Source organism: Eupeodes corollae, chromosome 1 (genome assembly GCF_945859685.1).
Source record: "Eupeodes corollae chromosome 1, idEupCoro1.1, whole genome shotgun sequence".
In the NCBI taxonomy this organism is placed as follows: domain Eukaryota; kingdom Metazoa; phylum Arthropoda; class Insecta; order Diptera; family Syrphidae; genus Eupeodes; species Eupeodes corollae.
In genome coordinates, this window is record NC_079147.1 from 87,297,818 (window position 1) to 87,441,996 (window position 144,179).

At 32.1% G+C, this 144,179-nt stretch overlaps 1 protein-coding gene and 1 non-coding gene across 7 annotated transcripts; both read right to left on the reverse strand.

Annotated features, from left to right (window-relative positions):
* Positions 1 to 4,553: 4,553 nt before the first annotated feature.
* LOC129941726 (homeobox protein Nkx-2.1) lies at positions 4,554 to 113,308 on the reverse strand. Of its 6 annotated transcripts, XM_056050427.1 has the most exons (8): positions 113,206 to 113,308; positions 111,696 to 112,069; positions 100,211 to 100,899; positions 93,252 to 93,463; positions 59,554 to 59,705; positions 36,577 to 36,672; positions 8,547 to 8,633; positions 4,555 to 5,596 (listed from the first exon to the last, which is right to left on the reverse strand). In XM_056050427.1, the coding sequence occupies exons 3-8, from the start codon at positions 100,654 to 100,656 to the stop codon at positions 5,159 to 5,161; spliced, it is 1,431 nt and encodes a 476-aa protein (XP_055906402.1). In that variant the 5' UTR covers positions 100,657 to 100,899; positions 111,696 to 112,069; positions 113,206 to 113,308; the 3' UTR covers positions 4,555 to 5,158. The 6 variants fall into 6 exon arrangements, with proteins under 6 accessions (XP_055906405.1, XP_055906406.1, XP_055906402.1 ...); XM_056050430.1 differs by lacking the exons at positions 111,696 to 112,069; positions 113,206 to 113,308 and adding an exon at positions 99,499 to 99,811 and having other exon boundaries at positions 4,554 to 5,596; positions 100,211 to 100,325; XM_056050426.1 differs by having other exon boundaries at positions 111,696 to 113,306.
* Positions 104,862 to 104,933, reverse strand: Trnad-guc (transfer RNA aspartic acid (anticodon GUC)). The gene has a single exon. It is a non-coding gene; the product is annotated as a tRNA-Asp (tRNA).
* Positions 113,309 to 144,179: the final 30,871 nt, after the last annotated feature.

Genomic DNA, 144,179 nt, shown 5'->3' on the forward strand with positions numbered 1-144,179 from the left:
AAACAAAGTTAAAACTAAATATTATTTAATCTGTATTGCAATTTTATTCATATTTTTAAATTAATAACAAATTCAACAGTTAGAAAGTCGGTTACCATTTTATCGATTTTTTAAAAACCAACGCATATCTGGAATTTGATAAACTTGATGAGTTCAACTAGTTTAACGAAAATTGAGAATTTTCAGTTCCTGACATTTTTAGAACAGCTTAGTTTTTAAATTGCACCGAAATCAAGTTTCAAAAACGAGACAATTTGTTTTCAGTTGGCGGTTGATTTTAAAAACTTCTCAAAATAATTCAATTAATTAATTCAAAACAACGATTATTCAATTTCATTTCGAGTTAAATGCAAAACCTAGAATAGTTTAAAGTAATTAAAATCTCCAGTAATTATTTGTTGCAAGGCGTAAACGAAATTCTTCAAAATTAATGTTTAGAGGTTACTGCATAATCAAAGATGTATTTCAGTGAATGGATAATAAAAATCAATCATATTTTCAAATCAAAATATACGTTATTTTTATCTGTACTCACCTTCATCAAACGATAACAACAGGATCAAAGGATTACAACAAAATTAGAGATTCAATTACTACCAACCCCATTTTTATTGTTAGAAGAATTTCAATTGTAAAAAGTGATTTTTACCTACTTTTTATCCATTGTAGTAAATAAGAAGGGTTGAATTTATTCCAATGTAACTTATCACTTAAATTAGAATCGAATGTGAGTGATGTCAATTTGTTTTCTTAAAAAGTTCTATTTTTGAACGAATCTCGCTTTTAAGTTGTCAGCTACATAAATTGAAATAACAACACAATTTTCTTGACACAATGATTTTAAAGTTTTCGAAATTAGATTTTGAAAAAATGAATAAGATTTTAATATGAACTTTGTGGTGAATTCGGTTTGTTCCAATGAAGATAGAGAAAAGTAAAATATTCTTTTAACATAATTAGAGCTATGTTAGTGATAGAAGATTTGTGAAAAATATATTTAATCATTTTTATAGTTAAGTTTTTGAATTGAAACATTTTCACCATCAACGCTATTGTTGCAAGTTCTTAAAAATAGAGATATTCTTTATTCGAAAATGATTTTTGTTTTAAATTTAAATTTTTGAATGCACTTATGGTCATTAGAGCAGTTAATGGTCGACATGGATCGATGTGCATTGCATGATTGCCACGTATGGAGTTTAAAAGCTCTCCATATAGACAGTCTTTCGAATAAGGGAAAAACGGAAACAGAATACTTTCTTTTGATATGCTCGTAACCAAATTTGATAATTATTTGCTATTCCGATATTTGTATTAATATTTACTTTCGAATTGAAGGTAGTTCCGATTTTGCGAAAGTACAAAGTTAGCGCTACTAAAGTGTTCGATTGTCGTTCATTAAAACGTTCTAAAAGAGCTACATATTTCTAACTGTGCGAATTCGAACATTATAGAATCGAATTACATAGCTGGGCCCGTGATAATTAAAAATCCGAAATTCGAAGTTATGTACATTACATCTTTTCACTTTTAAAATTTCACATTTTCACCATCATTTCAATAGTCCGACCATTTCGGTTTAAAAGTACTTGATTGGATCGACAGCTACTTTTCGACCATTGTTATCTCTAAATGTTTTCAAAAAGGTCCAGTCAATGTAAATTTAAAAGCCAAATAATTTGCGTAAGATCTGGCTAAATCATAAGCTCTTTTTTTGTATTCTATCGTCACTAATATAAGATTAATGTAGTTGATAATATTTTCAAAAATCGAAAGAGAAATTATTGTTTCGTTTAAAATTTAAAATAATTTATTTTTCAAGTAGTAAAAGTTAGCAACACTGCTTTAGAAAGTTCATATTTTCGGGTACATCATTGTGTGTTTTGTCGTCAGAACATAAATTTGCGGTACTTCAGAACCGTTTAGTCTAATTTTTCGAAGGTCCGAAAGTCACTAAAAAAAAGAAAAAAATTTCAGCTCTTTGTACTCGGTATGTTTGTCACAGAGCAGTGAGATGGACAAATGCGAAAATAGAGCTTTGAAAACAATATGTTGACAGAACTATTTTTGAAAATCATACATTGCTTAAAAACAGCAACAGGTTTTTGATATCTATCGTTGCTTTATCTCAAATTTTTTATAGAAATAGTTAGATGCGTTCCAATCCTCTTATAATCCTGCATTTTTACCCAAACTTTTAGGAGAGCCAATCCATTTACTTTTGACTTCAATTTTAGATTTATTGTTAGTTTTTTCACCGCACATCAAGAATGTGAAATGCTTTTCCCGACTATGTTATTCCCATCAATTTTAATATTCAAAACTTTAAAACCAATGAAAACTGGCGTCCCTACTTAAATCCTTTCCACGGACTTTATTTGAACATGTTAAGGGTAATAATAACCCCCTTGGGATGAATGAACAATAAAAACAAAAAGTTTATTGGTTTGGAACTTTGAATTACTCAATGCAACTTTATGGTTTATAACGGATTATCCATTTTGAGGTTTCAAAAGTATAGATCTAAAATCGAAATCTGTCAAACTAAGTTTGACATTATTGAAAATGGATTGTTAAACTATCGCTAATCGTATACAATCTGTTAAAACCTATTAAAAAAAGGTTATTCTGTTACAGCCACATATCGTGCTTTAAGAGGAGATTATCACAATGAAGCTTCGACCTCATGATTAATTTGACAATTGTAAGGAAATAACGTAGCGTTACGTATGTGACTCCAAACGGAAACTTTAGTTTAAATTTGCTGCACATTTGCTTCGTCTGACAGCTCAACAGCTTTAAAAAAGTCAACAAACAAGCTATACTTCAGCGATAAATTTAATTTTTTAGATTTCAAAATTTATGTTTTTATTATTTTGAGAAAAAATAACAGCTGCTAATGACAGAAATGCCATTTGGAAGATGTCATTTTTTAAGTGTCATTCTAAGCAACATCGAAGCAGGCCCATCGTAACGCAGACGAAGCCGAAGCTGAACCGTGTTTGTGTTTCAGCCATTATGGTTTAAATAATCGTCCAACTACTCAAGCAATTGCTTAAATTATGAAGATATTTGAAGAGACTGAATAACAAATATTACAGATATTGTAGGGCCAGTGCATCATCGTTTTTTGGTGACATTTAATTGTCGCGTAATTTCTCGTTGTGTCGACATCAACTGGTCACCAAGATCATGCGATTTGACAGACTTTTTTGTGGGGCTACGCGAAAGACAGTGTTTATGAAGATAAACCTTTGGCTCTTGAGCACTTAAAAACCAACATTCGTCAGTTATGCACAATTTGTGTCAAAAAGTGGTCGAAAATTACCTCAAAAGAATCGATGCTTGCAACAATTCGCGTGGTTGTCATTCTAATAATGTAATTTTTCACACATATTGTCAACAATTAAACTTTATAATAAAAAGAAATATCATGAACAAAAATATTTTATTTGTGTTTCATTTACGTTTATTTTTGAAACCGACAAAATAGATAACCCTTTTTCACTTCCTCATTCCTCTTGTATTTCAAAAGCCATTTTAGTCCATTTTTTTGAAGGTTCAAATGTCATTAGGATAAATGAAACTATTCAGCTTTTAATAATCGGTATGTGTATCACAGAGGAGACATATGGACAGAATCGAAAATAGATCTTTAGAAATAATATGATGATAGAACTATGATTGAAATTTATACTTCGCTTGAACACTGCATCAATTTTTCTAGGGTTTCGTTGTTATATCAAACATTTTTAAAGCAATTTTCTATAATTCTGCAAATTTACTTGAACTTCAAGGAATGCCAATCAGTAAACTCTTGACCTCAATTTTATATGAATTGTTCCTTTTTTCACCCCACAGAATGTGAAATATAATATTTTAATCTTTATCCAATTAAATCCTTTTCTCGGGCTGTTCTTAAACATGTTAAGGCTTGTAATAACAATTTTAGCGCGTGTAAATCATAAAACAAAAAGTTGGCTGGTTTGAAACCATGAAATATAACAAAGGTAATATGAAAAATTGCAAAAAAAAAATACTGATTAAGCTGTATCAAACTTTTTATAAACTATTGTACCAAGACCATGTCCCTAAAAGTTTGAAGGCGTTTAAAAAGGGCGGAATATTGTAAGAAATACAAAAATAATATACCGACAATTTATTTAGACAAAACAAAATATTCAAATTCTTAAAGATGGCGGGAATTTCTTTAAAGTTTTTGAGAATAATAAAGTTTGGCGTAAAACAAGAGATGCAATTAATAAAAAAAATATTTAAAGTGTATTGTATACCTGTTCCCATCCTCTCAAAAGTTCATCCCAGAAGTTAAAACTTTTAGAATATTTTTTGTTCAAATTAAAGAATAATTTATTGCTGCGAATTCATTGCCAAATCAGCAAAATAAAAGAAATTCTTCTTCAGATTTTTAGTAGTCAATCAATCATAAGAATCAATCCAGAATGGTAGAAATAATTTAAATTATATTCACATTGCATTTTTGTTTTTGTATGTTTTATTATTATTTATTATTATAATTTTTGTTGTTCTATACATTTATATTGAGCTTATGACCTAAAAAAAACTACATTATATTTAAAGTGGAAAAGACAAAAAATTATCATTTTACTAAATTTTTAAATCTAATGTCAACTATTATAGTATTAATTAATTAATTATTTTCTTCTTTTTTTTATTTTACTTTTTTCCCTTAAAGTTATATATTTATTTATAATAATTCGAAACAATTTCTTTTTTATTTTATTTTATTTACAAAAACATTTTCTCTTGCTTAATATTAAGAGTTTTTATTCTTATTTTCTTCGTGTTTTGTTTTTTGTTCTAAATATATGAACTTCTCATTTTTTGTTTTTAGAATATAATAATAATAATTTTAAAAATTAATTTTAATAAAAATTAAATTGCCAATTAAATTAGCACAAACTACGACCGACAATTTGGTCTAAATTCGAAAGTGATGTGTGTGTGGTTTTGTTTATTAATATTTTATGAAATAACATTTTAGAGTATTTTTTTTGTTTTGTTGAAAAATGAAATAACTAAATTTTTTGAAAATTTTGTTTAAAATTAGAAAAATCAAGAAAATAAAAATCAAGCTAAAAAACTAATTAAAAAACGAACTGAAACAATCACTTAATTATTACCAAGCCCTACCCTGCAGTGGCAAATAGCCACCGCATTGCTGCTGATGTGAATTGGTCATGAAGTTATTTTGATTTCTGTAGGCCATTGCCAGACTATTTGACATTAGGGAATTATTGCAGGGCTGTTGGAGCATTTGGGCATTATGCCCGGATACGGCACCATTGTACGTGGCCAGGAGTGTCGATGATGTGTCCGGTGAATGGGTGTGGGGAGCATCACCGGTTAGCAAATTACCACCACCGGGCACTGGACCGCCAGAACTGCTGCCACTGCCAGTTGAACCGCCATTACTGGTGCCGCCTACTTGTTGCTGTTGCTGCTGTTGTTGCTGTTGTTGTTGTTGCTGTTGGGGCGTTGAATTCGAGCTGCCCGAACAAGGCTTGCCATCTTTTACTAAAACTGGTACAGCGACACGTCGTGGTGAACTCGCTGACTGAACAAAAAATACCCATGCAGAATCAAGGAATGTTGCCAGATTTGAATTATTTTATTTTGTTTGTTTTTTTTTTTATTGAAGGGTTATATGAAAAGAAAAGAAGAAAATAAAATGTTTAATTTAAGTCAATTATAATTGTTTAGTAATAAGAAAATAGGTAGATTTTAAAATATGTTTTGTATGCATTAAAAACTATTTCACACTATTAAGGTCAGAACGCTAGAACAACGAGTTCATTTTGTGTATATTTATTTTTAAAAACATAGTTCTCTTTGAAAAACATATTACGAGAATTTTTCTATTTTTGGTTGGTGGAATGGTTGCATCAGTAAGAAATCTCTCGTATCTGAAGTGAATATTTTATTCGAAAATCGATTTTTCCAATTTTCAGTAGATAGTATATTCCAGCAGACTGTATAACGACCACGAATCTAATTCTGGTGTCAGGCGGAATGATAATAAATATGGTTGAAAGAAAGCATGCCCCATAAATGGAACCACATTCTGGTTTGCCTGATATTGAAAAAAAGAGACCCTCTAAACTGCACTAACTATAGAATCATCTTAACTTAACATCGCTTACAAAATCTTCTCTGACGTAATATGTGAACGTCTAAAGTTCTTCATCCAATTCTCAATAGGTCTTTATCAGTGTGGTTTTAGACTAGGAAAGTCTACAATCGACTAACATTACGGCAGATCCTGAAAAAAAAACCCAAGAACATCAAATTGACACGCACCATCTTTTCATTGATTGCAAGGCCGCATATGACAGCATCTTCAGCGACGACATTTATAGAGTAATGTCTAGTTTTGGGATCCCTGCCAAACTTGTCAGTTTGTAGAGGATGACCATGGAGAATTCGCGCTGCTTCATAAAGGTTGTAAACAACTCAACGGAATCTTCCAATGTTCAAAAAGGTTTTAGAAAGAAAGAATAGTGCAGAGCTCCCACGTCAACACCAGAGGCACTATCTTTTAAAAGACCGTCTCATTACAAGCATATGCTGAAGACATTGACGTTATCGGAAGAACTCATCGTGATGTCAATGGGGCTTTTTTGAGTATTGAGACAGAGAGCTACAAAAGTCATCCCCGTCCTGCTATACGGTGCAGAAGCATGAACTATGACAAAAACAGATAAAGCACATTGGGTCATTTCGACAGAAAAGTTGTCTCGTGATCTACAGTCCCGTATGGATAGAAATTGAATGGAGGAGAAAATGTAATGACGAGTGTTTGGGAAAATTTGAACTATAAGCCACTTAGCCATTTTAGACATTTCAAAAACATTTTTTTCAGCTTCATGTATACAATTTTCGATGATGATGAATCGACTGTTTCATTTCTTGAGGAAACTCTCTCATCAAACTTACTTTTCCATAAACCACATGTCTTCTAAGACTATACCTTCTAATTCAGGCCATAAATTATCTGTTATCAAGGCGTGATAGCGCTGGCCATTCATATAGTAAAGTGACAATCGTTATCGTTGACGAACAAATGAAAACTCCACCACATAGAAATTTGGTGGTGATTCATAAAGCAAATGTGGACTTACACTCGACTAACACCGCATATTTTGCTTATTGACGAACGCCATGTGCGATGATATTTATCATCTTGGCACATTTTCTCTACTGTCCAATTGGAGAAAGTACGACGCTTCAAATTGTCTGTCAGGTTCAATTCTTTAGACAGCTTTGTCTTGTATGGATGTAAACCGAGATCCTTACTCAATATACACCATAATGTGGTCTGAATGATACCAAAATCTTGATAACGCCTGCTGTTTAATCGTTTGATTAATTAATTCGGATCGGATGCTACGATATTTTCGGCACTTGGATTACCCCGTTGTCTTGATTTGTGCACTTATTTTGTTGTTGCCAGTTAAATACGTCGAGAATTATAACCGAAAGATTGAGTTAACGCTCTTAAATTTGCAGTCACAGACTCCAAATTTTGGTGAAATGTACAATTTGTAGACGTGAATTGTTCGTTTACTGTGATGAAAACGTTGAGTTTAATAAGTTAATTAAAAATGACAGTTTGATAGTGAAAGGGTGTGTTCACAAATTAAAAACACTTAAACTAAGAGAAATCACTTCTTATTTTCATAAAAACGGAAGAGAAAATAACGGTAATAGTTTTGCTCAAAATACTATTGTCAAAAAATACAAAAATATTAAAATGTAATGATAAATACCATTGTTACAGGTCAGGTTATTACTTTGCAAACCAACAACAAACTGCACAGTAAACCTTTTTTATAGTAAAAAGGTAAATATCTTAGAGTGTAGCTCCTTAATTCATCCGTGAAAAAGTAAGTGACAAATAAGATGATCTTAAAAAATGCTACCAACAAACTGATACAAGCCAAAATCAATAAATTTATTAATAATCCAAGTTAGTTTTTCAAACTTGGAAGCACTGAAATTGGCAGCACTGTTCGCTTAATAACAAATAACAAAATGACAGCTATTTGTTTTCTGTCATTTGTAATTTCAATTTTGATCGTCGTCGTGAGTGGAATTAATTGAGAAAAATATTTTTGGTCAATTCAATGGGATTCCGTTTATTGAACCACCTAAATAGTTGGCCGAAAAGTCTGACAAAATAGCCAGTGCAATTAAGCGGGGAATACTGTATCGTTTCTTATCTTGTCAATATTACAGTTGATTCGAATAATACTATATTAAGAATTCATAGACTAAGATAAAACTAATTCAGTTAAGGTCCTACACAAAATTGAAATCTTAAAAGAATGGATCTTGTGTACTTAACAGCATGGAATTAAAAACTCCCTGAACCAAGAGGTTCAAAAACATGTTAATTTCATAAAATACAGGGGGATTACATGCCTACACCTATTTAAATATTGATCGGAATATCTATCAACATCGAGCTTTCAATAGTTTTTATTTATTTGAAAACAAATATTTACCTGATTTTGTTGATTTTGTTCGGCCATAGCCTTCTCTTTAGCTTGTCTTTTACATTTGTATCGATGATTTTGAAACCAAATTTTCACCTGAAAGAAAGAAAGAAAATACAATTTAATACGGAAAAATAGTAATGATTCAAAAATAAGCAGGTTTTTTTTTATTAAAGAATAGAGTTTTAAGTATACTGAAGTGCTATGACAACAAACAATACAAAATTCATCACTACCCTGAATACGCCCGTAATGAGATTTTAACACAATATCAAATCACCTAAAAAGTGGTTACAATACCTCACATAATACAAAAGCCCCTAAGTCCCGATTAAGAGAATATTGTCTAACCTCAAAGATACACAAAACGAGGGACAAAAATCGAAGACTTATAACAATCGAAAGTAATCAAAAATAAAGTAAAAACCACACTCTCTCATTCACACCTGATCTGGTTTATCAAAGTTATTATAAAAGGCTATACATGAGTTTATATCAATACCTAATAGAATTGTCATCTTAGCTCATTTCAGGGCTTCTGTATGTAGCACATTTTCATAATGCGCCATCACATAGATTCTTTTGTTATTTTTGTCTGGGGTTTTAGTCTCTCTTTTTTTTACTGACTGACTGATACCCAGATTACACGACATGTCCTTCAAAATCATCATAAATCTGATGATGATGATGTAGCAAAATTGGAACTCGTTTCGTTTCGAGTTGAGGAGTAAAATTCAGACCGAAAGTATCTATAAAATATAGTTTGTACCTTTATAGATACAAGATACCGATGTATCTTATGTATATGTATAAAATGTTGAAAGAGTGATGTGAAATCAAATAAAAGACATTCAAGTGGATAAAGTATCTTCTTGTGTCATCCGTCACAGTATTCTGTCGCATAAGGCTTAAGGCCAACTCAAGGTATACTCTTGTATCTACTCAAGTGTTGGCCACTGAATTGCGGTGCCATACAAAAACGTTTTGAGTTTTTTTTTTTTAATTTTTTGTAAAGGATTACTTTGACTTAAAAAAAATTATGTATCTTTACTCAAAATTCAATTGTTCGATTTTATATACTCGTATGACCCTTTTGACACACCGGATAGCACATATTGTGTATATCGTAATTGTATCTTTGATGATAAATAATAGTGCAGTAGCAATTTGATAGCTGCCGGAATTAAAAATATCGATTCGAATCGATGATGATGAAGTCAGGAGTTTTATTTTTTGAAGTGTTATAATCTGGGCATGGATGTATTCTTCAGTATGCGATTATCAAATATTGATATTGTAAAAAGGTAAGTACTAGAACTGGTAGTTTTTATTTGTACATGACGAGAACTTTTAAAAGAAAGAGAATCCTTAAATTTCAGAACAGTGCTAAATAATACAAAAAAATGTTTTTTTTTTTAGCTCAGATCTCAGAAACGCATTTTTACTAGAATGTTGCGTCAGAAAAACGCTTAGAATTTACTAAATAGAAGAACTTCTGATGCAATAATTTATGCTATTGACAAAGGAAAACGATATCATTTCCTTTTTGTGAATTTTTTAATGACTATTTGATAATTTTGTGGCTATTTGTCCTCCACAACTTCACAAATTACGGCGCAAGTTTTTAAACGATTTATTCAATTTTTGAATCCGTTTTTAGCAATTTTCTAGGCTAAAAAGGTGATTAACATAATTTCAAACATCATACCATCTCTTAACGATTTGCTAAAGTTAAAGTCACAAAATGGCTACCTTAACTTTTAGCAATTTGCTAAATCCATACATAATAAATAAATTGGATGGAGCAACAATCCGTTAAGAACTAGGCTCTACTAAATCCATATGACACCTGCTAATTTTATTCTTATAAGAGCAGTGGATGGAATGGTTCAGTCAACAGTTGGTAAATCAATTTAAGCGTATTTGCTTTGTTTATAATTACGAACTGTCACTTTTTAGACATGTTTGGATGCTCGTTTTTTAATAAAAGGCATTTAGAAATTTACTAGCAAAGCTTTAAAAATTTTGGGCTCTTTAAGTAAATTGCTAACTAGTAAATTGTTTAACCCTTAACAATAGGTTCTTTTAAATTGCTCCTATGTCTTCAAGGTCTTGAATTGATTGTAGAATTTATTGGCATGCACCTCATTTTTCCGTACCCATTTGTAATTACCTCTTTGAGAAATGACTTTTTTTTAAAAAACTGCAATTGTTTTGTTGCTTTTTGAAGTTTATGAGTATGTAACATTTTGGAGTTAATTTTTATAATTTCAATGCATTGTTGAACCACATAAAGTACCGATTTTTGGCAATGGCATAACTTTTAGTTGCCAAAAGATGACAGCTACTAATATATGTGATTTCAAAATTTTGACTGTCGAAAGCGGCCATATTGTTGAATTAAAATCTGTCAAATTAGTTCTCCTTTTTTTAATAAATACCTTCCACGAACCGAAGCCTGTCAAGACGATCAGGGGAACATCGTAGTAGAACCGCAGTCTATGTTGAGAGTATGGAAAGACCACTTCTCCAAATTATATAACGGCGATAACGAACCGAATTCCGCTGTAAGGGGAAAGAACCACTCAACCTAGGTGACGCAGATCAAAAATTCCGCCTACCCGACCTCGACGAAGTGAAGATAGCTATATCCAAACTGAAGTCAAACAAAGCTGCTGGAGCTGATGGTATCGCTGCAAAACTATTTAAAGCAGCAGGCGATGACTTGGTAGGGAGCATGCCACAACTCATCTGAAAAAAAAAATGTTCGGAAGAAAGTTGCCCGATGAGTGGAATCTCAGCATAGTTTGTCCGATACATAAAAAAGGAAACCCTCTTAATTGAGCCAACTACAGAGGCATCAGTCATCTGAACATTGCATATACGATCCTTTCTGCCGTATTATGTTAACGTCTGAAGCCGTTCGTCAACAGCCTGATAGGTCCTTATCAGTGTGGCTTCAGACCAGTAAAGTCAACTATCGATCAAAATTTTCACACTACGGCAGATCTTGGAAAAAACCCAGGGACTTCAAATCGATACCCACCATCTCTTTATCGACTTTAAAGCCGCGTATGAGAGCATCCATGAGGAAGAGCTCTACAGTGCAATGTCTAGTTTTGGTATCCCTGTCAAACTCGCACGCACCTCTATCAAGGTCGGTCACCGATGTATTTGATGTCAAAAAGGGTTTTAGACAAGGCGATGTTCTGGAAAGAATTGTGCAAAACTCAACCGTCAACACTAGAGGTACAATCTTCCAAAAGACCATCCAAATACTCAGATACGCAGATGATATTGAAATAATTAGAAGATCAAAGCGTGATGTCAGTGGAGCGTTTTTGAGCATTGCGACGGTAGCGAAGAAGATGGGTTTAGTGGTCAATGAGGGCAAGACCAAGTATATGCTATCATCAAAAAAAGAACATTGAACAACGACGTCTTTAACAAAACGTCACCATGGACATAGAAGGCAATTGAGAAGTAAAGTCCTCTCTCGAGCATGTAAAATCACCATCTATACGACACTCATCATCCCGGTTCTCATTTATGGCGCTGAGGCTTGGACCCTGTCAAAGAAAGTGATTTTCGGTCCCGTACGCATAAATGGAGGAGAAGACATAACGACGAACTGTACGGGCTGATCAGCGACACCGACCTAGTTAGCAGAATTAAAGTCCAACTGCTTAGATGGCTGGGTCATGTTGGGCAAATGGACATCAACGCTCCAGCCCGGAAGGTCTTCCAATCCAATTCCGAGGGACGACGCAGTAGGGGAAGATCCCGACATAGGTGGCGCACGCAGGTGGGTGAAGACCTCAACCAACTTGGAGTGCGAAACTGGAGACATCTAGCTAGAGACCGAGTTGGCTGGAGAGGCATGTTGGTTGAAACCCAGGTCCGCCCCGGACTGTAGCGCCACTTTAAGTAAGTAAATAAGTTTTTTAATAAATGGGTTATTGTTTCGTTTAGGTTTCATAGTTCAGCGCTCTACAGAGAGGACTTTTGGGGATTAATTTGACAGCACGTCAACTCAATGATAGATGTTTTAAAAAATGTAAAGCTATAAAAGCAATAGACCATTGACAGTGAACGTTATGGACTCTGCAGGGCTTGGAAAGTGACCCTACATTTCCAGCGATATATTTTTGACGTAAATACTTATGTACTTCACGATTTTGGGCTGGAGGTGCGGTCAATATTTAAATGAGAATAATATTATGTTCATCATCATCTGAAGTCACTTAGTTTTTCAACCTGGTAATGGTTAAGTAGACATTGGAAAATATGTCGCCATACATTATGGCTTCCTCCGACGAGGGTACAAGAAACTTTAGGCTTTTTGATTGGTTGTTATTTAAAAAGTGCTCTTTATTCAATCAAAACATAAATAAACTGTACAAAATCAAGAAGTTGAATGCAAAAACGAGCTTTGAACATGACCTTTAACGAAAAGTTTTGTATGACTTCAACACTTATCAAGCTATGTTCTATCTTAATACTGATAGAAATATCTCCCCCCTCCTCTTCAACAATTGTTGCAAAATATTTGGAATTTCAGAATTGTCATGCACTTCAAAAGTGTGAAATTTTGTACTTGTCTTTTACTCATAGTTTGGTGTTTTTAAATTTTTAAAAGCAATGTTCCACATTTTACAAACGCTTCTTTCTTTTTAAAAATTTTAATTATTTTCCTTTACACAACAAAACAAGAACGTTGCTTACCATTTAGACTGATAAGTTTAAAAAGACCGTTTGGCGTTTGTTTCAAAAAAGAAAAAAATTATATTTTGATCCAATTTTCGTTTCGAAACAATGGCTTCCTCTCCAACAATCGGCTTTTATACATTTTTCAAAAACCATCCTCAGCATTCACCAAATACAAATTACTGCACAAACATGCATATATCAAAAATAAATATCATACGTTTCATATACTCGAATGTATGTAATATAAAATAAAAATAGTAATTTTAATATAAATATCAGGCAGATGTTTGAGTTGAACGAGCGAGAGTGCAAAACTACTTCAAAACTTTGTATTGTTATGTTCAGCCTATTTTTCAGGCCCTCTCTATGTCGCGTACTACGATATAAAATTATACATATATTTTCATATGGAACAACAACAGCAGGAGTTAAACAAAAATCCTATATCCCTATCACAGCTTGGTTTTGATAGGACGTTTCCAGCATCTGACGGTGTTTTTCAATAAAAATAAAACAACAACAACAGAGAAATAAAATAAAATAGTAAATAAACATCCAACACATCCAGGACACATAAAATTCTATATTTTTGAATTGCAAAAAGGACGACGAGTTGAGAGGGGAGGGGAATTGTTATAAAAATAAAAAAATATATACTCGTATATAACGCACACGAAAAATTCATATAAAATAAAATAATGGTTCGTGATTTCAAGTGGTTGGCTGCGATTCTACCTTTTTCATCATCATCATCACCCTCTGGATTCCCGCCTGTGTTAAAATAATAATAAAAATATAAATAAAATAAAATTCATACCAGTTGGTTTTTGAATACAAATTGTTATGTACAACTATGTTCACATACAATAAAATATAGTTAAGGTATAAAGTCTAGAACCTACCCCTATATATTGTTAGTGGTGGCACATGGTTTCCTAAGTTTTGGTTTTTAGGGTAAATAAATTAAAATGGTCGCCAGAGCCTGATGCCTGACGGCAGAGGCTTTGTTGTACAAAAAAAAGACTTCTCTCGCGCTAAAATCCCATTTTTCTTTTTTCAAAAATTGTGTTTTTTGTTGTTGTATGTTTTTATAGCGAAAAACGCAGCCGTTTTGCCTGCTAAATTCAAAAATAAAATCAAAATCACAGAACCGTTTATTAAGTATAGTTAAGCTACTAAATTTATATGCTCCACTTATTTTACAGCTGTTAGAAAAGAAGTCCACATAGCATCCTATTTAATTAATATTAAAGTAAGTTGAAATAAATAAAATATAAAATTCAAGCTTGAAAGGTATTGCTAAAAATTACAAATATGTGTCTTGAAAGAACAATATAAATTCTAATTTAAAACAGCTTCGATTTTTAATTTTTTTTAGAAATCAATACCTAAAAAAGTACTTAAGATTTCTGTAAACTTTATTTAGACACTTCAAATGGAGACTCTTAATTTAAACTGTATTTAGAAGGCAAAGTTTTGAACTTTGCAAAATCAAAAATCAAAGCCTTAAAAACATCGTTTTTGTCTGTTTTTGGTGTGATAGAAAAATTATAAGCTGAGATTCGAATACATTTAAAAAGTACTACTTTGCTTGCAATTTTAATGAAATACGCTATTTTTGGCTGATAATTTTGTTCAACATTCTTGTATAAAAGTAGACACATTCTCTTAATGGGGACCATGAGCGTTGTCCACAAGCATACCAGTGTCACGAACTTTTTGAATGAACTTGAGTACACAACAAAGAAGGCGCGGTGAGTGCTTTATTGTGGTCAAAAACTCATTTTAAAAAACCATTTTGAAAAACATCATTGCTTCGGCTACACAGCACGCTCCTTGGATATAAATTTTCATTTCTCCCACGTTTTTTGAGCTTTAAGAGACTTATTACTGTTTTTTCGAGAAATAATACTGACTTTCTGTCAATTTTTCGAGGGGAAAACAGCTGAAACAGTGTCGAAACAAACTTTGATTTTAAAAGAAACTACAAGATGAAAATAAAAAGCTGAACAGGAAATTTTATAGTTCGCAATTACGCCCGTTTGTAATAAAAATATCAATATAGGGTTATATAGGTGTAAGAGGTATTGAATAACACGCTAATATGTTATCTATCATTTTTTTAAACTGTCACCTTTTGTTCATTTCACAATTTAAAACCTACGCCATCACTAAAAATACAGAGATGTTTTACGACTTTATCAATTTAAATCTCCCTTGCTGAGTTCGATGCAAAATGACGCAGTTGATCTTTTGGATTTATGTTAAGAAATATATAAGGATTCTAAATAAGTTGAGATCTTAAAAAAAAGTTCAACGAGTGGTAAAAATGAATATTGCAAGCAGTTTCAACAAAACATTCAAATCGGAAAAATTCATTACAAAAATGGTAAATATTGTCCATTCACTGTTAAAATATTTAAGGAGCTTTTTGGCCATCGTGAAGCACCATTGCGATGGATATAGTCGTCGAAACAATTAGCTGTTGGGACAAGTTGATAATGTAAAGAATCGAAACCAAGATTAACTAATAATATTGCTGTTGCAATCCGAAATTTTGACGAAAACCGAGGCTTGTCAATTCGTCGTCAATTAGACATTCTACAAACGTATTTTTATAAAGTTAACACAAGAATTTAAGCCGGTTTATTACTAACAAAGTCGCGTGGAGTCGTACGTTCGCTGATTGGGTCCTTTAAATTCATCAAAATAATCTAAATTTTCATATAGAAAAAGTATCTTCATTTTCAGTGATTAGGCTTATTTTCTTTTCTTTTTAATCAACGTTTTGTAAGGGTTTAAGGCTGACAAGTTTGATGTGAGGTGATCACAATATGCCACGATTGTTTGTGGTTCAACACCTTTAGACATTGTTTTTTGGAATCCATGCAAGGTTTATTAAAATGTTCCATAACCAATAACAGCCTTTAAAGATGGAATTCTTGAAGATAGCTATGTGAAAACTTTATACATGGAGAATTATAGCGAATAATTTTTAAGAGCTTTCGGAAATGCATGAAATGTTTATATGAATCGATATAGTTTAATGTTTGAAGATTATTTCATGCAAATGTTGGTCACGACTTCACCACAAATGAGACTACTTTTGACATACTCTTTCTTTCTTACATTTCGTCTGGTATCTTACGATTCATTGCTGACTTCCAGTGCGTCGATCGAAGCGTGCTTGTCGTTATTGGCATGAACTCTAGTAGGTTCTAGGAGGCTAATATACCGGCTTCGAACGTGAAATAAATCCTTCACCGAATGCAACCAAATCCACTAAAAGACATTTTTTGCAAAGCATGCTTTTTTAATTTGCACAAAACATAGTTTGCTATCATCGCAGGGCATAGCGCTCACCACAGTAATGTTGCGATTCCCATAATAATTGAAAAAATTCGGTCCAATGATCCCACCAGCTCATGTAATACGCTCTAAACATTGACTTTTTCACTCCAAATACTGCACTTTTGCTTGTTCAAGTTCAACATTCAACCAGAAACAAGCTCCGTCGCTGAAGGGGTTATGAAAATCTTTATAATGGTTTGACACAGTGCGAGCAATTCCGAAAGGAGGATATGATTAGAAAGGAGAAACCGGTGCACATTGATTTTGAATGTATGCACATTGTAAAGAGTGGGAAACATTGAGCTTGATAAAGCTCAACATTCGTGTAGTGCGGCTAAAGAAAGAATCCCTGTAAACTAGAGACTAGAGATAACTGATGGGCATTCCTAGCAGTACGAGTATATTGGTTGAATTGTTTAAGGGAAGGAAAGTAACTTGCTCAACGATACAACAATGATAGGCATAAGACCTCGACGCGGTGTTCAAGAGAAGCAAATGTCTCGGTAAGAGAACGATTTACTACCATTTTTAGAGCTCTCTTTTTAATTCTGTCCAGAAGTACGTTATTGGGGCACAAACACAAATATGAGAATTTTACTTCAGTTTTAGACGAATTAATGTTTTGTAGATTATAGCCACACAACTAGTTGTTGTAATGGGATACCTAGAACTGAAAGCGTTTAAGTCTCTTCGATGCTAGTATCGCCCATGGAAAGTGGCTTTGGGGGATTTATACGCTTTTGGGCAGTAGGCATCATTAATCTTCGAAGCATTTAATTATACACTGTTTTTGATACCCTGTTAGGAAGATCGGAATTTAATGAGCATATCATATGCTGTCGTTGGTAGTCCACATCTGAAGAACAACGATGATAATCAAAAACAAATATGAAAAACTAAGGGTACTGCCATCGGGGAAAAATTTAGTGGGTTAGAATGTTCAGACAAAAGATCATTTATAAAAATAAGTAAGGGCGTCGGAGTCCAGACATAGCCCTTAACAGTACTTGAATTGAACGGTTCGAAAAATATGTATTTAATTCACGGTCATCACTGACACTGGGAGTTAAATGTCCGCTAATGTAAATATCTCAATCACTTTTTGCAGAAACTTTTTCTTACACCAAGGAAAAACACGAAAACAATATTTTGCACATTTTCTAAATAACACAAATCTAAGTCGGTCTTAAAACTTCCAAAACTGATAACGGAAGTAGTAATTGAAACCTTCTTTCTGGTGCTCTTGAAATCTCGCTTATTTTTTCTTAAAATAATTTTACAATCATAAACTCGTGTCATCATAATTCCTCACATTTTTTAACTAGCATAATAAAAGTTGTGATCATACTTTCATCAATTCAACCATAGGTTCCACCTGAAGTGTATATCTGAAGTACAAGTATTATAGTCTCCATTCTTTTCTGTCCGCATTCAAATTCTGGTCCTCGCATTAAATTTTTTTTACCATCATTCACATAATGTACCTACCTAAATTATATTGTGTATAGGTATGTGCATAATAAATCATATATTTTTTTATTTTTATAATTTGATTATTTCGCCCCGTTCATCTTTATTATGTTCAAATGAAAAAGGCTCTTAAGTGGATTTTAACGTCAATCATTGTGAAGACTTCAGAGCACAACCGGCATAACAGCAGCAGCTTTCAGTTCAAAACATTCAAATACGCCAACGAGACGCGCGAGTACAGTTCATGTGTAAATAGGTATGTTCCTATGCTGCAATGCATATATGCATGCATATTTTTTCTTTTTTCAAAAGCAAAAGTTTCGTTACACTATTTAGCGTGAATAATATTAATAAAAATTTGTTCATATAGTATATAAACATGTAAACCTTAAATGTTATCGTCGTTCGTCGTCGTTGTGGCTTGGTCGGTGGAAGTTAGCATATTGTTCCTTCGAAAACATCAACATCCCCATCCCCGTATATCACGTCATATTAAAATTTTAACCCCAACACTGCGAACGAAGAACGACGACAACTAGCAACGTCGACATCATAAACGTGGACGGGCACCTTTTTTACACTCTCGATCTCTCTGTCCCAAGCTGGAAACACGATTATCCAATTGAACGCTGACAAAGTGTTATTCCCACTAGAGCGCGAGGTCGTCATGTTTAACACACAAAACAAAAATAAAACATTAAAAAACATGTGAGCCAAAGCACTGAGCGTTATGAGTGGAAATATTAAAACGCCGCCGACAAAAACCCTATAATTCCATAGCCAGCGTAAAAGCAAGACCTAGAACCATTAACTACGAGTTGGAGGAGCGGTGCATTGGTGAATATAAACTAAACTGGTGTAATAACATAATATTTGAGTCGTGTGTCTTATATCCACTTGGGAAAATTTATTACATTTCAAACACTGATTCAACATTCTCAACGGAGATTGTTTAAATAATTAGGTTAAAGATTTGTTTCTTATCTCATAGTATTTAGTTAACATTTTTAAAAATATGTACGTTCATTTTAACTAAAAACTGTTTGAAACTAATTACAATTCGACTAAGATCTGATCAGTAAATTGAAATACACTTAAAGACTCGGTTTTGACATTTGTTTCTTTCTTATGTACAACCTTAATGCATGTTTGTTTTTATGGAGATATAAAGGGTGTTTTTTAGGTGCTTGTCAACAACCATCGAAACCCTCTCTTTGAAATTTCGGACATTCTTTTTTTAACACGAAATTAATCTGTTCTTAAAGTTCATCTGTCATTTTGGTTACATGAAGCAAAATAATCCTGAAGTGCGAAAGCTTCCATGAAATATTGGCTGATTTTTTATTTAAATTCGGTCACAACTTTATTTCAGAAGTGGTGCTATTAAATCCATGTTCCCCCTCGTACAAGCGACCTTAAGAATCTCTATTACATAATTTGTATGGGGCCATGACAAACCATCAATTGTTGAAGAGTTGGAAGTCAATACTCCTGCCATTGTCAACAAATATAAGTATTTATTGGTAAAAGTGTTTTAAAAATTGGACTGATTCAATGAACATATGTACATATATTAAAGAAAATTAACTCCAACAATATTTTTGACTTCTGTAATACTATTTAAAGTTCTTTAGCTGTTCAAAAATACTCATTAAATAGGTAAATGCTGAAAATTAATATACAATTTCTGGCATTGAGGTCTGGAAACCTCGTAGCGAACATACACAGCTAAAGATTTGGATGGATTAGAAGATTTAGTATTAGAAAAAGAACAGGAGACAAAACAGAGCCTTGAGGAACGCTAACCTTTATTTTATGAATTATAACCATTTCGGTGTCTCTTATATGAGCTTACATTTTTTAGACAACTTAAAATGTATTCATCATATTTCTTAACCCTTTAACCACTGAAATTGAAATAAGGAATATATTTTAATAAGAATTTCGGTTCGAGCAAGATTTCCTGTTTAAGGACACGATTATGAAAGCCGTTTGTAAAAAACAGACCGTCTGTGGACGGTATTATTGGGTTAGGTGAAAAAATAAGTTATATATAAAACATATTTTATTTCAAAGTTATTTATTAAACAAATTTATAAAAGAAGGAGGAAGAGAAAGAAAATGGTTATTTAGCTTCGTGATAGTTTGTGAAACAGTTTTTTGCTTTGGAATAACACAGATGGATGTTACATTTCTTACAAAACGCGTGTGTTTCCGATTTTTAACACAATTTACATGATTTCTTGGATCCCCATCCGGGAAATGATTTGCACCGTCAAATCTTATGCTCGCCCCGGGATAAACAGCTTTTTTCATCGTTGCTTGTGGTTGGTTGTGAGGCGGTTGAAGGACGTCCTTCCACAAGACATTTGTGATGTCGACACCATAAGCCGTTGTAACGAATTCTGTTGAATAACCTCTTGGAGCTTTTTTAAGTTTCTCGCTTTTGTCTGTTGGGAGCCTGCATTAAGGAATCCGATTCACTCTAACAGTTCCAAGACTAATAATGCCACGAGCTCTCAAATATACCGTTAGTGGAAGGAATGTGAAAATATAAAATGTGGTTGACAAAATCTGGCACAGTTTGCGACAATCTTATAACAACATTTCCGGTTGCTCCAATGTTTGGGGTATCGGGCAAAATTATGTCATCGTTTTTTGCTCCAGTATATGTTTCAAACCGGTACGAGTAGCCATTGCTGTCATATAAAACGAATAACTTAACTTAAACCCAAGGATGTGGTTTGTCTGGCAAATATTGGCGTAAATGATAAGCCATTTTAGTTGAACACATTTGTTCGTCGATGCATAAACAAGCATTTTTCGGAACTGAATCAAAGCATTGAATCAAATAGGTTCGGATCTCTTCTTATTCTAAAAATAGGATCATACCGATATTACAATTCTTGACCAGCTTTGATTCATCATTGAACGATAAATATTTTTTTATCTGCTTAAATTTGTTTTTTTGACATGTAGTCTGGTATATGTCGAAATCCGAACTCGCTCCAGTGTGCCTCAATGTTTGAGTAACGAAAAATTGAAATAAATATCAAGACTCCTATGTATCTTCGAATTCCGCACTTATCAACTTTGAATTGTGTATTCAAGTTTTCTAATATTGAAGCTCGGTTCGTTTTCAGACTAATTAATTCGAAGAGGTCGTCTGTAAGAAAATAAGAGAAAAACTTTAACGGTGGTTCCAGTTTCATACTTCAGGTGGCAGATCAGTTTTTCCTCTGAATGCAACATCGTTTACATGCAACTTCATGCTCATTTTACGCCACAATATATTTTTGAATTCCGTTGAATCTTTACAGATATTCACCAAATTACCACCAGTAAAGCCACCAGCTGATGGATTAACTTCTGGCCCTGAATCTTCTAAACTTGGTAATGTGGATCGAGCTCGTTTTTTTGGCTTTACACACAGTGAATTCTCGACGCGGGCATTTTTGAAGTAATGGTAGTTAAACTTTGTCTATTTTTTGAGCTTGTTTGGTTTGTGATCAAAATCATTTATTTAGTCTTAGGAATTTCACAACGATCAGATATACCTAAGGGAAAGATTGAAGACGAAATCAAGTGTCGATATTTTGATAACACTTTCCACACTTTGCGTTAACCACCGAGACATTTTCCGAGAGCAACGATTCGTACGTAACGCGTCGACAGTTTTGTTAACTGATATGTGACAAATAATTATTGAAGTAGTTGAAGAGAGTTTACGTACAAATCCACGACTTTCGATACGGAAGAGGGCAGCCTCACTGGAGCTTTCAAGAGTAATTTTAAAAAAAGGCTTTAAAGTTCCATCCATTCAAAGTTCAAATCGCTCAAAAAGCTTTCTCACAAAAACTTATCAGTCGAGTCACGCTGGAAACATCCCGAGGTCACCCGACTAAACTCCAATGGGTTTTTCTTTATGAGACTACCTCAAAAAGAGATTTTACAGCAACAATCCCCGAGCTCTAGTGAAACTAAAAGAAACCATTCGTCGAGAAATCCGCTCAATTAATTCAAGTTCACTGCAGCGTGTCTTGCGTTACACGATGCTCCAATACTACGAAGCTTCTATCGCGAGTGATTAAGAAGCTTCAAGATATTTTCCGGTGATCCAATGTGATCTAAAACTTGACCAGACAGAGTAAGCTTATTCACTAAAATAAAAGTGCTGATTAAAAATTTACTATTAATTTATATAAGTTAAAGTTTTTTAGAAAAGTTTCTAATGTCGTTTTAAGGGCAGCGTTTATTTAAAATGTATACAGCAGGTTCAGTGTCGCCAAAAAGTGAAAACTTAACCAACTTATTAATGAAACTACAAAACTTTGTTTATAAGATTTAAATTATAATTTATGGTAGTACTTTATAAGAAGAAATAATTACTTATGTTTTGAGTGGCAATTATGATTTAATAGTTGATAAATATCAAAGTTTGTCATTTAACAATTGACAAAAGTTTTTATAATTGAAAATTATTCAGACAGCTGTAAAAATTAAGACATTTTATAAATATTTCAGCAAAATTTTTAAGAGATATAATTTTTCAATTTGTTTCAACTATTAATTGATATTGTCACTCACAATTCCGGTAAATATTAAAAATCACATAACTTAACGGTTTGAAATATATACTTCTCTCCTCATCTTTGAAATCAAATCAAATTATTATAATATTTCTATAGTTGTAGGTAGTCCTTGTCAGATTCTTCTACGTGTGACAAAATTCTTTTAAAAACATACTTTAACTTAACAATTGACATCTCATTTAACCAAATCTATCTAAGCTCTGGCTTACAGCAAAAATCAACAAGTCAATAGGATTGTTAATTTTCTTAAAATAATATTTTGACTTTATTTCATAATGAATGGAAATTTTGTGACAAGAATTAAAATAAAAAAAAATACGGTTGTTTTTCCATCCTAAACCAACACTTTTTAAAGGTCTTGAAATTATTCAAAAACATAAAAAAACACCCCCAAGCAAGACTGAACAAAGTATCTATACAAGTACGCTGGCAACCTATGTACCAACAATTCAGCTCATCGTATCGTTTGAATATACTTATTGGATTAACCAAGGACCTGTGTAAACATACTTTTCAACACCCGCCACACCAGCCACGGAAGGAAAGAAGGTATAGAAATTCATACCTGTTTTGTTGTTTATTGAAGATTTTGCATCTTTTATACGGGGTTTAAAATGTTAAATCCATAATAAAAACATTGTGGTAAGGAGCTGTTGCAATAATAATAAAATGATGATGATGATAGAAAAATTAATAATAACCTTAAGACGATAATCTTTGTTGTCCATCAACCGAACTATAGGTTAGGTCGATAAAATAAAATTCCCACGTAGATAACTAATTATATTGCTGATTGGTTTATACACATCCCACTCATATTTTTATTAGCAGACATTTGAATCATTTGAGCATGAAATGCAAGTCTTTTTTGAAGATGGAATGGATTATTAGGATATAATAACACGTATTTGAAAAGGTTGCTTGGAGATCAAGAAAGACTTAGAATTCTTGAAGAATTTGTGAATAAACACTATGGTCACTATGGACTACGAAGACGTCAACTTTTTTTCGTTTCGAATCATGGTCCAAATGAAGGCAAGAAAATCACACAATAAATAGTATGGAGAAGCTGAAGTCTAACAAAACCGCCAAAGCAGATAAGTATCTTAACCCTAGAAAGATAACCACATTTCAGAGACCATAAGTGATACACATGATTTATACGTCAATTCGACGTAGGTTATCTTTCTAGAGTTAAATGTGGAACTCTTTAAAGCAGCTTGAGATAATTTGGTTAGGAGTATGCACCAACTTATCTGTAAGCTTTGGTTGAAAAAAAACATGAACGATGAATGGAACCTTATCATTGTATTGTTGCCCGATTTTGAAAAAAAGGGAGACGCCCTTAACATCGCTTACAGAATCTTCTGTGCCATAATATGTGAATGCCTAATGCCCTTCGTCAACAACCTGAAAGGTCTTTATCAGTGTGGTTTAAACCCAGAAAAAGTGTCACTAAAAAAGAATGTTATCGGTGCAGAAGCATGGACTATGTAAAAAGGGGATGAAAGCAACTTGGGTCGCATCGAGAGAAAAGTTCTTCGCGTGATCTACAGTCCCGTATGCGAAAATTGTGAGAGTAGGAGAAGATGGAACAAAGAGCTGGATAAAAGTCCAACAAATGGGATGGCTGGGTCACGTAGAACGCATAGAAACGAATGCTCCGATTCGAAAAGTCTTCGAATTCACGCCCACAGGACAGCGCAGTAGAGGAAGATTTCGGATCAGGTGGGGCGCATAAGTGGAAAGTGGCCCCATTTGACTTGGAGTGCGCAACTGGCGGAATCTAGCTAGGAACCGTGCTCTCAAAAGGTTATAAATAACCTAATAAAAATTGAACGAAGCACGGTGAATTAGGAAAGGGAGATAGGATTTAAAAAGATATACCTACCGGTGCAAATTATTGATCTTGAATGTCTTCAAATTGTAATGAGTTTTAAATGCTGAGCCACATAAAGCATTCTGCATTCGTGACGTACGGGTAAGGAACAAATATCTTTACTGTACGTATGATTTGAAATGGTGTGGGAAGAAAAGCTACTGGCTATTTCAATCTTTAAAAATATCGTTAAAATAATGACGGACAAGAAACATTATATTTAACACTACTCAGCACATAAATGTTCACAGCACCTTGAGCGACTTGACTATGTAAGGTGCTAATAACACAAGACATTAATACAAGACAGAAGGGAAAGAATAACAGACAGAAAGAACACATGACAACAGCACGCAGTAGGTTTCCAGACGGTCCTCCATCTGTCTACTAACTACGCTCACTGATGCTTGATTTCGGTGATCGTTGGAACCGAAGCTTTATCAGTGACTAGGCCGTTGCCTAGGAAAGAAATATTTCCACAATGCTCAGGGGAAATGGATAAGAAATGACAAAAATCGCTTATGAGTTTTAGAGCTCCCTTTTGAATTATATCCAAGATAATTAAGTGGGTTCCAGAATGAGAATTGGACTCGAGGAAAGGCTTAATTTTCTAACAAGGTTTGATTTTCTAACAAGGTCATCAGAAAAGGAACAAAAGTTCTTGCATAGCATGAGAGGAAAAATACCTAACACTAAGCTGCTATTTTGATTTCGTCTAAGTAAGACTCTTTAAAAGACAAGTTCAAAGTTCTAGAAAACGCTTACAACCAAAGGGCTAGATATTAAGGTAAATATATGAGATGTTCTTACCTTGTAACAGTTACACTATTTCTTCTTTAAATTTGAACATAACTGTCTAGTCTGAATTTTTAAAATCCTTTAAATTTACGAAAATTGTATCCATATCCAAATTAAAGCTCTTATACAGTCTTTCCTGAGTCTTCAGTTCAATTCTAACAATTTCTATGTATTTCCTTTTCATAAAGTCCTTTTAATACCGCAAATTACTTCTTGATGATTGATTCTTCTCAAAATCTACCTAACCAAAAAATAAAACCGATATCATAACCACCCTCGCATAAAAGTCTTTCAAAATGTTATTACAACTTGTTCACATAAAGACAATCCCTCAATTTATAGGTTCGTATCGTACCTCGATATTTCCTGTCAATAAAAAAGGAAAAAAGTAACAATAAACAACAAAAGATGGATGGAAATTGAAAAAAAAATACCCCAGGATATGCTTATGCATCCAATGAATATGTTTTTCTTTTTTATTTTGTACAAATTTACAGCTCGTTTAACCTTTAAAGGAATAAACCCGCGTAAATCCGATAATAATGCGGGTAAATATTTGACATTTTAATCCACATAAACCTTTTGATAATGTATTTATACAAAGGGATAAAACATCATCATCACCATCATAATTTTTTGTTGTGGAATTTTTAAGATTTTTGATACTTGTTCAATATCACAGGATTCATCAATGAAGAAAATGTATTTTTTACAGTCAAATCCGCTTAGAAGGACATTTTTTTATTAATTTTGTATTATAAAATGTATAATATTTGAACTTGGGCTAAAAGATTAGGACAAAATTGGCAATATATAGAATCTTTATGAATTAACAAAACAACGATCCTTAGTGATTTCTTATCAAACAGGAAATTTTAGTTAATTAAATTGTTTCTTATTGGGAAAGCATGTATTTATGTTAAAATTGTATTGTGTTGTCTAATTTTGTATTTCTTCATAAAAAAGAAATACTAGCGGTAAAGCTAATGTTCCATTAAGCAGGTTGCAGAACAGAAATATGGTTTTATGAATTGGAGAGAGGAATTCTTCTTTCATACACGATGATTTTGTCCGTAAAAGAATGCAATCTTTTGGGAACATAATCGTTATGAATCATGAATTGAATTCATTGATTTCACCTAATAGTTGGAATTTAAAATTTTGTAATCGCCAATCATTTGACCTTTTGATTGCAATCAATTGATTGCATTCATTCATTGCATTCACTTGATTGCATTCATTCATTGCATTCACTTGAAGTCTTTGCATTCTTTTGAAGTCTTTGCAATGTCTTGAAGCATAGTGAAAAAACTATCCCGAGTAAAATAGGCCTAATGCAAAGATTCACAATACTTATCCTGCATTAAAAATGATGAATGAATTTTTGAAAAATACTTGGCTAACTTTGAACTTTTGCACAGCCAACAAATTTAACTTCAGGTTTACATAAAAATCATGTTAACTGTATAGACCTCTTTCAATTAATGAATATGACATCGATTTAAAACATTTAGCGTAAGATAAAAAAAGTTCTGATACACTGCAGTCGAAAACCATTCTCTATTAATTCTTACACACAATTGTTTCCATAGGTTTTCGTTCCTTTTAAACAAAATTTTCAGATAGATTTTTGTAATAAAAATTACTTAAATTTAATAACAATATTTTTCAAATAATAAAGTTAAATTTAATTTACATATTTGGTTTTGATCCTGAAATATTTTAGTCGAAAACTAATTTTTACCAATTTTTAGTAGCATTGGATTTTTAAACAAAGTTTTAAAAAAATCTTCTTTAGATTGTCAGGAACTCGTGTTCCAAGATTGGAAAGATAGGAGACACTGAAAAGTTCCAATCTAAAATTAGATTTTTCTAAAAATTGTACCAAATGTTAAAAACAACATTTTTAATATGATTAAACAAGTTTAAATTAAAATATAGTTGTTGTCAAGATTTTCGAGTCGAAAATCAATTTTTAGTCTCTATTCATTTTGTAGGTTCTCAGTTTTTGTAAAAAACAACATTCATTTTGTATCCATTTAAATTTTTTGAAAGTATCGTCGATATCTTTGATTGTTCTTGAAATATGGCTGACGATAAAATGTAACGGTTTATCACTTTTGCGGTTTTAAAAGTATAGGGCTGGGATCGACAGTTGACGACTGTCAAATTAAGTTGGTAAATATTTTTTTTTTCTTTTTTGTTAAAATTCTGACATTAACGAAAATCAATCGCTTAACTACAAAAATGTTGATTCTTCCATATCGTGCTTTAAGAGGAGATTACGGTTTACATAATCACTAAGGAAGCAATTGGCAAAATTGTAAAGAGATTGGATTGGTTATAGATATTGTAAATCATTATTACGCTGTGATTCATTGTTACGCTCGTTCCAGTGAAAATATCACTGCAGTAAGTGAAACTTTTGCCGAAGACCCGAATTTTTCAATTTGGAGTCGTTCTGTGGACTGTTTTATGGCGTATTTTGCATTTGGATCTGCACCAACATCCAAATAATTTCCAGCTCACACAACAACTGAAGCCAGCTTTCAAAGTCGTAGATACGTCGAATAGTTGCTTGAACAAAGCGAAGAAGAACATTGCTCACTCGGTAGTCCATGGATAATTTAATAAACAAAACTGTTATATTTTAGGTTCTGAAAATTCTCAACTTATTGAGGCAAAAGTCACTGTTTGGTGCGCTCTTTGGTCCGGAGGTGTGATTGGACGTGGACCTTACTTTTTTGAAAATGACGATGGATCGACTGTCACCTCCAGTTCGACAGTTAATCGACTTTTTTTTGCCTGCTATTGAAGATTACGATTTAGAGAATAGGTGATTTCAACAAGACATTTCCTGGCTGGGTAATTTTCAACTGGTCACCATGATCATGTAATTTGACACCACTTTTTTGTGGGGCTACGCAAAAGACCGTGTTTATGTAGATAAACCTTAAACTCTTGAGTACTTAAAACCCAACATTCGTCAAGTTATGGCTGAGGTACCGCCCAATATATGTCAACAAATGGGTTTTATTAACATTTACTTTTGAAACCGCAAAGTGGATAGTCCGTTATGATTTAGATTGAAAGGACCTTGAAATTAATAAGTCCTTGACGCTTGATTTTTAATTGAATTCTCAAAAACATGACAACATTTATGAAACTAACAAATTTTCCAAAATTTTAGTACAAAATTATGCCAACGTCCAGAGAAATTTTTTTAACCATCATCACTTCCGCCGGCAATTGAATTCAATCTTATTACCACTGTAAAGTAATCAAGATTTAATTCATCCCTTTTTTTCTACGTATACCAGAAACAGTAGCACCGAATTACTAAACACAACAACAAACGATGATGGGATAACAATTATGTGATAATAATCAACACATTTAAAAACCAATTGTCGAAATCGGAAGGTTAAAAACTCCACAAGCCGACAAACCGGAAGACGATAAATGTCAAGCCTTAAGGCATAGCATATCCCTCCCTTTGTATTTATTATCGCAGTCATCACAACACCACCAACCAAATAATTGGGTTGCATATTCCATCCAACCATCATCATCAGCTGAAAAGATGGCATTTGTGATTGCAAAAGGATACAGAACATAGAAAAACACCACTTAAATTAGGGGGAGAAGGCAAAGCATCATGCAATCCTCATGATCTTTGTGATGGTGATGATGGTAGTCTAGGTAGAGTAACAATGGACACAAAAGTCCTTCTCTACATACCTATAGGTAGATATAAGACTTTTGGACATCCCAAAAAAATGTAACATTTTGTGGAATTGGTGACATAGAGCGCAGAAAACCATCTTCAAAAAGAGAGGGGTTGAAACCCAAAAACGAGCCAGACATTTGGGTGTTTGGTTAAATTCTATTGTCATGACACTCGCAGAGCAATTACCCTTAGGCTCGGCTATGTGATGTTTTTTTTTTGCACACTTAAATTTTTCGACCCAACCGTGAAGAGACAGAAAAATAAAAGAGGGTGGTTTTTCCTTACATAATATAAAAAGCAGCCTTTATACAGAAATGGACAGATACCATGTGGAAGGGATTTTCGTTGTCGTAGACATTCTATCGAAATCGGATACGTTGTTGTTTTTCTTTTTTTGGTTAGGTACTATGTGCGTATAAAAAGCGAAGGGATGAAAAGAAAATATCACAAAATCAATTACCGTTAAATAAACCTTCGAAATGTAGTTACCTTATAAGTTGAATAGATTTACGCATCATTTAACGAACAAGTGGGGTTTTTACTTTTTTTCATGCGTTCTTATTTTTATTTTAAATAAGATTTGAGTCGAAAATAAAAACTTATTTTATTTCTTGTAGGATTTTCTTTTTCTTTGATATTTTAGGTATAAATAAAATTTTAATTGCAAAAGGTAAACATTTAATTTATCAGAGATAAAAATATATATTTTATTAATATTTAATAGAAGTTATAAGTTATAGGATTTATTCAGTTCAAAAGTAATTTTAATTCGTTGAGTTCAATGTTAATTTTAATATTCTTATAACATTTTAACTGAAATTCAAGCCTCGTTTCTTGAAATTAAAATAAATATCGCTGGTTAAATTTGTCTCCATTATTCATGGTCTGACACTTCGTGTTTCTAAACTATCCACGAAAGACGCTATTTCTTCAATGCGAAAGAACACGTACAATCGGGAAATCCTAAGCACCTTGCAGCGTTTTTGGCAATATTGAATATGTGATCATTTCATAAGAGATGATCTCAGATACACATATCGAGTGGATAGTGGCATCGAGGGTGAGTTCCTTTAACGAATGGAGACAGTATTAAGTTTTTGAAGCATTGAAATGTACACCGTTTTTTATTCCCCATTAAACAATGCTGGTAAGATTACAATTTAATAAGTTTATCATACGCTGGCCGTTGAACATCCATAGGACAAGGATGTGATTCGCAAAACGAATTTGAAGAACTGAGGGTACTATCGTCAGCGAAATAGTTAAATGGATTAGAAGTGGCAGACCAGAAATCATTTATGAATCTAAAGAAGAGATTCGGAGACAAAACAGAGCCCAAAGGGACTCCAGCATTTTCCAATACAACTTGTATTGAACGGTTAGCAAGGTAGTTTCTTATCCAAGGAAGAAGAGATTCTTCAATACCAAAAACACCCATTTTTGATAAGAGAGCTTGCTATCTATGGAATGCTTTTCAAATATCAAGTAATAATAGTCTTACTTTCTCCGAAAAGATGCAAAGATTTGTTCCACTGTTGGATGCGATAAACCTTGAGATCACCAGTGGACCAGACCTGTTGCTACAAAAGCCATACTGACGGTCATTAAGATGCTTTGATTCTTCTCTGAAAGAAACATGTAGAACAGGACCAATAGAAAAGCTTACATTCTATCTAAGGCTTCAATCGTCTCGTTCTTATCACCGTAAAAAAGTGATTTCACGTAACCACTTGATCTTGGAGGCCACGCCCGTCAGAGGCCCACAACGTGAAAAAATGCATTGACGAAAACTTTAAATTTACACGATTTGCAAAATTTGTTCAGGAGTAAGTTAATTCATTATGAAATTTAAAACCATCAACTGACAGCTGTCAAAAAGACCAATTCAGAAGAAAGTATTGTCAGATCTAAACCATTCAAAACAGAAGGTTTGTTTAATATCTAAATCATTTATTTCTCCTTTAAAATGTTCATAGGTAAATAGTAATGGTATTGGTTTTGATCCCAGAAAGTTTCAGTAAAAACCGTGTTTTTTACGTTCAGCTTTTTCGAACCACTGTTTATTAATTTTTATCAGTCAGTTTAAATAAATCATGTACACATCTATATATTCAAAACCATTGGTTAAAATAGAGAAATAGTATCAGTTCTTTTTTTTATAATTTTTAAAAGCAATAAAAACCAGACAAATTTAAAAAGAAATATATTCAAGTTTGTAGAATAGTATTTCAGTGAAATTAATTTTATTATAGAAACATATTTACTTTTTACACCTTTCATCAAAGCATTTTCCAGTAAAAAATTTACTACCAGAATTTTCACATTTTATAAAATAATTTCTATTTATCCTTATTTCTTTATTCAAAAGAAAAAATAAATATTTTCTAAAGCATAAAAATTAAGTACAAGTGTCTTTCACATTTTAAAATTAACCTTATCACCTCGAAAATTGAAAAGCCTTCAATTCAACCCTTTTTCTATAGAAATAGAAGAAAATTCTTGTTTTGAATATGTTTTGCGCATATTTAAAGAAAAATTAAAATTAAAAAATAAAACTTAAACAAAATGAAAAAAAATGCGAGTGGGATGAGAAATGTAATATAAATTAAGAGCCCATTTCGTCTCATCAAAATATAAAAGCCTCCTTCGCATCTACATATCCTCACCCACAATGCATATAAAATAAATTTACCTCCCTTGTGGGAAGAAGGTTTCTTTTTATTTGTGATGATAAATGAAGGATCTTGGAACAACATCCGAAGCATTTCCTGAAGTAGGTGCAATGAAATGATGCAAATACCGTGATGGTGATGCGCTATACCTATACGCTACGGGCAAGGGTCCTATTCAAAGCCAACTAACCCGGACTTAAGTGCCTCAGTGTTTTATGTCACAATATAATTCAACATCATATACATCTTTATAACCACAACAGCAAGGAAGGATGCATGATGCATATTATGCTGCAGAATATAATTTTGTTTTTTTGAATTTGTCCCTCCTTGCAGCAGAAGAAGAGGAGATAGCTTTTTAATGCAAAATGCCAATAAAATTATCTCTCCTAGCGATGCACATGATTCGGTTGCATAAATGCGGTTCTTCAAGTATTCAGGTATCCTGATGCCTCCTTTGAAGGGGGCAATTTTGCATTCTGACTGGAATCTCTCATGTTGGCCTCCTAAATGGTAATTCATCTACTTTCTACAAAGAACGCCAAAGACTATATCATCTTCCTCACACGGGATGATGGCGATGATGGTGACTAAAGAGAGAAACAAGGAAGAAAAGCCACGTGATGCTTTTAGAATCAGAAGGACTTTCTAAGAATTTTTTGTTTGGCAAGTTTAACAAAACAGATTAATCTTTCTACCTCTCTATATGTGTACGTGTATCCTTATGTGTGATATGATTTAAATAAACTTAAAGGAAGGAAGGGTGGTATGAGTTTTATTTGTTTGTTTCACACAAAATGCGCAAAAGTAAATTTTATCTTGTTTTATATTATTTCTTTTTTTTTAGACTTCCTTTCCTCCCAAAAGATTGTAGGATGCACTTCAACAAATTTTTCCTCTCGCATAAAAAGGATACGATTTTACATTTAACAGGAAAAAAAATAGAATATGATAGCAAAAGCACTTGAGAAATTTTACAACGATGTAATATTATAAAACCAGATGCTTTAGGGAACAGAAAGATACCATATTATTAAATGCATGTTGAAAGGATGCTGCATCACAGGTTTTTAATTTACTTTTAAACTTAAAAAAAAAAAAAATATTATGATTCCATTTAATGCATTTTTCTTTTGCAAAACTGATGAGGAGTACAAAGTATTAACAAAATAAGATGCATTAAAAATTAAATAAAAAAAAAAACAATATATGGATTTTTGAATATACGGGTTAAAAATTTGAACAAACCCCTTTCACATAGAACCATTTTTTAAAAGTTTTCGTCGTTTTAATTAAAATGCAAAATAATTATGCCAATTACCGAATATGAAAATTTTAACTCACATTAAGTGGGTAACTTTTGATCCAAACTACTTTCATAATGGAAATGTCTCTCCTGAAAAAGGTTTAAGACTACGTTTTAGCAAAAATAGGTCAGGATGCATTTCAAAAAATATTTCATATGACAAATTTTGTAATAGGTTAGCCTTATTTTTTGCTTGAAAAACTTGTTAATCTGCATTTTGCAGGGTTTAAAATTCATTTTGAATATTTGAAGATGTCATTGTTGAAGCTATTATCTTTTGTCGTTTAACAAGTGACAACGAATTGACAGTAACGCCATAACTAAAAATAAAACGATAATTTTTTTCATTTAAACAAAAAGCGAACATTGTCATCAGACGACTTAGGAATTTTTAAGAATTAAGAAAAAAAAATTAAAAACAACTCTTAGTGTTGACCAAAACTTGGCTTTGTCGGATATTTTTTGCATAAGGGCTTATTGACTTAAAGCGAAACTACAATCAGGCTTTTGGCCATGTCGAATTTGGCATATTGTATAGAGCTCAATTTTAGAATAGATGTATTTTCAACTGGATTGGCATTGCATTTTTTTTTTATTTTTTTTCAGAACTTGCTTGTTTAATTTATAACAAATATAAAAGAACTTTCTTCTTAATGCATTAGGTTTGAAGCTACATTACGTTGCTACACATGAAGTTGGTAAGAAGCTTGTCAAAAAGAATCGACCTTGGTTGTAGTTTAGCAAATATTATTTTTTTTTTTGATTAATTATTATTCATAACAAAGAATAGCTCCAACTACATCCTTCTCGTTTTAATTTAATTTCCAACTATTAAGACAAAACGACTGACAATGTACTCGTTTAACAGTACAACCGAACATTTGCTTTGGTCTTCGTTAGTGTGAATTTTATGATATAAAAGCAATCGCAACAACTGACGTAAGATTTCAGATAGCTTCATAAGAGTCAATTTTGAACTTCAAATATTAGGTTACTGTAATGGGTCCGATTTGTCAAATTGAAAATTTTGACATTTCTCGACGTTTCAAGGTCCCTAGAGTCGAAATAAAAGATTTTTTAGAGAGATGTCTGTGAGTGCGCGTGTGCGTACGTTCGTGAGTCCGAACGTTAGCGACGTTTTTTTCTTCGTCCGTAGTTCAAAAACAAAGAAGAGATAAAGACTTCAAATAAATTTTGTTATACAGATAATAATGCAGAATGATGCAGTAATGCTTTGAAGAAAATAACGTGGGTGTTTTTTTTTTACCATAGCAGTTTAAAAAAAAGTTGAACATTTTGGTAAACCCTAAATATTTCACGAACCAAAAACGTCAGATACTTGAATTAAATTTTGCATAATAAAAAAAATATGTTTTTTGAAAAAAAAATCCAATTATCGTTTTTACTTTATAAATCAAAAAAATTGAAACAAGAAATTTGTCACCTCGAAAGTTTTACGAAAAAAAAAATGATTTTATCTTCAAAACAATTTTGTGCAACGAAAAATTACGTTTATAACATCTGGTAAAATTTTGATAAAAATCGAATTGACAGCTGTTTTATAAAAAAATAGAAACCTTAAAATCATTACTCATTTCAAAACTTTGAGATTTTGGCTTCAAACTTATTTTATTTTGTAAGAAATATTGTTGTCAAAATTTAGTAACATGTTGAGAAAAATTGAATTGAGAGTTTTTTTTACCACCAAATAAAGGCCAAAAAAACAATTAACAAAAGAAGGTAAAAATTGATTTTCGACTAAAATATCTTTTCAAATCTTTTCACTTACAAAAAATCAATCAAAGTTTTTTTACAAAAAATAAAAACCTAAACAAAAAAAATTAATAAAAGTTGATGAAAAACGAATTTTGACTCAAATATCTTTTCAAAACTTTGAGATATTTTCTTTGAACTACTTTTATCTTTTAAAAAACATTGTTGTCAACATTAGGTACAATTTTAAGAAAAATCCAATTGAAAGTTTTTTTTACAAAAAATAAAAACCGAAAGAAAAACAACAATACTAAAACTTGTTAAAAATTTACTTTCGACTCAAATAGCTTTTCAAAAATTAAAAATATTGTCTTCAAACTTCAAACTTTGTTCATTTATCCAATTTGTAAAAATTTTTAAATCTATTTAACAAAACTATTTCTTTATATGAAAAATATTTTTGGTAATTTTAATTTTTAAAAATAATTCAACTGACAACTTTTTTAACCCAACACGAAAACCTACAAACTTTTAAGCAAGACAAAACGACAGACGGGATAGGAATTTATCAGTGTGGGTCGCATCCCAACCTCTTTTTTATTCTAAATGTCAAACCCCTATTGACCGAACGCAAGGTTGAGAACCGAAACAGGTCAATCACTAGCAAAAAAAACCTTATATTTATTTTAAAAAAATACATCTTCAGTAATGAGGCACATTTCCACTTTGAAATCTAGGTAGTAAACAAATTTGTTACATTTGAAGCTCGAACAATAAGAGAATGATTGAAAAGATTTTGTTTTAACGAGACGCGAGCAAATGTCAAAAAAAATCGCAATTTTGCCAACAAAAAATATCTTGTATTACAGACAACATACATTTGCAAATGAGGGAATTGGACATGCAATATTTTATGAAAAGTATATGTTCCTGCTTATTTCATAATCTAAGAATATAAATCAAAAAATATCCTAACTTTTGATTTTAACATTTTATTAGATGCGCTTCTCTAATGACTAATTGATAAGTTGGCAATACACAAATTAACATAAAATAAAAACTTTATTTTGTAAATTTCATAAATATCCTTAAAAAGCAAGTATACGCCTAGGTGCACCGTTTTTATTTATTTTATTTTCAAAGTAAACACCATAAAAAATGATTAAGGAAACGAAATTGCCAACATGAGTTTATTGAGTGTGATTAGAATAAAAAAACTTTAGCATTATTAAGTCTTCTTCGCCTTATTGTTGTCTTATTACGATTTGATATGATATTTTTGGTATTAATTATTTTTATTGGCCATAAGTTTGACAAACTATCATTGGGTTTCGATTTTTTACTCCATTTCCTTGGTTCAATATCAGCCAAAATAAATCAATTAACAACCATAAGTAAGGCTGAAATTATGCTGCAGTTTTTCTTCTAATGGAGTATGGTTATGTTAAAGTGGTACATTCGGGCGTATACGTACTTTTATTTACAATTTATTTAAGTGATGGTTGTATTGCATTGTAGTTTTAGTGTTATATATAATAAACATTCACATCAGGGATTAACACTAAAAGAAAGGAAGAATAATGCTCAACCAAGGATTTTTGTTAAATTCTTCGATAATATTTGATATTTACCACCAAACATTTTCCAAGGAATATAAGTAAAAAAAAGAGACAGATCGAAGAACCTATTTAATTTACATATATAATAAAATGTAAAGTACTTATGTTGAAATCTTCTATCTAAACTTCGCCCAAAAACATGTATTAACCCACTTTTAAAAAATTACAAGTTTCAATAATGTTTTGAAAAAAAACTTACCTGCGTCGGCGTTAAATGTATTAAACTTGCTAAATGTTCTCTTTCAGGCGCTGACAGATATCGTTGTTGTTTAAATCTTCGCTCTAGTTCGTAAACCTTGAAATAAAAATTTCAAAAATATTAAATAAAATTATATGACATAAATTATTACAATTGACTAATTATAATAATATTATAAATTTTTCTAAATCAACAAAAAATGGTCAATCAGCACGTTAAATCTAATAAAAACACAAACAAGTACAAATCATATTTATGAACGTTAACCTTAAATATAAAATATCTATCTAAGCCTCTTTCCTTCCATATTATATTATGCATAAGCATACTTATATATATACCTACCTTCCTAACTGACGACTTAAGTAAGTACTTAAAAGTCTTTCTTATATGGCTTCTTTTTTGAAAAAATATATGCAAATGCACGGGAACGAGAAACGCTGCTGCTAACGTCAATTAATTGTCATTTAGATAAATATTGACAGTTTATGAAATATTTGCCATTTGTCCACATTCATGCTCATGCCCAGGCATACACTGCGCATCACAGCCATTTGTTCGTCTGATGCTACAAACCAACATTGGCGGCGGCCGTCGCGTCGCCGTCGTCGTCGGCGGCACACCAAGCTCACATAGAAAACTTAGTATCTACAGAAAGGAGGATAACCCTCGTTAAGCGAAATTACCTGAAAAGGCCAAACGAGGCATCAACAAAACCCAGGTACCGCAACGATCGCTGCACTGCCGCTAAACCAAACGTCATTAGAAGGCAAGTTCTGTGTGCACAAAAGTTCCTTATAGTTAGAAACCTACTTACTATCTGCATCATGCGCTGTTTTCGAAGCCCGATCGATGAGATGATCGCATCGTCAGTGACTGACTGACGGACAAGACGGTCGAGTGTGGACGGAATGTAAAGAACGCAACGTAGCTATAAGATTTGCAAATAGTTCGCATGCCGACCGCCGCGCCGTAGGTAAGTTAGGTTAGGTAGGTTGTATAGATATCGTCCTCGGCCTCGGTTGACAGTTTAAGCTAACATTTTTGTGTTTTTATTTGTCATGCTGATGATGATGATGATGATGATTATATGGGGAAAAGGTGCAGAATAATATTTATGCAATGGATGAGTGCATTTTGTTGTTACAACAACAAAATGTTCTCGTCTCAGTATAAAGAATGTTTTTATTTTTGCGACTTTATTATTATTTGCGATATTTTTAAGCGCGCTTCCAAACAGTGTGTGTTGACGTTACAGACGAGAATATATCAATGTTTTTCTTTGGACAATAATTTTATTTTTGTTGAGAAAAGTCTTCCGCCATAATTTTTTTGGGGAAGCACCTTTTTTGACATTTTGTTAATTTATCTTGGAACAGGGTGGTCTGAGTTGAAATAAAAAAGATTATAAGAAAAAGATCTAAAATACGAATTCAATAAATTTCTCATACAAGCAAGAATACCAGCCAAAATCATTTTAAAAATTATCGTTAATATAAAAATGCTGAGCGCTCACGTTAATGCCTTCAATTATTGTCATGTGTGTAAACTGTGAAACTGTCACTATAAATTTGTTTACCAAAAACTAATTATATTTTAAGTTATAACGAAATTATTACACAATTTGATTACCCCACCATCCATTGGTGTAGTAAAATTATGACAACTCTTAAAAATAAAAAATTTTGACAGCTGACAGTTTATAATTTAAATTGGAATAGATCATTGAACGAGCCATAAATTTAACAATATTTTGATTTACAATTTTGACAAATGAACACAAATTTCGTCTTTAATAAAGCAGGGTTATAGATTTTGCGGTTTAAAACTTTAACATTAGGTGTGAAACAATACATCATTAAATAACCACTACACCAATTGTTGCAAGCATCGATTCTTTTACGGTAATTTTCGAGCACTTTTTGACACAAATTGGGCGTATCATCCCAGACATAACTTGACGAATGTTGGTTTATAAGCGCTAAAGATTTAAAGGTTTATCTGCATAAACACGATCTTTCTTGTATCTCTAACAGAAAAAGTCGAGCGGTGTCAAAATGCATGATCGCTACGACAAGAAATTACGCGGCCAGGAAATGTTTCTTGCAATAAAGCCATATTGGCCATGTGGTACCATCTTGTTGAAGTCACATATTCTTCAAGTCGTATTCTTCAATAGCAGGCAAAAAAAGTCGGTTATCATATGACCATAATGCTCAGGTTTTTCTCAACACCCACCTCTTTCTATCAACTCCTACTCACACCTCCCCGTGGTGAACATCGGGTGCCTATTACCTCAACTGGAGATTGGGTTCCAACCTTAGTGGAAAGTTTTTGGGTCAGCAAACGAGAGAGGGGGGAAATGCGTGTTTCCACTAAGGCACCTCTCCTTATCCAGACGACAGCGGAGGAATTCCCGAGATGGAAACAACGGTGGCGTCTACAGTTCCAGTAAGGTTGAACTACTTAGTGAACACCTTATAGGGCTTCTTCGACTTATTCGGAGCCCAGGCCTATACGGAGCGGTTTTATCTGGCTCTCCATCCTTGGAGTTATACTCAGGATCTGGCCCTCCAGGTTGGGGGTTGTGCCGTCGGAGAGACTTCCTGACCACGTACAAAAATCATAGTTACAAAGCACCAACAAGCCTCGGATACGGACGGATTTACTGTTAACAACCTATGCAAACGAATTAAGGACAACGAACTTGGGATATGCACGAGGAGTGTTAGAGGCCCTAGACTGCTATAAAGCAGACATCACCGCCATCCAGGAAATACAATGGGATTGGCCGGGCAAAAAGAGGTTGAAAAACTGCGATATTTACCATGGTGACTGCTACCACGAAAACCAACAGCGCTTATTTAGATGCGGCTTTGTCATTAGAGCCAGACTTAGAAAAACAGCCTGGACGACAACACTTCCGACAATGGATACAGGCTCATAGATTTTGCTGCGGGTCGAAACGCAATGGTAGCCAGTACGCGTTTTCCGCACCTCAACATCCACAAAGGAACTTGGACTTCTCCAGATCAATCTACCTTCAACCAGATTGACCATATTGCGATCGACGCCAGACACGCTTCCAGCATCATGAATGTCCGAACTTTCCGAGTAGATAACATCGACTCTGACCACTACCTCGTTGTAGCCAAGGTAGCACTTCGAATTTCCAGACCCAAGGCAAAACAGGAAGATGCTGGGAGAAGGTACAACGTCAAACGGCTACAATCGCAAGAGATCGCCAAATCCCTTTCCGACCGAGTTACAAGTAACCTCTCTCGAAGTTCTCTGTCGGCAACACAATGTATCGAAAACCAGTGGCAATATTGCCAAGATGCAATCAAAGAAGCCACCTCTGATGTGCTGGGTTTCAAGCAGCCACAAACAAGGAACCCCTGGTTTGATTAGAAATGTCGGCAGGCAAATACAGCCAAACAACCGGCACGCAAAGTGGCGCTGCTTAAAAGGACAAGAACTGCTCATGAGCTCTACAAGCAGAAGAGGCGAGAGAAAAAAGAGAAGGCATGAGAAGCGTGCGGTCGAAGATGTTGAGAGGTTTATAAGCAGGAATGAAGTTCGAAAGTTTAATGAAGAGGTGAAAAAAACAGGTACATAAACTTAGAACCGAAGGCTGCAAAGACGAAAGTGGAAACATCATAGTGGAACCGCAGTCAATGCTGAGGATATGGAAGGACCACTTCTGTAGACTGTATAACGTCGACTACGAACCGAATTCCGCTGTCAGGCAGGATGATCCATTCAGAATAGACGACTAAAACCAACAAGCCCGTCCTCCCGACTTAGACGAAGTAACTTAGGTTGACAGATCAATTTCAGCCCTATACTTTTGCAACTGCAAAATGATTAATCCGTTATAACTTCACTTTTTTATGTTTATAAGAAAAACTATTTGCTGTGAAATGTACAAGAAAAATTTCTCTATTCTGTCAAAAATGTGGTGTCGTGAAATAAAGCCACCCAGAAATTAGACCAACTTTTAAAAATTGGGTTTGTTGAACTTTATAAAAGAGAAATAAGGCCCAATCTTAGCAGAGTGAAAAAGGACAGATTATCGTGAGAAATTTTAATGTATTTACAGTGGGTATGAAAAAAAAAAATAATATTTGCATTTCCACTCCTCCATTTTATAAAAAATTTATAAGCAAGCACAAATGAATATATAATTTAAACAAAATTGAAATTGTCTTTCATAAGTATAGTTACGTAAATTACTTTTTTTCACATCACTGTATTACTTATTGTGACTCGTGACGTGTAAGTCGTGACTCGACGAATGGAGAGAATTTAAAGTGAGGATTACACTGGAGTACGGATGGGTGCTTAAAAGGATTCAATTAGGAGTTCTTGAGTTCACATTACAATAACTCCTCATCATCCTCGTTCCATTTTGTATACACATATGATGGTTTTATTTATACAATAATGAAGGTTTATTTTTTTGTTTTGTTTAATAAAAATGCAAACAAAGTGGGTAGCAATATTGTAACGTTATTCGTTTTAACCGTCATATTTGCACTCAATCGCGAATATCCAATAAAACTTTTGTATTTAATGAACGAAAAAAATAACAACAACAAAACAAAAATATATCTCTATTTATGAAGGTTGGTATTTTCTATATGAACGTTCATACATATATTTTGTATATTTGAGGAGAGTCAGTCACAGCAGAAGCAGCAGCAGCAACTGCAGCAGCAGAAGCAGCATCGATATTGGTACTTGAAAAATCCATTAACAATAATGAATTCTCAATTTCAATACTCTGATGATTTTCAAAAATACGGGTGGGTTACGAGTGGTGGTAAGGGTGGCCGAACGACGACGACGCACGACGTGAGGAACATGAACCGCATATATCGCGTTTATTGCGATTTGCGGCGGTCGGTGAAGAGCTCATATAGGCATACATCTCTCCATACTTTAGGTTATTTTCATCGAAACCAATATTGCAATTTTATTTTATCGGTTGCCACTGATGCCAGTGCCACTGCCACTAACACTGCACCATCAGTTGTTGTGATTTATGATGCGATGCAATGATGGCAGAAACAAGGCAATTTTTGATATATATTTTTATATTTTTTAAACAATAACGAATATGGAATTGATTGAACAAACATAATATTAAAAAAAAAACATATTGATTTATGAAAAAAATATGAATTTTAATATTTTAAAAAAATCTAATGTTTTTTCTTCTTTTTCCAGAAGTTTTGACATTAATTAATTTTTAGTATTATGGAATTGTAAATTTATTCAAATTTATCGTTTTTTTTGTTTGTGAGTTGTGAATTGAATTTTTTGATAGAGGTTAGAGATTTATATGTATTGAAATACAGAGTATTGTAAATATATTTACATAGGATGAACCATGAAAGTTGTTTAACAAAACGAAGTAATTACTTTTGTAATAGGAAGGCCGAGATAATTAATTTATTTATAAAAAAAAGTCTATTTATCATAATTTCAATAAAGGTCGAATGAATTTTGACATTACATGGCGATCATGTTATTTTATCCATTGTCAATGTTTTTAGTTTTTTGATACTTATGACAAGACATGGTCATTTGTAAACTATTACTATAATTATAATTTTATTGAAATATAAAATAAATTACATTATCAATAATTAACTAGCTATAGCTACCAGAACTTTACAATACACATTTGTAAACTAATATTGGTTGAAGATGGGTTAAGTGGACAATGATGGCAAGACCAAGAGCATATGTATATGCTGTCTTCAAAAAAGGACATTGAACGACACACGATGTCTTGAAAAAAAACTTCACCATAGATAGCTTAAACTTAGAGATAGTTAAGGGTTTTGTCTACCTTGGCACTAGTTTAAATTGAGACAAGGACAGTAAGTAAGTTAGAGTTAGAAAATTCATCATTAATCATTTAACTCCAGAACGACGAATTTAATAACAGAGCACTTCGACAAAAGTTCGCCTTACATGAAGCCAAGACAATCCCAAAGCTATTAGAAGTATTTCTGTTTTGGTTCAGCGCAGATTCTGAACAGTCAAACAAAATACAGTGTTTTTTTTATTATCGTTCTTCGTTATTAACTTGTTTTAAACTTGTTCTATGAGAACAGACCAAATTGAGAGTTGAACACAAAAATTAGAATCTTCATCTTCACTTGCACCGCAAAAATAATTTAATTGTTAAATAGTTTTTCCATTTTTAATCAAAGTTTTGAATTTTATTTCTTGTTTCTGTAGATGAAAATAAAAAGTAATTTGACAATTTTTAAATAGTGACAGAAAAGCGTTCAGCTGTGTTTCGAACATAATTTTGATCACTCAAAACACACCTTTCTCAAATAATTCTTTTCAGAACTCTTTTCTGAGCCATTACATCTAAACTAAGAGCTGAAGTATATTTTATGGCGTGAAAGAAAATCAGTTGAAATTAAATTTGTAGGTAAATATTAGTAGAGGTGATAACAGAAACGTTCGTCTTAAAGCACGTTGTGGCAGCTTTTCTGAGAAAAAGTGCATCAAAAGTACTACTTTTCCGAAAATTGAAATAGGGAGGGAAACTACTTCAATTGCATTGCATATTGACGCCTACGACTCGTTGATCTCGAATATCGTTTAGACAAACGTGTAGGTGGTCGCACTTGTCCTGCAAGGGTCGCTGAATTTGCGAAACCAATTGAAATTGGTTTCAACCGGAGGCCTTCGACTCCCTGATAGCGGATATGTACATGACAAACGTCTATATGTGGCCGTATTTTCCTCACAGATCCCCAAAAATGTATTTTGGCTTTTTTGGACTTAAGGGAAACCACTTGAGATAGGTCACGTTTAAAAGCCCCTTGACTTCCTGATTTCCAATATGTATAGGTATATGACAGACGTGTAGTTGGCCGCATTGGCACACACACGATTAAAATCACGGATTTTTTAAACTTATCTTGGGGTAGCAGACGTAGCCTAATAAAATATATCTGCAAATCGAATGTTCTTCGATACCTGAGTATAATTATGCTTGCAAAAAATAAGTTTGCAACCAATTGAACATCTTGGGAACGGTATAAAAATGGGATTTTGAGGGAAACCACTTATGTTAGTATGTTAAAAGAAAGATATAACCTCTAATAAAAAAAATATAACAGCATATGTTGTTTATAAAATTATAGATTTTTAAACCAAAACACGAAGATTTAACTAGCGAAAGCTTTGACCCAACCGTAGAATATTGCGAAAAAAGCCGAGAATGCTTTATAGTAAAATCAATTATTGTATTAAAGAAAACATTTTTTGTAATAGGTACATACAATTTAAAAACTGTTTCACTCTTAAATATGAAATTTTAACTGACAGATGTTAAAATTCAACTATAAATTATGGATCGGTACGGACAGAGCGGTTGAGTTAAGACTCTGTTGTCCTTTTAAAAAAATAAAAAACTTAATCATTCTTACATTTTATTTATTTTTGATTTTAATTTTATATTTTAGATCTGTTGTAGACTTTTAAAAGTTACATATAAGTCAATTTACTTAAATACAGTATTTTTAATCTTGGCTATAATTAGTGCCATAATTTTATTGAATTAGTTGTCAGCAATGTGCAACAGAAATGACAAATTTGAACTCTTCAAAAAATTACAAATTCTGCCAATAAAACATCTTTTCTATTTTAAAGTATTGAAACTTTTTAAGAAGTGGCTATTTACAAAGCCCAATATATGATTTTCAGAATCTACGTAGTGTCACTAGTTCTGTCGTTTGTATTCCTTCTTATCGCACCTCTCATTTCAGGAACTCTTTCTCTGTTGTCGCATTTAAGTTATTCAATAAGCTTCCTGCCCATATACAATCCATCAGATCGTTGCCTATTTTCTTAAGAAAAGTAAAAATTTGGCTTTTTGAATTTAATCAAGAGCAAATTAAAGTTGTGCTGCCATTAATTAGTTAATTGTTAATCGAATACACTTATTCGATAATACAGCATCATCACTGATATTTTTTCTTTTGTATAAATGGTTTTTGATTGGTTTATAGTTCACTGTATCTTCTTGTCTTGAATTTTCAAATAAATGAATTGATTTATAATAATAATAATATCTACCTATATAAGAATATTAGAGTTTAAGTCATTAAAAATATTAAAGTTCGCCCACTTAATACATAATTTTTGTTTTTCACTGAAGTTTTTAATTTTCTTTGATGTGACATTTAACTCTGTTTTTTTTTTTTCAAAACAAAAAATGTCACTTATTTATTTAATTTCGTTATTATTACTACTAGCTATAAGTAATTATTGTAATTTTTTTCTTAATAATTGAATAAAGACTATACAAATACAAATACAAATACAAATACAAATTGTTTACGTTCTTGGACACTTTACAACACGAATGAAACTGTTTTAACTTGTTAAATAATCTAATGAGAACAATTTCTTCTAGTTTTTAGCTCTAAGTGCCATTAACAAATCGGCGGGATTCAATTTCATGATAAATTAAAAACTTCTTTCAGTTTCTAAAGGCACACAGGAAACACAAAACAGAAGAAAAGAAAGGGATTTTAGTAGACGGATTTAACTGAAACAATTTTTGAAACTTCTCTATCAATTTCTGAAAAATTCACACCAATCGAGGGTAAGTGTCTTGTCATATGAGTTAGCTTTGAATACTTTTCATGAATTTGTCTAACAATTGATTTAATAGATGGCACTACTTTCCAAATGCTGAAATACCCTTCTATTTCTTAAATCAAAATTTTTAATGTTCAAAACATTATGTCGAAAATTGTTACCATTTTATTGCTAAGGGCTTTGAAATTTAACTAGTAAGCCATTTTCTAGATATGAAGCCATTAACTGGCTATTGCAAGACTTTAATCCTTTTTTAACCAGTAAAATATTTACATTTTGAACATTTGAACACTTCTAAATAATGCCAGTTCATGAAAATAAAACGAAACAACCATTAATTTGAGGAATGGAATCATTTATTTTAAATGTCAAAAAATCAGGAATCTTACGGATTTTGGAAAGAAATAATATTTCCAGTAGTAAGTTTGTAAGTTTTGCTTTAAGATGCTTAATTGGTTTTGGGTAAAGGAAATGAAAGAAAAGTAGAATTAAAAGATCTATGGTCAATTTCTTGTGAAAGTTCTAGTTTATAAAACTCAGTTTATTGATAAATTAGAGCTCAATTGAGTTCTAACTCATTTCTTCAGCAAGTTCGCAAGAGTTAAAACTCTGATTTCGATCTCTGTTGAAGATAACCCCTCAAATTTGGAGGATTAAGATATTAGAACTCGGTTTAGCAATGTTTTTATTTCTTCGAAGGCCTAATTTTTAGATTCATTTCAGTTTTGGATTAAATTTCAGACTACAAGGATTTTTATGTGCAATAATAAAATATTATTAGAAAATATTATATACCTAAATGGTTTTCCAAAATGTCATGTATGCTGACAGTTTTATAAAGCGTAAAAGTTACATTTGCATTCAAACCCATTAAACTATTAACTTTTCGTCATTAGTGGGTTAGAGGACATGATACATATCAGCGTTTATAATGCCCTCGATTATTGAGACTGCACAGATAGACATAAGAGCTGTTTAAATTATGCCGAGAACACAAGATTTTTTGAAACTGTTCAATATAAATTATAAATAATAAAACACGCAAACACAATTTTTTTTTCGAAAAAAGTTAGAATATAAAAACCAAATTTTTAAAAAATGTCAGCTTCAACGAAAAGGGATATATATACGGGGTGATACAAAAATAGCAAAAAGCACGTAAGAACTCATTTCCAATATGATTTTAAACCGAGTTCTACAGATGTGACGAAATGCTTGAGTTCTAAATATTTTTAAAATAAAGTTCCATAGATAAACTGAGAATTACTAGATCCAGTTTTTATTTAATTTTAGAACTTCGTCAAGAAATTGGCTGTTAAAGATTTATTTGAAGTTCTAAACATTTCTAAAACTTCACAAAATTAAAACAAAATGGAATGTTTGTTCGTTATAGTTATTGAAACGAGGCTGTTTTTAAACAATAGCAAAAAAGTACACTAGTTTAGACTCTTAGCTACAATTTCAGTAAAAAAAAAAAGACGGAAGGTGATGTAACAAAACACATTATGTTGGATGTCATCTTTGCATGATTTTGAACTAAAGAAGTGTGTTAAGAGGAAGCGAGGAGTAAAAAGTGTTTAACTCAGTAAAAATCCTGCTCATTTCTTTCCCCCTGAAGCATAATTACCAGTGATAGGTTCAGCTTATTGATTTGACCAAGTGGCAACCCTTCTTCGAACCATTCATATCGCCAATATAATCATAAGGTCAATATAATTTGCATTTATTATTTAAAATTTCACTGCAATAAATAGAAGTTATATTTTCCCCTATCGTATATCCAACCCCATTAACAAAATCCACCCTAAAATTGAAAGTCTTGTTTCTTTTGTTTAATTTTTAGAAATTTAAAACTCATTTCATAACCACTTAACAAAGAAACAAACGAGAACCAACCTAAAAAACAAAAGTAAAGCAATATACAGGAATAATTACATCAACCATAAATATATAGGTCCTTTCTACAGTCCTTGCATCTTGATGCTGTTGGGGTTGGTCGTATTTTTATTTGGTAACAAAAAAAAATGCAACAAAAATGTTCTTTGCAAGGAAGGTTCATAGTATGGTCGTAGATATTATTCCTCCCCCACATCGGACGTTTATCATCTTCGTTGTCGTCGTCGTCATAGTCCCAAGGATTAACTCAAAATGAATGAAAAGTTTGTCCTCAAATTTTGAACAAATATTTACTTCCAAGTTCCCAACCATCGCTTTCGCATCTCAATCCGCGCGCGTGTGCTCTCGCGAAAAATACGATTATATTATACGAAAAAAAGGACAACAAGGAGTTTCTATATTTTTACAATTTTTGTTCTTCCTTATTTGTTGGCATTTGACAAATAAAATTCCAAAAACTAGGGGATATTACTTTTCCATTACAGAAAAAGTCCTGTGGATCTGCGCCACTTACAGGGCGTATGTTTATTTACTTTTCTTTTGAATATAAGATTTGGATATATTTTGTTCTGGCATTCCGTGTGCATGTTTTAATTGTAATGAATTTTTTAGAAGAATTCTCCTTTTTTCTTCGACTAAATATCCTTATTTTTATTATTTTGTTTTTCTGATAGAAATAAGAATGGAAATTCTTCTATTGTCCGAACAAAATATAAATAGAAACTTTAAACATGGTATGAGGATACATTTTTCATTTCATTCGTTCTTGTATTTTTGTTTATTTTCTTAACCGAACATGGACAATATTAATGATAACAAAAAGAGGTCGGAGAAAACTTAAAAAAAAAAACACAGGGCTGGATGTATGTCTAAGTACAAAACAAGGGGCCACCATTTTTAGGACCACCGTTAAACTCAAAATCAGGGCTGTACTTATTAGAATATCCATTTTAAGGTTCAGTTGTTTAACGATTCAGTCTACTTATCAAAGAAATTATAAATCTAATGATTTTAGTAGAAAAGAACAACTGTCACTTTTAAAGTTGTCATCTGACATGTCATTTTTTGAAGTTTTCATTGAAATGTAAAAATTCACTAAAAAATGTTGAAAATGGTTTAGTCACAAAACTTAAATACATTTTTGTTGTCTTGAAGCACCTTCTCGACGCGCAAAAGTAAATAAAAGGTAACAAATCTTGAACTGTTGTGTCAAGTTATCGATGTGAAGAACCAATACCCGCTGCTGTAGATCGAAATGACTTTATGTCAATTCTTCGTTGATCAGTAGAATGACTACAAGCGACATTACACCGTATTTTACTTAAGATTTACGTCTTATAACTTTTTAAGTTCAGTAAACCCAATAACTTAAGTCGCTCGATCGCCAGAAACGTCGTATCTTCGCTTATTCGATCCGTGAAATGCAACAAAATTCTCCGAATTTTCATCGAACACTCATCTTCATTGATCAGGCCTATTTTTACCACAAAAGTTTGTTGAAATACAGAACTGTAGCATTTGAGCCTCGGACATTTCTTTGGTCTGAGGCAGTCTGATTACATCTTACTTTTTTTAAATAAGCCTGAAGGAATTGTTACTGTTAATTCATCGCTCTACTAAACTTTATCAACTTCGGAATACGATCATTTTCAAAAAATTGAGACTTCTACGTGCCATTCTTCAGAAAAAAAAGTCATACCACAATGCTCCACCATCGATTTACTCGTAAAATCTAAAATAATGAATAAGTACAAATTGGCATTATAAAATTTCGTAAGAAAATAGAGTTCCACGGTAGGCACGTTGGTGTTATTTTCTATCGTAACGTTTTTCTTTAAAACAAAACAATCGCTGTTCCCATCTTATAGTAGAAGAGTATTATATTGAGAAAGTTCTTTCCAAGGTAATGGAAACGCAGATTAATTATCAGCTCCAAACATATCTCAAAGATCGAAAGCTTTCACAGCAATATGTCCACTGGTGATTTCTTTTCAAGGTAATGGAAACGCAGATTAATTATCAGCTCCAAACATATCTCAAAGATCGAAAGCTTTCACAGCAATATGTCCACTGGTGATTTCATTGAATAGTGCAGCAAATCTTTACATCAATTTTAAGAAAGTAAGATTCTTACACTTGATATTTCAAAAGCATTTAAGAAGGTTTGGTGCTCCTGCAACTCACTTAAGCCTCTTCGACAGTATGCAACTAAGAGCATTTAAATTGATTGGTAATAATATCATCGTAAGTACCTTAACGTCACTTGAACATCGTCGTAAAGTTTTTTGTCTCAAGCTTTTTTATGGTACTTTAACAGTTTGTGCTTTTAAAGAACAGCCAGCTTTATTCCTCCCTTTAGACAGTTCAACCGCAATACTCGGGATTTTAAAAATGCTCACTAGTATACCCTTTAGCCCAACTTCAGCCGTACTGTCAAATAGAGAGATTCATTCTTTAGCAGTACTACGCGAATGTGGAACGCGAAACCAAACTCTATCTTTTTTATCATCATCTTTGCAATAGCCAAGATTTCAAAACCAATGTGCACCAATATCTCCTTTTGAACCCTCTCTACCTCTCCTGTGCCTCTGCATAATAAGGGCAGGAATACCCTCTTGATTATGCGCTCATTGAAAAAAATGAAGCGTCATAAGAAGTCTCTGATTAAAGGCAGATTAAGTCAATTTTAAAGTTTAACTTTAATCTTGGATCTAAAATAATAACTTCCTTAAGTTAATAAAACTACACAAAAATTGTTCCATATTCTTTTGGAAACCAAATCTTAGTTAAGAATTTAACCCGTATAAGTCAAAGTTACGGCGAATTGCCTTAAACATGACTTGATCAGTACTTAAATTAAATATTTGTTTAAGTTTTATTAAAACTTTATTGATTTTATTAAAAATTCTTTAGAGTCGTTTTTAATTTTAAACCTTATGAACTCATTACATTTCTGTTGGCATCGTTTTGTAAAAAATTTAGTTTTGGTTTCAGGCCCATTTCAAACTTTACCTCGAACCTGATGTGTAAACACTAAATTCGACAAAAGAATAGAAAAACAAGAAGAAGAAGAATAAGATAAAAACAAAATATTTATATTGCATTTGTATTTGGATTTAAAAGAGATCCAAAAGTTTTCCTCTTTTCTATTTATGTATATATGTTTATATATTATATTATTCGACCCCCATACAGCAAAGAGAACTAAAGAGAAAACAAGAATCCTTTTTAGTTAAAAAGCCTTTACACTATGTTTAGGCTAGGAATAGGTATATACGCATATATAGGAACGAATATAGATATACATATGTAGGCATGTACTTTTGCAATGAAAAATGAATGTATATTTGCGAAGCACTTAAGATGCCAAGTTTTCTATAATAATACAAACAATAAGAATAATAATAATAATTACATACATATATATTTGTATGTATACATACATGGTACATATATTCTTCTGTTATATGTATAGGGTATTATGAAGATACTCTGTTTAGTGTTTAGTGCCTTTTTACAGCTACTGTTTGGTGGTACTACATATACTTATAAAAATATCTTTAGAGTATAGATAGTACAGTAGCAACCAAGTATAACCAAGTTAGACTGATTCAAAAGGAATAATCATCATATTGCAAAGAATTCGCATACTCAAATTTTAGTTTTGTAGGTTGATATTAAGAGGTCGTTCATTTAACTTTCCATACAAATTGTGTTGCACCTCTCATTGATCTTCATTTTCTAACTTGAAAATCTAGTACAATTATTAAAATCATGATTGCATCTTTTCTTTGAACGAACTCCAATGAACTTTAAAAAAAGGTCCTTACCTTTAAAAAAGGTCTAAATTGCTTTCAGACTTATTAGCGATTTAGTTCAAAATAATTCACTGTTTTTAGAATACTTGTTGAAAATATTAGCTTACATCAATATCAATCTAAAAAGCTGAAACTTAAACAGAAGTATTGTACTTTAAAGCTCTAACCGAAAAGCAGCTATCATTGAACATCTAATTTTTGAATCAGTCTAATGGATGTATACATGTGTATTATTTCCAAAAAGGAAACCTTTCTCAACATCAGCTTTTGAGCCTCTTCAAGTCTTATTTCATATCTTTCGTTGTATCTATGGTGTGGTAACACTGCTCATAAGACAAGATAGAATATCATTATTTAGATTTCGTAGATTGTTTTGTAATATATTTTCTTTCCTTATATTTTTCTTTTCTTGTTTATGGTTGTTAATCTTGTTTTTCACTTTTTCACTTAATTTAGAGTTGGAGCATTACAAAAAAGGAGAATAACATTTTTGATGGTGTTTTGATGAAATGTTTATTATTTTCAATGTTTTTTTCTTTTTCTTAAACTGAATAGGAGGGGCTTTATATGAGAATGAAATTAAGTAAGATATACCCTGTGCCGATCCGAACAACGCAAAATAAAATAGAATAGAAGTCTTAAATGTTCAAAGAAGAAAAATAATGGCTTCCGAATGCACATCAACCTTTGTCAAAAGCTCACTGAAGCTAGTTTTATAAACGGACCAAAAATAAATGTTTTTCAATAGTGAAAGGAATTAAGTTACCAATTGTTTTAAACTAAGATTTGCATAATTTTATGATTTGTTTGTTAACACATTTAATTATTTTTAAGGACTTTTTTTGGAATTTATAGTTTGATTTTGAATTTTGATTTCATTATAGAAAATCATCTAATAACCTGTCCCATCCATAATTATAAAATCTACTTGAAACACTCATTCAACATGTGTACTAATACTTTCTGTAAAAAAGTGAAAAATTATGGTTTATCATCAGCACTATACCTAAAGAATAAGATATTATAATTATAGAATACAATACCCTGAAGAAAGATAATTTTTATTTATAAATAGCTCAGCTATGTTCTGGGTTTACAAATCTTGTTATTCTTCTTTCCCTAAATTATTTTTGATAAAATTCTTTGGTTTCATTGGACAAAGAGTTAGAATAGTAAATATTTCTATAAAAATTAAAATTGGTCTAACAAATGATATAAAAAGCTGCTTAAAACCAAAACGATCAGAAAATTGTTTCGACGCTTTTATAATCCCATCAAGAACTAAAATGTCTTTTTGGTTATGGAACTTATGTTTTGTGAGAATTCAAATTTTCCATCAAAAACACACTAAGGACAAAAAAACCTTTTAACAAAATAATAATACACCTTCAAACAAATAATTCAACTTTATTGCAAAACTTTTTCTTGTAAAGCTCAAAGTTAAATTTATCAATGCAAATAAACAAACAAACTAATTAATAATTAGCCATCTTCCTGATAAATAATCTACTCAGAATGCTTTAAAAAGGACAATATTTGTTTATAAATAAAATAAAAAGTAGAGTACCTAAGCAACTACCTTCCGGTATTCCGAATTTAACTTTTGACTTAGTTTAATTTAGTTTATTCATCAAACAAAGTTACAGTAGGTACTTTATTGATTACTACGAGTAGATAATATAATACATACAATTTAAAATTTTAAACATTACCACCAGCAAAGTTATTTAGAATTAACAATAAATTTGATTTAAATAAATATCTGCTAACATTGAAATCAATCATGTTGCAAACAGTATTTGTTTCTCTTAATCACTTGGATATTGGTTCATTGGAAGCATACACAGTTCTATGACATGGAAAATTAAAAAATGGTTGGTTTCGAAGCAATCTCGCAGGAACATTAATCCCAATTAGAGCTAAAATTTGTGAACAATCAATATGATTTGCTACTATGTCACGAATGAATATAACATCTGTATACTTTCTACGAATGTTAAGGGGCAAAATACCGAGTAGTTTAATAGGTAGGAAAATCTATGTCTCATTAAAGTCTTTTCACTACAACTCTCGTAAGTGGTTTTTGGATCTTTTCGATTCTAAAAGAATGAAAAAAATATGCAGGATTCTAGATTACACTGCAGCATTCAAGATTAGACCTTAAAAACGCAAAATATAAACACTTTAAGGTGTGTGGATCGGAAAACTCCTTTGAGTTTCTCAATATGAAACCTAACATTGAACTGCCTTTAGCAACTAAAAAATCTATATGCTTTACAAAGTCAAGTTTTTTATCAAAAATCACACCAAGATCTTTTTTAAAGGTTATAACGGACATTGGCATATGATTGATTTTATAGATAAAATTAATTGGACGATGGTTTCGAGAAAATGTTAGGCTTTGGAATTTGGAAATGTTCCAATGTAAACAGTTAGCTAAACACCAGTCCGATAAAACATCAAGATCTTGTTGCAGAAGAAAACAATCATGTTCAGATTTTATACAACGAAATACCTTAAGATCATCTGCGTACATCAAGCACTTTGAATTTAAAAACATATCAGGAATGTCGTTTATAACCAAAAAAAAAAGAAGAGGACCAAGATGGCTTCCTTGCGGGACACCCGACGTAACATATACCGGTGCAGAAATAATGTTGTTCATACGAACGTACTGAATACGATCCCTTAAGTATGAATTTAGCCATTTTAAAAAGTTTGAGTGAAAACCTAATTTATTTATCTTCATAAGTAAAGCATTATGATTGACTCTGTCAAAAGCTTTAGAAAAGTCAGTATAGACAACATCATACTAATAACCTTTCTCAAGTGTATTCAAGACTAAATTACTAAAAATAGTGAGGTTAGTTGCAGTGGATCTACCAGCTACAAAACCATGTTGGTATGGTGAAATCATTGCTTTAAGAGAAGGAGTTAATTTGTCATAGACTAACTTTTTAAAAAAATTGGGAATCGTAGCAATTTTACAAATTGGACGATAGTTTGAAACATCTTGCCTATCACCTGATTTGTAAAAAGGTACGATTGTTGAACGTTTCCAAGCATTTAGAAACTCGCCATTTGCAAGTGAACGATGAAAAATAATTTTTAAACGAACAGCCAATACATTCGCACACATTCGTAAAATGATTGGTGAAATTCCGTCAATATTACGTCGCTTATCACCCTTAAGCGTAGGCAACACTAACTCAATCTCAGCATAAGGTTTTTGGTTATTGATTTTCTTAATTTTGGGTATATATAAGTCCATCGCAATATTAAGAACATTTATCAATAAATTATAGCACTCATTTAAATCTATATTGGTGAACAATGTTTACCAATTTGTACCATCCAAAAAATCATATAAGTACTTGTTAGTATTTTCTCAAATGCTTGAGTCAATAAAAAAAACAGTCAATGACAAAATATTTAAGTCAATAAATTTATGTTAAATATCATTTTCAGCAAATGATTAAAATTGAATGGATTTTTCATACCAGTTTGTTTAATGGTCATAGTTTTAAGAATGCTTTTACAAAGACAATACTTAATAATTTTATTTTTAGCAATAAAATAAAAAGTAAAGGACCTAAACGACCACCTTCCGGCATTCCGGAATCGACTTTAAACTTATTTGATTGAAAGTCTTTGAATAGCAGCAACTAAGTTTTAGGTATTTAATTAAAAAAGTAAATATTGAAGCGATCTTCTCAAATGCCGAACTATAGTCAATAAAAAACCAATCAGTGACTGAAATAATTTCCTATGAACCAAGTCGATAGCTTGGTTATTGGTCAATTTAAAACAGTCGTGTACATTCATACGTATGGTATGATTTTAATACGCAAAAAAGGCGTTTCCGACAACTTCCGCTGCGGGACAAACTGAGTCATCTGAAGACGTCTGTCAAAACCATATTTGAAGTCAGTGAGTGATAGGTGCTAATATACAATACATTGGATTCGTCTGCGAATAAGCTTCTAGCTCTCGATCTATTTGTTTCTTCTCATAGGTTGAAGCTCTTGACCATTGGATAGCTACTGCATATTGTGTTTCTATCTCCGGATCGCCTTGCCATTTAAAATAATATCATATAATATAATAAGAATAAATTTATCATACAACTTTGAACCTTCATTAAATCAGTAAAACTTACTTAAACTGAATATAAGCATATGTATTTTACCCCTTTTTAAAAAATACATTTTGTTTTATTGAAAAATTCGAAACTTAATAAAAAAAAAAAGATAATTTCCAAACGTGATGCTGATTTAGTCTTTCTGTAAATAAGATAGACCACGATATGATTTGAACCGAAAAAAAGGACCAAATAAAATCATCAAAGGATACAACATCATAATACAAAAAAATATAGAAATCTTTATCTGCAAAAGTTCGTGCCATCCAATATTTTAAAATAAGCTGAAAAAAAAAACAAAATCCAAGGAATTGTATTTCTTATAAATATAATACAAAATCGATCCAGGTCACGTACACATCATATCTTCTTAATCTTTGTTGAGAAAATAAAAAGACCCCGCTTATTTTTCGATTTAGAATAAAAAGTAAAAAATATATATATTATACATATGTCCTGTGAGTTTAAGCTTGGTAAATAAATATACAACTTCCATCACACTATAATTCAATATACTATGATTCGTACTACAATTCCTTGCAACATGACGATGCAGCGATGATGTGATGTGATATGATGAACAAAATATGTTATTTTCATTGTTATCCATCAGATATTCACCCCGGAATAAACACTTGCATCTCTATAAAAGATTCTTTACAGCAGCTCCTCGTTTCTTCTCGAATAACTAAACTATGCTGGGGCTGTGCTACCCGCATCTTAAGGGACAAAATCTCAGATTATCTGATACGATATTTGTTATAGAATTTATTTATTTTTGCCGAAAAGAAAATGCAAAGACTTAAACGACAACACGATGCTGATGCTCAATAAATTCATGAACACGAGCTATCCAAAGAATGTATCTTTAGGTTAGGTTTATGGGATAGAGCTATATTGTAGACACTTATAAAAAGATGTGATGTGAAAGAAGCTTTGCGGCGGCATTTGTTTTCTATACAAATAACGTAAACTTAATAGAATGTCGGCAAAGGCAGAGGCGGCAAATTCGATTGATGATGGAAATTTCAATGTAGCTAAATACATTCATACGTATTTCTTAATTTTACCTAAATCAAATGTATAGAATTTTATTAGTTAAATGAATCAGACAGCAGTTTCGGAACTTTATAAAAACATTTCATGTGAATTTAATGATACGAATGAAGAAAGCAATACAAACATTAGCGACTTCTAACTTTTAAGACTTTGTAATCTACGTTCCTGCTTGTCAAGCTATTTTTCATTCATTTAATATTAATAACATTATTTTGAATTAACTTTAATCAATCCAAGGTTATTATCATGCTTAAAATGTTTCTCAAACCAAACCAAATGACAAAAACGTTACATACAATTATTCTCAAGGTACTATACTTTTTTAAGCTGAAAAATATGTTTCTTTCATCAGTTTTTATAATGGGTTGTTTCTTTAAAATGAATTATCTCCCGATAGACATAATTGTCGAACTAGCTTTAATACTACTGAAAAATTTTAAGACTTTTTTATGATTTATTAAGTAAGTTCTAAAGAGAAATTAAGATTTTTGCACTTGATATTTTAAAGGCTTTTGATAGAATTTGGCATCAAGCTCTCTTACCGAAAATGCAAGCACTAGGTATCGATGAATTTCTTCTTCGTTGGGTTACAATATACTTTTCGAACCGTTCAATACAAGTAGTAGTGGTAAGGTTCAAATCTAACACTAACAAAATAAACGCTAGTGTGCCACAAGGCACCGTTTTGTCTCCGAAACTCTTCACTATTTTTATAAATAATCTTCTGTCTGAAACTTCTAATTCACTCAATTGTTTCGCTGATGACATAGATTATCATCCTTGTTCTTCGGATATGGACTACTAACGGCAACGTATGTATATATTAAGCTCATTAAATTTCGATCTTGACAGCATTGCCCAATAGGAAACCAAAAATCATGTAGAAATAAATGCTTCGAAAACCCAATGTTGTCTACTGCCACAACGTACAGCGTAACCCTCCCCCAATGCCAATATGCACAGGTGATACTTGAATAGAAGAGACTGAACAGTTTTCAGTTCTAGGTATGTGCATCACAAACCTCTTTTTGTGGAATAAACACATTTTTGACATCGGCAAATATGCTGCTAAGTGTTTAGGTTTTCTCCGACGATGCAAGAAGTTTTTTACCCCTTTTATCCGTTCAAAATGTGAATATAATTCTCATATCTAGGCACCAAGAACGTACTTTAGTCTTTTGAAAAGAATTGAAAGAGAGCCCTTACCGAGACATTTGCTTCTCTTGAACACCGAAGCAAGGTCTCATGTCTATCATTGTTTTATCTATATTTTTATAAACAAGCTCTAGTGAATATGCCAGTTGCATTCCCCTCCTAAATAAATACAACCGTAATAGCCGTACTTCTGAGCATGCTTATCAGTTAAACCCTGAGCCCAACTTCGGACGTACTCTTAAGTATAGGGATTCTTTCTTGAACCACACTACACGAATGTTGAACTTTTTACCATGCTCATTAACGCCGTCCTTACCCCTTTAGTGAGCGCTCAATATAAAAAAGGATCATGAAGAGACTTACAATAGAAACAAATACATAATTGTAGGTTGGTCTCATGACACTTCATTACATCGAAAAAAATCAACATTGCTAAAGACGTTATAGACCAATTTCTCTTTAAATCCGAAACTAGTCCCAAAATTAAACATAGAGGAAAAAACTTCTTGAACAGTGAACTCGTGAATTGGCCACCTCATTTTTGGGTTTGATTTGGTTGGTCCTATGATGATGAACTACCTATGATTGATAATTAAGAAACCATTGGGATCGAAATAAAGAGGAGCAAGCTCGAAAAAAGTAGTGTTAAAAAGGATTGACAGGTTAACGTTTGTAAGCCAAAATGTTAGTTACTAACTTCCCATAGGAATTTCTTGAAACCGGTCTGATTGTTCGAATTATAAATGTTGACCATTTCCTGACGCTTCAAAGTCCCTAGAGTCCAAATAAAGCATTTTTAGAGAGATGTGTGTGCATGAGTGTGTACGTATTGAAAATCTATATATCTGCTCGTTCTCGAGAAATTTCCGACGAATGGCGGTATCACAAACGTACGTAAACACTAATACACAGATATTTGTCAGAAAACGATGTGTTAAGATTTTATAAACCTTAAGGATAACAATTGTTTTAGAAACCTTGAAAAAGTCGACAGATATTGAAATTTTCAATTCGAAAAAATGGACCGATTTTACAATAGCTCCTTTTAGGAGGTTACACAAATCTGTTAGAATGTTTTCTATGATAGAAATTACGATGCTGTGACAAACTTAATCTTCATTTTAAAATTATGTACATAAGTCAGTTTCATAGACATCAAATCGTCTTCTTCTAAATTGTTTGTTAAAACATAAAATAAGTACACAGCAAAAACTAAAAATCTATGTTTTCTACTCCTAAATGCTTTCACTAACAAAATTTAAGCAATTCAATTTTTTTCTTCTCCGAAATGACAAACCATCTTGGATCTTTCCATTTAGAGTTTTTTTTTAACCCCCAGGCCGGAACCATCAACAACAAACTTTGAATACATTTTTGCTACTCTGCCATTTGATTTAATTAATAATGGCTTCTTTCAAAAAAAAAAAACAGAAACAAAAATGCAAATCAACAGCAACGGCAACAAGAAGCAAAGATGGACACAAATTTAACCAAAATTCAGAGGAAGCCCAGAAAAAAAAAGACAACATTCTTCATTGACAAAACTGAATGGAAGTCACACATCCGTAGGCGGACAGAAAGCGAAAAGACCTGAATCCCCAGAAAAGACCTGAATCTCCAGAAATAAATTCAGATCAAAGTATCTATCAACGTTGAATTGAGTAATATAGGTATAGGTATGTCCAAGCCGCTGCTGAAGGCTTGATGACAAGCGGCGACGACGACGGCTATGACGGACGTGACGGATGGCGATGGCCACTTCAACAAAAAAAAGAGTGAAAGATGTGATGGCAAAGCTTCTTGATTTTCATTTGTCAAATGATAGACATCAGACAGAAAGTCGTGAAACAGAGGAGAAAAATAAAAATAAAAACAGAACGAATAAGAAAACAAAAAATAAAACAAACCACTCGAGGAGAAAGACTTTGAGAGTCTTGACAGAAACCACTTGGCCTGGTCTCTGCTCACGAAGACGACGACGATGATGATGATGATGGGCGACTTGGTTTCGTGTATCAGAGCTTCAGATTTCAGAATCACATCGGAAACGAAAGTGCAACACAATTTGATTTATTTTTTGGTTTTCAACCGATACAAACATTTCTTCTCTCAGGGCAATTTCATTCCTTCGACTTCCTTCCTTTTTTTAAAATATTTAACAAAAATGAAGTTGGTTTCTTTTCTTTTGTGGAACTACACGCACATATATCAATTTATTTAATTTAATTTGATTAATATTTGTATTTCCTTAATAAATGTTTAACAAACCTGTGCTTGCGTAAATAACACTCGTCGTTTCCTTCGTTGCGCCAACGGAAATTGCATTGGTTTTGAGTCACTTACACTGCACGCCGCTAAACTTCCCATATTACCCATATGTCCCATTGAACCACCCGCTGAACTTCCCATTAATCTTGAGACTGAAAAGAAATAAAACCAAAAATTTAAATTTTAATTGATATTAAAATAAAATTGAAGAAAACAAAGTATTTTTATTTCGTTCTTCGAATCCAAAAATTGAATAATTTCTATACAAAAATGATCTTCCTAAGGAAGAAAAGTAGATGTGAAAATTCCTAAACTACTTGTATCCTACGATAGAAATTTTACATTTTTAGCTTACAAAATAAATGAATGTTATGTCAAGGCTTGGTTAACATTTTTATAGAATTAAAAAAATTGAAACGTTTTTAAAGACTACCATTTTTTTTAGATTTTTAGTAATATCATTGATTCAGTAATTTTGCACGTTTTAAAAATCAATTATTTAAATTCTAATTTAGTTTGTGAAACCAATAACTTGAGAACACGTTTTTGAATTAAAACAAATAATTGTTCGATGTGGTTTTTAAAATGCTTTACACATTAACAAAAATCGCAAACTTTTTATTTTACCTATACAGCCAAAAGAATAGTTGCGTTTGGTTATAACCGGATGAAACAATTATAAATGAACGGTTTTCCAATAAAGACTTAACAAGTTCCCAATTGGAGAACGTTCGTTTCGCTTCAAATGGTCAACGGCTTTAATAATTTAGTCAGCTTGATTTTTTATGGTTGAAAACCAAGACCCTTACGCAAAATACGCCATATTGCGGCCTTAGCAATGCATTATTCAAGAATTCCATGAAATTGAATTATTTGGATCGCTTGCTATAGACGACTTAAAACAGGGACCAACCGGTTGTCTCTTTGACACTGTAAAACTCAATGTTTGTACTGGATAAGTCTCCTGAACATCGCATATAAGATCATTTCTGCCGTTTTATGTCATAGGTCCTTATCAGCGTGGCTTCCCCTTTAGAATAGTCTACCAATATTCACATTACGGCAGAACTTGGAAAAAACACAGAACAGTATGACAACACCTATAGATCCCTGTCAAACTTATCCGTTTGTGCAGAATAACGATGAAGAATGCACGCTGCTCTATCAAGATCGGAAAAGATCTCACCGATGCATTTGATGTCAAAAAAGGTGTTAGCCAAGGCGTTGCACTGTCATGCGACTTCTTAAACATCGTTCAGGAAAGAATTGTGCAAAACTAAACCGTCAACACTAGAGGCACAATCTTGCAAAGGTCCAACAAATTACTTGGATACGCTTATGATATATTGACGTAATTGGAGGATCAAGGCGTGACGTCAGTGGAGTGCTTTTGAGCACTGCGATGGAAGCGGAGAAGATGGGAAGGACTTTAAACGACGACGTCTTGGAAAAAATATCACCAGCTATGACTTTGTGGTTGTTAAGGACTTTGTCTAGCTAGACACCTCTATGAATTAAGATAACAACACCAGCGCTAAGATCAAACGAAGAATAACTCTTGCAAATCGATGCTTAGAAGGTAAAAAGATAAGAGCATCTAAAATCAACATCTATAAGACCCGGTTCCTTTTTATGGCGCTGAGGCCTGGATAGGTGAAGAGTGGAGGAGAAGAAACAACGACGAACTGTACGGGCTGTACAGCGACACTGACCTGGTTAAAAGAATAAAAGTTCAATGACTTACAACGCTCCATCCCAAAAGGTCTTCGAATCCATTCCCCAGGAAAAGACGCAATAGAGGAAAACCGCAACTCAGGTAGCGCACGCAGGTGGTAGAGGACCTCAACCAACTTTTCGTGCAAAACTGGAGACAACTAGCTAGGGACCAAGCTGGTTGAAAACGCTTGTTGGTTGAGGCGTAGGTCCACGCTAGACTGCAGCGCCACCTTAAATAAGTAAGCAAGAAAGAGAATTACGACCGAAAAATGGGGTTAACGCTTTAATTTTCGGTCAGCGACTCTGAATACCTAAAGAACTTTTTTATAATTTGCAGAGGTTAATGTTGAGTTAACTAAACAAACTAACAGTCAGTTTAATGATAACTAATTGTCAAAGTTTCAAAGGTGCTTTCATATATGTATTTCAAATTTAAATTACTGAATTAATGCCCATTTTTTTCATTTCACTTATTGTAAATACACATGATGCGAAAGTAAATTTGGGAGTTCCACAATTCGTTATTGTGAATTGGATTTTCGAACATGCAAATGGATGTTCTGTATTTCGGTTTGTTCCATTTTTTGAAAGCATTCACATCACATGTTTTTTAATTCTGTGAATTGATCTTTGATAGCTTCCTTCTGCTAGGAATCGGAGGGTTGCAGAAAGTTTTTGAATTGAAGCAATCGATGAAGGTATTAAAGGATATTTTTTTCCTTAGAACACATAAAAAGTGGAAATCAAGAATTTACTTTATTTATCAGAACAATTCTACATAATTTTCACACTTACACTGATTATGTGTCAGCTTAATCCAATATATTTGATTTGTCTCGTGTTCTTATTTTTTTCTTTTGAATTCTGTTTCCTTTTTTAACTTGAAATAGCCAATAATATTGTATCCATCTTCAAAACAGCAAAAAATTTACTTCAGAAGGAAAATAAAAATTGATGATCCATCAGTGTTGACAGTTCGAAGCAATTTCGATATCGATCAAATTAAAAAACATGCAATTTCATTTCACGTGGAATTGAAAAGTGATTTCAATTCACTTTCGATCGAAATTCGGAACATGCCTTCAATATGGCTACATTCTTCCTAACTAGAAATGTTTGTGAATCAAAAATAAAGACAAATTCTGTAGCGTCTGTTATCGAAGAAGACCAAGTAATATAGACTTGGCATCGATCAGCTGAATTCTAACATCCTTAAAGAGCCAAGCTGACTTATTTTGTGATTGGCCTACACAGAGCTATAGAATTGGGCGTTAATGTAAAAGTGTAATTCAAAAGACTAATAACAAGACAATTCTGTAAGTTACCTCAAGCTTGAGAGAATCAAATTACATGATATGTGGTTTCAACAAGATGTTGGCTATTATATCAATCAGTGTGATTACCAGCAAATGTTTATCGATTAGCCACTTCGAGATGACTGAACTCGATTATTTTCTTAGAGGTTTTTCTTTCAAACACTTTTGGAATACATATTTTTCAAATAGGACCATAAGTGGAAAAGTTCACTATCTGCATTTTTCATTATTTGCGGTAGAGTAAAAATAAGAAACAGATTATTTTGAAACACTTGTAGATTTGAAACAAAGAAGCACAGCTTTGATATTTTTGGGCAATATTAGTTAATAACTAATTAAAACAAATTTAGTATATTACTAAAACGTTTAAAAGTAATATTTACATTTAGTTTTTTGTTAAAGCAAGTTGAATGGTCTTTATAGAAAAATGCTGAACCAAAAAATAATCATCATCAATAAAGTGTCAACATTTTTACTATATTATATTCATTTATTAAAAATTCCATAAAATCAATAAGAAATATATAAATTATACTACATTATCACAAAGACTCAGCAGATTGCATTATTGCTCATGTTTCTCTGCATGAATGTCACTTTTTCGAGAAAAATTATGTTTTGTCCTTCTATCCAGAACATTTGCTGATTAAGCTTTGTTTATCCTTGTACCTATGCCAACATAGTTATGGAAGGTCTATAGAAACACATAGAGGTACATAAAGCCTAAAATTCAACCAACAAACTTTAGAGCCTTTCCATTTATCCTTCTATAAAGCGAGTTTCCTTTTATTACATACTAAAGGGTGTTTTTTTAGAGGTATAGAACTTTAAAACGGTATAAAACCAATATGATTTTATTCAATTGACATACAATTGTAACTTTATTGGAAAGATAGTCTGCTGATGGCAACATCATTTCTGGCATATGACAACCACGGCTGGATCGTACATAATCTAATCTGGATATATATCGGCAATAACCGTTGAGTATTATCCTTCATATGGTCAATCGTTTCACGCTTTATTTTTGTGGATGTAGCAGTGTCTCAAAATACTACTCTTGAGGTGAGTTTGAAATGTGGAACCAAACTAAAAATAAACCACTTGACAGCTGACAAAATGGATTCCAGTTAAAAAAGTGTTGTCAACTTGAAGTTCTATATCTCTTTTAAAAAAACACCCGTTATATACAACTTTCCATAGGCACATACTAATGTACTTTGTTTTATATAAAAGAAGACGCAAAATGGCTTTTTACCTCAAACCTAAAAGTTTTTTCCTGTGACATTGTAAGAAGGAATAACTACTGTGGGTATATATAGATATAGAAATACGTAGGCCTATATGCTCTAACGACGACAAACGGAGGGCAACGATATGACGACGTTCGTCGTCATCGTCGTTTTGTCAAATATTGAAGCCAAAGGTAAACAATCTCAACGCGAATTGAGAGTAATTTATGAAAATTTATTCGAAATTGATTTTCCATTCAATCTTTAACTTTTATATATATTTGTATGTATGTATACCTATGGCTGTATAACAACGGTAAATATGGTATAAAAGGTTAGGTATGCTGTGCTTCCTGATGATGGCAAACATAAACTTTTCCTTTATTTTCCTGTTTACGTTTATATCATGGCTGAATATTGGTTTTTAGTCGTTTTCGTCGATAGAAAAGTTGGCTATAAGCTTGTTTTTTTTTGAAAACGTTAAATTGTTAAGAGGGGTTGCAATGCCATAGGATTTTTTTTCTTTTATTTTTTCATTGCTTAAACGACAATGTTAACGGTTTGTGTACACAAATTTGCTGACGAGTTGATATTTTAACCATGATTTGTGTGTTGCTGTATAATTCGCTTTAAGCAAACAAAATGAGAAAAATGGAGGGATTTGTTTTCAAAATTTCTGAAAAATTTTAAATTTCAAGGAATTTAAAATTGTTGGGTGTAAAATAGATAATTCGGCTTTTATTAACACTTAACTAAATCTTTTAGGAAGCAAATTTATTTAAATTTCAGTACTAAAATACCAAACTCTGAATTGATAGTCTTTGGATGTCTGCTTTTTTTCAAAACCATTCAAAATTCTTAATAGTTGTTATAAGCGGGTTTGATAAGCAAACTGTACTAAAATAAGACTAAAAGATTAATGAAACAACGAAACTAAAAGTTGCTGCTGTTGAAGTGGTCTTAGGTGGCTGCGTTCAGGTACACCGAAAATCGGATGCAATGGCAGTTGATTTGCTTAGTTATCACAATTTGTTTTGAATATTTAGCGGACTTTAAAATGCAATAGGTACTGTGTGAGCCTTACAAAAACAGTGGTTAAAAAGGAGGTGTTGGAGTACATTTGTTTTGCAATTTTCAATACCGCAATTATTAGGGGAAAGAGAGCATTCCAAAGACAGCTATATAGTGATTCTCTGTGTGAATTAGTGTGTTTTTCGGTTGAATTATAAGAGATCTGTATGATAAAACGACAGCTGCGGTATGGGGTGGGGAACATGAGTTCATAGGAGGGGTTTTTTTCGCTGAATGGTAATAGCTGATAAGCCCAACATAATAGAAGACATGATAAATAAGATGGTAGAATACTCTCAACGGTGGAATCTTGTTATAAACCTGGGGAAATCGAAAGCGATGGTATTAAGAAAAAGAGGTGATAGACTTAGCCAACAAGAAAATTGGAAGCTCAGAGAAGCAACCATTGAAGTTGTTAGCAAAAACTAGTACCTTGGTATAGGGATAACTTTCGGACTAAGCCTAACGGAGCACTTCAAAGAATGAGCTAAACAAGCTAAACGGAGCTTAACTTTTACGTGGTTTATAGGTTTATCACTTATAAAGATGTCAAAATAACTTCTAAGATCGATATCTTCAACGCGGGCTACCAGGGCTATTCTCGGTTATGGAGCACAAGTATGGTTGACTTACAACATGATGAAGTGGAAAAGATGCAAAGATACTTCTACAGAAAAGTAATGGGTCTGCCAAGTGTGACGCCAAACTATGTCTTGAACCTTGAATGCCAGTTGAAACCTGTCTTTGAATACACGATGAGATGTCATAATGTACTATGTGTGAAGAGTTCTCAGTGCTTACGCAAATAACAGGTTACCAAAATTTTTAGCCAAGCTGATAATTGAAAAAAAGATTTTTTGGTTTAGGAGTTAGGATTGGTTACAATCTGGCAATAAACAGAAGTGAGCCTTGTAAACTTTTTGAGGCAAGTTTTAAAACTATTAAGACAATTTAGTTAGTGTTTTAAAAAGATAAAAACGCACAAGTTTTTCTTGTTATTTGTCTGAGGAATAAAGAATTTCATAAGTGAGGTGATAACCTTAATGAATACTTCCTTCCAAGTGTATTTGATATCAGGAAACAAGCTTAGTTCATAAGTTTAAAGATACAAACAAAGCCCAGTATACCAATAAGTCCAAGATATCAATAAGAATGGAACTTTAAGAAGCATTGGCCCCAAATGACGTACCTTGCGGTACGTCTAAAAGCCCGTTAGATGTGTCTAGGCTAATTATGTTATTGGATTAAATGTTGAAGAATATACAAGTTATGCTGAACGTCTTAGTATCTATAAGCGAGAATTATAAGTCAGCCATAGCTAACTACATACCTTATAATAAATTTGAATCCACTTATAAAAATAGCTTAGTCCATTAGTTTAAAAATGTTAATACAAAACAACTAAATTAAAACTATGTTTACAGATTCCAAAATATACCTAAGTGCAGAAAGTAGTGGCCCTATATAACTTCCCTGCGGTAGATCTCGAACCGATGATTGTTGTTAAAGTGAGTTACTTAATTAAAAGTTAAAGAGTGCATAATTTTACCTTGCTGTTAGTTGATTAAAATAATTTGTAATCAACTCTAAATTCAATAAAAAACTCTTTCCAAAAACAACCACTAGCACTCACCGTTTTCGTCTCAAAGCAATTGATAGTTTACTCTCGTTTTTATTGTTTATTCTCATACAATTTCGTATATCCCAGATGAATGCTTTTTCCAAGAGTTTCTAGGAAGGCAAACTCGGTGAACAACAATATAAAATCATAAAATGACACGACCGACCATCTTGAAAGGATTTCATTTTCAATTTTCCAATATTATTCTTTGACCACTTGAAAAACAAAATAACTTCGATATATCCTAGAACCAATTTCTTCATGTCCATAGAAATGTCCATTTTCAAAATATATAGATACACACATGTTGTTGAAAGGAGAAAAAAGGCTCTGCCACTGATTGTGGCATGCATCATCCTTTGAATCAACATGATTGTCATCATATCATCATGTGTGTTGTGCTGTGTTTATGCAGACTCAAAAATGTATTTGGACCTTCGAAATGTGTGTTCCAGCAATAATAACATTCAAAAACCCACACAAGAACCTAACCACAAATAAAAAGAAAACATTCAAGAAAATAAAAACACAACCGCTTTCGAATATATGAAATCAAATCAAAATACAAAATGAATTTTGTGGTGAAAAAAAAGAGGCAGACTACGAATATAAGGTTCTGTGCTCATTGGGACTGGGATTGGAAAATGTTTACACAGTCCAGAGTACCAACAAAGATGACAATGGTGATGACGATGACAGTGGACAGTGTACTGTGGGTATTGTCATGTCATTTGCCTTCTTTGACGTATCTACCTACATACTCGTAAGCCCATGCACATATTTTTGGATTTAAGCAATTTTTAAAATAAATATTGAGATTGGAGTTTTAATATTATTTTTTTTTTAAATTGAAATTTGTAAAAATAAAAAATATAAATAAAACAACAAAGTCTTGGACGAAGGTTTTAGAGGAAGTGTTATGGCTAGAGATGAGATGTAATGGTCATTTCGTGCGATTTTGAAATGATAATATTATTTTGTGTTTTTATTTCCCTTACAAATTGTATTGTTGGGTTAAAATGATATGTGGGAGAGAAGAGCGGATGTGGGTTATCCTTTCAATATGTTTACTACAAAAATATAACTTTTTTTATTTCTGTTGGGTGTACAGTTAATTTAACACGTAAAATAATTCAAAGAATAAGTAAAAAAGTATTTCAAATAAAGAAAACCGATATAAATGCTAACTTAACAGATTTTATTTAAGATTATTTTAACTTATTTTTAACTTTTATAAAATATTAAGAAAGAATTTTTGAAGGTAATAATAATAATAAATAAAGTGTCAGTACTTTTTATATGCCACCGCGTATAGTTTCTTCTCCTCTGATTACACCGATTGTAGAAGAAATGTCCTCTAGTGCAATTACCTAAGGCAAGAAGTGTGTCATACCGTCGTCGTCGTGGTAGTCATTTTGGTTGTCCTGAAATGGTTCGTGAATTTAAACAGTCACGTAATCATGTTACGAGCTTGAAAAAATCTGCGAAAAACAATTTTTTAATTAAAAGTTCAACGCAAATCGGTCCTAAAAGTATCTTTGGAAAGAAGTCAAGAACATTATCTTAAGAAAAGATGTCCAAATTTGTGATGATGATGATGAGGATGATATTGATCTGGAGGATATAAATTGTAGATTTTCAATTTAGTTGTATGTCCTTTAGAATTGCAGAGAGCGATAATTTAGACACTTACTAGGTAAATAGATGAGTATCAAGTAGGAATAGCAATCTTTTCCATAAAATCAAAATGCACTGGACTTGATAATATTCATCCTGGACTTTATTAAAATTTTCCTATCACTTCTTCTTCCTCACATAACTCACATCTTTAACACAATAATAATGACTTCTACATGTTTCACTTCTTGGAAAATGTCCAAAATTAAAACGGGTACAGGCCCAAATCTATACTTCCTTTTTTATCTAAAGCTTTTGAAACTCATATAAGTTACCAAATAAAAAAATATTTTAAAGACTTACACTTTTTGACACCTCTGCAGTCAGGATTCCGGTCTGGGCATAGTTGTGTTTCAGCTTTGCTTTATGTGTCCGATGACTTAAGACATAAACTTTAGAACATAAACTTACTACGTTGATAACCTACTTGACTTTGCGAAGGCATTTATTTGCGTAAATTATAATCTTCTCTGTGATAAATTGATTACTTATTTTAATTTCTCTAAAACAACTAAAAATCTTATTCATTCATATTTGACCAATCGTTTGCAAACTGTATCTTGTAATGGCAAACCGTCTTTTTTTTTCCTGTTCATACTGGTGTTCCTCAAGGATCTATCTTTGGGCCTTAACTGTTTTCGTTGTTCATTAATGACATGCTTTCTGTTTTGATTTCTGTCAATACCATATCCACGCTCATGGTATTCAGTTTTATAGGTTTTTACTGAAAGAATGAACATTGATCTACAGTCTAAATATATGATTGGTCGACCCGCAACGGGCTTCAACTTATTCCTGAAAAAACTATAGCTCTTCCAATAACGAAGACAAAACGCAAACCTTAAAACAAAAAATAATTCCATAATTCATTATGTTACACAAGTCAAAAATTTAGGATTGATCTTTAACAATAGACTTTCTTGGGATACCCACATCGATACTATTGTGTCAAAGATTTATGCATTTCTCTGAGCAATATCTGTTATTAGATCAATTCTACCACTAGCACTAAATTAAAGTTGGTTAAGTCACTCATTCTGCCTATGGCTGCGAGCCATTTGCAGATCTCATCCCTAATAAAAGAGAAAAATTCAGATCTTACGTATATTTTAGAATACCTTAAGGATAGTTGTGTTTTGTGTATTTTGTTTCTACACATGCTTTTTGAAAGTTAATTTTGTTCCCACGTTTTGTAGTTAAAAACTAATTCAACTAATTTTACTTCAACAAAATCAAAAAGTTAGTATTGGAAAATGATCCCAAAAAATTCACACATTTTAAAATGCTACACTACGAATTTTTAGCTTTTTGGAATTCATTAACGTAATTTAAGCTTTGTTAAAGTCATTTTAGACTTATGGACAGTTGTATTTTTTCTTTGTCCCTAAATCTTAAAGCCCATTATAAAAAAAACTTCAAAACTCCATGGCAGCTAAAATAAGAAATGTGAAAGGTTCAAAAATATTGCCATATCCTTTTACAAGCACTACGCAATTGTTATACCAAGGAACTGGAAAATGGTACGTTGAATCAAACTCCAAGTACAGCACTTATGTCGCACAAAAAAGCTGAATCTAAAAATATTCAAGCAAAATCTTTAAGTCTTTGATCTCTAACCTAAAGCAGCTTTTCAACAACATTATTTCAACCGGCTTCATTCCCTCTTCCTTCAAAAAGTCTGTTATTTTCCCTTTTCATAAGAAAGGTGATCCAAACAACGTCGAAAATTCTCGGGGAATATCATTCATAAACATTATGGCAAAAATGTTTTGCGATGTTTTAGAGAACACAGTAGAAAAGTGAGCTGACAATAACAGCATTTTTACTGACTTTCAATCGGGTTTCAGGAAAAACTATTGTACTGTGGATCAGATACTTGTTTTAACGCCAATTGTCAAAGCATTCCAAAACAAAAATAAAAAGATTTAGGCTTTTTTTCTTGATTTTAAGACAGCTTTCGACCTAGTCAACAGAAATGCACTTTTTTTTAAACTCTCTCAGCTCAGAATCTCCTCAAAACTTTTAAATGTATTAAGGAATATGTACTGGTACAGAAGCAACGGTTTGGGATGGATCTACGTTCTCACAATGGTTTGTTACTAACGCTGTTTAACAAGGATGCCCTCTGAGTGCTTTGCTCTTTGCATTTCATTAACGATATTGGCAAATATCTTCCTGGTGGGATTCGGATAGCTAACACTGCAATCAATATTCTACTGTATGCAGATGAACTAGTGGTCCTTTCAGTCACCAGAAAATTTGCAGATTTGTTTAAATCGGTTGTCAACATACTGCAACACATTTGAACTTGCAATAAATACTCCAAAATCATGTTGTTCACAGTTTAGTTACAGAAAGTTGGTTCCTCAATAGCCATCGTCTTGAAATCACTAAAGATTACAATTGTTTAGGCGTGAATTTGAACAAAACGATGAACTTCAAAAATCATCTAATTGAAAAGGCGAAGTCTTCCCAAAACTTGCTCAATATGACTTTGAGGAATATTTTTTTAAACCAAATTGTATTGCTTTTAGCTAAATACAAAATATTCTAATGTGTTGTTAAAACATTTCTTTGTTACGCGGGACAAGTTTGGAGAACGGATGAATTTGAAGCAGGAGACAAGCTCCAAGGAAATTTTATAAAAAACTAAAATTAATTATTTTGAAAACACATTCCAGTTGTGAAGTCCTTACCTTAGCAATTCAAATTCTAACTGTATTGAAATATTATAAATAAATGAAAAACTTACTTAATTTGTGCTAAATAATTTAATTTTAATTTGTGTTGATTCTCTTTTAGGGTATTAAAACGTAGAAAATGATTACAACCATTCTATAGTGAGATGTTCCAAAGTGTATATGTCATTGTGTCCAAACTTCACCAGAATCTTCATAAAATCATATGACATTCAGTTTACATTTTTTATTTTATATTTATTTGATAACTTCTACTCCTACTTCAACTTCTAATTCTGATTTCAAATATGATTTTACTAAAATAAATTTGAATGCAATTAATAATAATCTCAATGGAACGGATTGTTATGAATTATTTTTTAATACAAATTTGAATAGTTTATGCACACCCAAAGTAAAAATTAAAAGTGGTTCAAAACTAGTGTGGTTTGGTAAAAGATTAATCAATCTCATTAACAAAAATAAATAAAGTTTTTAAGAAACTTCGCGGACCAAACAATGATCATGATCCTTACAATCCTTTCTAGTCATTTGCAATCCATTTACTTAGTTACTACTACGAATAAACTTCTTGCTGATCAATTACATTATTCTGATAGCTATTTTAATATTGGAACTTAAAATATTTCAATTTCGGAAATTAAACAAGCCTTATCTGAAATTAAAGTTGACACACAACTTGACATGGATAAATCGCTCCTATTTTATTTGGAAATTATTATAAGTCCTTTCCTTGAAAGTGGTGAGTTTCTAAATACATGAACAAAGTTCTATAATTTTACCATTTTATAAATAAGGCAATCAGACGGAAGTTTCTAACTATCCTATTAGTAAGATGACTATAATTCCAAAAGTTTTTGAAAATTTAATGTATGAAAGATTAACTCCAATTCTTAAAAGCATCATTTCTCAATGCTAACATGGTTTTGTTGCTGATTGTTCTACTAGCACAAACTTTATAATTTATTTCTAATGATGTATTGAATGAACTTGAGAAAGGATATCAATCTGGAGAGCATTTGATCGGGTTAAATATGATTTATAACTTATAAGGTTACTAAATGGGTTTCTTTTTTAAATCGGATTAATGATGGTTATCAATATGTTCGTAATATTAACATTCTCTCTTCACCTATCACCGTTAACGAAGGAATACCTCAAGGAAGCCACTTCGGTCCTCTTTTTTTTCTTATTCCCAACGTATTTTCAAATTCAACGTGCCTCATGTATGCGGATGATTTAAAAGTCTTTCGCTGCATAAAAACAGAATAGGATTGCATTTTATTTTAAGAAGATCTTGAGAGATTATCGAATTGGTGTTTGATTAACTCCTTACACCTTTAAATTGCAAAAAATGCCAAAGTTTCACTTTATCACGTAATTGTTTATCAATCAAACCTTTTATATAAAATAAATGATACATTTCTTTCAACACTAACCTCTAAAATGGTCCTTGATGTAATTTTTGACTAAAAGCTTGATTTCTTAAAACATACTATGGGGTCCGCCAACTAAAGTTTTTTTTTATACTAGTGTCTATTTCGTGAAGGGTAACACTTACCTCATGTCTGATTTGACAGATAATTAGTTGGATCCTTTGATCCTAAAGAAGATGCCGATTTTGCCAAAAAAAATCATCTTTGTCAAGCAAAATTGTCGATTTTGGGGCATAGAAAAAACGTACGCATAAATTGAAAAGCCGATGCACCCAAAACGAGTCACTGCGTTTGGTGCGGATTTTGGTCCAGCGGCATAATTGGGCCATTTTTCTTCGAAAATGAGCAAGGACCGGCAGTTACACTCAATGGCGATCGTTGAACAAATTTTTGTTCACAACAATTGAAGACTCGATGTTTGGTTTCAAATTGGTTTCACTCAATGTTTTTATAGTATTTTCAAAAAAAAAGTTATTTGGCGGACCCTATAGATTATTCAGTAGCAAAAGGTAACGCAATTTTTGGATTTTTGTTACGCAATTCAAAAGAGGTCTGTGGTCCATAGACTTTAAAATGTCTGGTTTGCGCATTTGTTAGATCTACTCTTAAATTTTGTAGTACTATTTGATACCCTTCGTATGAAGTTCACTCTTTTAGAATAGAAAAAAATCCAAAATAGATTTACTATATTATGAAAAGGCTTCATTGAGATTAAGCCTCTTAAAATTCGAAGATATTTCTCAGGCGTTATAGTCATTCGTGACGTATTGGCAAATAATATTGAATTTTCCGAAATTTTAGCCTTAATTAATTTCAATGTTCCTGCGAAGTTGCTTAGGAACCGATAGTGTTTTAAGATGATTCCATACCACAGAACAAATTATGCATTCAATGAACCATTGTCTATAGGTGTTTTAAGAGTTACTAATAGCGTTTCCCATATAATAAAAGTATCGTTTGTAGCGAACTTGGAAAATCTGTCAGTATTGAAATTTCAAACCCAACCTTATGGTTTTAGTTTTTAGAATAGAGACATTTTCACCATAATTGTAAATTATAAAAATGTAGTCCTATATTGTTTAAAATTGTTGTCCGAATTCAAAGCTTTAATTGTTTCTTTATTTTCATTTCTATAACTCTTTATTTGAACTCAAGATTTGCAAAAGTAAAACAGTTCAGTTCACTTGCTACAGCCCGCACAGTGTAATCAATCCAAGTGAATTTAAACACTTCCCAAAAAAACACCTGAAATTTGATATTCCCTTTTTCTAATCCGATCCGTATAGGCTTTGTCATGCTCTTGATTTTATTTGACAAGTGTTAAATAGGCTATCTTTTAGTCGGTGCGTGGTGGCGGCGCGTCCTGTCGTCGTCGGAGTCGTTTACAAAACGTTTATTCATAAAACCTTAAACACAATTAAAACTGATATCAAATTACTATTTTGAGGGGTGAAAAGCAGAACTTAACCTCAACACAACACACCATGACAACAAATACCCTTATCATGCTCACACATCACACCCGCCTTTTTCTTTTAAATGGCTATCTGCCGTTCTTCCTTTCCCTCTTTATGCCTTAAGAATTTCCTCGGGCATTAAAAACTATACAATAATGGGATGGGTGTAACGTGATATTATTATTAGTTAAATCACCTATTATTTGTAATGACATTTGTTTAGATGTGACTTCAATTAACCTGAGAGGGGGATTTAGTTTCCGATATCACTGAATGCTGTCATCGTGCGTTGTTTGACAGAAGCAGTCATTTGACAGATCAAATAAAAATTTTGTCTTTCGGTAGCTTAACGCCATTTTGGTCACATTTTAACTAGACAAACATCTTTATGAAGAAGACCAGTAGCTTTTATAAATATGTAAACAATGTGAAGACACGAAGAGCTATGAATTTTTTATAAAGAAGTTATCTACCTGTGTCCGATGTGTGCTAAGTGTTAACACACTTCAAAGCGGTTTAAGTCATTTTCGTATCGTTAAATATCAGGTTGTTGTTATCAGCTACTGTCATTGTCACTGTCATATGAGGTTATGAGGTTATGTCATGCAGAAACTGTCGACTCTAGGTCAGACGTCAGATTTCTTGGCACGGGATGAGCTACCAAACTTGCCCACTTGCTCACTCTCCATCTTTTGTTTACACATCATTCGAAAGACTTATAATGTTTACACTCGAAATTGAGGTTTCTAGTCTAAATCAAATATTAAAACCTTCAAATATATACGACCTGTGCTATGGAGAAAATTAAATGTAGACAGCTCAAAAGAGACAAGAAGCCAAAAACAAATTAAAAGGGCCAGATATACATACCTAAGCAAGATGAAAGATAAATATTATATACATTCAACAGATACAAAATGTTCACTTAAAACATCCACAATCCACATAGCCTTTCGCATCAGATACGTCGTCGGTCGTACCAACAAAACCTAAACCAAAAACCAGCCTTCCTTCAACTTCGAGTATAGCTGCATAAATCTATAGGTTTTCAAGGAGGGGACTATATAGTAGAGTTGAGACAAGACTAAAAGAATGGTTTCATAAGGGACGACGACATAAGAACATCAGGAATTCCAACAAAATGGGTGTTTTATTCAGTAGTCCATAGTTATATGATGGGGTGTGTGATGGGTTTAAGAGAGGGTGCGTGTTGTTCTATAGAATTGTTGTCTATAATTTATTTGATTACTTAAGTGACATACCTTTTACTCGTAGATACCTAACCTAGCTATTTGTAATAAATTTATTTGAAATGCAAAAGGGTGGATACAATAATAATTATTCGATTAAGATAATAAACTTTTAGGTATCTAGAAAGATTTTCATTATATTGTATTTGTTAACTGGCTCATCATCAGTTTATTGATTTAGTTTAGTAGGGGGAGAATTGTATGTTTTTTGCTTTGATATCATTTTATATAAAATTTGCTATAAAATAGTTGTTGTTAAGTTTTCAATTAACCAAAGCAACACTTCAAATTGTTGCCTTAACCAAGATCAAAATTAGTTTTTATTGTGATAAACCATCTGTATTAGTTATGTTAGGAATATTTTTCGACCCTTAACAGTTGACATCTGTCAAATTGGCTGTCATTTATTCTGTCACATTTAAGAACTCAGACTCGGCATATCTCAGATTGCTTCTTGACGAATTTTGCACCGTGACTTGGGACTATGTAAGGTTGGGTCAAAGTGGCTGTCCGTGGTGGAGTAGGACACTCTTACGCCAGTTTAATGACCCATTATGATATCTTAAGGTTCTCTTCTAAGCTCAATGAAACCAGCTTGAGTCCTTTACGAAACTTAAGAGACTGATTATGTTATTATGGTTGAGATCATTAAGTCGTTATAGAAGAATTGTCTTAGGTAATTCTTGCGTTTTTGAACTAGAGCAAGGCATGTACAGAGGAGGTAATGAACTGTTTCCTCATCTTCCTCATCCATACAGCTTCATTTGAGAATACGCTTAGCCGCGTGGCGTGCTTACCTATTACACAATGCCTGGTTATGACCCCGATTATCGAGCTTATATGTGATCTGAAGTGTCTTGAAGTGTCTGATCGAACTCAGCCGCACGAATAAAATCAGATAATGTAAAAACATGCAATTCGTCACGTACACCATTAAGCTTATCGAGCCGTCCGGTCCGGCCGACCATATAATATGAAAGCGTATTTGCTCTCCTTCGCGCCCCTTAAAAAATGTCGCCGTCCGGTTTTTTGCCGTACGGTCAAAACCTTGTAGTGTGAAACGAGCCAAAAGGTCAAACGTGAAAGTGTGCGTCTTCTAAAAAAATTGATGCATTAGGGACCAATTCACATGGTATTCAAGCGCGTTAAGTTCATCCTGAAAAAATCTCTGTTTGGCGTGAATTTTGAGCATACGGTGTCTCTGGTTGATATTTGGCTCATGGCACATTGGAAATTTTGAGCGCAAAGTGCTATAATAGTTCGCAGCTTTGCCAGAAAATTGTTCTGATATTGTTATTTCTAGAAGATGTCACAAAAATCTTAAGACTTTTTTTGTTTAGTTCTCTTCAATTAAGTCAAAGCCTTTAAAACTGATATTGTAAAGATATCGAGGACAAACAGCCACAAATATGGGAATTGCTCATGAAAAATTTCATGAAAAAGATATGCTGAAACTTTAGCCGTACAGTCAGCTGATAGTTTATCGTTGTAAATGACATTGGAATACCGTCTATTAACAATGAAATACAAATTCTTTAATTTTCTAAAATATATGTTTCCTTTAATACCAAAATGAAACCTTTTATTGGAACACCTAACATTTTGTTTTATTTAAGTTCTAAAAGAAGAAGGTAATTCAAGAACTTGATATTTCGGCAACAACGGAATTCTTTGTAGGCCAACAAGTGTTTCTTATGTGGTCTCTTCTCTCAGCTATATTGAATAACCCTTACACTTCAGAAACCAATATCCAGAATCTTGTGGAAAACATTCAAACCATTAAAAAAGGGTTTCCCACACAACTCAAAGAACGTAATATTATGTCACCTCTTTCGTATCTGTGGATATTTGGTGTCATTTTTCTTAGAACACAATTATTTCCTTAAAAGACTTCAATTGTCAAATCAAAAAAAAAGAAAATCTAACCGAACTTGAATCTTCAAAAGAATTTCGACAAACAAAAACGAGAAAGAAAAAAACAAAACTTTCACCTATCATCGTGCGACTCATCGTCTTAACAGTGATCCCCTCATTAAAACTTGACATATGAGAAATTTTATTGTATTCTCACTTATCATCACCACATCTCCTCCGAAGTTTGGAACAATACAGAAAATATAATACCTCAATGACTGGGCGAGTTGGGAATCAAGTTGTTGGAGCTACTTTTTGACAAGTGACATATGATGAGTTGTGTAATAGAGAATAATGACCGTGAATTGATGAATTCCAACTCTGACTCTGATTCCGAACACCTATTCAGCTCCTCATTCAGCACATTCACGAACCCAATGACGTTTAACCTTCTTGTGTCGTTTTTTCAATAGAAATTCCAGTAAAATAATAATCAATGAAGATGCGTAGTTTTTTTTAAACATAAAACATAAAACGTAAATCGTTTAGCTTTGTTTTGATTCGAAGAAAAATATGGCTTTGGCTTATTGATTCTATAATATTTAAGCTTGTCACGCTGAATGTAATTTTTATAAATAGAGACAGAGAGGAAGTCCATGAAAAAGCAGCGTGGGACCTTCCTTAACAATCTTAATGATCTTAAATTATATTCGCGCGAATATTTACACTTATTATAACAACATTCACTTAATCGCCATTGATTCGATTCGAATCAATAATGAAGTTAATGGTTTTTATTTTTTGTAGTTTTCTAATTCAAATATTTGTATTGTAAAAATGTATTCAATAAAAATATTTAATTTTTCCTTATTTTTCATTTGCTTTGTGTTTAGTCTGTGACTGATGATCGGACATATCAATAAGACTGACTGCTGTGAGAAGGTGGACCACTCTGTTGGGACAAGATTATGTCGTGTTACCTGTTCCTAGGTATATACCATCTATTCCGAAGTCCGAATCAAAATGTACGTTCCTCCATTTACGCTTGAATTTTTGTTGTTTTTGTTGATTTATCAAAGTCTATAATGTCTGATGATGGTGTGGAATTGAATGGGTGTGATAACTATTCAACTTGAACTTGTATAATTATAATAATACTTTTTTGTATTTTTATTTAATCTTCATTATAAGTTTGTTTAATTAAAGTATACTTTATACGTAATGCAGTTGTTGTGATTTATTTATCTGATGTGTTATGGTTTTCTTGATTATATCAAGGTCTTGAACTTGAGTTAAAAGACTTTTGTTTTCCTCTATAAAGAAAGGAGTATCTTTGAAGAGTGTTTGATGATGTTTCTATTTTAATAAACAGGGATTGAACAAGTTTAAGTTAAAAGATTTTTTAAGGTTGGGTATTGTTAGTAAGGGGTTTTAGATCCTTGAATTAAGGTTGATTTCGAGTACAAGAAGGTACACTATACATAAGTTATATTAAATAAAATCATTTAAGCACTTGAACCGGACGAACGACAGGTCACTAGAACAGTTTTGATTTTATAGTCCAGAGTTCTAATTTGTTAGATTCTTGTTTACGATGCAGGCCGAATATAATGAATGAAAAAATGTGGTACGGTGGGGGGCTATAACCGCCGTGTTCGGCGGTCGGGGCAATTTTTCAGAAAAGCATGTTGAAATACAATATCAAAGATTGGAAAACAAAGGCAACACCTACATTATTGTTCTAACATTTTTCTGAAAACCAGAATCTCAGTATTTTAGTTATTTAAAAAAAGAAAAAAAGTAACCTCTGTCGATGGTCTCTGAAAAAAAATCTCAATAGTAAACCCAGCGAATAAACTTGACAAATTCAAGTCTATAAATATATTGGAGTTTTTGAGAAAATTGGAAACAATTAAGGCCGGTTTTGTTCAGTCAAACTAATTTGGATTTTATTTGCTCAAAGTTGACTAACTGTCGATTTCCAGCTTAAGAGGAATTTATGAACCTGATATTTTGATAACTTCCAAAAAAAGGGAAACTTTGGTTTTGGTTTAAAAATATTGTTTTATTTTAATGTAAATAATACTAGAACTGTTTTTTAACACGTATAAAATAAAGTTAATTTAATTAGTTGAAGAATTTTTAAAGTAGAATGATTGAATGGGAAAAACAAAGCGAAAACACTTTTTAAAATGAACGCAAGTTGTGACTCTCATTATTATTAACGAATCGATTAAATATTTCAAAGAAAGTTTTGGAAATCCAAGGTGCAGTGTAATACTTGGACAAAGTGCTATTTTACAGTCAAATACGTTTTCCCTTGCTAAGTGATTGAACTTAAAACTTGACGTTTTATTACCACAAATTTAACTATGAAGTTGACAGTTTCTGCTTTATTTTCAAAAAAACACTTGGATACACTTTCAAATTCTAAAGTTAATCAACTTTCGATCTTAAACTAGAGAATAAGGACACAAATTAGTGACATTTCAACTTTCGATCTAACACTAGAGTTGTAATGAACTCAAAGTTGATCAACTTAAATGATTGCCTTAAGTTGAGCAATAGTGAAAGAATTCGCTCTAAGGCAACTATTTATTATTATTATTATTATTATTATTATTATTATTATTATTATTATTATTATTATTATTATTATAAATTCTTTATTTAACCAAAACTCGAAATACATTTGAAAAATTAAATAAGAACATTAGCATGGCAAAAAATATATTTGCTGTCTGCCTGAAAATTGACATTTATCGAGAAGAGAGAAGAGAAAGAAAGTTTAAGATTATAGTATATGTTTATAAATAGATTATGTAGACCATTGAATAAATAAATTGAATTTAAATAAGCATAATATCCAAGTTCATAATATATATTTCCTCGTTACATCTTAGATAATGATACATAAATATACATATATTTCAAAATTTAAAATTACTCTAAAAAACTGTTTCGGTAATCTAAGGCATGATCAATAAAATTGTAAAACTCCTTCCAACCCCACTCTCCGTTTAAAATTTGTTTCGCTTCCTGGTGATTGAGAAAGCTTTTTGAAAAATAAAGTCTTCGGAGTTCTTGTAGAATTGGACAAACGGCTAAAAAGTGGCTGACATCTTCGATTTCATTTCGATTGCAGAGGTTACACCTGGGATTATCATTTCTGTGAGGTTTGTAATTCAAATTTAGCAACTCAGTTCTTGCTTTAAACAAAGTACCTATTTGATTTGCAGAAAGATTACTATTAAAATACAAAACAAAGTGTGATTGAGTTGCTTATAGACCAATCTGCTTGGAGAGGTTCGAGCCCTATTCAAGAACTTGAGATACAATGAATCATCAACCAACGCAATTCATTCATAAAACCTACCTTTCCAATTATCAAGAGAAGTTGTACCAAGGTTAAGATTAAATCCGTGCGCATTTGCTATTTCATACCATTCTTTGAACGACGATAAATTCCTTCGGAATGCGAAATCCATCATTTGCTTATGAAGATTTTCATTTGACCTTTGCATTACTTATATTATGTAATCGGCATTAAATTTAAGATTTTTTAGAAAAATCGGAGGGATCCCTGATTCCACATGTAAAGCGTAAGTTGGTGTATAGTTTGGAAGTTTAAATATTCGTTTAAAAAAGAAGCGTTGCACTATCTCAAATTCATCAAGATCTTGGTAACCAAAAACTTGACTGGCATAGCAAAAGCATGAGTTTATAGTAGCTTCAAAAACTCTAAATTTAGCTGAGATGTCTATGTACTTATTGCAGAAGATTTTGTTCCATATAAGGTTTATTGCAGTTTTTGCCGATAAGCATTTTCCCTTAACATGGGGCCTGAAATCTAGATTGCTACAAAATAGAACACCTAAATACTACTTGAACCTCTATAGGTTCACGATCCAATGACCATGCTTCTGGCGGGTTTCTCCTTCGACGGTTGCTTTCAAAAATCATAATTTTTGATTTTGAGGTGTTCATATTCAGGTCCCATTTATCACAAAAGTTTTTCAGTCTATTAATTTGTAACTGTAATATGGTGGGGTTGTCCGACAAAACAACAAGGTCGTCTGCATAAAGTAGTACCTTAATAAGTATATTTCCAAACCTAACACCCCCAGGAAAATCACGGGAGACATCGTCAATGAAAAGGGCGAACATAATCGGGCTTAAAGGACAACCTTAAGGCACACCGCAATCAGTGTTAAAGAAGCTGGATATGGAACTCCCATTTGACACAGTAGCGCAAGTATTTGTGAGGAGAAGTTTATAGCGTCTTAAAAATTTTGTCGATAAACCAAAATTTGATAATTTATAAATTAGTGAATTCCGGTTGATGGTATCAAATGCTGCCCTAAAATCAATGAAAAATACATAAAGTTTTGTTTGCTATCGATGAAACGTTTTGCTATATTGGAGAGTGCGAAGATTTGATCCACAGTTGAAAGACCAGAGCGGAAACCAGCTTGGAAAGTGCTGAGCAATTTGTTTTCTTCTACCCACCTCATAAGCCTGTAGTATAGAATTTGGGTAAATATTTTTCTCAAACAAGGAAGAATCGAAATACCCCTATAGTCTACTATTAATTTATTTTATTTAACTATAGTCTTGTCTTCGTACAGAAAGAGCATTAGAGCCAATTTGTATTGTTGGTATTTATGGCTTTGGCCTTATAAATGACATCAAAGTTCGAACACGACATAGAAAAAAAACCGATAAAACCACAAAAATGTTTTCACGTACTGCAGATCTGAACCCTGGTGGGCTGAAATAATATACATGATACACTCTACGACTTGTAACTGAATGTTATTCAACTCCGTCTCTTTACAAATACAATATAAAAAAAAATGTTATACAAATAAGAGCTGCCGCAACGTTTATAATAATAGAGCCTTAATTAAAATGTATAACGTGTGTTTTTTAGAAGTAAATGGAACTTTAAGTTGAGAATACTTTTTAACTGAGTGCCATTTTGCCAACTGTCAAATCATTTATTTTTAAGTTTGGTTTGTCAATCTAACATGAAAAGAATGATACTTGAACAACGCTTCAAAATTGTGGAAATTTGTCCCAACCCAAATTTCATATGCGAATTTATTTAGCGATAAAGATAACTTTAATGGATGCGTCAATAAGCAAAACTGCAGTATTTAGAGGGATGATAATCCTCGAGTGCATTTTAAGACACAATTACATCCAAACCGACTGACTGCTTGGTCTGTTTTATGGGTTGGAGGAATATTTGTCGTTAATACTTCTTTAAAAACAATAAGTGCGTTGTTTTGGCATTCCATATATAGGACATTCCATTCCTGACAACAGTACTCGCACACAGGAATGGTTGAGAGTTGTAAGTCACTAGGCCCTGGTTCACAACGGACTGTTGTGCCACCCAATTAAACAAAAAAAATATATAGGACAGTGAGAAATTGCCAACAAAACGATTCGCAGTAGCCAGATTTTTTGTATTTAAAAATTGGTACAACTGAAAGAAGATCTGTCAGAATAATACTAATACTTGTGAAAATCAAAAGTTAAAATAAATTAAATGTACAATTTTCAAGAAGAAGTGGTAAGAAAACATCTGGAAATTGAGACTCATTAATATGTGGTGTTGAAGCGAGTTTAAAGTTCGCCTCAACTCTTTATATACCTGAATCTAGTTGAAATGATCTTGATTCGCCTCGATTCCGGTCGGGGATCGAAGTCAAGTCAAAATTTGAGAAGAAAAACGTGGAGTTGGTTATACATATAATGCGTTATTTACATGTTTGTATACAAAAAAATATATTTTTGGTTTAATCAAATTCTAAAAACAATTGCACATGAAGTTTTTCATTGTTTAACACGAATCAAACTATTTCACTTGCACTTCATAAGAAACATCGAAACACCATATGCATTTTAGAAAATGCTGTCAAACTTAATCATTTTTAAATATTCTTGTGCGGTGGAAACACCATGAAAATTTATTTAATCTAAACTGAGATAAACTTTTGGTGGAAACATAGAAACACTTAATTATCTTTTCTATTGTTTTTTCTTGCAAAATAAGTCCAGTTAGTCCATTTTCGCTAGCAGAACTAAATAATAGCAACAGTAATAGATTGATTTTTTTCCCCAATGGAAAAATCACATGATTCCAAATGCACAACTACTCAACGAACACAGCTATCGAGATACAAATGCAATATCAATCGTACCAACATTTGAGAACGAAATTACATAAGATCCATTTGAGACTCGTATAAATGTCAAAAACCCATCCATAGTAAGATTCTACTCTAACTTTTATCGGGGTTAATCATACTAAGGATATTGTTTTTGTTATTCGTGTAAAATCTTACTATAGATAGATAGATAGATGCTTTTTATTACTTAAAATTGTTAAATACAATAGTTTCCGTTACAATTGAATAACATTTAAATTTGGTAATAAAAGTGTTTTGGCGGTGGCAATGCCGTCTGCCAGATTGACTATGTGTTTTCAAATTGTGTACAAAGAAAATGTTTACTATTTAACAAAATGTAAATGAACAATTGCAAAAATTATATAAATATGCAAATAGGGCTTTCAGTTTAGCTAAAACAAAAATAAATTACTTATTAGATAATACATAATATTTTGGACATATGGATTAACAGCTTTTAGTTTGGTAAAAACAAAAATAAAAATAAAATTGAGTAAAACTTGGTTTCAAGATTACAAAAAAAAAGAGCTTTTAGTTTGGCTAAAACAAAAATACGGGTTTTTGAACCCATTAATTTAAGCATTATGTACAGACTTTTAGTTTAGTTAAAACAAAATTTTAGTTATTTAAAATTATAATTAAAAAAATAGATAATATACAACAATAATATACTAGTAATTATAAAAACATGATATATAATTGTACTGTTTTTAATTTAAGTATTAAGAAAATTCTGTTATAATCATTTCTCTGTAACAGATTGATTTTTCAAGATAAATGGTTAGGTTTTTCCAATTTTCACCGTTTAAAATTGTTAACGTTTGCTCCATAGTTAAAGTTGGTTTCCCGAAGTAGAGGACTCTAAGTTCTTTATAGACTGGGCAAATTGATAAAAAATGAAAAGTATCCTCTTTTGAATTCAAATTACAAAGGGTGCAATGTGTAGTGGGTGAACCCTTATAGGGTGAGCCGTTTAAATTAAGTTGCTCACTTCTTGCTTTACAGATTAAAGAAATTTCCTTTGTACTGTATTCATCACTAAAATAGTTATTTAAAATATTATGATTTAAATTGGGGTAAATGACTCTGTTGATTGAAGATGACATTTTTTGTAAATTTTCATTACGCTCTGGTAGATGTCGACAGCCTGTAATAACCCGTAGAGTTGTTCTTTTAGCAAGATTATGTTAGTATATTGAAAATTTAGCTCAATTCCACACTTCGTTGCCCATTCTCTCCATTCTCCTATCCACTCCACTTTGTTATCGATGATGTACTTTGCTATTGACAATTGAATTCTATTTGGTATATATGCCAGTACTTTCAAAATGTAGTTAAAGTGGAGTTTTAGAGTATGAATAAAAAGAGCAGGAAGGCCGGTTTCAAGTGTAAGAACATAGTTTGGAATATTGGATGGTAAGAAGAAAAGCCGTTTGAGAAAGTAACGTTGAAGTTTTTCTACTTCTTCGTGTGACTGATATCCCCATGTTTGACAACCGTAGCATATAACGGAACACATTACTTGAAACCGGCCTTAGCTTCATATTAGATTTCAAAAGTATTCCAAGGTATTTGTATTCTGTCACTATTTCAATGGCTTCACCATTAAAGAACCACTTTTCATTCGATTTAAGTTTTGATTGTATATTTCTTACTATCATTACTTTAGATTTTTCTAGATTTACCGTTAATTTCCAGACTCTACAAAAATCAACTAGCTTATTTATCATAAGTTGTAAACTTTGAGGCGATTCTGCTAAAAGTACAATGTCATCTGCGTACATGAGTACCTTAACGTTTAGACCTGCAAAACTTATTCCAGCGGGCAGATACATTGATATATCATCAATGAATATAGCAAAGAGAACTGCACTTAAAAGACAACCTTGTTTGACACCAGATGTAGTCTCAAACCATTCAGACATATCTTTCCCATCTCAAACCGCTGAGCGAGTATTTTTGTACATATTTTTCAGGACCAAAAGAAGTTTCGTCGACAGTCCTTTTTGTGATAGCTTATAAAATAATGCTTGTCGGTCTATCGAATCGAAAGCAGCTTTAAAGTCCACGAAAAATATGTACAAACTTCTTTTTTGACGAAGGAAATACTGCGAAATTGAGTTTAATGTAAAAATGTTATCAACTGTGGAGTAGCCTTTACGAAAACCTGATTGGTATTCACTAAGCACTTCATTATTTGCTAACCAAATGTTGATGCGACTAAGGAGTACAGATGCAAATAGCTTCGCAATAGAATTCATAAACGATATCCCTCTATAATTATTTGCTAGGTTAACATCGCCTTTTTTAAAAATTGGATAGACCAGAGAATCTTGAAAAGCTTGTGGAACCTTTCCGGTATTGAAAATATTATTAAAAAGGTGAAGAATTTCATATACAAAATTAACAGGCGCATTTTTGTAAAACTCATTGCTTATTCTATCAGGACCTGGGGCTTTGTTGTTCGCTGCGTAATGGATTGCAGTTTGGATTTCAATTATTGAAATTTGACAATCGAGAGTTTGATCTAAAATTAAAGGTTCCGCAAAAGAAAAATGATTCGAGATTGGATCAGGATTGAGTAAATTTTTGAAATAATTAGCTAGACAACTTGCTTTCAAGTTTGTTCCGCAAATAAGCTTAGATCCTTTCAATTCTTTTATATTATTCCAGAAACTTTTACTATCTTTGATCATTGAAAGTTCGCGTGCTACTAATGTATAATATTCCTGGCGTTTTGATCTGCACAAATCCTTGTAAGCTTTATTTGCTGAAATATACTGTTTGGTGGCTGTTTCATTTAAATTTTGTTTTCTTGATTTCTTTAAAAGATCGAAGGAATTATTTCTTGCATTCAAACAGTCCTTATCAAACCATTTTTGTTTGAAGTTGACAATTTTTCTGTTGTTTCTTATATAGGTAGCAACTTTTATACATTTACAAAGAGAGTCTAGTCTTGAACTTGTATCGAAAACTAAAGAAGTATCAGTTAGTTTCTGAAGTTCATGCAAAATTTTTGTTTGGAAGTTTTCTTTTTTACTTTCTTTCCAAATAATTTTGGGTGGTAGGGTGATTTCTGAGTAATTTGAGTTTGAGATTTTATTTAGTGTAAATTGGACAACCAAGGGCATGTGATCAGAGAAAATCTGTGACTCAACTTTAAAAGACAAAATACGATTTCTCCATTCCGCTGATGCAGTACAAAAGTCAATCACTGATTTTCCCGCTCCCCCCTATAAAAGTAAACTCCCCATTACTATCATGATTGGAGCAACCGTTAAGGATAAACAGATCATGTGTTTGGCATAAATCTAAAAATAGACGTCCATTTTTGTTAATTGTTTTATCTTTAGAAAATCGGGTTTCAAGAAACTGGGAAGGTATTGAATTCAGATGGAAATTTGCTGGAATAATTTGGTTTGAACCTATTCGGGCGTTAACGTCTCCTATAAGCAAAACATTTTGGACAAGCGAAGAATTTAAAACGTCTTCTAACGCAAAAAAGTCATTTTCCCAATTATTACAATTAAGGTACGTGGGTAATACAAAAAAAGTTAAGTTTGTGCATAGTATTTTAACACAAGGTATGTTGTTGACATCTACAAAAACAGCGTTAATTTTTTCTTTTTTAAAACCGTATAAAAGTCCACCACTAGCTCTTCCAAATTTAGTTGACTGTACTGCTGATACCCAACGCAATTCAAATCCAGAGAAATATTTAGAGTATTGTTCAAATTTTTCACTCGTTATAAATGCTTCGAACAGAAAAAATATATCATGTTTTTTTACAAAGTTGAAAAAATCTACAAATAATAATTTGTTACTAAGCCCAGCAACATTATAAGCTAATAAGTTAATATTTATAATTTCATTTTTTTCGCTACTATTTACTTTACTACTTTTTTTGGTACTACTTGCTTTTTGACAGACGGCAACACTTTTTCATTGTTTTTCTTGATAGGAAATAGGTGAAGTTGCTATTCTACACCGATAAGCTCGACACGATTGACCACTTGGAGGACAACATTTGATATATTTCCAAAATACGGTTGCAACTTGAAAAAAGTTATCGATTATCTTTCTATTAAATTAACTTGCGTGTCAATTTAAAAAAATAATGTTTGTTTTATTCCATTTTAAAGTTCTATACCTCTAAAATAAACACTCCTTACAGAGCAGTTCATATCGTTCCCATTCATAATTGAACTATTTATGTATTTTTAATAAAAATGATGTATAGAAATTTTTGGAATTTTTGAAGTTCTCTAATAAATTTGAATACATGATAAATTATTATCTATCAAAAAATTTAGTTTTAATGTTGTGTTCTAATTAAAATAAATCATCTGTTGTTTAGCATAAGTTTGGCTTTAAAGTCAAGGTTCATGTAAAAATTTGACTTTGACTGATTATAAAACCTACATAGTAGGGCTATAAAATCTGTTACAAGACCTTGTGTCTCAAGACATACAATTGATATTAAATGGTTATATTTTTTTTTCTAAATATAATTTATAAATGCCAATTTGATTTCAGTTTCGCTTTTAGCACCAAAATTGCCTATGAGTTCTGGCAAAATCTTCTTTTGTTAAAAATCAAATCAATAATGTTCGGGAATTGGAGTCTTTCTGCCAGTTTGCTACGTATTTAAGAATAGAAGGCAAAATGCCTAACAAATACACTTCACAATGAAGATAGATGGATTCTTTAACAGGATTTAAGTGAGACAAACACATCCAAGACAACAAAAAAGTGTCTTTTGGTCAACATGGTAGGCTTGGAGAATCCTAAGATTGGCTTTCGGGGAATCCATATTTTAATCCTTAAGATTATTTTTTGCGGTAAGAATTGAAAACCGTGACTAAAAGCCTTCTCGAAGAGTTGACGAAGGCAGTATCAAATATATCAATAGAAACAGATCGATGGCCACAAGGTTTAAAGGCTGGCATTTAAACTAAGGTCGATCATTTTGAGTGAAACTTCTTTGTTAAATTAACCAATATTAAGTCCAAATAAATAAAACAATAATGAATACAAAATTATGTATGTATATGTATATGTAAATATATGTAGTTTTTGTCTACTAGGGACCGAGCTGGCTGGAGACGTATGTTGGCTGAAGCCCAGGTCCGCCCCGGACTGTAGCGCCAATTAAAGTAAGTAAGTAAGTTCTTGTCTATTGGTATTTTATGCTTGCAATAGAACTTATGCCACGAAAGGTTTTCAAATTAAAAAAAACACTCTCGCTCAAGTGGATTGATATAACTTATGTTTTGTTACCTAGACATTTATTGGAACAATTGATAAAATAGATTTTCACAAATTGTGCATGTTTCCTAGATATTTGGAGTATCTAATATTTGTAACAAAAACCACCCAAATCTTTATTTATGTTAATCCAAAGCAAACACACATCACTCGTCTTTCAATTTGCTTAGGTAGCACCAATACACAAAAAGAAAAAAGAATTTCAAATGACAATTGAACGAATTTAATCAATACAAAATGGCGTCCATAACCGTTTTATTGGGCTAAAGATGTGCCAGATAAGCGTGCATCAACATAGAGATGGGAAATAAATTAAACAAGAAGAAAGAAAAACGTACATAAGTAAAAAAGCAAATATTATCATCATTTCAAGGATTATCTTTTATACGGCTAAAGTTCTATGTATTTTTTTCTATTTTTACAATTTCAAACAACAATTCCGCAAACTGTGAAAACGGGATGAATAATAAAAAAGAGAAATTGATTGTGTCGTACGAGTATAATCCTTTAGCGATAGATTTTTGAACGATTTATTGAGCGAGCTCGATTTATATTTATTATTATTCAGATTTATAGGAAATCCGTAGGTACCTACATTAAAAATGTACTGATGTAAAGTGTACATATGAACATATATTTATATTCCTTTTTACATTTATTTGTGTACTTATATGTTGGTACTCATACTCATATGTAGAGGGGAGGGGCAACATATAAAAATGAGTGTGTGTTTTTTTATTTTCTTTTATAATGTACCTTAATAGTTATGTCCTCACTGAAGGACTAAAAAATGTACACATATAAAAATATACGCAATCCACCAAATGCTTTATAGTCGTTTTATACGAAGGTATAGGGAAGAATCAGCAGCGTTAAAAGCATCCTGATGGTATACCTATAAGTTTTGTTATACTTTGCATACATCGCTCGTTGAGTCATACATACACTTCGTGTCATATGAATAGGGGCAAGCTTATTTCGTTTTTTTTTTTGTTGACGATATTTCTCAAACCCTTAGGTTTTTCGGAAAAACCCAAATGTAGAATGATCAAAATTTTGGATTAAGTTGATAAATACAAGTTTTATGACAATTTCTTAAGAAGGTCATAAAAAGTACCTGTTTTTTTGTGTCACATGAATACGAACAAGATGTAAATTTGCTAATTAGCGTGTTTCAAGTCAGCTAAAAGGATACTCTGATTGTTGGGGAGTTAAGCACGAGTATGTATTTAGTTGATAGGATCAAGAAGTATTGTTAGAATAAAAAGGCCTAACCAAGGAGTAAATAGGTCAAATTCGAGCTTCCCAGTATCTCGGCAAAAACCATCTGTTTTATAGCCGGAAAAATTTGAAGGGTTTCAAATGCTGTATGCAACTAGTACAAAGACCCAGATAGGTATGGAAAAACCACAAAGGAAGAGTCAAGAAAGCCACATCATTTTAGGAAAGACGAGCGATAAAGTTAGAGCCTCCTCAAATTCAAGACTTTCCATTATTAAACTCAAGGCAGAAGCAGGGGTAAATGCTAGTAGATCGACTGTTGTTGGGGTGATACAGAAGGCAGACCATATACAACACCAACAAAATGAAGAAAAACAGGAGCCAACGCCTTAATTTTGCAACAAATCACATCAGGTGGAATCAAGCTTTGCATAGCCTTGCCTTTTTGGATTAAAACAAAGCTTAATTTGGACAATCATGATGAGTAAAGCTGCTATTTTCATGATTTAAGAAAGAAAGAAATCAATCTTGAAAACGGCACAGCAAAGGAGGTGGTGTAAAGGTATGGGAGGCAATGACCTATTACGGGATTGTGTAGCTGGATTTTCAAAGCCCTTAAATGACGGCTATCATTTTCAAATCGATTCTTGAAACGAGTTTTTTCGCAGTTTCTGAATTATTTGATGGACAAGGATGGACTCTTAAACAAGATAATGCACAAATGCCGCACAGACAACAAACGCGTGAATTCAGGGGCAAAATGTGAACCAATTACCCCCATATTCTCCTGACCTAAATTTCATCGAAAACTTGTGGGGATGGCTTTCAAGAAAAGTTAACGGAAGCGAACGGCAATACCAAAAAATTGAAGAGATTATTGAAGCCATAAAACGGATCTGGGAAAGAATTTCGCTTAATTATCGGACAGCACTCTGAGAATCCATACACCACAGGTTACTTGAAGTAATTCAGAAATCAGGAGGCAGCACACATTACTAAAAACTATTTTAATCCATTAAATAAAACCAATATTTACATAAACCATAAGAATTTTTGGTAATTTTCTTAACTTTAAAAGTTCTTACAGGGAAATTTAGGTCTTGTTGCTATTCATGGTACTTTTTATGACCTTCTTCGGAAAACCCACCATAAAACTTGTACTTATCAACTTAATCCAAAATTTGTGTTCACAATATAAGCTTTGTACATACCTCATTCATTCCACGTTTGCGTTTTTCCAAAAAACTTAAGGGTTTGAAAAATATCGTCAAATATAAAACCGTGGCTTTTCATGCGACACGAAGTGTATAAGTGTATTTTTTTTTGTGTGGATAGGTACACAAATGGAGTTCATGGGTCCTTTTGTTCCTTTTTTTTTTGTTGATATGGAAAATGTGCTCTTAGTGAGAGAATACAATAGGAAACGTCATTTGAAGGATTGAGGGTACAAGTTCTAACCGAGAAAGAGGACTTATTTTGTACCTACATTTTTATAAAAATGCGGTAGGGGTGTCGTATTTTTTTCTTTTTGCATCGATTTGAGCTTTTTAGTTTTTTTATTTTATTTTTTTCTTAGAAAATTTATTTTGTTTTTGAAGGCAGACAATAATGAAGTTTAGATTTGTTTACCTAGAAAAAGAGAATATCTGTAGATGCACAGCGCGGCGCGGTGTACCACAGGAGTTCGTCTTTTGGCAGTGTCTTTTTATTGTTTTGCATCCTATTGTTTGGTTTTTGAATAAAAGCAGAGGCATAAAAAGCTGTCTGATGCTTTGTTTTGTGATAAATAATAGTTCATATTTGATTTTTCATTTCTAAAGTCTAAAGTTTGCTCATTTTGGCTTGATAAACGTTGTTGCGTCTGCATCGTACGTACGTGCGTCGCGTCATCGTGTCGTCTTTAAAATTCAATTATTCTTATTTATTTCTCTCGTTCTTTTTAATTTGGAAAAATTAGTTTTCCATTAGTATTGTCAAACAAATTCTTTACCTTCTGAACTTGTGTCAATAATAAATGACTAATTTTGCTGATTCAACAAAAAAACATAATATTTGAATAATTTTAACCACTGCACTGCTGCTGAGATATTCGATTGAAGACGACGAACGACGGGTTAACAAATATACATACATACGTCCCATACATATTTATATTTTATTTTGTTCGTTCTTCAAACTTAATTTTATATTTACTCTTGGTTAAGTGCATGGTAAATAAACTGAAGATTGATTTTTTTCCTTAGGTATATCTTTGAATTTAAGTTCGTTCATTTGACTACCTTTTTTTAAGTCTTTATAACAATGATTGGAATCTTGACTTGATTTCAGGGTAACGAGGGTTATTTTTTAGATAACATAAGCTTATATATTTTAAATTATTCTTTAAAAATGTTGGATTTGACGTGTTATCCATTTTGCGGTTTCAAAATTATAGCGATGGAATTTGACATCTGTCAAACTGAGTTGGTATACCAATGATTTTTTTTCAGTTGAAAGTCTGACATTCACTAAAATGGATCGTTTAACTATCTCACAATGCATACAAATTGTTAAAACCTACACAAAAATGGTGATTCTGCCCCAGCCATATCTTGTGATTTAAGAGGAGATTATGGTTTACATAACCGTCCATACTACGCAAGCAATTGGCAAAATTGTGAAGGAATTTAAAAAGGCTGGATTGATTACAGATCTTGTAAGGCCTGCATCATCATATGACTGCTGTAAGTGTAAGTGTTGCTGAAGGCTCGAATGTGTCCATAGCTCGTCGTTCCCTGGAATAATGACTTTCTTACGGCACAAAATGGCGTATTTAGCATTTGGATCTACACCTAAATCCATATAAAGCCCAGCTCTCACGAAAGCTGAAGCCAGATGACCATTCACAACTTCGTAGATTCGTCGAATGGGTAATTGAACAAAAGGTGGTTAACGGCGACGATTTTTCAAGCAACATTTCTTGAGCACTTACCCACCTACTCGCTCATGTATGTATGTTAATAAACGAAATTGTCATATTTGGGACCGAGTTTACTCAAGTAATTGAAGCGAGGCCATTACATCTACAAAAAGTCACTGTTTTCTTTGGTCCGTAGGTGTGTGATTGGACCTTACTTCTTCGTAAATGACGGTGGAATGTCAATTCGGAGCTTTTGTTTGCCTGCTATTGAAGAATACGGCTTGAAGAATATGCGGTTTGAACAAGAATTTGGTACATGCCACACAACTCGAGCGAATATGGCTTTATTGCTAGAGACATTTTCTGGCTGCATAATTTCTGGTCGTGGCGATATCAAATGGCCACCAAGATCATGCGGTTTGATACCTCCTGGACTTTTTTGTAGGGCTACGCGAAAGACCGTGTTTTTTTTAGAACTCTTAAACACTTAAATACCAATATTCGTCAAGGTATGGCTGAGATACCACCAAATTTGTTTCAAAAAGTTGTCGAAAATTACATCAAAAGAATCGATGCTTGCAACAATTTTCACATTGTGGTCATTTAAACTGTGTAGTGTTTCGCACATAATGATAACATTCAAATTTAATAATAAGAAATAAATATCATGAAAAAGAAATATTTGATGTGTTTTTTTTTCGTTTACTTTTGAAACCGCAAAATGGATAACCCTGTATAAATATGTTTAGTTTAAGATTTACTTGACTATAATAAAACTTACTTGCAAATCTTGGATCATTAGCTGTTGAACCATACCAACCAGCTGAACTTCTCATATCCGTATAATGACCAGCTAATGATAAATTATCTGTTGGTCCGCAATAACTTTGAACACCAGGACTATGGTAAAGCGGACCCATAGCATATGGATTTGCCATACTGCTACTACCTAAAGCACTAGGTGAATTTATACTACTTCCGCTAGAGTTTGATCTGAAATAAAAGAGAAACAAAAGTCAATAAAGTTTTAAAAAAGAAACCTTAATTAAATTTAAAAAATGTATTTAAGTTAGAAACACCTCAAAATTAAGCTTGAACTCAAAATTTGCATAATATAAAAGTAAAGACATAAGTTTTCTTTACATTTTTGAGTTTGAAAATTATTTATTTCTAAATAAAAATGAACATTTATATTTGAAATACATTTTATATCAGCTTTTGAAATATTGATCAATTAAATTTAAGTCTTCAGTACCGTCCCACTCAAAATTTAATAAAATCGGATTTAAATATATTTTGGTACAAACAATATTTTAACCCATGCCAACTCAACTTATAGACGTTTTCAACGTAATCAAATAAATGATATTTTGCGAATAGCAGACAAAAGTGGGAATACTTAAATATTTTAGAAAGTTGCTTTCTTTAAAATCAATTATATTCAAAATCAATTGCCAAATATTAAGGAAAATACAGAAATATTATTATAGAAATACCAATTTAATATTAAGAAGAAAACCATACCCATTGTTAACTTCAATATTCAGAAAATTAAGCTTTACATGCATGTTGCTAAGGTAATGATATAAAGATTTAAAAAAGTGATTAAGAACCACTATTTCAAAGCCAATTTTGTATTCACAATGAGTTAAGTGTTCAAAAATTTAGTTTGTTATCAGAAAACATAGTTTTTACATTTAAAACAATTGTTAGTTAAGCAATTCAGTACAATTTTAATGTTTATATTTAATGAATCTTTAAATTTGATTTCAAGATGGACTTTAAAGTCAATCAAAAACTTTAATTCAATTTATTTTACTATAGCTTAAGGATATTTTTAAGCTCAGCCTATTATTAAAATTGGAAGAAATCGAAATTAGAAAGATTCAGAACAAAACTTATTCTTTTTACTGCATTGTTTGAAAATGTGACTAACTTGTTCAACATTTTTGTATAAACTTTCGAATCGGGGATTCTTGAGTCAGTTTAATTGGGTTTGCACCTATTCAAGATCCTCAGACAAAATACGCCATAATTCTTGAGAACACTGTTTTATAATTGTGAAGGGAAACGATATTTTTGACACTTCCACTTATCTCTTCTCAGTGACACTTCAACATCACATAACGAAGATGTATGATCTAATGTTTGCACTAAGCTTCTAAGGTCGAGAATTACAATCTAAAATTTGAGTTAAAGCTCTTAAAATGTAAGGCAGAATATTTTTGACTTATTTGTATTAATAGTTTTTATAGGCTTTAAGAATGAAACATTTTAAGTGTTAAGCTATGGCAACTTAGCGTATTTACAATTTTGTGTGTACTATACATGATTTAATTTCAAGCAGAAGACGGCAAAAAAGCTATGCTCTTATTCTTTAGAAATAAAATTTCTAAATCATTTTTTGTATAATAAAGAATTAATCTAATCGAATCTACATGATTTATTGAATTTAACACTTGGATTACTTTTTTAAAACTAAAATATCTTAAACAGTTTTTATTTGATCTTGTCGAAGCACTTTCATTTTCAGGGTTCTTAATTGTTAGCTAAATTATGGTAAAATCAATTCTCTCAGTAATTTGCTACAAATTGTATATGACAAAATATACAATTTTTAAAGGACCTGTTCATTCCTGATAATAGGCTATAAAATCGAAAAAATATTAGCGATACAAAGTAGGGATTCATTTGAGTGCTAAGAGGTTAATATTGTAGATCGGTGATTCTAGGAAATAAACTTATTTTTAAATTTGTTTAGTTTATATATTTATTTCTCAAACTCTCATTCCTTGCCAGTATACATTTTTTCCTATTTTTTATTGTTCGACTTCTTCTTATTAGTACTTTACAATTCATGTTTTATTTAAAAAAAAAATATAGAAGCAATAAATTCTTTGATTTCGTGCAGAATTTGTACACTTTTTCCACAGAAATTATCGGAGAAGAAAAGCGGTCAGTTTTTAGTCTTGAAAAAGCTCCGCGACACTCGTTGGTCTTGTCCAACTGAAGCTACGAAAGCCTTAGTCAACGGCTATTCGGAAATTGAAGAAGTTCTAACCAGCACATTTTCCAATAAATAGCAAATAGACATCGTGATGAATGAAGCAACGCACCTTCTACAGAAGATGAGTGGTTTTGAAACCGCTTTGCTTGCAAAATGTTGGACCGATATCTTGAAGCGATTCAACGCTACAAACAAGATGTTGCAAGACCCGAAAATGATTCTTAAATCGGCAATACGTGCACTAGAATCATTGAAATCATTCGTGGAATCCAAAAGAAATGATTTTGATAAATACGAGGAAGCAGCCAAAAAATATCTTATACTAATGAATATGTACAATAACGCACCTGCGCCAGAACGAGGAATATGAAGTTGAATCCGCAGATCTGTCACCCAAGGAAAAATACAAAGTACCCGCCTTCATCCCAGTGATTGCCCATCTATCCTTTTCTCTTACTGAAAGATTTTATTCCTATGAAACTGTGCGTTCGAGATTTGGATTCCTGAAAAACATCGAGAAGTTGGATGCTGAAAATTTGCACGCTGCAGCAGTGGCATTGGTGCAAAATTTTAGAGTTACATTCCCAAACCTCGAAATTGCATTCAGAATATATTTGGTTTTGATGGTAACAAATTGCACTAGAGTGCGCTCATTTTCAAAAATGAAATGTTAAAAAATAGGCACCATGGGACAAAACCGTCTATCGAAGCTGAGCATTGAAAGCGATTTACTCCGAGAACTGGATTTCAACGAAATCATGAACTCGGGAAACCCTAATTTCAGATAATTCTTTTTTCTGTTTATATTTATGTGTGTTTGTTCAATACTAAAGGAACCTACTTGGTTTCACAAGAAATAATTTATTGAAAAACTTGAGTGAAAAAAAAATTGTTTGCTTCATTTTGAAAATAATAGGTGGCCTCCGCTCCTTTATTTCCCCGAAGCCCCTGGACCTCTTATTCCGGCCCTGAGAACCAGACTTATAATTTTAGAAAAAATTCAGCTTAAACTAAAAAATTAATTAAAACATTTTTAATTTTTGTACGTAAGCAGAAGCCATAGTGTAACAAACTAAATTGTTGTTTTTTTTTCAATATTATTTTATTTAGTTTGAAAAAAGTATTTCCAATAGTTTCCAACATTTTCTTATTCAAAAACGATCTTTACTTCTGCGTTAAAGCTTAAAAATTGATATCTTTGACTAATTTTGTAATTTACATCCAAATTATGTCAGAATATTCATATATTAAAATTTAATAATTTTTACTAAACATGTAACCAAACTAGATGAACATTGTATAAGCTTATTTATGAAAAAAAGAAAGCAATTTGAAGCGGCACTCAATTCGGTTTTTGAATAACATTATCAAAAAAAAAATTGAAAAATGTGTTTTGTATTTGTATTTTATTACATATTATTTAGCTTGCACTGTATAAGATACAATATCTTTTAAAATAGTACAAGCTTCAACTTTACAATTGGTTTACATAAAATTAATGAATACTAAATTTTAAACAAGATGACTTGAAAAAAAAACATTAATATAAACAAAACTACTTTATACTTTATACTATTTACTTAATAAAAAAGATTTGATTCATGGACTTTATTATAATACCTTATAAAACACCTTTAAAGTATAAAAAAACAAAAGTTAAAATCATCGCAATGCCTCAAAATACTGTCTAAGTCTTATTCTAAACCGAGTAGTGCAGCCTATCATCCTTATAGTTTGAGGTAGGGAATTCCACAACCGAACAGCGTGAACGAAAAATTGACGGCTCGAAACAAGATAGGAGTAGCTTATAGGTATCAGATCGCTGCTTCGATTAGAGGGTGGAAAAAGGATTCTGTTGTAAAGGAACGTCGGTTGTCGTGTTTGCATGACATTGTGGAGCATTATTAGGGTCCTAAACGAGAAAAGGTATCATGAGATATATTAATCTTGCATATGAGGAAATGTGAACATATTTCCAGTCCAAAAATATATCTTGTCACACTATTATAGACAACATTAAGTTTCCTTTTGTCACAATAGTTCACACCCAAATAATAAAAGCGGAATAAGCAGCGACTTAGCAAGAATCATTCTTGTTTTTATTGGTGTGATTCTTTGGATGGTTCATAACATACGTAAGCCTCCGTACACTCTACCTATGATAAGTTGTATATGATTTGTCCAGATGAGTGTCTTATTGAATACTACTACAAGATTCTTGGCTGAGTCAACAAAGTGAATAGGGTTATCATTGAGTAATATTGGAGAAAAGCAAGATGTCTGTAGGGTCTTGTTTTTAGTGTAAAATTTGGATATGTTATGATCTTTCAACTTTCTTAAGAAATATATAGAATTGAAATCAGTTTATAAAAAAACACATCCATAAAAATAATAACAATGATCTTTTAGTTGAACTAATTTAATGATCATTTTTGAAAATTTTCTTCAAGAAAAATAAGAATTTGTACACAAAAGGTGTAGTTATTTAAAAGTAAGTTTTAAAACAACAACTTTTTAGTCAAAAGTCTTTGTTAAATTTATTGCTTTTTCAGTATTGTTTGATTATTTTGAGGTTTTTGTTAACTAATGTTGATAGTAAAGTATTACAAATCATGTATTTTAAGGGTTTCGACAAAGTAAAAAGTCCAAATATGGTTCATTTCTCAAGAGTCTATTAGTATTTTTAATTGTTTTTTTAAGCCAGAAATTTGGTACTCTGGACCACAAACTAAAAAGCAAGTTTTAACTGAAATAATAATCCAGCCATTTATTTAGACTATTTTCAAATAGAGAGAAAGAATTGTTCGATCCCACTTTTTCCCCTTGTCTTTAAAATATAATAAAGACAAAATTTTGAGATTCGAAATCGAATACAAGTAAAACAATAACATATTTATTTTTAACTTAAGTGATTAAGAATTATTTTAATCTGATTGGACATTAAGGTTTTACCATCAAATATATTTAAGCTGAACAAAAGTTGACTATTAACCAAGTTTAACTGATGAGTCCAAGTCCAGAGAAGAAAGGCCGTATAAGGCTATTTTAAATTAATATTTATTTTCAGTTCTTTAGAAAGATAAGAGAAGTTTATTCTTCCAAAAGGAGAATATAAAATTTACGTTTAAATATAATCGGAGCTCTAGTATAAAACCAGTTGCTTATATCAATTATTTCTCTTTTCAAAGGTATTAAAGTGTGGAAGTTTGGAATTTAAGCTATTGATTGATTCCAGACGAAATAAAATGTTCAAATAAAAAGGGCTTGTTCTTGTTGATATGACAAAATTTAGTTTAGAAAAATGTTTGGTCCGAAGTCTATTTGAGTTTCATCTAGATTAGGATTCCATTCCGTTTTAAAGAACATTAATACTTTATACTTCAAAATTTTGTGTTTTATGTATTCAAGAATGCAGAGAATATACTCGTAAAATGTATGTCTAAATATAATGGGGGCTCTAGTATACCAGCAGTTTTGTATATCAATTATGACATTAAGGTTGTTTTCAAAGTTGTTAAGGTTTTTTTGGAATTTAAGTTATTTTGACTTTAAAACTTTGTGCAAATATATTGCTCAAAAGATATTTTATACTTAATAAGAAAAGGTCTTGTGTTATTTTAAAAATTACTACCATCTTTTAAAATTTAAATGTATGTACATATTTCGAGATTTGTATAACTTCCCAAGTCATAGTGTGTACAGGTTATATTAAGAAAATGAAAAACAAACTGTGAATACAAGATAATTAAAACAAACTAAATTAAAATGTGTAATACTAAAGAAAAATTGTATTCATAAAATAAAGTTAAGGAGTGATAGAAAAATGCCCAAGCCACAGAAACAAAATAAAAGCCTTCATTAAATTATTTAAGGAAACCAAAGACCCTGCCTGCATTATTTTCGAACAAATATTTAAGTTTATGTTTTATATCAATTATTAATTTTTATTTTTTTGTTATCAAAGTGAGAAAGAGACTATAAATATGTATATATGTGAGTGAAGAGTATATATAGAACATACCTATAGCTTAATTTGAGTCGCATTATTTTTACTTATTTTTCTGTTTTCAGTTTGAATTTTTTCTTTTTGAATTATTATATTTGCTTGCAATGCCACCACCAGAGCACCACATCAACCAAGCAACCAACCAACGTTTTCAGGTATATAGTATAATTTTCTCAGAATCGTCAGGATCTCAAATCCGCCGCATCTCCATCATCAATGCGTCCTCATTCTGATGACATCAATTATATATATATTTTTATATACTCGCGTAAGTTGTTATATCGCATGTGAATATTTATATAGAGGTACAACTCGTATACGAAGGTACCTACGTCAAAGTTATAGAAGACACGAAAGGATTCTTTTTTACTTTTTTTTTATAGGAAACACGATATTTATACGTTAAAAAACTCCTCTCACACATAACATCAGCCCTCTCTTTCACTCCAACATTTAGATAGGTACATATATATTATCCCGAAGAAGTACTCATCATATTTAATTCGAAAGCCCTACACAAGATGGCATAAAACCCTTCAAAAAATCCTTTAAGGACACTATTTACAAGAATTTAAACGAACAAAAATAAAAACAAGAACATAAATAAAAATAGGTAAATCCTTTTTTCTACATAATTTATGTAATTTTTGTTTTTTACTTTTTTTGCTTTTTGCTTTTTGGTGTATAAATGCGTGTGAAGAGGGTTCTCTAAGTATAAATTACTCACCTATATGGCGATGGAGGATTCGTGCTAAGCTCCAGCTTGCGATATGATTCCTCAATCGGACTCAGAATGTCTGTCACACTAAACGGCGTCGAATGACTGCTATTCAAAAGTGTATTCTGATGTTGATGGTGCAGATTTTGTAAGTGCTGGAGATTGCTCAAATTATGATGATGATGATGGTGATGGTGGTGATGGGCGGCAGCAGCGGCTGCGGCAGCGGCGGCGTTTACGGATGTCGAAACGGATGTCAGTGCTGATTGCTGTTGTTGTTGCTGTTGCTGTTGTTGTTGGTGCTGCTGAACAGATTTAGGCGATAAACTCATAACCAAATCGACGCCATTTAATTCAGTTAGAAGACTACTAGTATCCTCGTGATGTTCGGGATCCTCCGCAAAGGCTCCAGAATTATTATTCGGATGGATATTGGCCAGTGTGGCTGACGACATACGCGTTTATTCGTAAAAAATCACAATTATTTGCGTTGGCAGCGGTTACGGCGACGAAAGCGTGATTTTTCATATGAACAAATTTATATGTTTTTATTTTTCGTTTTTTTTTTTGTTTTCTCACTCACGAAATTTTATTTTTATATTTTAATAGATTCTTTAATTTATCACTTTTGAACACACGTTTTGAATTATTTTTCTTATTTTTAAGAATCACCATCCATATAAATCCTGTGCTATAATCTGGAAGAAAAAAAGGACACGAACAAAAGAAATTTGTATAAAAACATATATTTGTATTTGACGCGGTGAATATTTTAAACATTTATACACACAGTAAGGACACAAAGGATATTTTTTCATAAAATGTAGAATTTTGTCAAATAAAAAGGACCACCGAATTGCATCAACGTCCTTAAGAGCCCGACGACGACGGAAACTAAATCCCAACACCTATCACAAGAAATATAAGAACCATGGTGATGGCATCTTGACGGAAACAAATGTCCTTTTTATCCCTTTTTTAGAAAGGTAGTATTTCTTTTTCTAATTAGAAAAGAAACTTACACGTATGTATGAAGAGAGGTACATATCTTTGCATTTATTTATATGCATTTAAATATAAATCAGAGAAAGAAAAAAAAGGATATAAGGAAATGATATCCATTTTGTACATATACATTCTGCATATCCTTAGGTACATTTCCTTCATACCACAACATCGCCACCATCATCATAATCAACATCAACATAAACATCAACATCATCACCGGAAAGGTTGTTACTTTTTCTTATCCTGACGCGGATGGATGGCTAGATGGCGCATAAGGTGCAAATAAAAGGAAGGAAACATCATCGCGGTAGCGGTATATGCTTCATACGTGCATTTATATATTAAAAGAAAATATAGAGAAAGAGAAAGGAAGGAGGAGTGAGTGAGAGTGCGAGGCCAATGTTTATGTATATAAACAAACATTAAAATACACAAGAAATTGTATCTTCGCATCTTCTTAGGATGTGAGGTTTTCTTTTTTGAGTTGCAATTGCAACCACACGAAAGAAAAAGGTGAGGTGAGATTGCATCTTTAATTGAAGAAAATTATGAATTACCTCCGACTGCGAATGTTTGTTCTAAATAGATATGCGCGCGCTTATCGCGGAACTTTTTTATTTTGACTGTTTTCTGTCAGAGTGAGATTTGTCTCTCATTTTTCCATACCTATACTTATACCACCTACTTTAGATGCTTGAAAATAATGAGTTAAGAAAAAATCAGGACTTTATTCCTGATGTGATGTGATGGTATTTTAGCTTCTTGGATTCTTATATTTGTGAGTTAAGTTATATCAACTGAATAATTGAGGCGGTTTTCGAAAACCATGCAAAGGAAATCACAAAGATTATGTTTTTTTGAATTCTATTCCTTTTTGTAAATTGCACTGTTTTCCTTCTTTCAATTCTTTGTCATTCACACAAATAAGAACAAATACGATTTTTTTTTGAACAAAATAAATAAACATTTTACTTTCCATACCATATTTTCTTCTAAACTTTAACTAAAAGAGAAAAAGTCGAAAACTTTTAACAAACAGTCGAAATCTTATTTTGTATACAATTTTTCACTGTTTAAATAAAAAAAAAACAATCTTCAGATAAATGAAAATATGATTGATGATTCAAAAGTTCAAAAATTGGATTTAAATTTAATTTTTTTAAACGCTTAATGATACACAAATGCTTTTGTTTTCATTAGTTTTTGTTTTTACTTTTTCAACTTTTAGTATAAATTGTCGTCTAAGTTCATAAAAAGAAAAGAAACTTTATTTTTTATAATTTTTTTCCTGAACTAATTTTAAATTTATCAACAAATATTTATGTAAAAGTTCTAAATTAGAGGAGATGGTTCTGAATTTGTTCAAGTATTGATATAATTTTGAAAAAAATAACATACAATTCTACAGTTTTACGGAATATCTTTTGTCAATTTTGCTAAATTTTGTAATATTAGGCTTGTGTTTTTTTTTAATATTCGATCTTTTCTTATTCAAGGGTAGTTTTGTGCTTTAACATTTGTTGCTATAATCTTGGAAAAAAAGCCCATCAAATTGTTTTCTATTGAAATGAGGCATTGAGAGCAGTAGTGGCGTAACCCTCATTTTTTTAAATTTTGAGTTTATCACTCTAACATGACCAAAATTAAATTTTATTTCCATGCAGAAGTGGCGTAGGTGATATTTGTTCATAAGCCTACACAAAATTGTTGAAACATTGTTTCTGCATGCAATTTTTCGTAGGACAGAAATGGCATTTTGCTTTTTTTTTAAATTAATCAATTCCAAGCACATACGCCATTACTGCACCAAATTTGTACAGTAAGCAAAATTAAACATGAACTGCAGTTTAGAAAAGCGGAGTCGGCTAGAAATGGCATTAGAGATGATGCGGCAAAAGCATCAGTAATTGCATATGATCTTATGAAAACCTTGTCAACTCCAGTCATTTCAACGGGTGTGTGCTATTATAAGAGGCAGCTTTGGACAAATTGTCTAGGTATCCATGACATGATAAAGAACAAAGCTTACATGTATATTTGGGATGAGTCAGTTGGATCAAGAGGTCCCCTTAACATTAAACATTTTGTGAGTACCTCAAATTTAATTATGTCCACAGTCCAGTGTTTTTTTTTTTGCTCAGTGGTGAGCAAAATAGGAATATTAAGATGTCCGTTTTGTGCCAATATATTATTTCGCATAGTGACTATCTTGTAAATAAAATTGATCACGAATTTCTATTCAGTAGCCACTCTTACTTACCTTGTGATCAAGACTTTGTTCTTATCGAAAAACAAAAGAAGTATTAAAGACATTTTTGGCCCCTTGGGACTGGTTAAGGTTAAAGAAGGATCCATTTAAAATTATTGTTATGGATGGATCAGTGATGTTTTCGACGACAAATGTTTAAACAAATATAACAAATACAAAGATTAATCTTAATAAAGGGAAAGTGGAATGGCTTAAGATTCAATGGCTTCAATTTTTGAAAGAGACCCCCTTCAATATTTCTAAGAAGTACAGCAATAACGAAGACGTGCTTTTTGAAACTGTGATAGGTATTAAAAATAGAATATCTACAACAATCACAGATCTCGAAATACTGTTTCTAAAAGGAAATGCCGTAAGCGAAGCGAAAAAGAAAGATTTACTCGACTTACTAAATTTTATAAGACTTTTATAAGAACTTGACAACTTTTTCTACAGGCTAAGACGTTAGCTTAGTTGAAACTCAATTCCTCAAATATTATATACCTATACATAATTTCTTTACGACAAGTATTTCAAAATAATTGAATTTGTAAGTAAATCATTTTGGAATAACGTTTTAAAAGAAATTTTGGTCGTAGTTTTTTTTAACTTCTACAACATTACTCAAAATAATTTGCCCAAAACAAATAGTTTCAAAATATATTATTTAAAAAAATGCGTATCCGCCACAGTATCCAATCATTTAATTATAATTTTCAAAAGGGAAGGCGGGGAGGTAACAATTACGATTTTTGACAAACAAGTAGGAATTATTAAAAATTAGAATCTTACTGTTGTTTGTTCGTCTCATTTTGTGTACGGACATCAAAGCTGATAAATTCTAAGAAAAAAGGAAGGAGTTAGAAAAGTGTTTGGGTGTTCATAAAATTCATGAACATTGCATAAACAGAAAATACAGAGCGTAGTAAGGCATTCTACATTAAATATTCGCATAGTACGGCTAAAGAACCAACCTCTTCACTTGAAAGTACGGCCCAAAAGTGACACTTCTAGTAACTAGACGGTGGCACTTGAATTGTTTGAAGAAGGGACTATATCTCTACAGCTCGGTCTGTCGAAATAAATTTAAGAAAGCTGAGGCAAATATGTATAAAGTTTGAACCTTGCATACTTTCAGAAATTCCGTGTTTATTTTCGAAATTTGTATTATTTATCTTTGATATCTTTAACAATATTGTAGGTATTGAAAAGTGACAAAAACATAAATAGTTTAAAGTGTTTTTGGCATAAAAATATTTACTTTAAAAAACAGAAACTTTTCTTGATTAATTTCCTCTTATCATAATAAAATTTTAAACAACTAAACAACTCCTACAAATTTCATTTATACAAATATTTGAAAATTGTTTGAATGATTAGAAAAAAAGTAATCCACTTCAAGATCTCCCCGACGGGGAATTGAACCCCGGTCTCCCGCGTGACAGGCGGGGATACTGACCACTATACTATCGAGGACTGAAAAATTTTGGTGACAAATAATATTTTAGGCATACAGGGCATATGTTGGGAAAAGCTTTGCTATGTAATGTAAATACTTGAAAACATCATGATTTAATTTGTTTATTATTTCCATTCATTTTTGATTTAAAACAAATATAAAAAATAAATAAATTATACAAATAGCTACCAAGCGAAAAAAACAAAGACAAAAATTTAAACTTTAAAGTTCTGTGTTTAAATTGCATTTGTTAAGCTTAAAAAATATATTTCAAAACAAATACAAAAAGTTAAAGAATTTTTTCAATTTTATTCCTTCAGATCGAAGACAAACGCACACTTAACGAAATTTAAAATTTACACTGTTTCAAGCTCTGGCAATGGCTCTTAAAAATGTATGTATAACAAAACTATCCTTCTTTGGATAGACGCTAGAGAAAATTATAATTTTTAAATTCATTTAAATTATTTGAATAAACTTTTGTCGAACGCTTAAGCGACGGCATTTTACGGTGTTTATTTTTGTTTGTCTTTTTATATAGTTTTTTTGTTTTTCATCAACATATTCAGACATAGCTTCAAATAAAAATGATCATAAATAATTAAGAATTTGTAAGAACTTAGACTGTAGGTATATTGAGAAAAACTGAATTCATAGTGAAAGATCCCAATTTTAAGAATTCTGTTATTAACTTTCCATATGAAGTCTTTGTATTGAGTTCAATTTGTCAAACAGAAAAAAATTTAAATTTCTAGAATCAAAGGTTTGACTAGATTTTTAGATGTAACATCGGTATGTTTAGGACATATTTTTTCGCCAGCCATTTCTCAAGAACCAGTGTAGGTATTGACTTCAAATGATTTTTTGTACATATAATAACATTGCTTCCTGCAAATTTTTTAATACACTTCCTATAGAAGTTCGTAAAATAAGAAATATTGGAACGTTTTTAAAGGAAATAAAATTATGGCTTCTTGCCGTAGATCACCAAGAAATAGACACTTTGCTACGTTACACTGTCTAAAATTAAACTTGTGTATATAACCAAATACGATTTGTTTGCTGAAACGTAACTTTAAAAAATATTTTTAATTTTCAAATTTCTTTTTGCTAAAACTATTTTTATTTTTTTAATGCATTATATTAAATGTATAATTTATATTAATTTTTGTCCACTATTTTTTTTTGTAACCTCACACAATGTTTTTTAAAATAATTGTTGTCACTAACTATTCTTATTATGCAACATTATTGTTAACTATTAGGCCTTTTCTGCTATTCATCAGGGATAAGAATAAGAATTTTACTTGAATTTTCACTAAACATTATTATGCTATTCATTCGAAGTGAATCTGTGTATGTCGGTAACGTGTCGGTAACACTGCGCGCGATATTCTTCTATTCACGTGAGAGCATTATTTCTATACAATTCAGATCTGCATATAAAATGCAGCGAGTTTTGCATTTGATGTCTGGTTTGTTAATTTTTGTAAGCAAAATGTAAGTCAAAACTAATTTATTGCTAAATCTAGAATATTTGTTTTATAAATAAAAGAAAATTAACATTTTTAGGGAAAGAAAGACACTTTTTAACATTTCTCCGAAGCTCTCTGTTTGAGGATTCTCTTATTTCTCTGCTTAGAATTGGAATAAAAAGTCCAATACTGTCCATTTCCAAAAATTACACAAATTCAGAATAATTTGTGTAAACAGTATTTTAGGTGGATTCATTAAACTTAATTTTTCTATGAATCAAAACAAAACAATTTATCCAACATTCCCAAGATTTTCACTTGAACAACTGTTTATTTGAATGTCAAATTGGTTTGTGATAATGTAGTTCACCCGATGGATAGCAGAATGCAAAAGCAGTGTGAAAGGGAATCGAATATACGATCCACGTGAATAGCAGAATAGGGCTGTGTGTCTTTGTATTCGAGCGCTATGTAATATATGAATTCATTAATAAAAATAAAGAACTTATCTATCTATCCATCTATCTAACATCAAAATATGCAAAGAGCTTTTAAAAAATGAATCGTTTTTTTTTAACAGAAATATTTCACAACTTATGACTCTAGCAACTTCTATTAAATTTTATTTATTTTTTAACTTGCAAACTTGAAATTAAATTAACGATTATTTTTATAAATAATCTTGAATATTAAAAAAAAAAAAACAAAATGATTTTACAGAATAATTATAAATTGCAAAAGCTTACGTTTTTGATATCTTAAATGAATTTCGAAAAACGAATTGATATTAGATAGATAGATAGATAGATAGATAGATAGATAGATAGATAGATGGATAGATTTTATTTACTTGCAATTATTTGTACAATTTCATTACCAATCTTTAAAGCATGGTTTTGCCGTCTGCCTGATTGACAAAGTTGTAACTGTATTAAAGTTTTGTTATTAATTAAGTCGCAGTTGTGTTAACTTAAAATTTTAATTTCTATTTCTGCTTCCATAAATAAGTGCTGTTTTGAAATATCTAAGCAATTTATTTACATCTACTTCATTTAAGAGAGCTAAAGTTTCGTTTTCTGATAAAAAGTCCCTACCAAGTACGTTTCTTCTAGTTTCTCTCAGGACTGGACACCTTCCGACAAAATGAAAAATATCCTCTCGTTCAGCCATGTTGCAAATATCACATAGCAGTGGAAGATCTTCGCGATGTGGAACGTAATTTATGTAAAGCAGTTCACCTCTTAGCCGAAACATGTTGGCAATTTGCTCTACAGTATTTATGTCCTGGAAGTAGTTTCTTTCATTAAGATTATAATTCAGCCTGATCTATAGCATCCCATGAAGTAAGCTGAATGCCTGATGCGTGATGCCACATCTCTAAAATTTTCATCCCGACGACGCCTAATTACCTGGTACAGTACCGATTTCCATGTACTCTGTTCACTGAGATTTAAAGTTACACCTGTATCTTCTGCTAGCCCAATCCACTCTTCAACCCATCCTGTTTTGGTTTATATCGCTTGTAAAGCTGTTTTTTTGGTAAGCGATTGTTGGGCATATTCAGTACTTTCAGAATGTAATCGACTTGCAGCTTCAACGTTTTTATGTAGAGTGGGGATAAGCCTGTTTCTAACATTATCATGTAGTTTGAGGTGCATGAAGGAAATTGATTTTATTTTTCGAAGAATAAAAACTTAAAAAGAATTGTTAAAAAAATATTTTCGACTCCAAAAACTTAAGAACAAAAATGAAAGTATTGACTTTTAAATTATTTCATTTTATACAACATATTGATGTTTAGATTAAGTAGTTTTTGTTTTAGAAAAAACTTTTTTTATTGAAATAAAAACCTACTAGAATTTGGTAAAAGTAGGTTTCAGACTTAAATATTTGGAGCAAAAAAAAAAGATGTATTGAAATCAAACTTTTAATATGAAAATATTGGCAACATTTTGTTTCAATTTATTAAAATTCAATTGGTAAATATTGGATTTCGACTAAATTATTCTGAGAACAACGAAAAATAATGACTTCAAACAAAACGACAAAATATTATTTTCTATAAAAAATAATAACCAAACAGAAAAAATTGAATATCGTCTTAAATATCTTAAGAGCAAAGACAGACACTGACTTTAAAGTTTTTTTTTTTGCCATAGAAATATTGGTGTTAATATTTTTTAATACTTCATCATAGTTTTAAATTCTCGTGTTATAATAAGTTTAGACAGAAAACAGCTTAAACTTAAAATTGTAATTGCATAATTTTTCAACTTCTCTAAACACATAGGTCGCATCTCATCCTCTTTTTTAAAATTTGTATATCTTTATTATTGAAGAGGCGAAACGAAACACCGAATTATTTCTTTATTTTGAATTAAAGTTTAAACAACCAATGATGGCTGCTTTTAATTATAAAGATCATTTAGTATCATGCCAGCGGCGCCAAATGACATTTATGTACGTTATGTTTGTTTGTAAACGAGCCACTTTAGTTGATTTTTTAAATTTAAAAATTTAGACAGTTTTGCAAGTTGTTAGGTATTTATTATAAGGGCAAGGATTCTTATGTATTCTCATATTTTTATCCCGCATAAATAGAAGCATTCGAATAAGACAGTCTTGCATATTTCAATAATGAAGACATATTTTTGCGTCATATTTTTGAAAAAGGGAAGATTTTTTTTTAAAAAAAACTAAAGAAGTATTAAGCAAACAATGCTAAAAAAATATTTATTATTTATCAATGCTAATTATGGTTTTCTCAATGAAACTTTAACTAAGCTTCAGGGTTGGAATACTTTAAAAACTTCACTGGATTGAATGGAAGATGCTTTCTAAAGAGAAGGTGCAGTTAAGGGTTGCATTAGTAAAACCATTTTTACGAAATTTGAACTAGTTTAAACAAAAATAAAAAACTTAAAAAGATTTCTAACATTTTCTCCAATCATAAACCTGAAAAGGTTTTAGAAAACTTCTCGGGTAGTGAGATAGTGTCTGTCAAAAAAACATCGACTGAAGTTGATGTTACAAACGTTTTTTTTTCAGGCCAAATAGGCAAATATGTACTTATGCAAGTATATTTTGATGTACGGCAACAAAATTTATACCGATGGTTATTGTTTGTATTTGTGTAATTTAATTTAATTATTTTTAACTTCCCATAGGAAGTTATTGTAATGGGTCCGATTTGTCAAATTGAAAATTTTGCCATTGCTCGACGTTTCAAGGTCCCTAGAGTCGAAATAAAAGATTTGTTTGTTTTGTTTTCTTCTGAATGATTGTCTGTTTTGTTTTTGTATTGTTATTTTGTGTTTAATAAAAGGATGAATTTTTCCTTGGATTTTAATATAATAAAACCTATTTTGTTTAAGAACATATTTTTAAGCTCATATTTTCAGATTTAAGGAGCATATTTTATGCACATATATATTTTGGAGTTTTGTTAAGTGCATATACAAATCCTTGCCCTGGTTATTATCATACATAATTATTCTTGGACTTGAACAAGCAATAAACTTTAGTTTGCCGTATAAATTGTTTGGATTTAGATCATTTTGGTAAAAGAGATCGATATTCTAAATATCCAAGAATTTAATTATTTCCCGCGACACAAATTGATCTTTATTTTAAGATCTTTAATTGATCTTTAATTTAAGACCAAACTGTTTTCGAACCACAAATGTACATATGTAGCTTAGAACTTGTTTTTGAACAAGAACAAATTTATCTACACCTTAAAAATAACATAAATACAACACAATGTCTAAGCAAATATTTTGGGATTCAGGAGACCAAGAATTTATACATATGATCAAAACTGTAACCTCTCGCTATATATTCAAACATTATGGTCCAAATTCTCGCACATTTTAGAGACATTATGGAAAATAGGAAATTTTAAATACAATTTCTCTTAAAATACAAAATGTTATCAAAATATTCCAATTTTTTAAGTAAGTAAGATACTTTCGTTTTGTCTTATTAGTACAATAAGAAAATCTGATATATTAAAGTAGGAAAGTTTTTCTTGAAAATCAATCAAAAATCAAAGAGGCTTTCTCTCCAAACGAAAATGTTTGATTTTCCCAAAAATAATCTTTGAAACTTCACATTTTCTAAAGCATAACACTTGAAAATTTGATTACATGTTTTCTTAAGATCCTTTAATTTTAACAAAAGAATTAGTTTTAACTGTGACCAATATTTAAATAAAGAAAGATAACAGCTTTAACAGTTTTACGTAAGGCGTCAAAAAATGGTCTAATAAATGTAAGCTATAAAGAATTTAATTTTAAAAATTTTTTAATATCGAGAAACTAATTTCAGCAAAAATACGAAAACTATTAATGTAAAATTTCGATGATTTACCCAAATGTTATTCCTTATAAAAAATAGTGAACGTGTATTAATATCTAAAATTTAATTTTAAGGTGCATCAGTCTTCTTTAACATTCTAAATTATCAATTTTACAACCCAATTAGGTTTAAAGAAAGTTTCCTAAAAACCTCTAAATTGCAAGTAGAATATTGGTTAAAAGAAGCTTTTTAAAAATATGTTTGAACAAACTCCCAACTAGTTTTTAATATTTTGGAAGTATGTATAATCCTTTCATATGGTTTTGACACTAACTCCAAATTTTTTTTTTGTCAAAATACTGATTTACATAATTTTAAATGAGTGTCTTGAGTTTTACACAATTCATTTTTAGCCAAGTACAAGGGACTGTTGTCAGGCTCTGTTTGGTCACTTTTATGAACTTTTTAACTTACTTAAAGTTACAAAATACAGAAAAGATGTTCCCAAAATCTACTCTAATTCCCATAAACTTTGGTTTTCAAGATTCATATTTAAAGTCATGTAAAAATGTAACATAAAGAAAGAACAAAGATATGCCGTCGGCTTTTCTAAATTATCAAATCGTCGCCGTTCTATTAAAACTCCCTTAGTCCATTTTTGAGATATTTGCATTTAAAGCTTGAATTCAATATTCAAATTAATAGATTTTGGGAGTTTTAATTTATAATAAAAAAAAAATAGTGCATCGTAGAGCTTAGGAAGTTTTGAGAAAATATAAACTTTGTCATTTGCATGAACTTGGTGTATTTATATCTTTTTTGCGGAAAATGGACTTAGGGAGTTTTCAAAGAACGACGACGAAATTAGTAGGTTTTTGCTTAAAGTTTATATTTTTACTTTTGCAACTTATTAGAACACAGTTTTAAATTTTAAGTATTTAAATCTTTAAACATCAAGGTAACATATGTATAAATATTTATAAATGATTGAAACAAAATATTTACCTATAACAGAGCATAGTTTATCCAATTGAAGAACGTTTATTTTGCTTTTAAGACCCGAAGATAAAATGTTTATTGCTTTGTTTCAAAATCAAACTCGAATAAGTTAATTTTGAAAATGACTGTTTTTTTATTTTGTTGTGTGTGTTTAAGATTTTTTTCTTTTTAATTATTCTTTAATTTTCACTTCAATTATTTTGTTTATTTTTTTACAAAAATTATAATTGATGCACTTTCGTTTTTCAGTATAATTGAAAAATTGCCACTTATACGTTGATATTTGTTTGGATATCCTTTTAAAATTATGTCAATTGCACTCAAAATAAACATATATATTTTATTCTTACAGCATAGATACAGTTAAAAAAGTAGGTACACTTGAAACAATACAAAATAACGGTAAGTATATTATTTGATGATTTTTCTACTATCTATAGGTTAATCACTCTCTTATAATCCAACATTATAGGTGATATGGTGCAATGCACATCACACAATAGAAAAGTGTTACGCGCGGCGCGACGGCAATTCAATTGAAAAATACACAACAGTAAAAAAAAACCCTAAGTTGGTAGTAAAGTATAACGGTATACCTACTATATTACATGGAAAAAGTACTAGAATTTCAAACAGACACAGAAGGGCTTTTTGTCTATGATGGCGGGCGTCAAGTGTGGCTTAAAGTACCGTTGCACTTCGTGGGCAATCCAACTTCCTTTTTCCCATTCAAAGCGAGAGAGAAGGAATAATACACATCACATACATCAACATATAGAATCAACCGAGCCGAGTTACATAAAGGTATCCACAGAGCGACGTATAAGTACCTAGTTGTGGAACGGAATGGAGTTCTTCACGCCACAGAGGACACCAAAAATAAAATCCTATACCCACAAAGTTATCAGTTATCAAAAGGACTAGATGAATCACACGGGAGATTCGTTGCACTGTTTTTTTTTTGTATCTTTTTAGTGAGTAATTTTGTTTACTGTTCTAAAATTAGTATATTAATTATTTTGCAACTTTTTTAAGTTTGGTAACATCGAGGATAATGAGGATGACACAAAGATGATCGATACGACAACGACAGTTAGAAAAAAGAACAACCACGACATAAGTAGGTTGTTATATTAAGTTAAGCTCAAGATGACGATGATGATGATTGTTATCTCTTGTTCTTCTTCAATCAAAAGACGATCACGACGAAAGCGTCTTGACTATAATATTATAGAACAAGAAGTATCTACTACACCACACGATGATGTGGATGTCAACGATTGACATTAGTGGCTGATAGGTTGATGGCTATTACAAATGGCGGCACGTCAAATTACCCAGAAGAACCGTCAAACAGAAAACAAAAATGAAAATCAACCAAAAAACCATCCAACGACAAACGGAAATGAACCAACGAACAAACGAACGAAGAACGATGTAAGGTCCCAAAAGAACCAGATACCAGAAGAAGCAGATCAAACCCGAATAAGAATGCAATAAAACAAAAACAACATACACAACACTGAAACAACAATAAAATTCAGCTTCAACTCTCAGTAAATTTATTATGAATATCCACTCGACACGATTCCGTCAAATGAAATAAGAGGTCTGAACAGTACTGACGAGTGCTTCTCAGATGGCTTCTGGATAGCCCTCGAATAAAACTTTTCCATACCTACCTTAGTGCTAGTACTTTTACAACAAGAAAGGAACAACAACAACAACACACTCTATACACACTACACAAAACAGAACCACACAGCTTCCAACAATAAATGCGACGTGTTGTTGTTGCATGGCAATGCCTCACACACAGTTGCATTTGAATAACACCGTGAACTGCCAATTGTATTTCAAAAAAGCAACCCTCTAGTTAACAGAGGGAGATGGCACTCTAAGCTGATTGTACTAGATGGTGGTTTATGGCGAAAGACTTGAGTGAGAGGGAGAAGAAGGGAGTTTACAGCTAGGAAAAAACAATAATGGTTGCAGCAAAAGGAGAGGTGGGTCTGGGTGGGCCTGATGGTGGGCACTTCTTGCGAATGTGTGATGTGATATCGAAGGGGTGAGTCCGTCCGGAATAACATTTTCGGTTTGGGCTCCAAAAACGGCACCAAGTAGTACGAAACTGAGACCAAAAGACAACAACAATTTCTACAGTGCTAAGAGACAAAGAGAGAGAGCGGCGAATTCCACCATTGCATATGCATTGAGTAGTAGAGTGTATAGAGTGTAGAGAAGATACATTTGTATCTGGCCGTTTTTGAGTGTATGCGGTAACGGTTCGATGAGGTATTCCGTTTGTTTCACAATTCAGTGGATACCGTTGTTTTATGTGATTGCCGTATCGTGCCGTGACGTGCTACGCCGCGCCGACAGCACCATCCGCCCCCTTATCACTTTACTCGCTTGCGTTTCATCAACATCATCTTTTCCCCCCACGTCCCCCGGTTTGCTTGCGCTTTACCCTCCATCAGCCATCACACACAGTGAACAAGAGTGTGTGTTGGAGAATAATGGGAACCGAAAAGTACCATCCCACTTATGTGGGCTTGAATGAGCCGAGGAGCCTTCCGTCAGGAGTGTATTCGTTTTCGTTTCGTTCGTCATCCATATCGTCGTTGTCGTCGAGTGTATCGCCACCGCTCCCGGTACACCGTATCTTCCCATCCTCATAGATACTTTTTCTTTGCCTCTGCTACTGCTGGTTGCTTGTTTGATTGTATGTGTATGATTGTGTGTATGTACATATGTTTGAATGTATGTTTGTAGGATATTTTATGAAAACTTGTCATCGCACTCAAGCGTGTACTTTTAGAAGAGGCTAGTGAGTGTCAAACACAATGGCCATAGAAGAGAACCGTTTCATCGTCGTCGTCGTGTCGTTGTCGTTCATATTATAGTTTGTATGGTGAACGTATGAACGAAATGGCGAGAGGGGCGATTAAATGGGCGCTCAATTGAGTACGAGTGAGATCTATATAGAAGGAGAAGAGGCCCGAAATCAATGAAAAGGTAATTTTCAAAAGGCGTCAACCCAATGGGCCACACACCTTTATCTCTGGAGAGTTCTGGACCCGTTCTTTTTTTTTTACTTATTTTGGTTGTCCCATCTTTTTTTTATTATTTTTGTATATTGTGTGAGGTGCTTTAAAGTGTGCAATATATTTTTCAAATTAGATTTGAGATGGAATTTCTTTTTATTATTATTTCTTTGCTCCTTTGTTGTTTTGATTTTGACTGTTGTTGCAATATTTCGTTTTTCATTTTGATGCGTAGGTAACTTTTATATGTAGGTAGATAGGTATGCATAGATACATTTTGTAGATAGGTTTGTTTTGTTAGATAGATAGGTATGTACCTATGATGATGTGTTAGATATACATACGATGTGGCAGGACACTGGGCTCTAGCTCTATAGGATGTGCGATTTGAAACTGAAATATACCTACCATAACAAGGGAGAGGCGAAAGTAGCAGATGATGATGATGCGAGATGAGTTGTGTTTTTTTGGACTCTACAGCTACATATGAATCTTTCTATCTACCTACCTATCTAGAGCTATAAAATTGAAGGGGGTACTTAACAAAATTTCTAGTGGCACTAAAGACACCAAATAAAATTCGTATAAAAAATGAAGAGAGAGAGAGTTTGATGTTATAAAGCTAGGTAAGGACTTGGTAGGTAGATGTACCAAAACCATCAAGACATAAGGTTGATATAGGAAGGTTTATATATGTATATACGAGTAGCTTATAGCAAGCACCTTTTTATCGTACGGAAATATGAGTAAGCAAATGGAAAATGCAATGTGACATAAGCGCCTGGCTCTTCATCATGCATCATGTACCTATAGAGTTTTGACTTTGTTAAATTTTGTTTCCTTTTTTTTTAATTTGGGAAATATTGTTATAGTGTTTCAGAAGTTTTTATGTTTAGATACCTACATTCATTTTACCCTTGATTGTTGTTTTTATTGTTTAAAGTTTTAGTTTGTCCGTATTTTTCTTTGCTGCGTTTTTGATTTGAAAATGAAAATTAAATAGGTACGATCTTAGGTAGAGGTTCATTGCTTGAAGTCGAAAGACTTCAAGCGGGACGGGAGTTCACTTATAGGCTTTTATTACATCCAAGAACAATATAACTAGGTGGACTGATTTGTGCTTATTTATTTCTTAATATACATACATATGTACCTACCTTCAATAAAATAGCCGGAAGCGTCTTTAACTCTCACAATTGGCAAATTAGAATCTAGAAATGCAAATGTCGAATATTTCACAATTTAAATTCATTGTATGCAATAAAATTGACTACCTATTTGGTGTGATTTACAGGATGGTAGCATCATTGATCCTTATTTCATTCAAAATAAATAAAGGCCTGGAAGTACGGTGTTTGACGAACGGGTCCAGAGCAATGCTGACTGATTATTTTGTTTCCAAAAACTAATCAACTAAACATCAAGGACATTTGGTTCCAGCAATACTGCGGAACTTGTCATAAACAGCATGCATACTTATCAATTTATTGCAAAACCAACCCCCCCCGTAAATATCAGAATAAGTTAAATTAATATCTATTATTGTTCAAAAGAAAAAAAAAAACAGAAATAGTAAAAAATGTATTTTCAACTCAAATTCTAAATTTAACATATATTTGAGAAATTTTATGAAGTTGGGCTAGTGGTTTTAAGACTTGGAAGGAGGCAGATATTAGCAAACATTTCATTGAATTTCGATCTGTGCATATTGTTTAGAAGGTCAATCATAAACTTGACAGTTTTTTTTCTCGAATCGATACAAATCGTCTTCATCTATTTCAAATAGGTCCGATCGGGCTAAGTAGAGATTTCATTTTTTCTTAGTTGGTAGCATTCCAACATCCAGCAAAATATTAAAATATTGATATATGCTTAAGTCTTTTGACATTTTAATTTTTGATTTTAAATTTTCAAATAAAATGTCTCATAACTTAATTTACTCAATCAGTTTGTTTATTTTTGACATTCAACACATTTAGAAACAGCTTAAACATAGGTTCCGTCGTGTTTATTTTAAGTTTTAAAATGGGTTTAAATTGTCTATGAATAACATAAACTGAAGTTTAATTTAGCAAAGACAAAATCAGAACTTATCAAGGAATTATGAATATGACCTTATGTCTTTGGTCTAGCGGTTTGGAACGCATTCAAAATAATTATTTCTAGTATTTTCATAGTGATCGACAACGGCAACTATGAAATAAGGCATACAAACTTATACATGCATAATGCATACAAAAGTTAAGTTTAGATTTGAAGTCAAAGTCAAACTATTTTGTATATCGTGAAAGCAAGTCATTTGTGTATATGTATTTTTAAACATATACATGTTTCTTATCCTTTATACCTTTATATAAAACTAGCGGCTCGGTACGTGCTTCGCTACGTATGAGGCATAGTAATACAACAAAATTATTATTAAGTTAATATATTCAAAAAAAAAAATATTTCAAATTGCTACCTATATTTAAAAGTTCAAATGATCCAAGTGATATATTGTTTATATTATATTTATCAGCAAAGAGTAAGAACTAAAAAATAAAAAAAGAATTGGGTACTCTTACTTTGGTGGGTTTGTCTAAAACAGTTGGATAAACAATATTTTTAGTTTTTCCATTTTGAGCATGAATAAATAAACAGTTGGGGGTACGGACTCTGGAATAGGCAACATAAAGTGGGCCATGTGAAAAACATGATTCCTTCAAATTGACACCACAAAGGTGAAGTGTTTGCCCTTGGGTCTTATTTATGAACATCGCAAATGATAAACGCACAGGATATTGCAATCTTTTGAATTCAAATTTCATGTCACTTGGAATCATAGGGATGTGCGGTATCAAACACACTTCTCCTTTTGATTTACCAGTTTAGATTGTAGCTTCAATCAAATAATAATAATATAATCAAAGAACCAATTTTTAGATTCCAGCAATGCGGTGGTATACCAGCCGGTTCCAATGAATTTAAAAATTCAATTGGATAATTCATTGCCTCATCTTGATTTATAACACTGTCAACTGTTTCATGTGTCGGGACTACACCTATCAGTTTTGTTTGAATCTGAAAATTAATGGCATTGATATGAATGTTTTTCGGTGCTAAAATGAGTCGTTCTCTCAACCAATCATGATTTCTCTAATTCTGAAGAATATTCTTAAAAACACATACAATCAACTCATCTATAGATTACGCAATTGTGCAAAAATTGTTTGATAAAGTGATCAATCCGTACTGTCGATTGATATTTTGCCATCAGCAATTTCTAACAATTGTTTTGATAACTCATGGGCAGTTGCATTATTATGTAGGTGAATACGCATATTAATGTTCAATGTCAATTTTCGTACATATCTCCACAGAACTGATGACTTGAAACAGGCGTTTATTTTATCAATAGGAGTTGATCGAGGAATGACAGGCAATTTTTAACGGAAGTCCCCTGATTGTTCGATTAAATGCTTCTATTTTTTTTTTTTATTCGCCATTGTACACTCATCCCATAAAATAATTGAAGTTATAGCAGAACTTTTTCCATTGCAGGATTTCTCGAAATATTGCAAGTTGGAGTTTTAATCACCCGTACATTCACCTTCTAATAATGTAGCAGCAATTCCCGAAGATGCAAGTGCCAATGCAATTTTCTGTTCCGATTGAAGAGTCGCTAAAATCAATGATACAAAGAAAGTTTTGCCTGTACCACCAGGTGCATCCAAGAAATATAATCCACCTGTATTATTGGAAACGGCTTGTATGATTGTGTCATACACATATTCTTGTTAAGGATTCAATTTGGTTATATTCGATTGTACAAATAAACGTAAATCATTCCTGCTCACTTTGCAATTCACGATCAAAAAAATTATGTATCTCACGATTTGGTGCGGTCATATCCAATTGTGATAATGCTTTATTTACAATAGTTAGACACATATCTTCAATTTATCATTACAGCTTCGTTGTAAAAAAATAAATCGGGATTTCTTTAAGTATTAGTTCAAATTGTTTGTATATGGGAGCATAGAAAGATGTTGATTTTACACTTTTTCAAGATTTTTTTAAATTTTCTATACGTACAAACCTTTTCTGGACTTTTACGAATAATTCAAGACCAAAATTGTCCAAATCGGTAAAGGCATTGTTGAGTTATAACATTACAACGAAAAGTGGCATTGATTTTTATATATATAGATATAACCATAACACAAAAGTTAATAAATACATATTTTATATAACTAAGGTCTCGGTAGGAAGGCAGATTGCCAGCTGCTTATTTAAATAACATCTGAAACAAATTTTGATTTCTATACATGACTTAATGAACAAAATACAGAATCAATGAACTAGTGTTGATTTTGGCAGCCGTATACAAAATCTCCAAGAGAAAAAAAAATCAAACTTGACATTATCCCCAAAGCAAAAAATTACATGAAATAAATCGCAAAATAATTAATTTTACCAATTACCAGCTACGCTTACAATATATTTTTCATTAATAAACGCAAAAAATTTATTAAGCTACGATATTTTGCGTTGATTTAATTTTATTATCATTGATTGCTAAAGTTTCCTTGGCTTATGATTTTTGTCGTAACAAAGAAAAAGTCATTGCCTAGTGATATACTTTTCTGTAACCTTAATATATATGATAACCGCGATTGCACTGGTAAAAATAGTTTTTTTTTTATTTGTCAAATTTGTGATAATTTTTAAAAACTATAATCTCTTTAATATCAAATCAAATATATTAAGTTTCTTATTTATTTTAGAATAAAAAGAGTTCTATTTCTGTTCAATCAATGGGGATTTTTTCTTTGGAGAACTTTACCCTGGAGATTTCGGTTTGGAGTAATTCAAGTTGAAAATTTTTTTGTCAACTTTAAATTTTATCCACCAAAGCTAAATAAATTTTAGCTTAAAAATTTAAGCAGTTATGTGGCAAGGGAAATAATTGCAATTAATTGTTGGACATTTTTGTTTTATGATGGTAAAGTACCTATACGCTAATAGTTTTCGAAAAAGCAACAATTAACTTCCAATAATAAAAAATTTCGTAATTACATGCCTTTAAATCCATGTACATATTTTATCCTATGCATTTTTTTTAATTAAAAAGTATTAGTCACAGATAAATTCTTTCTACATTTATTTCATCATTTTAACTTTTTAAATAGTACAAATAAAACAAATCCTTAAACAACGGAAAGAAACAACGAAGGACGATATCAATAACTATAGACCAATAAGTAACATTACGACAATTTACAAGCTGCCCTCCAAAACGCTTAGCAGGGCGATTTAAGAAGACTTTAATAATAATCAAATCAAACTAGAGAACAAGCTGGATTTAGAGAAGGGTTCTTTCCAACAGATTAATTAAAGACAGTGAATCAACACCTTAGAGAAAAATGCAATGAACTTAAACTAAACCCAAATATAGTACAAACTATTAAAAACGTTCCACCTTTTAGTTCAGTCCTGGAAGATATTATCCAATAAACTAACTCGAAGACAAAATATGGAATACAAATATGTGGACAAGTTCTTAACAATTTAATAATATAGTTCTTAATTCTATAAAAGCTTCACACATTCAGCGTATTTTGACGGAACTAAAAAACTTGCTTAAAAATTATGAACTTCAAATAAACAAATCATGACAAATCATCGAAAAAGACTATAGTATACGTACAAAATTACATATATATTTGGGAGAGCTAAAATCATTTATCAAGAAAATAAAGAAATTGACAGACGCATCACAAATAGCTGGAAACAATTCTGGAGCCTTAAACATATTTTACAATTGGACAAGTGCAGACACAATGAAATATATCTTCGACTTTGCTTTTCTACCAAGCCTTACTTAAGGACTAGGTACCAACAATCTGCTTGACAGTAAAATAACTTGATAAGGATATATCAGACCAAAATGGAAAGGAAAATTCTAAACATATTACGACCAATTCAAAAGGTACTAAATGAAGACGTAGGCAATAGAGCTGGAATTATTGATGTCAAAAATGAAATAAGAAGGCTAAAATGGAGCTAGGCAGGTTATCAGCAATCGTGGATCCAGAGGGGGGTTCGTAGGGGTCATGACACCCTCTGGGAAATAATTTGTTTGTATTTTGTAGGAATTCCCTTCAATTCAAAACTAATTCTATTGAGTTAATGAATATGACCCCTGTTATATTTTGAATTATTTATTTTTTGAATATGAAAACAAAATTGGTATTTTACTTCTAAATTTTGTTGCAAAAAGTATACCACTTTTAACTGAGAGCTGGACCAAGAACATAATATATTCCAAAAACTAAGCACAAATTCATCAATTTTTGACCAATGGACGATCCAGGGGGGGTCATATGAGCCATAGGGTTTATGCAGTTAGGTTGTATAAGTAAAGATTTGTTGGTAATTTAATGACATTTACCAAAAAGTGGTTCGCTGTCAATAACATAAAAAATGTTTGTAACTGAAGTAATGCTTTAAATTATTTTCATAAAATTTTTTTCCAAGAAAAACAGCAAATATTCGGTATTTTAAGAAGAAACCTTGAAGATATCAATTTATATAAAGTTCCCTTTAAATTCCTGAAACTAGCCTTCAATTCCATCTCAGTTTTTGCATGGACATAAAGAGTGAACATTGAAGTGATTTTTACTTGCGATACATAGGAACTCTTTGTATGGCAAGTATTGCATTCGTAACAAATGTCAGATCAAACATGACATTACGATGTTAGAAAAGTCAAAAAAGTGGGTCCCCCATTCCACCCGTCTATCTGTCTGTCCTGGCACCTAAAGGCTAAACCACTGTGCCGATTGAAACTAAGCCGCTTAGCTTGTTACTAAAAATAGCAGCAGTCCTCATACAAATTGTGTAAATTCGAAAACTCGATTTTTTCCAGAAATGAACCGATATATTTTTTTAGAACTTTCTCTAATTTTTGTCTTAATTTGTCTTTTTTTTACAAGAAAAACATATTTTGGTATTGCTTCAGAAGGATACGTCTCATTATTTTGTTTTTTTTTTTTCTAAAAAACTTAATCAACAGATTTCAATAATCTTGTCTTTCAATGCAAGCTCTTTTCGATGGTCAAATTTTCAAATTGATGATGATTTTTTATGATCAAAAATGTATTTTTTATTTTAAGAAAAATATTAAATTTGTTTGTCGAAATTTAAATGTAAAAGGTACATGTATAAGCTCTTTATTTAGTGCTTACCAAAACTATTTTTAAGATAAAATTTGAAATTTAAATTGATTTTCGAAAAAAAAAATTAGTTAATCTAAATTTTTTGAAAAATAAAATGTTACTTAAATTTTTGAGAAAAACTTACTTTGTAGGCACATTTCTAAATCTTAAAATACCTATAGGAAAAAGACTTTTTGGAAGAAATTACCAGGTTCTAGCGACCCAGTCGTGCATTTTATTTATTTCAAAATTGGTTTTCTATTGAATACAAAAGATCTTAAAAGATTTTAAAAAATAAATAAATCTACTTTTGAAGTGAATTTGCTTTGGATGCTCTAGAACTAATATTTAAACACGAATTTCAATAATATAAATGTCCCAAAAACATGAAAAGTGATACTTTTGTTAAACTAATGGCTTATTGAAAAACATAATAAACGGATCATATCTATTGATATACAAGCTTTAAATCTCTTGAGATTTGAAGATAAAAGAGATTCTGAGACGTGTAATTTGCGAGTGCCACACAAACGTTTCTTCGCAACTTATTTGTTTACCTTAATTTGTTTTACCTATATTACTCAAAAGCACCTATTTACTTAACTTCAAGAACCAAACATTTTTCTCTCTAAAATGTTTTAGTTTTGTTGACTTCCTTAAGATCAAAGTACGAGCAAGGAGACTGATAAAGCGATAGTAATAATAGACTCCGTAAAATAAAGTTCGAAAAACTTCGTCAAAAAATCTAGGCATTTCTTCATGTCAGATTCTTTACTTTCTAGATTTCTTAATTTTTTTAGCGTTCTTAGAATAAATAGAAATGGATACTTTTTTTTTAAAAAAAGCTATACGTTTCAAAATAATTTCTTACATTTCTGTGTGAAATGCAGCAAAAAAACCTAAACTATTATGTTTTAGCTCTTAAATATGGCATATTTAGAAAACTTTTGGATTCTGGGAATGCATTCATATGTAGGGAGTCACACTCATTAAATAGTTAGACCATACTTTGCTGGATAACAATGTTCTAAAATAATTTGATAACTAAAGTTTTCATTTTAGCAATTAAAATGTGTAAAGGTTAGGTTAATATACTCGTACACATTATGTTATTTAAATTTTGTTAGCGTCCTTTACAAAACATTAAAGAACATTTTTAAGCGAAGAGTAAAAACTCATCTAAGTGTGTGACCCCCCCCCCCCCTCCTGATGAAAAGTCTGGATCCGCCCTTGGTTCAAATATATAAATGTTCCAAAAACAGTAAAAGTGGCACTTTTGTTTAATTAATGGCTAATTGAAAACCAAAATGCACGTTTCATATCTATTTAAAATCAAAATATTTTCTAGTATCAGCTCCAATCTACGAGTAAATTGAGTCCGAAAAAACTACTTCAAAAAAACACAAAAAAATTGATATCAGATTCTTTCTCATTTTCTGGGCTTTTGAATTTTTTTAGCGTTATTCGCATTTATATAAATGGTAACAAAAAAAATATATTCTTTTTGGAAGAAAGCATAGTTTCAAAACAATTTCCTACATTTCTCCATGAAAGCAATAAAAACCCTCTAAACTATTGCGTTATGTTCTTAAATATGAAATATCAAGAAAACTGTTCTTGGAATGCTTTCATAGATAGAGTGACGATCTTTCATAAATAAGCATAAATTGGATAGCCTTGGGGTAAGCTTACGCCAATAACCAAAGTTATTCTCTTTACGTTACTATTTTATTTCTAAATTCAATAAAATTTGTTTAAAACAAATTAATATTTATAATTGCACTAGCAGACCCGACCACGCGTTGCTGTGGCTGAGTAATTAAGGAAGGACTTAATAGACAAAATTGAATACTAATTGAAATAACATCTTTAATTTTATTTTATTAATAAATACTATGCTTAACATAAATTAAATAAAATCACAATATTTTTGGTCAGCCTGTCTTTTGTCAACACAAATAAACTCGATGGTCTCCCTACACGTGAACAGGCCCATGAGAGAAACATGTATTCTCTATGTCTAAGCCGCAAATAGACATTGTTTGTCCTTGTGATTTGTTAATAGTCATCGCGAAAGCTAAACGGATAGGAAATTGCAGTCTTTTGAAAGGTATTGGAGAATTTGGCGGTATCATTGGAATGCGTGGTAACAGAACGATTTCTCCTTTAAACTTTCCTACCAAAATAGTTGCTTCTAAAACATTTCCGGTGATTTTTTTGATTCAAAAGAATAATCGGTGATCCAATTTTTAATCGAAGATTGTGTGGTGGCATTCCTGATATGTCTAAAGAATTTAAAAATTCAATTGGAAAATTCACTGCCTCGTCTTCATCGACAGTAGCGTCGATTGACTTAAACGAAATTATATCGCCTGGTAATAATTGTTGTATCTGGTAGTTAATTAGATCTACATCAACATTTTTTGCTGCCAAAATAGCACGATAACTGAGCCAATTGTGATTTAGATAGTTATTTATTATATCTGGGAAGACACTCTCGATCAGATCATTTTTAGTTTCAACAACAGTACAGAAATTTTCTGGCAATCTACAGCAAAAGTAGAGTGAGGAATCACTGGCAATGTTTGCCGAAATTCACCAGATTATAGTGGAATAACTCCACCAAAAAGTCTGTCATTACCGTTTAAATCCTGCAAAGTTCTATTTAATGCTTCGAGTTAATGTTTATGAGGCATTGTACACTCACTTCAAATTATGATTGAACTCCTTTGTAACACTGTATCCATTCCACTCCTTTTCTTAATGTTACACATAGCATTTGGATTTTTATGGACATCTAGTAGTAACTTAAAAGCAGAATGTGCTGTTTGACCACCATCTAACAAAGTAGCAGCTATGCCTGATGATTCAATTGCTAATGCAATTTTCTTTTGTGACAGTACTTTCGCAAGGATCAACGATATCAAAAATGTTTTACCCGTTCCACCTGGTGCATCCAAGAAAATGAAACCACTTTGTGTAGCATCAACAGCCAACATAATCCGATTGTATACATTTTTTTGTTCGTCAGTTAATAATGGTTCATTATTAGCAACAATTGTAGCTTAATCAAGATTATTAAGTTGTTCTTCTCGCTGCAAATCGCTATTCACTAAGTCTATAGCTGGACGCTTAGGTGATAGCATACCATAATGACTAAGTGATGAATTTGAGATCATAATACATAAGTTTTCAATTAATATCAATGTTTCATTATACATATCTGGTGAGAAATCTAGATTTGGACATTGGTTTGTTTGTTTAAGTCGGTATGGTATATCTTCAGTCATGTATTTTTTATATTTTTCCCACAGTATAGATGACTGTGTTGGAAAACATGTCGTCAAGATGAATGTATTCTTGCATGTTTCGTGGACTACCGATGTAGCTTGAAGGTAAAATAACTGCACTGCCGATTTCATTGGTTTTTAAGTTTCCATCGATGTTTCCAACAACAGCATCTCGTAAGTGGAAGTATTCTTCTGATCGTAATTTAGCTTTGTTAAACCGAATAAATCGCAAACGTTCACTTTTAATCTTAGCAAACATATCTACAACATATTGATGATACAACTAACGATATCGAAGAATATAATTATTCTGATTATGTCTAATCATTAATCGATGCGCGTAGTAATTGATTGCCATTAATTGGATCACACTGTTTGATATTGATGTGATATTCATCTTGTCCTTGCCAGAATATCAATGGGTACTGGAGTGCGTCCTACAAACGGTGTATATCTGAAATTCTACTCACTGTATTATCTCGGTGTGTAATTTTAATAGATCTGTTGTCAACTTGATCACCGACCATAACAATAGCAACTTCATCTACGGTTGGCGCATTGAATCTGCCAGCGTGCTCTCCTGATGGTACTTTGTCAGCTTTGATGACAGTTTGATAATTGTCATTTTTCAATTGTGGTGATACTCTTTTGAACAGTTGAACCAGATGATTACGGTTCTATAAAAATATTTCCAACAATACTACAATTGCTCTCTCTTCTGCTTGTTCAAAAAAATTATACTGGCATCGAGTTGTCACACGTTCTTAACAACTGCCCATGAAGTAGATTTGGAGATATTTTGGATCTTCATTTGGCATTGGCATCAATGATCCAATTTTATGGTTGTTTCAAAATTACGACCATCAAATGAGAGATCGCAAATTTTAGATGCTCCAAATAATGTCATTTAAAAGCAAGAATTAACCTTTCGTGTCTTACGCAAAAATAATTTTGAATCATTTGAATTGCCAGAAACCAATGATTTCAAGGGTTCAGGTGGAGTAGGAAGTAATGGCAATACAACTTTTCCGGATGCACAACACATGCCAGGTGTTTCATTGCGAAATTTTAGCGCTTGGCAATACTTACATATTTTGTTCATCTCACCGATGGTTTTATTTCAAAGTCAAAATATATTTCAGAAAACATACTGATCATATATAATTAGAACAGTAGATTTTATATTAAGTGTTTTTCATTTGCAACATATATGTAAACAACTTAGACCATTACTCGAAATATAAACTATCCTATATCTTAAGTTAGACCAAATTACACGTAAAATGGCAACTTTCATCGAAATCGGTTGACTTGGTAAAGAGTTCACTGGGAACATACATATGACACTGGATTTTTATATATTAAGATAGTTTTAATATTGCAAGTAAAAATAATAATGTTTAATTAAAAAAAAGTCCAACGTCGACTGAAGTGAAGTTTTCAAAGTATTTTTTATTATCAGAATTCTGTATGTGGTTTTGCTTTTTGACTATTCTATAGGTATCAAAAAGAATAACCTAACCTATTAAAACGTTTTTTATAATATTTGTAGATATATTGAATGATGTAAGGTGCGATATGTTGATATCAAGCTTTTATTGCAAAAATATATGCAAAATGTCGAGAACCAAGTTATAACCTTACCAAACGATTCCTATTGCATTATGTAGTGTTTCTTAGACTACACAAGTTTTCTGAATTCTAATGGATTTTTGACACTTCTAGATACATAGATATGTATTAAAAAAGCTTATTTTCTGGACAAAGAATTTCGTTCCTTTTTTCATATAATAATGATAATTTTATAGGATTAAAGGATGTATGTATGTACATATCTACTTATCATAATAAAAAAGATTATAGATACCTTTATCTACGCAGCTAGGTTAGGCCAAAACCATATGCACTTATTTTCAAAAAGAGAAAATCAATAATAAGTATAGAAACCTTCTTTATCCACCTTCCTATTTTATATTTAAACTTTAAAACTAAGCTTGTTCTTATGAAGCAATTTCAATTAAAATTAAATCCAATAAAGTATGTAGGTACCAAAATAAACCACACAATAAATTAAAACCTAAAAAAATAGGTATAGGTAAGTATAGATACGTAAGTAAAATTTTGTATCTACAGATAAAAAGCCAAAAGCAGAAAAAGATAGATAGCTTTCAATATCCCTATCTATAGATAAGTCCAAACTTTTAAAATGTAGAGAAAAATCCCAAATAAAGAAATTCAACTGCACCCAATTATTATTGTGGTGACAAATGTCATATCCTTTTTTTCCGGAAATAAAGTTGAAAATAAAAATGCAACTATAAAACAACAAAAGAAAAAACGAAATTTAAAAACTTCTCCAATCTTTTTATCCGTTTCTGTATCTGGTCCTGGTGTTGTAGGTATCCGTTGAATAAGAGAAATACAAAAATAGTAATCTCGTTTGTGCTGCTGGCGCTGCTAATGATTAACGATGTTTCGTTCGCGGCGCAGCGTCAAACCAAAATGGAATTGCCAGACGTTCCGCTCGCAACATGGCTCAGATTCTTTTTTCCCCACCTTGTCAGTCCACACATACACATCGTCATCACTTTCAAAACTACTGTTGTCTCTTTTCTATCTTAGTGCACCAGCAACAACCATCTCTCTCACACACTGCCATTGCAATGCGTCGGCATGTTGTGTTGCTCAGACACAAATTAGGGGCGTGGCACACAATGGTGCTTACCAACCAGATGATACAAATGTTCCTCTCTTGCCACTCAAGCGGCTTCAATTGGCTTTCATCGAAATGCATGAGTGTGTCAGGCTAGAGCCGCAGCCGACCCGACATAGCAGCAGCGCCACAGCCAACAACTGTCATCGCACACAATCGCACAATATGATTTATGACATTTAAACACACGCACACACACACACAAAACGGTACTCCTTCCATTTTCATGTTCTTCCAATATTGCCACAGATAACGGTATACGTGGTACCCCTTCCATGCTCTAGCTAAAGCTATTGCCATTGCCAAGCCATCAAGTTCGTCCAGCAGTCCCAGTGTACACGAGGATGGGTGGTTTTTTGAGCAAAGGTGTGAATAAAGTGTACCTCCTTGGGATTCTGCTCGAATGAATGGTGGATTTAATGTTGCCTATTATTTGATGTTTGATTATCCTTCCTGAGTGTTTTTTTTTTTATTTTTTGTTAACGTCGTCATCGTTGGTTGTTGCCGCTTCTGTCGCTAAGACCAACCCTTTGCCCTGATGCCACGTTCTTCAGCTGGGCTTGATTATGGGTGAATGTTGATTTTACCATTTAATGGCGGAATTGCATAAAAATCCGTTAGTTTTTGACCTGTCGTTTTTGGATGATCAAGTTGGTGTGATGGTGGTCAGCTTGCTATAGAGGTTTTGTTAGGTATCAGTGGCGCTTTTTTGGATTAATTCTTTCATCAGTTACAATTCTGGCTTTAAAAAGGACGAATAGCCAGATTCCTTTGCTAATTGGAATCGGGCTTTTCGTTTGAGTTGGTTTAAAAGGATTTATTTATGTCTCTACACTTAAACTTACCTACCTACTTTTCTGTTTAAGTAGTGATGAGTTTTTATAGATGATTAGTAGGTACCTATTAATTGTGAATATCTTTTTAATATTTTACAGAACTACTTAATTTCAGCAAGTAAAAATATTTGTTGGAATTTGTGCATTTATTTTTATAACTATTTAATATCAAGCATGCCTCGTGGACCTCTTTTAAAGCAACAATAGCTTGGTTTTTGATTAATAAGGAATTTTGTATGAAAGACTTACTTTTATCCGTCGGCGTTGCTTAGAAAGTTGAATTACAATAAATGTTTAAATGGGATTTTAGAAACAATTTTAAAAAAAAAGTTGTATACATGATTTTTATTATAATACATTTATAATTATATAGTTAACTAGTTTAAGTTACAGATTTAAGACCTTCCTTTTAGGGGAGTATTGTATTTTTTGAATTTTCGTAGGAATTCAAGATCTATATTTAAAACTAATTATTTATTAGGTAGGTACACATAAAATATTTAAATAATATTATTAAAGTGCTTTCAACTTTTGTGCAAAAAATTCTTCTTCTACCTGAGGACTGGAAATAGAACACAATTTCAATCGGAAATCCAGTCTTACTCCAATAGCGCGGCACAAATTCATCAGCTTTTAACCAACTGAGGGTCCAGCAAGGGTCATAAGAGCCATAAAGCTCACAATAAGGTCAGCTATGTGTAAGCATGGATTTCATCTATACAGATTCGTTAGTAGTTTAAAGGTGTTTAACAAAGAAGAGGTTTGTCTGTCAAAAACAAGTCAAGTCAAGTCTTATTAAAGGCATTCACAAAATTTAAGATTTGGAAAAACTTTAGTAAAGCTTTAAATTATTGTAATAAGATCTTTTCTGAGAGAGGAAGCATTCAATTTTTTATCGTCAATTTTATATTATATTCTATGAAGTTAGCATTTCTTATTTTCGTAACACAAACTAAAGTCAATGGAGGATCCAGGGTCACCAACTTTTGACCATTGAACAATCCAGGGGGTATCATATGAGCAATAAAGCTTATGTAGTCAAGTTGTATCAGTAAATATTTTTTCTAAAGATTTGTTAGTAATTTATCAACATTCACCAACAAGCGGTTTGCTATCAAAAACAACTCAAATTATTGTTTTCACTCAATGTAGAATTTGAAAAAAACTTTAGACATGCTTGAACTTATTTTCATAAAATTTATTTCTAAGAAAGAGAGCAAATATTCAGGTTCTTAGCAAGAAACTTTGAATAAGAAATCGTCCATTTAAAAATATGTGATTTTTTCAAACTTTCTCTAAATTTTGTTTTCTTAATTTGGCTTATTTCTACAAGAAAAACATATCTTGGTATTTTTCCAGAAGGGTACCCTTCTTTTTTTTATGTTAGGTTTGTCCAAAACTAGTGGACCGTTTTTAATAATCTTCTTTGTCTGTGCTGTTTTGTCGATGATCAAATTAATGTTGATTTTCGATGATCAAAAATTAAATTTTTTATTTTTGATTTTAAAAAAATTTTGATTTTGTTTACAAAACTCTATAACGAAATTTCAAATTTAAAATGATTTAAAAAAAAAAAAACGTTACATGTTTTAAAATGTTAGAAATATTTTTGAAGAGACTTCTTGGAAGACATTATTGCAAGTTCTAGCGACCCAATCGTGCATTTCGTTTCTTTCAAAATTGATTTTCTGTTAATACCTACAAAAGATCTTGAGATATTAAATAAATCTACTTTTGAAGTGAATTTGCTTTGGATGCTCTAGAACTAAAATTTAAACATGAATTTTAATAATATAAATGTCCCTAAAACAAAATAAGCGTTTCATATTTATTAATATAAAAGTATTGAATTTCTTGAGATTTGAAGTGAAAAGAGATTCTGAAACTTGTAATTTGCGAGTACCGCACAAACGTTTCTTCCCAACTTATTTGTTTACCTTAATTTGTTTTAATTTAATTTTTTAGAGAAATTATATACTTAAATGGACCTATATCCCCAACATTCAAGAACCAAGCATTTTTCTTTCTAAATTTTGTAAGTTTTGTTTACTCTTTTAAGGTCAAAATACGAGTAAGCAGACTGATAGCCATAGTAATAATAGACTCATGAAAATTGAGTCCGAAAAACTACGTCAAAACAAGCCCAACAGTTCTTCATATAGATCGTTTGTTTTGATTTTTTTTAGGTTTCTTCACCTCAAAAGAAATAGAAACAAGAAAAGTGTATTTTATTTTTTGAAAAAAATCTACGTTTCAAAACAATTTCTTACATTTCTGAGTGAAAAGCACTAAAAACCATCTGAACTATTGTGTTATAGCTATTAAATATGGCATATTTAGAAAACTGTTGGAATCTTGGAATGCTTTCATATGTAACGAGTCATCCAATTAAAATCGTCAGACCATACCTTACTGGACAACAGTGTTCTAAAATAATTTGATAACGAAAGTTGCCACTTTAGCAATTAAAATCTTTAAATGTAAGGTTAAGATACACATTATGTTATTTAAATTTTGTTAGCCTCCTTTACAAAACATTTAAGAACATTTTTAAGCGGTGAGAAAAAACTCATCTAAGTGTGTGACCCTTCTAATTAAAAGTCTGGATCACCTGAAACTCGACTTTAATTCTCTTTTTTTTCGCACCTAAAGAGAGTAAGGATTTTCTTAAACAGTTTTTGTCTTTCAAAACTGATTATCCACAAATTAAATATATAAACACTTTTAAGATCTTAACAATTTGAAGAAATCTACTCCTTGACGTGAAATTGCTAGGATGCTCCAGAATTGAGATTTACATAGGAATTTCATGAATATAAATGTCCCAAAAACAGCTAGAGTGACACATTAAACTAATGGCTAGTTGAAAAACATATATGTAGGTTTTGCATCTTTAATTTAATAAAGGTTTGTTAAATTTTAAGGTTTTGAATAAAACAAAAATCATTTTGGAAAATCTTGTCTATGGTTCTATTATGTATGAAACTAAATATCGGCCAAATGGCCGGCGGAACCTCGGCGGTATACACCTCCATTCAAATGTTCAATTACTCTGAGGCATAATTGAGGTTGTATATGCCGTTAATGTCAATGTGCCGAATTATATCATTCTTAGAGATTACACGGCCACATCCCATATCTTCGAATTAAGGCCATTAAAAGAACAGTAACAGTAACTCATTTGACCGGCCTCATAAACCGCATCAAACAGTGAATCTTACTCTTTTTTTCGACGATAATTTGAAAATTACCGATGCTTGAAATGGTTAATGGCTGAATCACAAAAACGCTTTAGCTTCAGCTTCGAGTGACGTTTACGAATACGACAACAAAGCTTCGACCTCACGTTTCATTTGACAATCGTAAGGAAATAACGTAGTGTTGCGTAATGTGACTCCAAAAGTCAACAGCTGCAAAAAAGACAGCAAACAAAATACATTTGCTTTTGGAGGGATTCCCTTTGATTATTATAGGCTGTATATAAGCTACTATTTTTTTTATTTTGAGAAAAAATAACAGATGCTTGTGACAGAAGTGCCATTTAAGAAATGTCATATTGGAAGTGTCATTCAAAGCAACCTCGAAGCAGGCTCAAAGTAACACAGACGAACCCGAAGCTGAAGCGTGTTTATGTTTTAGCCATATAAGAGCCTTTATATGTTGAGTAAATGGGCACGACGCGGATGAGTTGAGGTGGACGTCTCTTTAGCCACAGTACTTCGAACAGCAGCAATATTTTCTGCAGTACGATCTGTACGAGCATGAACTGATTGATGTTCTCACATCTCCTTTTTTGAATGATTTTTCCGATTGTATACGCAATTTGGAAGGTGAAATTAACCGAAAAAATTACAAAGTGCACGATATGCATTTTGATTTGAAATCCCATGTTCATAATAAGAAGCCTAGATAACTTTAAGGCGTCGATTGTGTATCTTTCCATGGTTTAAATTGAATTAGTCTGTAATTTAAAAAAAAGTGAAATTAAATGCAGAAACAAACTTGATGTTTAAATATGATCCCTTTTAACATCGGCCTTATAAAACCTTTGAATCTCTTGAGAACTGAAATAAAAAGACATTCTGCAATGTGAAATTTGTGAGTACCACACTTACGTTTTTTCTAAACTTATGTGTTTACCTTAATTATGTTTTAAGAAAAATTGTGTGTCCAAATGCACCCATTTCCTTAAATTCTTAAACTATATTTAAGTTTTGTTGACTTCTTTTTTACCAAAAGGTTCACCCAAAACAGTAATTGTTTAGAATTTGTCTTCTAGATCAAATTTATGTGGCGAACTTTCTCATTTTCTATAACTTCTTACATATAAATGTTTGTAGCGTTTATTAAGCCGACATATTTCTTTAGAAAACAAAGTTATAAAATTTATAATTTGTATCTTATTTGTTAAACTCTTACTTTATTTATCGGTGAACAAAAACAATTGTATAAAATAAACTACTCTAAAATAGATTGTACTGTTTAAATCTTAGAATGCTTTCATATGCAGGGAGTCGTCCACATTAAATAAACGGTGATTTTTTAGAGCTTGAGAACTTTTTAAAAAAAAAAAACTCATACAATTTGCAAAATCTCATCGATTCTTTATTTGAAACGTTAGATTGGTCCATGACATTTACTTTTTGAAGATAATTTCATTTAAATGTTGACCGCGGCTGCGTCTTAGGTGGTCCATTCGGAAAGTCCAATTTTGGGTAACTTTTTCGAGCATTTCGGCCGGAATAGCCCGAATTTCTTCGGAAATTTTGTCTTCCAAAGCTGGAATAGTTGCTGCCTTATTTGTGAAGACTTTAGACTTGACGTAGCCCCACAAAAAATAGTCTAAAGGCGTCAAATCGCATGATCTTGGTGGCCAACTTACCGGTCCATTCCTTGAGATGAATTGTTCTCCGAAGTTTTCCCTCAAAATGGCCATAGAATCGCGAGCTGTGTGGCATGTAGCGCCATCTTGTTGAAACCACATGTCAACCAAGTTCAGTTCTTCTATTTTTGGCAACAAAAAGCAAAAAAAGTTTGTTAGCATTGAACGATAGCGATCGCCATTCACCGTAACGTTGCGTCCAACAGCATCTTTGAAAAAATACGGTCCAATGATTCCACCAGCGTACAAACCACACCAAACAGTGCATTTTTCGGGATGCATGGGCAGTTCTTAAACGGCTTCTGGTTGCTCTTCACTCCAAATGCGTCAATTTTGCTTATTTACGTAGCCATTCAACCAGAAATCAGCCTCATCGCTGAACAAAATTTGTCGATAAAAAAGCGGATTTTCTGCCAACTTTTCTAGGGCCCATTCACTGAAAATTCGACGTTGTGGCAGATCGTTCGGCTTCAGTTCTTGCACGAGCTGTATTTTATACGGTTTTACACCAAGATCTTTGCGTAAAATCTTCCATGTGAACGGCGACGAATCGACATTTCACTGTCTTCAGCAGCACTCTCAGAAACAGACGCAATATTCTCTTCTGTACGCACTGTACGCATTCGTGTGGTTGGTTTAATGTCCAATAAAGTAAACTGAGTGCAAAACTTGGTCACAATCGCATTAATTTTTTGCTCACTTGGTCGATTATCGGACGTAAAGCGCGAAACACATTTCGAACCAAACACTGATTTTGGTAATAAAATTCAATGATTTGCAAGCGTTGCTCGTTAGTAAGTCTATTCATGATGAAATGTCAAAGCATACTGAGCATCTTTCTCTTTTACACCATGTCTGAAATCCCGCGTGATCTGTCAAATACTAATGCATAAAAATCCTAACCTCAAAAAAATCACCCTTTATGTAGATCATAGCTTGCTGGATGTACCACCACTTCATTGCAAGATGTCCTCTTTTGAAAGAGTTTCGTATTAAATATTTTGGAGCAGCTGTGATTGTAAGTATATAAGGATTAGAAGAAGATAAGGAGCATTGTAAAGTGACAAAATATTAAAATAACAAATCACCAAATAATTTTTGTTTAATTTATTAAAATTAATTCTTTAATTAATACTAATTATATACATATCGCTAATTATGACTATACTACAAACAAAATTATCAATTCCTTAATGCAACAGAGTGTACAATATTTTGTGTGATCCCATCTTTCGCCAATTCAAACAAACTTGGATGGTTTGTCCACTCGAAAGCACTCAGTTCAATAACTCAGTTGGATAATTTACAGCTTCAGTAGCATCACCAACTGTATCAATAGATTTGTATGACACCAAGTCTCCTGGTAACATATGTTGTATCTTGAGATTTAATTCGTTGACATCCACATTTTTTGCTTCTAAAATTGTCCTTTCTGCCAGCCACTCATGATTTGTATATTGTCTCTGTAAATCGGGAAAAAACTGGTCAATGAGAACATCTTATGGATCAATAATCTTGCAGAAATCGACCGGTAATTTTATGCATCCAGTTTCATCTGTAGTAGCTTTTCCGTCATTGTTGTTTTGAAAATGTTTCAGCGGATGGATCTTGAAGCATTTGAACACTCATATTTACTTTCAGTTGTACTTTTTCAACATTACGCCACAGTGGCGATGATTTTAAGCACCTTGTTGATCTCACCAGCGTACGTTGAACGCGGAATAATATGGATGACTGTTTTTTTTTTTTATATTGTACACCGCGTCCGGGTTATTTTGAATATTTAGCGGCAGTTTAAATACTGAATTAACTGTTCTGCTTCCATCCAATAAAGTTGCCGCAATACCAGAAGATGCAACAATCAATACCATTATTTGATCGTATTTTAGCAGAATTAGCGAAATAAGGAGTGCCAGTTGCACCTGGTGTATCCGAAACTTCGAGCATGATATGTGGTCAAAAATGAGTGACATAGCGGCACTGCATATACTATCGTAAGATCGTTGCACCGTGTATATGATGTTGATGCAATTACACCATAGCACTTATGAATATAAAAAAATGATAAAAACCTATTCTCAGACCTTCTAAATGAATATGCGAAATTTCATCGAAATTGGTTAAGCCGTTACGGTGGACAACAAACACTGTGACAGGAGAATTTTATATATTAGATACAATTATTTTATGAATATGGTTTAAAAAGAGAATCCTAATTTGGCCTTAACCTGAACAAAATAAAACCCATAAATTTAAGGCAATAATTACCATGACCATTCATGACTTGTATCCACAGAATGGGCTCTGAGTAATTTCACAATATTAATATATTAATCCTAATTTTCATTTTAAAATCATATTCAGCGATACAAAGTATCGAATTAAAGACTTTAAAATTACTCAACAGCGTCAATTTTTTGTTGGTGGATTTTAGGCTGCCGACACGTGCGTCATTCATGGTCCATTTCATTGTGCCAGAGACTGTTGCTAGCACACAACTCACGAAAAATTGAAAATTTTCCCAGAGGTATCCGAACAAATGTTGAAGGTAATATGAATTAGCCACCGAGATCGTGTTTTTATTTATTTGTTTTCGACTTTCATGACTTTATGGAGACTACAATTAAATCAAATAATTTTTAACATATGAGTTCAATATAATTACCTATTTAAATAATAAAGTTTATAACAAATTTCTCTTAATATCTAACCCACTATTATTAAAATCAATTAAAAAATCAACTCACTGAAAGCAATACAGGAATCAGTAATTAAACTGTGTTAATTTTTACTATGAAAAGAAACATGTACAAAATTACCATCTCAAGGTTGAAAACTACGGGAAGGTACGTAAATATTAAACATTGATAACAAAGTAGAAGAATCTGTATTAGAATTCAGAGCATCGAATATAGCTATCTTCTCAGCACTAGAGGTTTTAAATTAATTAATTTACACCTGGGGTCTCATAAGATGGAATATCTGAGCTTCGAAAAACCTTACGTAAGGCGAACTTGGTAAATCGTTTCTTTATCAATCCTAAGGATAATTGATTGAGTAAAGGGATTTCATATAATGCAACAATACTCCAGCAAAGGTCTGGCAAGGGATAAATAAAGGGTTTTTAGAGTATATGGATCGTCAAAAGACCTAGAACTTCTAGATATAAAATACAACATCGCGTAAGCTCTAGAAATAACGTGGTCAAAATGATGCGAAAAACTCATTTTATAGTCAAAGATAACTCCAAGATCTTTTTGTCTAGTTAACCTTTGTAATGGAAGATTATCAGTTTTGTAATTGAAACTTAATGGATCTAGTAATTTAAAAAATGTAACAACACTGCATTTAATAATATTGAAATATAAACCATTCATAGTACACCAGTTAACAATGCAGTCAATATCAAACAGATAACAATCTTGAGATCATCGGCATATAAGAAGCACTTTGCATAAGACATATAATTTGGCAAATCATTAATAAAAAGAATAAAAAGGAGTGGCCCAAGGTGGATGCCTTGATGAACACCTGAAAAGTTTATTATTTTATTTGATAAAACATCACCAATTTTAACATATTGACTACGTCCAACCAAATAACTTTTAATCCAGTCAAGGAGAGCAGAGTGAAACCCTAGCAGCTAAAGTTTTTTCAAAACAATAACTGAAGTTGCAAATGGGGCACTAACCACAAGCCAAAAAAACCGAAATCTTTCGCCAAATAATAAATTTGAAACCTCAAATACGCACCACCCGTCCGCTGTGGACATTTGAAAGATATTTTATTTCATTTGATATTGATATTTGTAGTGGTTCACTTTTTGGTTTTAAAATGAATCTAAATCTTAGTAAATTTATGAAAATACAAATTTCTTTTATTTATACGGAACCATTCATAAAAGAAATATTTTCTTAGATTAATAAAGAAAGCTATAAAGACCTATAAATATATTAAGTATTTAAATAAAAAAATTGCTAAGATTTTGAAAGTATAAAAGCTTTCATCAAATTTACAAAAAAGATCGTAACCAGCCGAATGTATTGAACATTGACTAGGCTAAGTATGATTAGATACCTAATAACTCTTTATATAAGTTATCAACTCTAGTAAAGAACAATTATACCAGTAACGAAAGGTTTGAAGACAAATGATTGAGCCATCCTAAAAAATTGGAGTCTAATCAATTTCGTTTTTACCGTCAAAAAATTGGTTGAATTTCATATATGCCGTCCAAGTTCCTTGCCGTAAATTTTATGTTTTTAGTATAATTGTCTTATTTCTATTTAACTCATAAGAAAACCTAAGTAAAATTACCCTTATTTAAGTAGAATCGTAAGAAGTATTACATACCTACCCTTCATTTTCCAAACCGTTATTTTCAAAAATACTTCTTATGTCGAGTGATGCTTGTAGGTAGGTAATTCATTTTCAATATAAAACAAAATCAAAACAACTAACTTCCTTCCTTTTTCTTTACTTTTTTATTCCAGATCAAGTTCATGACCCTTATTTTGTAGGCTGACATTCATATACATCCGACCACTCCGCCGCGCTGAGTCGTCCTAACTTTGTGCCATATACTGATACACAACCTCATACAAAATAAAAATTTCCGTAGTAACGCAAAGCTTCCTGATGACTTTCAGAGCCCAGGTTATAGCCTCCATATAAACACATATAAGAATGCTTATATATTGGAATATAGACTCAAGCTAAACCCTTACTCTGCAGATAGACCACAACAACTTGAACTTGAAAAAAAAATTCAAAACACACTTAGGAATACGTAGAAATATACATTCCACTATATATACCTGCCTATAGATATATGTATGTACGTTACGTACCTATATCAAGGAGATTTGAACTTTTGAAAGAACTCATGCAAAGCGTTGGAAAGAAGGGAAATAAAATAGAAAATTTTTCAAAACGTGAATCCGTTTCGATATTTTCCCTTTTGCCCCCCTGACTAAAGTGGTTTAACTGCATATAGAATCCGATGGCACAGTGGCCCATATTTTGCAGAGTTACCCCAGTGAGTTCCTTATCAGTTCTGCCGGTTTAAATGTTTTCAAGAGAGGGTGGGTGAACTTTCATGACCCTTGAGAGAACAACAAACTTCAGGACTATAGAGTCTCCCTTATGCTATATCCAGGCATATCTATACATCAGCGCACTGTGATGCCCTTCAAACATCAACCATCAGCATCAGTCAGTCAGCAAAGCAGCCTGTTTCGTCCCGATGGCTTTGCTTTTTGCATTTACACTCAGAAGCATCAGAGGCAGAGGCGCACACCATATCCATCCAGGAGAGTTGTGTAGAATCCAATGGCTGATGCTATTCTGCCTATAATTCCACGTAAACGGTTTTTCTGCAGCCATTCACCCAAAGCAAGAGCCTCTTAAAAGGGGTTTGAAGGAAAAGAGGGCAAAGTTGTTGGCATCAGAATCGAGACGATGACTATGACGACGACGACGGTGGAGGAGGCGGCGGCATGCAGCAGTGGCGATGACGACGACTCGACGACGACGGCGGCATTCTACAACATCACAGCGACAAGGACCATCAATCTTCTGTGATTACGTTAGGAGCGCTTTCGAAAAGTTTTTCATTTATATTAAGAGCCATCTATATTCCATCCATCCGCGACGACCTCTACGTTTCTACACGAAGCTATATATGAGCGTTAGATGAACGAAAGCGGTGAAGAGTGTTAAGGCTTATATTGCGCTATTGCTACTGTGCGTCTGATTTGAGGACTCCGCACCAGTTGCATCCTTTAATCTGAGAATAATTGTATACAATATATGCATAACATAAGAAAAACATTATTGTTGGATTGTGAGTAATTCTATACACGTCTACAACCCTCTCTAATGATGGACACTCCCTCATATCATGATGATGGTCGTCAGTAGGCTTAACATCCTTGAATTTGAACTGTTTACCGAGATTTTAGCTGCGCACTCGAAATGTATACAATTTGCATATCTGAAAAGAAAATTCAAATTGGAATTGAATAATGTGTTTTTAATTCTTTTCAAAAATTATTGTTTTCATAATTTAACTAAATTTTTGGGGTTGTGATTCTTTTGATTATGTTTAATTACAAAAAAAAAATGATGTTAAATTTAAACAAATCATTGTAAAGGACTTATTTTTAATGAAAATAAAATTGATAACTTATTTTGTAAAACTACTTTTTCTTTTTTAAACAAAATAAAATTAAATGTAAGTTTCTTTCTTTAAAAAATGGTTATCATTTTAAGAACTTAAAAAGCACCTTCACATGTATTCAAAGATTGACTTTTTAAGCTGATTCCTGTCCATGTCAAATCTTCCTATCCTCGCACTGAAATCGTTTTACGGGCGATTTCAATGTAGGTTCACAGTTCTTCATTGCTTAAACAGTCAGGCCAAAAAACGCCGGACGTGGAAGGTCAAGCAGAAAACACTCTTGACTTATTTCTTACCTCCGACCGTAGTAAGTACACTATTAGTGTTCTATCTCCTCTATGCGCATTTGACCATTGTCTAATATGTTAACATTTCTAGCACCAACACACTTCAGTTAAAGAAAGAGCTTATAAGAGAACCGTTTAGCAATACGAGAAAGCCAACTAGGACAGTCTGAACAATTATTTCAAGATCTTTAAATGGTCAATATTCTTCCTAGATAGTGACGTTGACGTCAGCGCAGATATGATCACAATTTTGATTCTCCTGGGAGTCAAACTGGTGAAAGCAAATCATGTGAAAGTGCATGAAAACAATCAGGAATGGAAGGGAGTCTTAGGGAAAAACGAAAGGTTAGGGATTTTACAGGAATACCATGATGGCCCTCTTAGAGGGACATATGGGAGTTAGGAAAACTTTTTCTCGAATCGGAGCAAAGTTTTACTGGCCAAAGATGGGGGCCGATATAACCAAATACGTTAGGAACTGTTAAGTTTGCCAACAGGTAAAACCGGTGAATGAGAAACCAGCTGGGTTGATGACTGAGAGGCACCGTGGGAAAGATTTGTGTTGATTAAGTAGGTCCGCTTCCTAAATCGAGTATAGGGATTTTATTTATATCCTGAAGGTGGTAGATTATTTTACTAAGTTTCCACTTCTGTTTGCTTTAAGGTCGGCCTCTGCAAAGGCCATAGTTAGGGAAATCCTCTTATTTGGCGTACCAAAAGTGTTCGTGTGTGACAACGGTCCCCAATTTCGATCTAAGGAACTGAAAACGATTTGCCAGGCGTACGGGTCACAATTAAAATTCACAGCCCACTATCATCCGTAGGGGAATCCTGCGGAAATAATAAATCAAATAATTAAGACGACGTTGAGGGCTTACGTCGCAGAAAACCACAGAATGTGGGATTCACAGTTGAGTAAGGTGGCGTGTGCTATCTATGCACTTAGCAACACGAGGTTTTGGGAGTTTCGCCGAATTATGCGAACTTCGGTAGGGATATGGTAACTTCAGGTCGAGAAGTACCATTAGTCGAAGATGGTTCGGGGAATGTTCAGGATCTGGGTGAGATCGCTGAGCGTTTCAAGGAACTTAGGCTAGATATTGGGAAAAAACTGGAAGTAGCATCCAAGAGGGCGTGATGTTCAATATCACCCCGGCGATCTTGTATGGCGTAGAAACTTTTCGTTGTCGGATGCCGCGAATTATTATGCTGCCAAATTAGCACGGAAGTTTGTCGGTCCGTTTGAAGTTAAAAAGCGTGTGTCACCTTGTACATACGTGTTGAAAGGTAAAGGTAAAGAACGCGGAACATGGCACGTTAAAGATTTGAAATCGTATCCCGAACAGGGTTAAAAGCATCAAACTATAAAGAAAACGCATGGTTTGATGCGATCTATATGTATATAGAAGTTTTTAGGGCGAAAAAAGTATGTAAATTCAACCTTACTGAGGAAAGCCGGAAAAAGTTCAAGCAAGCCAGGCAGGCCTTCAACGCCATTTTTTTATGACCCAAATTTGTATTAAGCAAATATTACGGCAAAAAGTATTGCAATGTCTCGAAGGCAGTGAAATTTGTTGGTCATTCGTAAAAAACATTAGAAATTCTTAGTCTTCCTTGGTTCCCACTATAGTTGTCAATGATCCTCCACTTGTTAGCTCTCTCGAGAATGGTGATATCTTAGTTAAACAGTTTGGCGCCAATTCAACGCTGCCAGTTAGTGATTCTATGGGGAGAGTCTTAAAAGATCTCAACATACAAAAATCCGGTAGTCCGGATTCTATCGCATAGCTTTTGTTCTAAAGAAATGTTTTAAAAGCTGGCAAAACCACTGCGTAAGCTTTTCCATCATGTCCTACTCCTAAGGTTCTGAGCGGATGGAACACAGCATTTATTCGGCCCATCCCCAAAAAAGGCGAATCTTCCTCAACCTCTAATAACTAAAGTTCCTTCTTTCAAAGGTCATGGAAACGTTCATCAAATTATCATCTCAAGAAATATCTCGAAGATCAGAAACTTCTTAATGGCCGACAGTACGGCTTCTCATGGTTCATTTCACCGAATAGTGAAGCAAATCTTTACATCATTTTGAAGATAGTAAAATGATTGCACTTGTAATTTAAAAAGTATTTTATAGGGTTTGGCATCAGGCTCTCTTAACAATCCATGAATCCTTCTTTGATTAGTTATTACCTTTTTGGTCGTTCAACACAAGTAGTAGTGGATAGGTTTAAGTAAGAAAACAACAAACGGTGTACCCCAGGGTTCTGTTCTATCTCCAACCCTTTTTTCGTTTTTATTAATGATCTCCTGCAACTGCAACTTCTAATCCAACACATTGTTTCTTCATTTTACACAAATTATTGTTGTTAATATTTTGTTAAAGTTTTAAAAACAGTCGACAGATGGTCACGGGGTATTTTTTTAGTGTGGGTGGGATGCGCAGCCTCTTTTTATATATTTTTATCATATATGAAGTTATTGTAAAATCGGTCAAATTTGATTCTAAGTCAAAGGTTTTTAGAGCGATGTGTCTCTGTACGATATCAATTTAAACAATTGTTTTTATGTAAAGTTAATAAGACTAAAACATGCAAAAGGACTTTCTAAAAAAAATTGAGTGGGTGGTCGTTTTAACTAAAGTAATTTGAAATTTAAATATTAAAATAACTCTAGTTTAAATTAATATGAGCTTTAAAATAGCTTTCAACATCTTTTAATTTTTAGAAAAACTGAATTGACAAAAAAACTGAAATTTGTTTAAGAAATAAAAACTACTTAAAACTGGTCAAAATTTAATTTGACTTAATAATCTTCATAAAAAAAGAAAAATACTGACTTCAAAGTTGTTTCATTTCATAGAAATATTGTTGCTTATATTTTGTAGCGTTCGGGAACAGTGATTCTTACAAAAATCAAAATACTATAGGTACTGTACTTATTTAACTTCTCGAATATATGTCTTCGGAAAAAAGTTGAAACATAAATTGTGCACCGCATCCCAGTCCTTTTATTTGGGTTATAAAAAACTGTCCATAATGATGTTTATAACTGTTAATTTTTAATTTTTGTAAATTGCTATATAAAGTCATCTGCTTTCTAATTACATTACATTACTGAGTTTCCTTGGTAGCATTGTGCCCGATTTTGTAACGCTAAATCAAAGGAGACTAAGGTTTTCATAATAGTACCTACATGGTTATTAATTTCTAAGAATCTTAAGAAATCTCTTCAAAAAATATCACAATATTTGCTGAATTCATCAGTTTTTTTGGGCCCAGCAGATAAGTTAAGTTTAAAGAAATTTTCCGATTTAGCAGGATTTACAGTCGTGTTATATCTTCCCATGTTAAAATTTTTGTAAAAACCAATCCACAAATGAAATATATACTTAATTGTAAAGTATCTATAAATAAAAGATTTTTTGCGATTACCGTTGTTAGTAATACCTTATTAGTTGTACTCATTTAAAAGGGTTTTTAAGACCTGTGCTTTTCAATCTGGACATTTTTTTCGGAGTTGGTCATTTTGACAGCTGTCACTTGATTTATGTTCAGTTTGGTTTGTCATTTCATAATGAAAAGACTAACAGAACAATGTTTGTAATGGTTCGGCTCGCGTGACGTAACGAAACAATACATTTATTAATTGAAACTTTTGGTGAGCGAGTATTTCAGCAGACACTTGCCTGAAATAACTTTTAAAGTTTAAAAAATTAAAATTAAGTAAATGGCAAATCTTTACATCATAATAAATCTAAATTTTTGGTCATAATATTAAATACGTCTTCTACTGTTTGTTGGAAACCACAAGTCAAAAAAAAAACACTCTACAAACATATTTCGTTCTAATTCGCTAGCTTTCTTTCGTACGTTTCACTCTCCCAAACCCGTTTGTTTACATTGTTGTATTTGTAATTTTGACAGTTAGTCCGTGAATAGATGTGAAAACAAACAAAAAAAACGTTGCCGTGGGCTAGCGGCACCTCCCACAAAATGGGGAGGTTAATATGTTTTTTCAGGTTTTTCTTTTTACTTTTTTCGATGAAAAAATCAGTT

Coding starts and splice junctions, on each gene's coding strand:
- LOC129941726 (XM_056050427.1), bottom strand. CDS start 100,656: ATGTCGTCAGCCACACTGGCCAATATCCATCCGAATAATAATTCTGGA. Junction 93,464..100,210: donor AATCCTCCATCGCCATATAG/GTGAGTAATTTA, acceptor CTTTTATTTCAG/ATCAAACTCTAGCGGAAGTA. Junction 8,634..36,576: donor TACATTTAACGCCGACGCAG/GTAAGTTTTTTT, acceptor TCTTTCTTTCAG/GTGAAAATTTGGTTTCAAAA.